The sequence below is a fragment of the Astyanax mexicanus genome, chromosome 19, assembly GCF_023375975.1.
Source record: "Astyanax mexicanus isolate ESR-SI-001 chromosome 19, AstMex3_surface, whole genome shotgun sequence".
Lineage (NCBI taxonomy): Eukaryota > Metazoa > Chordata > Actinopteri > Characiformes > Acestrorhamphidae > Astyanax > Astyanax mexicanus.
Genome location: NC_064426.1, coordinates 27,526,136 through 27,664,620, shown reverse-complemented (window position 1 = coordinate 27,664,620; position 138,485 = coordinate 27,526,136). Strand labels below are relative to the sequence as shown.

The 138,485-nt window shown below is 37.5% G+C and overlaps 6 protein-coding genes across 20 annotated transcripts; 2 read left to right on the top strand and 4 right to left on the bottom strand.

Annotated features, from left to right (window-relative positions):
* Positions 1-4,521: 4,521 nt before the first annotated feature.
* dhrs7b (dehydrogenase/reductase (SDR family) member 7B) lies at positions 4,522-16,587 on the bottom strand. 3 transcript variants are annotated; one of them, XM_022672197.2, is made up of 7 exons: positions 16,510-16,587; positions 14,434-14,593; positions 13,556-13,671; positions 11,536-11,746; positions 10,146-10,238; positions 8,574-8,726; positions 4,522-6,791 (listed from the first exon to the last, which is right to left on the bottom strand). In XM_022672197.2, the coding sequence occupies exons 2-7, from the start codon at positions 14,585-14,587 to the stop codon at positions 6,586-6,588; spliced, it is 933 nt and encodes a 310-aa protein (XP_022527918.1). In that variant the 5' UTR covers positions 14,588-14,593; positions 16,510-16,587; the 3' UTR covers positions 4,522-6,585. The 3 variants fall into 3 exon arrangements, with proteins under 3 accessions (XP_022527918.1, XP_049323687.1, XP_022527920.1); XM_049467730.1 differs by lacking the exon at positions 16,510-16,587 and adding an exon at positions 15,641-15,659; XM_022672199.2 differs by lacking the exon at positions 16,510-16,587 and adding an exon at positions 14,695-15,611.
* Positions 16,588-18,778: 2,191 nt separating this feature from the next.
* cramp1 (cramped chromatin regulator homolog 1) lies at positions 18,779-39,085 on the bottom strand. Of its 2 annotated transcripts, none has more exons than XM_049467969.1 (20): positions 38,963-39,085; positions 36,506-36,861; positions 34,079-34,284; positions 32,504-32,657; positions 32,124-32,207; positions 31,962-32,010; positions 31,748-31,833; positions 30,959-31,082; positions 29,869-29,950; positions 28,764-29,642; positions 27,375-27,540; positions 27,066-27,232; positions 26,583-26,654; positions 26,184-26,265; positions 25,993-26,100; positions 25,716-25,876; positions 24,413-24,602; positions 23,994-24,158; positions 22,541-22,686; positions 18,779-19,078 (listed from the first exon to the last, which is right to left on the bottom strand). In XM_049467969.1, the coding sequence occupies exons 2-20, from the start codon at positions 36,858-36,860 to the stop codon at positions 18,959-18,961; spliced, it is 3,396 nt and encodes a 1,131-aa protein (XP_049323926.1). In that variant the 5' UTR covers position 36,861; positions 38,963-39,085; the 3' UTR covers positions 18,779-18,958. The 2 variants fall into 2 exon arrangements, with proteins under 2 accessions (XP_049323926.1, XP_049323925.1); XM_049467968.1 differs by lacking the exon at positions 38,963-39,085 and adding an exon at positions 37,295-37,712.
* Positions 39,086-40,742: 1,657 nt separating this feature from the next.
* On the top strand, positions 40,743-49,235 carry jpt2 (Jupiter microtubule associated homolog 2). Its single transcript, XM_007256302.4, has 5 exons — positions 40,743-40,933; positions 43,495-43,643; positions 44,674-44,819; positions 45,170-45,209; positions 46,289-49,235. Exons 1-5 carry the CDS (start codon positions 40,878-40,880, stop codon positions 46,519-46,521), a joined length of 624 nt encoding a protein of 207 aa, XP_007256364.2. The 5' UTR covers positions 40,743-40,877; the 3' UTR covers positions 46,522-49,235.
* A 2,067-nt stretch (positions 49,236-51,302) lies between these two features.
* mapk8ip3 (mitogen-activated protein kinase 8 interacting protein 3) lies at positions 51,303-121,719 on the top strand. 11 transcript variants are annotated; one of them, XM_049467660.1, is made up of 35 exons: positions 51,305-51,433; positions 51,613-52,476; positions 69,586-69,706; positions 69,864-69,934; positions 71,001-71,089; positions 80,987-81,010; positions 83,349-83,493; positions 86,008-86,230; positions 86,760-86,862; positions 87,375-87,493; positions 88,108-88,119; positions 92,664-92,681; positions 94,116-94,173; positions 96,806-96,958; positions 97,068-97,125; positions 98,226-98,374; positions 99,279-99,335; positions 99,730-99,894; positions 101,035-101,194; positions 103,287-103,337; positions 104,036-104,122; positions 104,212-104,364; positions 105,714-105,879; positions 106,699-106,893; positions 108,129-108,291; positions 110,252-110,371; positions 111,408-111,488; positions 111,595-111,662; positions 111,837-111,985; positions 113,341-113,512; positions 114,308-114,421; positions 116,247-116,285; positions 117,375-117,542; positions 119,351-119,503; positions 120,497-121,719. In XM_049467660.1, the coding sequence occupies exons 2-35, from the start codon at positions 52,171-52,173 to the stop codon at positions 120,616-120,618; spliced, it is 4,032 nt and encodes a 1,343-aa protein (XP_049323617.1). In that variant the 5' UTR covers positions 51,305-51,433; positions 51,613-52,170; the 3' UTR covers positions 120,619-121,719. The 11 variants fall into 11 exon arrangements, with proteins under 11 accessions (XP_022528014.1, XP_049323617.1, XP_022527941.2 ...); XM_022672220.2 differs by having other exon boundaries at positions 51,305-52,476; XM_022672270.2 differs by having other exon boundaries at positions 51,306-52,476; positions 83,349-83,400; positions 101,068-101,194.
* Positions 121,720-122,052: 333 nt separating this feature from the next.
* nme3 (NME/NM23 nucleoside diphosphate kinase 3) lies at positions 122,053-128,165 on the bottom strand. Of its 2 annotated transcripts, none has more exons than XM_049467663.1 (5): positions 128,020-128,165; positions 124,140-124,270; positions 123,886-123,987; positions 123,603-123,715; positions 122,053-123,196 (listed from the first exon to the last, which is right to left on the bottom strand). In XM_049467663.1, the coding sequence occupies exons 1-5, from the start codon at positions 128,063-128,065 to the stop codon at positions 123,079-123,081; spliced, it is 510 nt and encodes a 169-aa protein (XP_049323620.1). In that variant the 5' UTR covers positions 128,066-128,165; the 3' UTR covers positions 122,053-123,078. The 2 variants fall into 2 exon arrangements, with proteins under 2 accessions (XP_049323620.1, XP_049323619.1); XM_049467662.1 differs by lacking the exon at positions 128,020-128,165 and adding an exon at positions 125,451-125,570.
* Positions 128,166-129,293: 1,128 nt separating this feature from the next.
* Positions 129,294-134,241, bottom strand: mrps34 (mitochondrial ribosomal protein S34). Its single transcript, XM_007256301.4, has 4 exons — positions 134,091-134,241; positions 130,921-131,243; positions 130,039-130,081; positions 129,294-129,774 (listed from the first exon to the last, which is right to left on the bottom strand). The coding sequence occupies exons 2-4, from the start codon at positions 131,236-131,238 to the stop codon at positions 129,473-129,475; spliced, it is 663 nt and encodes a 220-aa protein (XP_007256363.1). The 5' UTR covers positions 131,239-131,243; positions 134,091-134,241; the 3' UTR covers positions 129,294-129,472.
* Positions 134,242-138,485: the final 4,244 nt, after the last annotated feature.

The following is a 138,485-nucleotide window of genomic DNA, read 5'->3' as shown; positions in this document are numbered from 1 at the left end:
AAGCCTAGTTTTGGCTACGATGCATTTTAAATTCTTTTCCATTGAAAGAATGTATAGTATAGGACTAGGCCTAAGTCCCTGTCAGGAAAACTGATCTGTAATGTCTGGTTTGTATGTTACATGGAAACACCTTGTACTAAAGATTTAATGTTGTTTATAAAATGCTTTTAAGTTCCTGCCCACCATGGATACACCCTTATTATCTGTATAAAGGGGGTTAATTTTTGTGTTTTACAAAGAAGCAGTGTTTGTATGTCTGGTGGATAGGCCTGTTACATTAACCATTTTTTGTTGGATAGTATATTGCACTAGAAAATATTGTAATTAGTAGTAATATTGTCATGTTAAGACAATAATTTCATGTCACTGGTGTAGTAATAATAATATAGCTTAATGATGCAAAAGTGCCAATACTTTGCCTAACTTAGAAATTTTGTTTATCTACACATAACTTGCGCTTCTTAAAAAAAAAAAAAACATCCACATAAAATAAATTTGATTGTGATTGGTTGAGAAGTATATTCCTACACCCTATTGGTTTATACGTGATCCATCAAACCTGCACACGTCACACACCCACACTCCAGCAAGATATATGTAGTCTAGTATGAAAATGATCCGTGACATAGACTTAAAAGAACTTGAGCGAAATGTCCCAATTAAGCCAATATGGAGCTGAAACAGAGAGCCTAGTGCATCCCAAATTTATCAACATTAACATTTTAATATAACATTATAGTTATATGTTTTGGGGAGCAGGGCAGTGCACTATAGGACCCTCTGGCATGACCTAAGATTTTGTCCTCAATGGCACTTTTTCCCCTCACATTACATTTACTTTTATACTTTTAAATATCCAGTAACCAGTTCCTTTACACTTTTACTTGAGTAAAAAGCTTAAGCTTAATTCTTCTACCTGAGAAATTAATGTGAATACTTTTGACGCTGATGTGATTACTTTTAAAGACGAATGAGCTTTTTATAAGTACAAGAATTGGAAATTAAGGTGTAACTACCCTAAATAAATAAAACATTAACAAAATAAACACCCAGTTTTTACACAAGGTCAACATACAGCCTCATTCATATTAACGGCCTATTTGAGACCCATACATAACTGCACAAGCTGGTTAGTTTGCACTTCCACATCATACATGCTGTTTGTTGAGTTTGTGTGTGTGTGGGAGGGGGTGTAATGCTTCAGAGGGGTAAAACCCATTGTTTGAGTAAAATGCTGACTCTGTAAGCTGACTTTACTCTGGGGTGTAAACCTTGTGGAGCTGTTTATGTCTAAAAAAATGGTGCTATTTAATGAAACAATGCTAACAGGCCATCTGTCGCTAGTTAAGTTTGGGGCCTACATTTGCGGAGGTGTTTTAAACCACAGGTCATATTCTCAGAACAGAGTCTGAGGTCAGAGTAGTAAATTCTGTTTTCATGATAATGAGTATGTTTTCAATGCATTTTACAATGGGAACAATGGAGTTTGTTAGTAATCCAATCAATGTGTTTACATGAACTTGGATAATCAGATTTCTGCTTTGCAACTAGCCAGTACTCTCACAGAATAAGATCATGTAAACCCAAACTAATGTCGGGTGTCTTTTAAACATTGAGACACAATATAAACATACATCAGCAAGACGGTGAAGGTTATTTAATCTGAGAACCTGAGAATATTCAGAATCTTTTTTGGTATAAGTTTTATTTATTTAGTTCTCTCACTCACCAGTCCATTCAATCAGTATATTAAAAACTAAGGCTCTGTCCACACATATCTGGATATCTTTAAAAACAGACATTTCCTTCCCTCTATTTTTGAAAATATTCCCCTCCACACTGAGGCAAAAATGTTTACATGAGCATGCAAGCCCTGTAGGGGATTTAAACTTTACTCCCAAGGTAGTGGACTATGCAAGTTACCAAATTACAGTTTTACCTTTAATATATATTATATATTAGTATAAAACAGATTTAAATTTATTCATATGTAGACAACTGAAATCAAGGAACAATCTGCAATTTCATAAATCTTAATTTTCCCTGGCTACAAGAAAAGCTCAACATTCCAGAAATTTCCATCTTGGAGAATGTTTTTGAAAGTATATATACAGCTCTGAAAAAAATTAAGAGACCACTTCAGTTTCTGAATCAGTTTCTCTGATTTTGCTATTTATATATATATATATGTTTTATTCTATAAACTACAAACAACAGTTCTCCCAAATTCAAAATAAAAATATTGTCATTTAGAGCATTTACTTGCAGAAAATGAGAAATGGCTGAAATGACAAAAAAGACGCAGAGCTTTCAGACCTCAAATAATGCAAAAAACAAGTTCATCATCATAAAGAGTTCAGGTTTTTAATCACAGTTCTCAGCTTGGTTTGATTGCTTGTGATCATCCATCTTCCTCTTGATTATATTCCAGAGGTTTTCAATTTGGTAAATTAAAAAAAAAAAACTCATAATTTTAAAAACTGATCTTTTATTTTTTGTTCCAGAGCTGTATGTGAATTGGTGTAATTTGTTTAAGCTACAGTTATAAGCAGTGTTTAAGTCTGGAAGTCTAGAGAATTGTTGTACAATGTCACAGCATCGTAATGATGTTAACAGGGGCAACGTATCTTGATAATATTGTATCAAAAAAGGCTTTGTGATTACCACCCCTAAGCGTTATACATTAAATGTGCAAGGTGAAGTGTACTGCTAATCTAGCAAGACTCTTGAAAAGTTGTTTGGTATGAAGCTGAAATTAAAAAAAAAAACATGTTGGAAAAAATATTCATTAAAAAATTGTTTGGTACAGCAAACAAAAATGTTATGAATGGAGACCATATATAAAAAGAGAAATATCTACAATAAAATACAGGATATATGGAGGAGAACTTTCCAAATGCAAATACAAATGTGCTTCATTTTCATCTGTTCAAACTTTGGCCCTTAGAATAAGGATTAAATCTGTACTAATTCACAGCCTAAGGCAGAAGCCTAGTTGCACCATGTTGGGCGAAAGAGCCCATAGTCTAAACAACTGGGGGTTTTGTGGGTGGATTGCGGCTAAAGTGACAATACATTCCTCCTGAAATCCAGAGCTACTCACCTTATAAATTACCAGTTAGTACCTTGGCTGTGTACGAATGTTTTCAAGAGAACCTTTTATGGGGTAGTTTATAGCACTGGGTGTTTATTCAAATGTCAGGAGAGGAGAGCACCGTACCAGCTGACTGGACCACAAGCCACATGTAATGGCAAACCTAATGAAAAGAAATATGGACTGAAAGTACTCACTTTATTAGTGTGCTGTTTTAATCAATCAATACTTCACTGAGCTCTTCCAGTCTTTACAGGATGCTGTAGAGTGGAGAGCAGATGCATAAGTGTATTATTATTGAGCTTCCTCTACTGAAAGCCATTCTGTCTATGGTTCTTTTATGGAGTTGGGAATAACAGTTATTACACTTGTGTGTGAACAGCAAACTTAAACTAAATGCAATAAAAACTCAATACAATAAGTCTTATTCAAAATGATGTTTAAAGAAATTAGGTCTTTCTCTATATTAGTGGAGAATTGATAAATGTATTCAGAATCTAGAGCTTCTGTTTCTTTTGGCTGCATTCACATTATGAGCATCAGTAATCATTTTTTTTGTAAAGGTTCAGATTCTTAAAAGTAACTGATCTGTACCTGTCTGTAATAGGAATGATTTGGTCCCTAAAACATCATAAAACGTGCATGTGACCTCTGTCCGTAACTGGTGCATACTGATGAAAACTGAGCTAAGTGCATGTGAAAAAAAAAATCATTTCAAATCTGATTTGACGCTTCACATTTATGTTGCATGTACAAAAACTGATAAAAATCCAATCTATGAAGTGCTACGATTTGTCTCTTCTAATTGTCCATATTTATAAATATACTTGGCCTGTATATGTCTGTAATATGAATGTATCTGTCCAAGATCTGGCTGTTCACATTACTGTTGCATTTCCACAAATCGGATACATGTTGAGTCTAGGAGCACATGTGACTATTAGGAAAATTTTCGGGTTTTGCATGTCCACATAGCCGTGAAAAAATCAGGTATGTATCTTATTAAGATTAACAAAAAAAAAAAAAAAAAAAAAAAAAAACATATTTAAGTCACTGCAGCTTGGAACATAACCAAAGTGAGTAAAAACCTACTTGAAAAGATGTTGAATTATACATGTTCACACAGCCTAGAAAAGATCAAATGATTGATTCAGTGTCTCAGGCTTTGAGCATTGTTGTTGACCATGTGTGTCCCTTTATGGATCCTTTAATTTTCTGTTTTCCAATGCAGTTTTCCTGGTTATCACCACAGTCACCAACAACAAAAATCAGATATGTATCCAGTCTAGGACCACATATGAAATCTAAAATCTGGAAAATGTTATTGAGGCAAAAAGTCAGATTTTAGACTGGTAATGTGAACGGATTATTTTTTTTGTTAAATATTTGGAGCAATATTTTTTAATATATCAAGAGCAAGAAAAAGGTGATTCAACAAACCATTTATTATTTATTATGATGTGCAACCAAAAAACAATAATGAACAAATTAATCTGCAAGAGCTTTTAGAGGAGTCCAGTCTTTTGAAGGGTCAAGTTTTTAATGAAATAAATAAGTCTATTTTTTTCTACAGAGTGAGTGATGCACTATTTTTAATAAATACTTGAATTTGACATGTCCACACAGCCCTGAAAAAAAAATATTTGAGTCACTTCGGCCTGGTAATGTAAACATAGCCAAAGTGCCTCAAATCCAATTGGGAAGATTGAATTAGACATGTCCAAACAACTCAAATATATATACTTCAGCTTGGTAATGTGAACACAAGCTTTGTTCTCCCCATTTTAATCTCTCAGGGAACATATTTAGCGTAGTGAAGTGATAATAGGTAGCTAGTACAGAGCAGAAATAAACAACAGGCTGAAGCAGTCAGTGGATGTATTGGAGTAGAAACAGTGTGGTAACAACACTAAATAAAGATCTCAAATATCACAGAGCTTTCCTGCCAAGTGAAAGACTGTGGTGGCTGAAATAGCTGCTCCACCAGCAGAAAACAAGGTAAAATTGATTCGTTAAAACAGCTTTTTCACATAAAATCTGTAGAATTTTATAAATTGGTTTATTTGGTTTAAAAAGTGGTTCAGAAATTTTTCTCTGTTCCCAGAATTTACTGTTTCAGGTTAGCACTGGAGCTACATGGCTAATGTAGCTAGTTAGCTATGAATTAGCAAACAAACCAGTAATAGAAACCTATAGCCTCTCTTTAGTGATATTAGCATTATTCAAACTGCATGGCTAAGTCTGGTATATGAGGAATATCAAAATAGACATGTTTGTTAAAATGTTTAGTAAATTCTGTCACTGTATAATTTTATCTGTATTTTTTTGACTATAAATTATGATCATTTAAACATTTAGCGATGCTAAAGCCTGAACTTAGCTTGTGTATTTGTTAATTGAAACAAACTTAAATTTGTGTTGGGGAGCTAAAATTAGCTTTTTATTAACTTTTGTTTCGTTTAATTTTATTTTTTCTTTTCCACCTCAAATGCTGCAGCCTCTGCCTACTGTTGCAATATTTATGGTGGATGAGAAGAGGTGAAAAACTTGCAATAGTCCATAATTTGATTCACCTGTGTATGTAGGTAAAGGGCCAATGAGGTTACCAAACAAAATTTTGTGTTACAATAATTAGTGCTAAAGGTATTAAACCAATTAAATTTGTTTTTTGTATATCCTATAAACTTCATTTCACTTCTCAGATATCACTGTGTTCGTCTGCTATGTGATATATTCAACTGAAATTGCTGATCCAAACAACCATTGATTTATAAAGGAGGTGCCCAAACTTTTTCATACTACTGTATATAGCCCAAAACATAGCCTAAATGTGTGAAGTATGGGGATGCCAGGACCATGATAGCAAACGTGTTCTAAAACCATGTTCATTTCATTAACATGGCACTGCTATCGGTGTTCTCCAGTGGTCAATATGAATTAACTGAATACAGTAGAAACCCATTTAAAGGTGTGGTACAGTGGAGAAAAAAAATTATCAGCAGGAATTTACTGATGCAATTATGTCATCATAAAATCAAAGGAATGTTTCCTGTGTAATCCATATCACAGAGAATTCATGTGGCTTTGTGAGTAAGTGGATGCCCTACCCAGAATTGCCACAATGTTCCTATTCATTGCTGAGTGAGAGTAATTAATCACAATGGAAACAGTAAAGAGATAGAATGGGTAAAGGGGCAAAAACTGAACAGGGCTCAGGCCACTAATTTGCCAAAGAGGTAACATTATTTCAGCAATTAGTGAAGCTTTGCATCTTACCTTCAATACTGTTCAGTTTTCACATGGTTTCTATCAGACATACATCACTTTCGAACATATTAAAAATACAAACTCTGCAGGTCCTGCAAGGTTTTTTGGAACATCATACAGTAAAAATGCTTCTACCAAACACCCACTACACATACAAAATTTAATTCATTACACTCCACAGAAGAAATCTCTCTCTGTCTGGTTTTAATAGCTATGTCTATTTTTTACTGTTCTTTTAGTCTTTGTTCTTTCTTGGCACGAGAGGCCATCACTCTGAAGAAGGCGGCAGGCCAAAGAGTGCGGAGGTAGACAGCAAGAGTGGGCAGAGGTCCAGCCAAAAGAATGTCTTTTTGTCTGTAATGGACAGCTTTTAAAACAGCATGAGCCACCTTTGTTGGATCCCATCCAGTTGCCGTTGTCTTGTCCATCACTTTAAAAGAGCAAAAGGGAACAATAAAGCAAGTGTGTTACAAAGAAATACATCAGCAGGCAATAAAGTCAAGTTGAGAAGCAAAACTACATTGATTTTAAAAGAAAATTCAATGTTTTTCAAGAGACTGACAGTTGTGTAATCATATTTATAATCCAAAAGGATAATGACATGCCAGAATTCAAACACCTGTATCAGTTTAACTGTCCACAAAGTGTCTGCAAATAGACAAGAGACTCTGGAAGACATCACATCCACATTTCCCTTTGTCCTGAGTGTGAATTTGGCTGTTTAAACTGAGGCACGTTGAATGGTGTATATTGTATACATATTGTATTTCAATATGTCATAAGGAAGTTCTAACTTAAAAGTGTCAGATTTGTTTGTTTACTGCCACTTGCTTTTCACACTACCTTACAGATAAAACATCTGTCACATACGACCAAAAAAAAAAGGTTTAGATTTAGTTTTGACTTAAGTAATTACACAAGTGTTAAAAGCTGTAACAGATGTAACTATTATTTAAATGTATATTTGTAAAACTGAAGCTGATCACGTGCAGTTGCATAAACTGTATTTATTAATGTCATTGAACCTGTCATTAACAGAGTATAAGGGCAGTCCCTACAGTACAGTACTGTTAGGAATTGGTTGAGTGCATTCATTTAAGACACTTCTACACTTCTGCAATACACACTCCACTCCAGCCACTAGAGGGGCCTCTGTCTTCCTGAGATATCTATGTTAAGAAGGGGGTGTGCCTTTAAAAGAGGGTCTCTGAATTTTAACAGCTGATGCAGGAGTAAGGCTTGGTGGTATTCAAAGAGTTGGAGCTGAGCCTTGAATTGCTTTCTCAAAAATTGGGAATCGTTTTACTCATTTGTCTTTACTTTTCACATATAGCTCCATCCAGTAAGTTTGGAAGAAGTTGAACCGTTAGGGATGGGGTGGGGTGGTGATCATTCAACACTCTCGTCATTAAATGCAATCAAATTTTTACAGCAATGCTCCAAAATCTACTGTAAAGCTTTTTTTTTTCTGAACAGGGAGAGATGGTGCGCCTTATGTATAAATTCTACATTCAGGCTGTAAGCAGCAGTAAAGCCACTCCGCTGAAGCACAGCTTTGTACAGGAGTTTTAGTAAAGAATCTCCAGCACCGAGGCTGGAGCAGTATCAGCCGCTTACTGCAGAGCTAGTTATTATGCCGTTCAGAGGTGAGTATGTCGGACAGTTGTCCGCATGTTTACCGTGGTAAAACAAGCTACATGGGTAGAACCGCTAGCTGCTAGCACTAACTGCGGCTGGCTAACGCTGATTTTTTATTTAAACCTTTATTTTACCAGGCAAATCATTAAGAACTTCTTTTTTACAATGGCAGCCTGGCAAGAGGCACAGCCTCTTGAAAAACATACAACACACAAACAACACAGCATTAGAGAGAGAAAGAGAGAATGGGGAGGAGAGAAGAGAGAGAAGAGAGAGAAGGAAAACGCTGATAACCAGGGCCGGCCAGGGTTGCTAACCAGGCTAGCGCTCACCCTTGGACAAAATCCTGGAATTCTAAGCTTACTGTAAATAAATAGAAGTGCATTATTCATACAAATAAACAGTTTTTTTATGAGAGAAACCTGTGTAGATTAATATTCAGCACTTTTTTGCCTTTGAAAGAAAATTTAATCCCCTCCCCCTCTTTTGGAAAGATTACATTTTAATACTGTATTTTGTAACCTGTACTGGACTTTTATTGCTACTTGCATCCTGCTTGCATCTCTTCTCTTACCACCATATTTGGACCCATCTCCAGTAACAGCGTTGAGTGACAGGTTGGTTCTAATGTATCCAGGACTGATGACTGACACCTGTAAGCCGAACCTTTCCACCTCTGCTCGAAGGCAGTCAAAATAGGCCTGGGTCGCATGCTTGGACGCAGCATCTGGACACAATACAAAAAGAATTTCCATGGATGCATTATTAACAATTTGTAAGTGACCAAAACATGCCTCAATAGAGCTGCCCTTTCCACGGGCACAGCTAAACTGGTGGCACAGGGTGGCAGCTGCAGGGTGAAATAAGCTGTGCCCTTTTAGCCCTGACTACACAATAATGAGTGTAAAACTTGTACATTTCTTATTTTAACAATTTTTACACAGCAGCATAGCCTAGCATACCCTAACCTTGCCTAGGATAACTTGGCAAAACATAGCTGTTAGGACAAAAATAACAACGTAATTCCTCAGTTTTAACCAAGCATCCAATTAGCTTTACTGACGTCCCTCTGACTTGCCTATAAACTGTACTTCATCCCTTTGGCTAGTTGTAGCTTTTAGATTTTAGCCTTGCTACAATATTCCCCCAAAGTAACTTGCATTTATCTTCAAATGGATTTTGCTATAACAGGTCAAGATTTTTTTGTAACAGTTTTGAGGATTGGAATTTTACAGCCCTATTTCAAGGAAAATCCTGTGTGAAATGGATTTGGGGTGTAGTGAAACATGATAAGTTGAAACTGTTTGTCAAATCGCCCACCTCCATTCTCCACCAGCATTACGAAATGTAGTGCTTTAGCCGATGCTCCAAAAAGGCTTAGAATGCTAGTGATAGAAGCATAGCGTTGCCCAAACCAAACAAAAACCCCACTATTTTTACACCATTAACATTTTCGAAGTAACTCCATACTTCAGTGGTAGAATTCTGGTGGCACGGACACAATTTACAACTAGGTAGTGAGAACTTGGAAAGGGTACAGATATTTTATTTAAAAACACTGTTTATACACACACAGTACCTTGAGATACTTCTTTGGGTGCGATAAAATATCTCTTTAATTTTCAAAGAATTCATTTTGCCTATCCTACTATTCCCCTACCCTACCTATACATTCTTGCTTGTTAGTCGACTTACGGTGACATAATTTTAAAATGGAGCTGTTTAAAGTTTAATATATATATATATATATATATATATATATATATATATATATATATATATATAATATATATATATATAATATAATTTTCATATAAACATGTTGATTAAAGTAATGCCAAATGTGTTTTTTTGCAGACGATTGAGATTTTCAAGGTTGGTCTCTAGTGCAAGTCACTTCTAGTGTAGGGTGATATGACCTAAACATTTTACCTCGATTAAGATTAATGTATGATTCTAAATCAGTCAACTATATTATCTGGCCCACACACAGTAAGCAAAGTATGAACAGGATTAAACAAAAAAGGGCTAAAATAACTTGGTAAGAGTTACAATTAATTTTTGATCACCCTAGTCAGTTTCATGCACCAAACTCTCATCATTCATCCGCACATACAAGCAAATGTGTATGTCTGTGTATACTCACAAGCTGATCTGTAAGGAATGGCAATCTTTCCCTGCACACTGCTGATAGCCACTATGTGTCCACTGCCCCTTCCCACCATAGAGGGAAGAATGGCTAAAAGAAGAAGTGAAAAATCTGTGAGGAATATTTTTCCTGCATGTAAAACCTGCCACAACTTTTTTATTATTATTATACAGTATATCATTACACAGATAGTTGAGCGACAAATTACAGACAACAACCACAGATAATGGTCTACAGGGTGTGATCTGAGTGATCCATCATGAGTCATCCATGTGTTGCATAAACAGTACAGGGCTGAATGCTTAACCCCTACAGTGAGGAGGTCTGGTGGTTGTGTTATGCAGTGTGTGTGTGTGTGGTTGCATGGTTGTGATTTCATGGTTGAGTTCCACTTGTCTCTTAGAAGGAAAAAAAGTCACTGCAAATCAATACATACTGTATTTTTTCTGATTGATCGACTTTATCTTAGTATATACAGCGCTGAAAAAAACATAAGAGACCACTTAAAAATAATGAGTTTCTTTGATTTTTCCAAATTAAAAACCACTGGAATATAATAAAGAGGAGGATGGATGATTACAAGCATCAAACCAAGCTGAACTGCTTGAAACTTTGCACCAGGAGTGGCACAAAGTTATCCAAAAAGCAGTGTGTATGACTGGTGGAGGAGAACATGCCAAGGTGCATGAAAACTGTGATTAAAAACCAGTTATTCTACCAAATATTGATTTCTGAACCCTTAATACTTTATAATATGAACTTGTTTTCTTTGCATTATTTGAGGTCTGAAAGCTCAGCATCTTTTTTTTCTTTTAGCCATTTCTCATTTTCTGCAAATAAATGCTCTAAATGACAATGTTTTTATTTGGAATTTGGGAGAAATGTAGTCTAGTAGTTTTTAGAATAAAACAACAATGTTCATTTTACTCAAACATATACCTATAAATAGCAAAATCTGAGAAACTGATTCAGAAACTGAAGTGGTAGTCCTTGTTTTGTTCCAGAGCTGTATATAATTTCTAAACTGATGGGTGTGATTGGTTCCATCCAAATGGCATAAGGCATTACAGATAAATAAGTATCAAAATTATGTAAAGCATATGCTATGTCTTCCCAGTCACCAGATCTCAACTGTAGGCCACTATTGTCATAAAGACATTAACTGAGGGAATACCTGTTAAGACTATTGTTCCAACCCTCTGGTACTGTTACACTATATGTCCAAAAGTTTGTGGACACTCCTTCTTTTGAATGTATTTTTATTATTCTAAGTTGCTATTGTTGACAATAGAGACAATCACTCCAGTAAACTCTTTAATATCATTGATTTTACAAGAAACAATGAATGTACAAGTGTCCCAAGTGTACTCTTGTCCATATAACGTACCTTGAGTGAGGGCAACAGGGCCAAAATAGTTGGTCTCCATGACATCCCTCTGCACAGAAACATGGGTGTCCAGGATGTTGCCTCGGTAACTAATGCCTGCATTGTTAATGAGGACATCCACATGACCGTGGCATTTCAGAATCTCCACTGCCGCCCGGGCAACTGTGTCCGTGTTTGAGAGGTCAAAGGTGACTGTGCAAGGTGTGTAAGTCTGACCAAAAACATAGAGAGACACTCAGATGAGAGCAATTCAAACAAATGTGATTTTTGAATTGTTATTTATTGTGGCACATCATGTTTAGCAAAAAGATGTGCAAAGCATGCCATCGAAGCAAGATGGGCTACTTTGAAGAATCTAAAACATATTATGGTTTATTAGGGTTCAAGCACCGAAGGTGCGTAGAACCCTATTGTTTTTGCTAAGATTTTTCTTCTTCTTCTTCTTCTTCTTCTTCTTCTTCTTATTATTATTATTCTTTTTCTCCTGTAAAAACAGTTGTGCAGCCTAAACCGTAAGTCATAGAGAAATGAAACTTAGTAGGTAGATGTAGGATCAGTGCATCTCGGTGGACAACAAAAATGGCACCGATTGGTCAAGTGGTGGCGCTATAAACAAGGAAATTCATTTTTCACAATTTTCTCAATAACTCAAAAACCATAAGACCTACATTCAAAATTCTTTTTTTGATGGATTCCTTGGGTCAATACCAACAACTTTCCAATTTGGACCATGCACTTCCGTCTATATAGATTTTGTGCTAATTTGCATAATATGCAAAACCTACTTTTGCAAACTAGTCCTAGGAATTTTGACCAATCCTGGCATGTTTGGTATCAAAACACTCGTGAGAGCATGCGCTTCAATATTCATTAAGAAAAAGTTGAAATATGTAAACAATATGGCCGCCATATGCAAATTAGTCCTTCCGGATATATGCCCCATTCACTTCAAGAGGTAAATTTGGAGCACTGTTTCTCAGCAACCGTGCAACCTAGCAAGTTGAAACTTTGCATGCAGAATCTATCATACAGCCTCTAAAGGATGTTCAAAGGGCAACTTAATCAATCAACATGGCTGAACACCATCAGCCAATCAGCATTCAGCAGACATTTTGGCAGGCTGAATGTTGCCCAATCTGGATGATATTTGGCAGTTATGTTCAGGTGGAGACACTGTAGTGACCTGCAAAGTGCTGAAACAATCCGCCCACTGGGGGGCGCTGTTCCAAAAAAACGAGTATATATCAATCATGCTGTACTATTTTGACATCTAATTGTTTTTGCCATATTTAGTACAGTGGCTCTGACAAATTTCTCAATACAACTATGTTTAAAAAGTGCTTTGTTCATTCATAATTGCTAATTGTTTGAAAATAGCTATATTGAAACTACTCTCTGGATATTTGGCCTATCACCTCCATTTCAGTCTTGCTGCACACTGTAGAGTCTCTAGGTAAATGTTCATTAAAAACATTTGTGAAAATTTCACATACAATACTCTCCAGGCATCAAGCAATCTGTGCGTCCTTGGAATTTCTAACCTAAATTGCTGTAACTCTGCAGTATTTGCTGTAATCTCACAATGTTAAAGACCTCTGTACAATATCACTCTGATGAAGCGCCATTTAATACAGAACTAGATTAAGAATAACTTGACATTACTCAACATTAATAACAGGTGAAAAACTTGATAATTTCTAAATGTGACAGGGCATCTCCAATCATATTAGACCTTCTTACACATCACCATTCAATGCTCCAGTAGGCACCATTGTGCAAGTTGGTGCTTGAACCCGATGATTGCCGCTTGCGGCTATATTTTTATTTTATTTTTTGTTTACTAAATAATTCCATATGTTTTTGTCATAGTTTGGATGACTTTAATATTAATCCACAATGCAGAACTTTTTAAAATTATGAAAAACTACTGAATTTAAGGTGTGTTCAAAATTTTGATTGGAACTGTATATGTGTGTATGTGTATATATGTGTGTGTGTGTGTGTGGGTGGGTGTGTGTACCTTTTTCTGACCATCTGTCACGGTCCTTAACTCCTGAACGACCTCCTGCAGTCTTTTCTGGTCTCGTCCACACAGAATAAGCCTCGCCCCTGCAGCATGGAACACTCGTGCACATTCTGTGGAAACACAAACACGTGAATATGAGTAATTAAACAGCTGAGTAATTTTATTATTACTGTACTAGTAATGCAGTTCTCTGATTTAACTCTTCAAAGCATTAAGAAGCCCCTAGTAAAGATAAAATTGGCATGTTAAAGCAGGAAACGATACAATAACCAGGAACAAAGAAGCACTTCAGGACCTGTGGATTTGACAACAGCAATCATGGTGAACTCTAGTAGTTAAATCAGCAGGTTTTGTTGACATCCCTCTAAAAAGTAAATACTAATGAAGGTCTAGAGCTGTGGTTCTTGAACTTGGTCCTGGAGGTCTACCTGCCTGCCCAGCACATTTCTGTGCTCCATCACTGCTTCATTGCACTTGATTTAATTATTTGGCTCTTTGAGAAGCCCTTTTTGAGTTTAAGTGGGTATGTTAGAGCAAGAAAACACTAAAATAAGCAGGACACAGAGGATCATTAAAAAATAGCCATTAGGATTTTTGTGTAAAATCCTGTAATATACAGTTCTGTATCTCTCAGCTTGTCCAGACATGCATGTGTAAATGATATCCTCTAGTGGGTCAAAGCCCAGAAGCAAGAAATACCAGTTCTCACAGAATGCTGCTTTAATATTAGAGAATTCTGAAACTTACAAGGTAAAATGAACAAATGCATTTGATACTATGATATATATTGTCCATATCTGTTAGAGCTGTAAGTTTGTAAAATGACCCAGACCGTAGTAGGGAATCTGGTGGATATATAAGATGCTCATTACCTTTTCCCAAGCCTGAACTGGCTCCCGTGATGACCACGACTTTATCCTGTAGGATCTGCCTGCCTCTCGCTCTTCTGATCAACTTCAATAAGATCAGTAGCCCAACTGCACCTACAGCCAGCGGCACCACACCAGCTCCTGTTAAGCGTTCCATTCTCCTCTGCACACACACGCGCACACACATATATATAGAGATTATTACTCACCCAACTGTGTTATCTATAACTCCAATGTCCGCATATTAACATAATGCACTCTGACCTTCTTTTACTGCTCTCTTCCTCTTCCCCCGACACACACACAGACGGACACATCAGGCATTGAGTGGAATTTCACAAAGCAGGATTTCACAATTAAGCTGGACAATTTAAGCCAAACACTTGCACTGTCCAATTGGAATCTCCCAGTCCTCTCATCCTACTGGACAGACTAGATTTCCCAGATATCCTGCTAAGTGAATTACATCTTAGGGAGGAGAAGCATTGTCTGAAACAATTTATGTCAAGGAAGCTTCATCGTATATGTTGCAAAGAGAGACTCACGTGGCCTCTTTTCATTAAAATCTAAATAATAAGAAAATAATTCAGTCATTGTGTACAGAGATTACACTATTACATTGTCATAGAAAGATAGATTGTCAGACAGAGCTTCTCACTCACACCACATGTAATATGTAATTTTCCCAGTAAATTAATTCAGAAATTTAGAAAAAAAAGTTTCAAACATGACTGTAGCTTATATTTAAAACTGTAACTTTATTTTAAAGTTAACTTGTTAAGCAGCAGTTAGGTTTCTGAACTTTGGCCCTCCAGGATCTCGTTCACACCCCATAATAAGTCATGGCCACACATTAGAATCTTACGGTGGCCGAGAAAGCCCAACGCAGTGCAAATTGAAAAGCGCTGCAAAAGCACAAAACACATCCATCAAAATTACAACACAGGCGCAGCAAATAGAAAAACGCGCTGCAACTAGAAAAACGCGCTGCAAATAGAACCACAACACAACGGAAGTGAGTCACAACACAACGGAATTTTCCCGGGGGACCTTAAAAGATACTGTACCAGCTAAGCTGCGTCTTCAGTAACGTCTCGGACTTCACTATGTGTACAAAGGACAATAAGTGGCAAACAAGGCGTTTTGTGAAGCAGAACTTTTAATAATATGCACACAACCGTGGTAATCACAGGTAATAAACATAACTTACTTTTCAGAAGCTTGTTTGCCACTTATTGTCCTTTGTACACAGCTGGTACAGCATCTTTTAAGGTCCCCCGGGAAAATTCCGTTGTGTTGTGACTCACTTTCGTTGTGTTGTGGTTCTATTTGCAGCGCGTTTTTCTATTTGCTGCGCCTGTGTTGTAATTTTGATGGATGTGTTTTGTGCTTTTGCAGAGCTTTTCAATTTGCACTGCGCTGGGCTTTCTCGGCCACCGTAGAATCTAGTTTCCAGAACTTAATAAGTTAAGGCCACTCTTTATTTATTTTTTAACATAACGTCACATTAGGGGCTCCGTAAGATCCCATGCATGGTCACTACTCATTAAGGCGTGGGGCCACAGGCCATATAAATAATACTCAACCTAATTATCTAGTTCCATCTTAATAAGTAGTGTCCACCCATTAACTGTTATTAATACTGCTTTACATTTGTTTTATGTCACCACAGGGACTCTGTAGTGCATAGGCTGAACTCTGAGGCGTGACCAGATCCTGTAGCCCAGTTTGAAGGGCGTCAACATCCATTAGAGGCGGTTTTACACACCGAAAAAGTTAGAAAATCTGTCTTCGGAAAGCGCATGTTATTTCCACAGATAAATAGGCTAGCTAACAGCTAGCTACCGTTATATATAACGCTATATCTCTACACAGCAGAGCTGAAGGACTCGAGCGGCGGCTGAAGGTTTCCCGTTAGCTGCGCTGCTAACCGGGTCACCCGCCCGTGAACACAGCGGACAGGAGTATAAACCCGCTACAGCGCTCCAGCCTCAGCTACAGCCCCGCGTATCTGTCTGAACCCGCCCCAGCTTTAACTCTTATTTATTTACTGTAAAATCCGCTAAAGCGGTTACTTACAGGAAACCAGGAGCCATGTGTACAAACACGGAAATGACACGAGCGCGCATGGCCGCTATCAGCCAATCAGAAACCCGGTGGCCGGAAACACTCGGTACATAATAATAATACTAATACTACTACTACTACTACTAATAATAATAATAATAATAGTTAAATAATAATAACAATAGTAAAAATATTGTTAATAATAATTATTAATTATTAAAAAAAACGTAACCATTCAAGATATATTAAATACCATACAAAATAAATGTCATGTATTGTAAATGTATGTGAAAATGTATGTGTAAAATTTTATTATTTTACGAATTGTCTAATAAAAACTTAACAAATATTTTTTACATTTCTACAAATATATTTTTTAAATAACTAGAATTTGGCAAATTCTATATATACTATATATATACTATAATTACTAATAATAATAATTATTACTACTACTAAACCCTCTAAATCCAAGTCTATATTTTAGTTGAAAATATAAATGAATAAATATTATTTCAAAATAATAATATATGTAATAATTACTTGAAAAAAAAATTCTGAAACATATTTTCTGCTTCGTGGTTGAAAATGCATGCAACACAAATACAATCAAATTACTTTAATATTTCAGAGAGCAATATTTTAAACAATTTTGTTTGTATATATTTTCACTGGTAAAAAAAACTGAGCAAATAATTTAAGATTAACGTATTAAATATCATACAATATAAATGTCATGTATTATGTGCACAATGTATTTTTTCTAAATAATTGTTTAAACAGACGTCAAATAGAATTTTTCAAATTACTTTTTAATACTTAAATTATTTTTTAATAACAAAATAAAAATTCTGGCAAGTCATGGATGATTATCCGATTTCCCTCATATTCCTTTTATTCCTGTTTATAAATAAGAGTTAGTCTACAGTTACTGTAGATACGGGAATTGTCAGCATAAACATTGTTGTCTTAACATGTGCATGCCAGAAGGGTTTGGATTTCAAGAGAACAATGCTTCTTTTTCTCTCTGCCTTCTCTTCCTGTAGTTGGTCCAAAAGTCCAAATTATCTAGAAAATTGTTTTGATAAATGATTTAGGCTTTAAGCGGTTAAATAAATACTTATAGTATTACTATAATGAAAATGATAGAATATATGAAAACCTGAACCTGCGGAAATGACTTTCAAGATGAAGACATTAAGAGACACCAAGACTCAAGTTTGTTTAAACTCTTATTTTTTTTTCTTTACATGGTGGAGTAAAACCCCTTTTACAAACACAGGGATCTTTAAAACAGCAAAAAGGAAGGGAGATGCCTTAGAAAAAAAATCACTGTTGCAACATGTAAATTAATAAATAATCCAAATAATTTACAGTATGTTATAGAAAAAGCTCAATGAATACTGTTATCTGTTATGATCTATTTACATCATAAACAAACACTTCACATTCATTCCATCAGAGACAAACAGAGGGACCAAAATATAAATGGAGGTGTGGCAATCCAACAATCCAATTAGCTACTGGCTTCAAACAAAACGACTTAGTGTTGAGGCTACTAACCATTAAAGCACAGGGCCTTCAGTTGCTTTAGAACTATAAGGAGTATTAGGGTAGTATTACATTTACTTAATATTTCTTATTAAATACAAAACAGATGCATTTCGCTTAGTTGTTCTTTAGTGTTGGATAAAATTCCAATTATTTATTGTATTTCTCATTATAAATAAATAAAAAAACAACAACCTTCTTGCAGTGTCTTCAGATAATCAAGATAAGCCAATTAGTCTAGGAAGCCAACAGACTGTACATGAAGGACATGTATTGTATGTACACAAGTACAAATACACACATACATTAAAACAAGCACGCTTATGGCTTTTTCAGGATTTTGCGTAGGATAACCAAGGACAGATCTGCATTATCCACAGAGGAACCAAAGAAAAACACCAAGACAAACACAAAAAAAAGAATCCTTGGCCCTTTACAGAGGCACATGCATGTGCATCACACAAACACACACGTATACACACACACTCTCTCTCACTCACTCGCACTCAAACACTTGCATACACACACCAACAGAGTGACATAGACAAGAGGAAGGAAACAGATCTACAAGAGGCAATATTTGTTCAGATATGGCAGATCTTTGATTTCTGTACATGAGGTTGCTCTGTAAACAAATCTATGTAAAAAAATGTCTTGGGGGGGGGGGGGGGGGGGGGGGGCTGCCGTCTTGGCTCACAAGACGGCAGCCACAAAATGATGGGCGTCCACATGCATTTGATCCTGAACGCTCTTGAGGATCTTGGCAGTCTTTATTGCACTTCTAAAAAAAAAAATCTCTCTTTCTCTGTATCACGCTTGAAAAACTGGAATTCTTCAACAGCGCGTTTTCTGGAACTGATAGTGATCGGGAGGGGCAAAAGCAGGGGACCGAACCCCCAGCTTCTTCAGGTCAGACCCCTGGAGGAGGAAGGCTCGGCTCAGAGACGGCTAACTCGTGGGCAAGGTCATTGAAGCGGGCGATGTAGTCAACGCTGCTCTCACTCATCATGCAGGCGAGTTGAGTATCCACCTTCAAACAAACAGAACAGTTAATAGTAAAGTTAAGCTAAAGCAGCAATTCTTAAGATTTTTTTCTTTGAAATTAAAAGCAGAGATATTTCTGAGTGGGACGGTTTGTATTTGTAACATTATACACATTTAAACCAAATAGTTTTGGTTTCACACTGCAGTTTAATAAGCAGAATATAGAACTTTCTATACTTGACACTGATTAAGTTTGTAGCATGTAGTCAGTTCTATGAGTTGCTTTTAAAGGTGTTGTGCCAATTTCTCACTCTCTGCCAGAATCAGACCCCCCATTCACACAGCCATATGAGCAATTTAGATTCCCCTCAGATTTTGTTTATTTGGGTTTATAAATAGGAGTTAGTCTACAGTTACAGTAGCTATAGAAATCACCAGCATGAGCATTTATGACCATATAGCTGGATGAAATGTAGTCACATTTCAAGACAACAATGCCCAAACCATCTAGAAAAGTGGTTTCACACTGCAAATAATCTGAAACACAGTTCAGTTGACCCAGCGTAGGGGGAATTCTCACTTAACTTGTTTGGTCCGGGCTTTCAGACTTTTCAGTTTGGGTGCAAACCAAAAGTAGCAGGTATGAAAGGGGCCATGAACCACGTTCTAGACCAAAAGAGGTGTTCTAAGTCTAGATCGACTGAACCATTAGACCAATTATAGGAAGTTGAGGCAGTCTTTAAACAAACCAGAAATGTTTTAAAAATATATAACAATTTGATGATGAGCCAAAATCTGACTTCCCTTGGCATGCAGGTGCGTCACGTTGCAGTATGGACACAAAAGCTTACTCTGTGTTCACAATGGAAAGTGACAAAGTGACAGGTAACCAATTGTTATCTATGATGGGGCTTGATTTGTTGGTGCAACATGTGAGAAGCGGCAGAGCAACAAGCAACAAAGAGTTGAAAAGTTCTCAACTTTATGCAAATTAATTATGATGCGGTAAAGCAACATTCTAACATGATTGGCTACTAGCATCTCTTCACACCCATCACATACAAGAAGTTTTGAGGTACTTATGCTTCTACTCTCTGAACTTTTGTTTCCTTTGAGACCCACGTTGATCTGCGGGAACAATGAGTCTAGCCACCTCGGGAGTCATAGCTGCAGAATAAAGTGGCCAAGTGATTCCTTACTTACATCACATTTTACCTCCAAAATGTATATTTTTCAAGCGGGACTAAAATGACTCGATGGATTGAGTCAGACTGGGAATTCATTTTTTTACTGAAACATTAACTATTATTTATTTATTTTCCCATTTTCTCCACAATTTAGCACAGCCAATTACCCAACCCACTTAGGACTCCCCCTATCGTAATGCCAGGAGGGTGAAGACTAAAACATGCTTCCTCCGATAAATGTGAAGTCAGCCATCACTTCTTTTCGAGCTGCTGCCAAGTAGCCAGCGCGCTCGGAGGAAAGCTCAGCTCACAGACGCCTTGTGCTGTGGACATCTTCCTTTTAGTGATGTGGGGAGAGAGCGCCACCTACCCACCCAGAAGGAGCAGGGCCAATTTTGCTCCCTCTGAGCGCCGGCAGCTTGATGGCAAAGCTGCATGAGCTGGGGTTCGAACCTGCGACCTCCTGCTCATAGTGGCAGCGCTTAAGACCGCTGGACCACTCGGCGCCCCCTAACCATTATTTATAAACAGAAATAAAAGGAATGAGGATAATCTTTAACACTCATTCTGCTGCATGGCAAACATGTATGCAAAGGGGGGTCGGATTCTGGAGTCAGAATTCGTCACAACACCTGGCAAAGCAACTCACCAAACTCATAACTAACATACTACAAACCAATTCATAGGAGATATTAGACACAGAGCCCATGTAACTGATAAAGTTCATATGCCCTAGGAACACCTCTTCTGGTCCTCTTTCACACCCGCTATTCTGGTTTGGACCAAACCGAAATGTCTGAAAGTTTGAACCAAACAAGGTAAGTGTGAAAGGACCCTAATATATTAATTCTTAATATATTAGGTGAGTGGTTTAATTGGTTTTTCAGGGGGTTTTCTGGCCTCATCACATTTTACAGCCTCTAAAAGGAGATTCGGCACAGTTTTGATAATGATTATGATACAGGAGATATTATGGAGACATCAAAACAGCAAACTAAGTCTTTATTTACTCTTTGATTCATCCTTAAACAACAACAACAAAAAATAGAATTGGAACTGTCACACTTTAATTTAGCTTGCCAGCTTTCCTCAGAATCCATGCTAAAACCAGGAAAACATGTCTTTTTTTCTTATTGAGCTCCTAGGATATTTGTTTTATGACTAGATACTTAAACAGGCAGCCATACTACAATTGCTGTGGATTTTGTAATGTAATGTATCTGCATTAAAGTACAGTATACTTTAAAATAGCACACTCTCTGAATTTACAGGCTATCACTTCCATATGCAGGCTAAAAGATTACAGAGCTGCCCAAATGGGCTTGGAAGGAAATAACAACTGTTATTGTTTTGGCTTTAATACAATTGTTGGCTTCAAATCCACTGCTGTCAATGACTACTTGATGAAGCCAGTCATCCACAGGCATCATCAAAACACTCACTGTAATGATGCTCTGCCAAGCCTGTAATGCAGCCAGCTGGTTTAAATCTCTGCTTGGGGATTGTTTTCAGTTCTCACTCCAGTCAGTTTGGTCTTCAGCAAGTAAACACTCTCAAAAAAAAGATTAACACTATCTAATTTTACTGTGGACCTCAGCTTCTCTCTCTCTCTTTGTCATATTCCCATTTACTGATACATGTGAGCAGAATTACAGTCATCTCCCATGCAGCTTGTTTATCTATTTGAAAAAACTGTTTATAATATTATAATATAAAATATTAACTACTATACCACAGTTAGTTCTGACCCTGCAATGTGATTGGCTGAGAGGCGTTCTATGAGTGCCGTTATCAGCCGGTAACACTCTGTAACCGAAGCTCTCCTCTTCTATTATTGTATTGCAGTGCTTACAAGCCAAACAGCGCAGCTACAAATAGAGCAACAATGGAATATTCTAACACGCAGGATTTTTATAACCAAACAGATTGTATTTTCAATAAACATCTTACAATGAACATCGATAATGGACCTGCATTATAATCACAATAATACACTTGAGGTTCGTGCTAGAACTTGTAATATTGGCACATCCTCTCATGTATTCTTGATTAAATATAATAGATAAAATATTAGATAAAATGTAAAGTGCCATGGCTGCTAATCTATTGATCATATCTCCAAGCAATCAGATATTAAGCGTAATCATTCTAAGACTGCTGCATCAAAACTGATCAATGGAACTTTGTTATGGAATGGAATACTTTGTTGTCTTTAAATGCCTAGATATGCAAAGAACTAAAATAAGTTAGCTAAAATAAGTCCAACCACTCACACTATAAATGTGCCTCTAATGTTTGTGACAATTGAGGCAGCCTCTCACCTCAACTACATCAGGCAATCCACGAGCCTGAAAAGAATCATGGGAGTTGCTGTCCAGTAGGCTAGGGCCAAGCAAGGCTGTACCACTGGAGGGCCCCACAGGGGGCAGGACAGTCCTACGAGTCTTATCAGGAGACACCAGACTTGCTGAAGTAAAGGGGGGAAAAAAAAAAAGAGAGAGAGAGAGAAGATTGTTCAGTTCATTTTACAGCTCATGACCATAGCACTGAGTGATGCTGTCTACCAGTATACTGTGATATGTACACAGAATCACATTTTATGAATATTTAATACACAGAGTATATGATCTTTGGTAATACATGTAATTAGTGTTGAGTAAAGTCAGTTAAACAAAAACAAAGCCTGTTCAAACTGTATGTTGTGCAAATGACACCCTAGACAGATTTTGTTTTCGTTTGTCACTTGTAAAAAAATAAAAAGAATTACGCAATCTACTAACTATCAAGTTTATCCTTTTTTGTTTATTATTTATTAGCCAATTTTGCTGTTCAGGCATTTGATCCATCCTGTATAAAGTTTATTACTGTTCTCACTTTAGCATTTATTGCTCATTTATTTCATGGTATATCATTTATTTGTTACTTTGTACTAGGTGTGTGCCATATAGATCATAATATCAGCAACGTTTATGTTATCGCAAAAATATCCTGAAACAAAAATATTATTTTATGGCTATATAGGCCATTAGATTACAACTTTTTTTATGGTTGTTTATAGCAAAAGGGAAATTCACACTGTTCTTATTTCCTATTAAATATCTACTACACAAAGATCATATCTGATTATATTTGTCCAGTATCATTTATTTTACTTCAATCCTGGATATTAAGTGCATTATTAGTTAGGATTAGGTTGGATCTCTTATTTCTGTGCCGTATCATACTGTATGCCATAATAATTACCAAATAAAATGTAATAATTATTTTGTGCTGCAGTACTGTATTCTTTAAAATATTTTTAAAATCAAATGTGTTGTCCTATTGAAGAATAACATTATCGCAAATATACCCTAAAATACTGAGATAACATTTTTGGGCCATATCACCCACCCCTATTTTGTACCCGATTACAGTTCATATCGTTGCATTCTTGCACATTTTCATTCTTTCATAACAATAAAAAAAATTAAATTAGTTAGTATAATTGGTTAGATACCCAAAATTGAACGGGATCCCAGAAACATTGTCAGTTATAACAAGCATGAAATATGCACATCATTTTGTGTATTTTTATTTAGCTATAATGAGCTATAATTTTTGCAAAAGTTTGATACATGGCAATTCTTACTAGATCCTAATAACTATATATAACAAGTCTGCAACGTTCTGTCTTTTTTAACGCTTTTTTAAAATGGGTTTCATGTGTGCAACAGATGTGTATCTACTTCAAAAGCTCTTGAACAAGATCTTGATGAGTGTTCACATGGTGCTTACAGAGCAGGCAGCCCAGAGTTGAGTCACTGGAGTCACTGGGGTACCACTGGGGGTCATGTGTAGGAGAGGGCAGCCAGCTATGGGCGGGGCTGTCACTGGGTGAGGGGAGGAGCTTAGACCTGTCACTGCCATTGAGCTTTGGAGGAGAAAGAGATGATCCATCACCTAAGAAAGGAAAAAGAATAAGAAACGTAAGAGCACGTAAGGAACAATATTAAACAGGATAAAAAAAAAAACAGCTATAACAGGCAAAGATCACTTTAATCACATCACGTAACAAAGAAAGAAAAGCACGGATTAAAATTACAGCAACTGAACTGAACTAGCTGTCAACTTAGTAATTACAAAATCCAGGCCTGAAATTAAGATTTAAGTGCAAGATTTTAACACCCTGGCTGTAACACATGTACCACACCTACCATAATGAGCAGAATTGATGGCGAGCTCGATAATGGAGTCACTGATATGACTGTGAGGCTCTCCAGGAGGCAGGGATTCATCTGGTGGACCCGGTAAAGAAATGTCCAACAGTGACGCAACGCTGGGAGGTGCCAAAAGGGAGTCACCACCCCCTGGGGATGGTGGAGAAACACCGTTTTGCAGAGAACCCTAATAAATAATTAAAAAAGGGGAAAACCATGAAAACCATTACAGACCATAATAATTTCCCAATGACTGGTAATAAATAAAGAGTGTCTCTAAAAATAAGGAAGCACCCAAATAAAATTAAAAAAGGTTAGACCTACGCTGTGGCTGAAAATATGTTTTCTAGTGTCCAAGTCCCTTACACTGTATTCAAATTTCTAGATGAATGGACCAATAGAAATTCTCCAAAATAACCTAAAAATCTCTTTACACTGACTTCCATTGAAAGTTAAGGTTTTGTGTCTCTCCTGTAATGTTGCTGTTTTGAAAAGATATACTTTTATTGCACAGTGACGATATACAAATTACTTTGTAAAAGTATTACTACATGCCGCACCTAAAATCCTTAATTTTTTTTTTAAATTCGACAGTGTCTCTCATAATCCAATGCGCCTTATGTATGAATTCTGTCTGTGCTTACCATCCTGAATCAACTTTAGTTATTTCACTAGAACCGTCACGCTGCCCGCTGGTCCTTCTCTTCTACCGGTGGTCGGACCTTATTATGCCAGTGTTTTAAAACTAGAGTTTCTAGAGTGGACAGACCAAGTTCTGTTTAAAGGACGTTAACATCTCTGTAGCTGTGCTTCCTTCCATGGTGCTTCTGTTTTTCACCATGCCTTGGTAAAGCTGCCTATTCTGGCTGTTAAGCTGATGCAGTTTAACTTTTGAGTATTTGCATTTTTTTTAAATATAACTTAATTGTTGTAAATGAACCTTTTCTTTTTTATCTTTTAATATCCGTCAGATTATATTTTTGTTAGTATTTTAGGTTTAGGTTAGTTGGTTATTTTCATTTTTATTTTTCTGTTATTGAATTTTGTTATTAATTTTTCATATAAACCGCTGTGTCTTACGTACGTATAAAAATAGACTGAAAATAGACCATTCACTGATAGTGCGCCTTATAAAGTAGTCTGAAAAATACAGTACAAATCTATTGGCATAGAAATGTAAGTGGAATCACTTACTGAACACAATAGGCAATACTGAAAGCAGCAAAAATGACTGTACAAGTCTATAACATATTTTTTAAATTCAGCTCCATGTGATTGTAACTGTCTCCATCTCTCTCACCTTTGGCTCCTGCTGAATTAGTTCAGGTTCAGGTTCAGCAGCCACGGGTGGCATGGTGTCTTCATGCTCCATGATGCTGGACTGCAGAGCAGGGGGTTCCACCCCTCGACATGGGCTTCCTGGAATAATGCCTGCAGACTTTGCAGCCAGGTCAATTGCACCTGAAGCACAATTACAGAAAAGGAGATTTATCTCCACTGGAAATAACACAGGCAACTGCAGAGCATTTGGGGGTAATCACACAGATCTGGATTAACTGAACAGATAGAACTCTTACTAGAAAGTTGAGTGGAAGAAGTGGGGTTTACTGAAGTAGACGTGGCTTTGAGGGGAAGGGAACGAGCTGATGGGAGACGAGTTTGGATTGGTCGGAAAGAACCAGTGCCTAAAAGAGACAGAAAATAAATTTAATTAAAAAGAATATACAATAAAGCTAGGTCACATAGTTAAACATTGTGAGGTATTTACCAGTAGCTGATGAGTTGGAGAGAATCGAGAAGGAACACACGTGTTGGGAGGTGTCTCCTGTTGTTCGAGGAAGTAAAGTTCTCTGCAAGACAAAACCAGGGGGAACTCCTTTAAAATGCTGGCTGAATTAAAATACTTAAAACTATATTAGGATCTACAGAATACATTCTAAACAAACTGTCCCTTCTCTCCAAATAACACTATAAAAACATCATAATCAAAGGAGCAACATTTTTTCTTCTTCTTACTTTCACTGTATTTAACCAACTGTATTACGTAGATCCACAGTTAATATTTAATTATTCAGTATGCTGTGTTACAAATTATACTTCATTAAGATTTTCAACATACAATGTCAGACCATTTCTTTTAAGTTAAGTTTTTTTGTGCTTGTCTTACCTGCACAACAAGTGGCTTCCTCAGTGGACGTCCTCTTCCCACCTTTCTTTGCTTGGTTAGAAAAATATCTGACTGAGAAGAAACATGTTAAAAAACTATAATTCATAAAATCTCAGCAACAGCATTTTCACATGGATATAGTTTTACAGCTTAAAATCACTATATCATATTACTTCACGTTTTTTATAAAACAGATCTGAATGTTTTTTTAGGAAAGAATTGATGGCAAAAAAAGGAATGCTTAATGCTCATCATTGCAACTGTATGCCAGAAACTATAAAGTACAGAAGTCCTGACAATAGTGAGCAGTTCACAATTCCAAGATCATGTGTTATCACCTCCCTATTTACCTGAACAACAGTCTGATATGCAGACAGGAATTTTACACTGATATTTAAAACAACATTTATGCCTACAACTGGAGCAGTCAAGGTCTGGACCAGTTTCCTACTGGCCCAAATTCTAAATCAGGCACCCACTTACACTGATTGAATCCAGCTGCTGCCGGAAGGCAAGCTCTGCTTCTTTATTGGGAGAGAACATTCGTAAGTGCCGAGAGCTGTTGGGAGGCAGAGTTGTCGGAACAGCGAACACGCCCCCATCACCTTCGCCTCCGGTGACCAACAGAGAGCGTGGCAGATTCCGTCCACCTGTGGAGAAAGACTGAATTATTATACGAGTTATCCTTTTCATGCATGGTGGCTGGGATCTCCACCACAAGTTTTATATCCCGCTAACAGGAGGCTGGATGTCCAGTCTGGCCAAAGCCTGTGACAGTGTAATGTACAGTACCTGCGCTGGCTGCGTTAGGCAGGATTTTGGAGCGTGCTGCGTGTTGCTGCCGGCTGCAGCTGGGGCTGCGAGTTCCCCCGGCCTGAGCTTTGCCTGGAGGGGTCAAAGACTGCTCCTCCTGGCCTGGCTTTACCGGAGATGTTCCAACTGAACACACATCTGGGGCCTGAGAGAATAAAGAAGAATAAAGAAAGAGAAAAATAATATATACAAATCATTCAAAAACTGTAAGTTACAACCATATCCATAGTTGTTTTCTTTGCCTATTATGTTTAGAGAATATCTGATTTAAAAAAAAAGAGGAAAAAAAAGTAAAATTAGTTATTAGTTTTAAAAAAAATTGTCCTTTTGCATAATGTTCTTTCAAAAAAAACACCCTAGCTGCTAAATACTATTTAGAACAAAGAAGGACTTGTATTAACATTACAACAGATTATGGTCCTCATATCATCTAATTAATTGCTTTACTCTGTGTTAAAATGTCCAGAATAAACAAAAACAATCCTTAAATGGTCAGACGTCCAAATACTAGTAAGGAGGTTTGTATTATTACTTGCAGTTAAGAGTTTATATTCTCTGCCTGAGCCAGACTCAAACTCAGGCTGGGTCGGGCTGAGATTCCCCACCACTTTCCTTGTGCCAGGTTGGGTTGGGCTCAAGAAAATTGTCTGTGACATAGGCGTCTGTTTTTAATGCTATTTTTATTTTATATAACTAGGGCATGATAATCACAGTATACCAATTTAACAAATCAAACAGTTTTATATTGCACAAGTTAAAATGTTATATTGACACAGCCTTGGGGCGCACACATGAGCTCCTCCTACACACTTGACTTGCACGCTGTGGGTAGCTGTTTAAAAATACATTTTTCTTAAATAAACACTGCTTCTTCAGTGTTGCAATGTTAATTTACATTATTCTGAACAGATTTTGCTCATTCAAACAGCCCGAAAATGTTTTTAACAAGCTCAGTTTTAAAGCTCTACTTACTAAAAAAATGTTGGGTTTAAATCGGGGTCGAGTTAATGGGTCAGGTAGGGCTTGGACTGGATTTTTGAGCACTGATCTAGGAACTACTTGCAGTACAATAATTTACAAAGATTAAATCTGATTACACTTTAGACTAAAATTCAGTTCCTTCCAATAACACAACATTTTTATTGTATTTACTAACCTAAAACAGCCCTAAAATAGACTGTGCGAACAGGCCTAGGTTTTAACGGCTGTTACACTCGAAACATTACAGCTTTATTCTCAGAATCAACTGTTAATATTTCTTTTAGAGTGGCCCTAAATTGGTGTAGAATTTTCAGACGTGTTTTCATATTTTTCACTTTTTTAAGTAATGTTTAAGCCACATTATCAAACCAAACAAAACAAACTCACCGGTTTGGGATTGACCTCTGATGACACAAGTCTGAGAAGACAGTGAAGCACACGATGGGTGGTGGGCAGAACTGAAGGGCGCGGCTTGGGCTGCCACTCGTATTCTAGCTGCAGCTTCCCCGGCTTGCCCAGCATGAGGTAGAGTTCGGCCAGCGTTACATTCTCAGAGCTCTGAGAGCTCCAGCCTTCCTCACGAATGTGCTGTGTGGAGCTTCCACTCCCAGCTGCTTCCTCAACACGCCCTGAGGGCTCTGAAGTGGAAGGTGGGGCTCCATCTGCGGTAACTCCACCTACCAGTGCAGACTCCTCTTTGCTTTGGTCTGTGGGGATGGAATCTCCTGGACTGACTGTCTCTTTAGTTCTCTCAATAGACTCCATTTGGGTCTGAGACGTTCCTGTTGTTGAATCACCAGTTGCTGACCCACTGACCTCCGGTGCTGGGCAAGGAGATGATGAAGCAGGCGACGTTGCAGATGGAGCGATGGATGGAGTGATGGAAGTAGGGGCATTAGTGTTTTGGGTGGGGGTTGTTGCATTGCTCTCTGCTGCTGCCATTGACATGCTGCCATCTGAACCCTCAAGAGCTTGTCCATCAACTCTTTTTGAGTCTCCACATCCCGAGACACCCTTGCCAGGTTTCCCTGTGCCTCGGACGGGCTGGATGCCAAGGATGTGGGCAGCAGGAAGGTCTCTCACACCAGGACGGCCACGCCCACTCTCTTGCCAGTGCACTGTGCAGGAGGCTTTGGAGTGTACAACACGTGCAATCCCTGGCAACGCGATGAGGGTGCTGTTCTCTGCTGGATACAGGAATAAATCCTCAGCCTCGCCAGGTGGGGTTACACCCGCTAGTGCCTCCCGCTCCGCCAGGCTCTTAAGCTGTACACAATAAGGTTAAGGGCAGAACATTGCTGCAAAGTGTGCAAGCTTAAAGTATCTATATTTGGGTTTCTTAATCCAGTTGCATACTAAACTATTTATATTTAAAGTACTGCAATATTATGTTTTGCAATACTGTATTGATTCAGGTGCTTCACACAGTGCACTACTGCATCTGGTGTGAAATGGTCTTAAGGAGAAACAGACATTAGTGTAGAAAGGATACAATTCGCTGGTCTTGAATTGCCCACTTCTGTTTCAGGAACTCAATAAGACTGGACACCTTCCTGTGCAACTCGACTACCATCCTAAAACAAACATACTAGGCATCATTTACAGTACAAGAGACATTACAATGCAACACAATATCTACAGAAACAAATACTTTAACTTAGTTCATGTTCACACAGCAGGTTAATGTGGTCCAAATCCAATTTTATTACAAAATATGATGTTTAATTTAGCCTGTTTACACAATCTTTTTAATGTGACCCATTGCAGATATGCGTATAAAGAGGTCGCACTGTGTACATGAGGCTTGTGTGCAATAGAGCATTGCTACACATTAAGTTTCAGTTTCATCCATGCTAGAGTCACAGGAGAAATGAAGTTCTAAACCGTTTTTAAGCCTTTAATTTTCCTAAGGCAAGCAGCCACATCCTGTGGCCACATTTGACGATAAAAAACGATATTTCGCATTATTTAAAAATGTGTTTGTTTAAGTCTTACACTGCACAAGCCTTAAGTTAAGCATCTTATATTGCGCTTTTTTAAATGATACTAATGGGTTACTCAATATATTAATAGAAACAATATATTTAAGGTTTTTTTTTATTTATACACTAGTGCAAATATCACTAGCAGATTTTCTGAAACTTTTAATAATAGATATTTTAATGCAAATAAAAGAATAAATGTTAGATTGGTTAAATTAGATTAGATTTATATTATTAGTGGTGTCAAACACTTAAAAATTAATTGCATTAATCACCACAAATTTCTGTAATTAATCATACGTAAAAAACAGAAATGCTGGTATTTTTCTGTATGTTTAAGAGGGATACAGTAATAATAGAGTAGTGTGGGTTTAGGCCTAGCAGACTAGAGCTTTTTTTACTGTGTTATAATACCTCAGGGTAGTTTTGATGCTTTTTAAATTAAAACATCACTTGATATCAGACAGTTTGTCAGATGTTTAAATTAATAAAAAAAAATTAAAAAATATCAAACTTAAACTGCATGCAACCAAATAGGCAGTCAAAAGTTTTGGAACAGCATTAGGAATCTCATAAGGCAGGCAAGCAAGACTGACTGACCTGAGACGAGGATTATGGGCCAGACTTTGAACTCGAGTCCACGAGTGGTTACTACGTGGCTGCAGCTCCACAGCAACCTTCAGCGGCAACCGAACCGGCTTTTGGTCCTCCTCATCACTCACTCCTGAGACAGGGAACAGGGGAGAAGGGGAGGAAAACAACAGGAAAAAGAGAGCAAGAGAGGGAGAGACTGTTAAACTCGCTTTTCCACCATTTTGTCTGTGGCCTCACTCTGCATCTCCTCCCACTTTCCAATCAGACACACAGCCTGTAACCATAGAAACACAGTTTTCACCCTACCTACACACTGGAGGGGTGCCACAGCCTCTACAGACATCCACTATGTCCCTCTCCAGAACCAGAGCCACTTTCCACTTCTCTACACCTTCATTCCAGAACTAGCTTGTGGGAGAACCTCACAAAAGCTACCACTGTACGGCTATTATACAACATGCAAGTGTGAAATCTTTTTTTTTTTTTTTGGACATTAATTTGAGAAAATAAATAAATAAGTAAATCATGAATGAAAGTGAATTTATATGTGCAGCCTCCTGTCATACATAAGTAACCCTCATTGTCTTCATTCTGGTTCACCTGCAAATATGTAAGATTGCAAAGCAAATGACGACTATAATGCAATAACGTATCAAGTTATTGTAAGCAACATACTCTACAAACATCATACCCAATTATACTGCTTGCCCATTTAATTGTGGAATAAATAGTATCTGTCACTTAAAGGCATTCACATCTATGCACACTCACAAACACAAATACAAAGACACATACCATCTGGGTCACATAGTTTCTTCAGTGCACGACACATGGGGGCTTTGATCCTCAGGTTCCTGCCTTTAAAGCGAACCGTGGTGGCCCTGCAACCACATAACACAGGTACATACAGCTGCAATACCACTCAACAACTGTGTTTAATTTTCTTTTTAAATAAAGTCAATCTCTCTTGTTCTCTCTAACTCTCTCATGTCAAAGAGCACACACTTACCCCTGCTGTATCAGTTCATTCAGTTTGGCAACATTCTTGTCATCCATTACTGAGGAAAAACAAACAAAAAAAGACAGAATAAGGCATAAAGGCCTGATTAGCACGTCTCTTCATGATTCAATTATTAGCGAAATAAAGTCAGTAAAGGGAAATGCTACTCACAGCCTCCAACCTTCTTTCTGAGCTCAGCATAGCATATGAGCCCATAAAGCTCCTGGGAAGACTTCTTTAGCACACGAGAATACGCTAAGAAAAACAGTAAAGAACGTTTTCATGATTTTTTTAACACGATTCAAACATTTCAATATAAATTATTTACATCATCTGTTGCTGACTGATATTCATTACAGGGTAAATCAGTTCAAGCTAATTTATATTTCAGATGTGTGGCAGATGTATGTCTTTGGCTGTTGTTCTGTGACAGTAACCATTTTGTACATATGGTCAGGCTCTGCCTTATCTTTGCAAATAAAAAAAAAATAAAAACAACCCCACTACAACCCATTAAAGCCACAGTTGGCATGAATGTATTTGTGCCTCACCGTTATTAAAATCGATGTGTTTGGAGATCTTGTGCCAGGTCCTGTAATAGAAGTGGCGAACCTGCTCCTTGTTTTTCACTATACTGGCTGGCTTGCCTTTCTTCTTGTACTTCAGAGCAATGTTATTCTGAATGGCCTCAAAGTCCTTCCCATGCTGAAAGAGCCAGAGATAGAGCGAGAGAGACAAAACCAAAGAGAGATGATCCAGTTGCATCATATTGTTCATTTAAACATGCACAATCAACAGGATGTAAATATGTACATGTGTACAAAGCTAAAGACAGGCTGACTGCAATATTTTCCATGTACATATGTGATATAAATGCCAGTAAGTGTGTAACATGTTCCAGTGTCCAAAATGCCAGTCTCTACTCCTCTAGTAAATTACCTAGCTATGGTTAGCAACTTCACTGAAGCTCAGTGATTACCTGTTCAACAGAAAAATTGCCAGCTCACCCATTTCCATAGCTTCAGAACACTGTTTGCATGTTGCTGTCTATACTTGGCAAACAAGAATGTGGAAATGGGACAGAGGAAATAGCGGTGGGCAGATTCGGAGGACAAAAGCTGCTGGCAAGAGCTGCCGGTGCTTAAACTCCTTAATATCTGATGATACATACTGATCATTTTATGAGTTACTATTGAAAATATAATATAAATTTACAGTGCACCCTAAAGGATGAGATGCATTGGATTTTCCAATGAATATCCAGTGTGTCCAGTAAAAGTGCAGTTTTTGCATTTTATTGTGAAACGTTTTCAATTGCATCAGACACTACATGATCAATAACAATATGATTAAACAACTTGCTGCCTTACCGCACGACGACAACTCAGCTACTCCACATAATGAACAGAAAGTTTATGTAGATGGTCTGTTACAGCCAAGGCTGACAATCATTTCATTTGTGAGTGTATGTAACCCATCTTCTTATGACAGAGCAGAATAACATTTAAAAACTGATTTCTGTGGGACAATAAATGAATGTGTCAATATTAACACACGGAAAACTACTGTTGGATTTAGACAATGTAAAAGGAATTAAATAGAAATATGTTGTTTTTTCACTGACATATAAAGGGATGGGCAGAAATACAAATACTACTTCATACTTCAACCAACCAGCAGAGGTGCTAGATCTGTGACTGCCTCACTTGTAGAGAAAGCACACTGTTTATGCTTTTCTAGAGTCGTTGGACACAATAAATAAGCTGCATACATTTTATTGAATTTTGTTTTTCTGAAGTTTACCAAATACATCATATAAATGTTGATGTGAAACACCAATGAAATCAAAAACATCTCTCTAATCCTGATATGACTCAGATGAGCATATGTAAAAAAAAAACATTATATTCTATTTTAATAAATAAAGGAAAAAAAAACAGACAAAGCTTAAACTAATAAAAAAAATATATTATTTAATTAAAACATTACCCACAAATGTATGATTCCAACCAATGCCACTACACTTTGTATATAAGCATTAGAGCATTTTTTGCAATGTAAAATTTCTAGCAACCCATAAACAGTGAGGATAAAAATACCAAAAACAATAAGCAAACAAAGATTACCTCATATAGCCCTTCAAAGAAACTGTTCTTGTCCTCGGCACTCCAGGACTCCCACTGTCTCCTTGCACGCTTCTGGTTGCCCCCTTCATCTTTCTCAACTGGTCCCTGGTTCCTGGGAGCCGACTTAGAAGTCCCTCCAGCCCCAGAGCTGCCGCCTCCAGTGCCTGCATGGCTTGTCGTAGTTACAGCAGGGACCGCATCACCCCCTGGGGCAGAGGAGAGATAAGAGAAAAGAAAATGACAAAGAAAGAGAGAGAGAAAGAGAGAGAGTAAGAAAGAGGTGGAGAGATATTGCTGTATGTATGACTAAAACGTATCTTAAACATTTTATTTTTTCCCCCTTCAAGTCTAAGAAAGAACATATTACTGGAAATCAAAACATCTGGGCACAACCTTCCACTCTCAATAGATGGAACATGTTTATTCAATCTAAGAATAAAGAAGAGGGGGAGAGAGAGAAGCCACAAGCTCCAGGAATAACATGCCTTTCTAACTCTTCAGCAAATAACTGGAAAAATATACTTGAAGCAGAAAAGGTGTTTACATGGTACATAGCTTACGCACATCAGTACATCTCAGCATCACATGAATCACATACATAAACAAGACAGTGCAGACTGAGTGCAAGGCTCTTAACCAATGGAAAAACACTTTCATTTAAATGATTGAGCCTCTACCAAACTCAACATAAACAATACTCCCTAATGACTCCCTAAAAACAAGCCAAAACAATATATGCTATTTTGAAACAACAGACATCACAATATGGACTAAATGAGGAAACGGTGTGTGTGTGTGTGCGATCAATGAACTTTTTTTTACTATGCTGTATGAATTTTAGGGTATGATGACACTGCATACACACACACGCATGCACGTCAGGAAGTGTGTGTACAGTGATTCGGAGGTGTTCCAGACCTGCTGCTCAACACACTGATCCAAAAACAACACGTGGGGAGAACAAGCAGCCAACAACAAACAGCCCCTCTTTTCCAACTCTGTCTCTTTCTGTCAGACACACACACTCATGCAAGAATAGGGCTGCAGCAAGCAACAATTAGTAGTCATAATAAACATGGTCGATTTTCATTTAAAAGACACCCTCTGTTTTATTTGTAGTACTTAGTTTATTTACTTTAAGTTTATTGTGATTACTTGTAATAATGTTAAAAACACATTTGTTTAAGCTATCAAGCTTAATGAAGTTCAATATTTTGGTGACAGGGTGAGGTTCCCAGGTGTGCCAATGTCTTTGCAAATGTCAATGCTGATAAATATATTACTTACTGAAAGACTAGACATCCCGGTATAACTTTAGAAACAAATGTAAAACTTATTTGCCTTATATTTTAGTTTCCAATCAACTGTATAGTAACAATAAAATGAAACATTTATCGTATAATGTTATTGTTTTTTTGTTTGTTTGTCTTAAGATCAGTGTCGGCCAACTGTAATAGCATGGCCAGCATGGCTTGTTTTGTTTGAGCATACAGTAAATACATCAACAAGTATCAGGTCGAATTAGTCTTACACACTGCTTTTGGATAAATTTATGTCACTTCTGTTGCAAAAATTCAAGCAGTTCAGCTTGGTTTGATGGTTTGTGATCATCAAGCTTCCTCTTATATTAAGAAACTCATCCTTTTTAAAGGTGGTCTCTTATTATTTTTTTTCAGAGCTGTAATTCTTATTGTATCATCGTGCATCCCTAATCAGAACAGGCTCCCCATGCTCACAGGAGGCAGTGATGAAAGGCATGACAGAAATAATGGTTGACTGATTGAAGAAATAATCCTCAGAGTAGTCCACTACCACAATACTTAATGATAGTTTGTTGCAGCACTATTCCAGACTGTATGACCACTTAACAGCAACAAAAACAACAACAAACACTCTCAAAGATTATCAGTAACACACACACTTATGTAACTGTAAACAAAAGATATATTAAATTGATTAAACCTATACTGCATAACAGTCCAAACAGTTTCAAGACGCATCCTAACATTGTTGCAAGCCACACATCAGAGCTAACAAAACCAAAGCACAGTTTAAGCAGCTGAAATCATCAATCTAAACATGCCTTTAAATGCACAGATCACAAGTAGACACTTAGCTAAGTTAACGGACTCAGATGTCAGCTGTCAAACAATACCAACAGTGTCTCAGAGAGTAGTGAGTGTGTCCCAGAGAAGAGAGAAGCAGCAGCAGCAGCAGCTCTCTGAGCATCCTTCTCACTAGATTCTCACTCATTAATGCCCGTCTAAAGTAATCTTTAAGCTACTTAAAAACTCTAAACAACTTCTTATACAAGCCAAATTCAACTAATACTCTTTAAGCTATCTAGCTAGCTTATTTATAACTGGTGAGGTTAAATTGTGGATATAGCTTAGTTAACATAACTAGTTATGAAGCTCAGCGACTCACCTCTCGCTCTCGCCCCGCTGTGCCCGTTCACGGCCGGGGCGCTCAGCTCTTTTCGTATTCGCTTGCTCGGAGGTCTCACGCTGGAGCGGAGGAAATGGTGCTGGTCCTGGCCGTGTGGGGGCGAACCGAGGCTCGGGTTCGGCGGGGAGGACGAAGAGGAGGAAGAAGGACCAGCGGGAGCCGAACCGGGCTGAACGGCGGAGGAGGAGGACAGGAGCGTTTCCTCCTCTCCGTCCCTCTTTGTGCTCGGCTGCTGCTGCTCGGCGGCGCTCTCCTCATCCTCGCCGCCCTCCGGCTTTCGGCTCGCTTTGCTGGCTTCGTCGGCTCCCGAGGCAGCCCCACTGCCCACTGTCATGCTGTCAACACACAAACAAAGCACATTTGACGAGATTTCCCGTCCGAAAAAGCCAAAAAACAAGACGCGAGCAACTTAGAAAGACGACGTTGGCTGACTCCAAACTCAACATGGCCGCCGCTGTTTGTTTCAAATCCCCTCGCAACGTCCCGACAAAACCGCGTCGAGAAAATAGCCTGTTTAAACCTCACGACTCGCACCAAAACTACGAGATTTCGACCCAAATCGCTCCCCACTCTCGCCCAGCCTCGGCTGAACTCGAGTTGGGAGTTTCTGCGCTGTTTAATCCGATAGCGAAGGAGAAAAGCTGCCAGCAGCACAACGACAGTCAACGACGACGACTAAAAGCTCGAGCTCGAGTAGTAGTGCTGCTCTCTCATTCGACCTCTAATGTTTATTTAGGAAAAAGTGCTCCTTTCTGAAGCGACCATTACCCGTTCTCCGGCTCTTCGGCAGAGGACGAGGTCTTCTTTCTCTTCACCATGAGTCCGAAAATGTTGGAGACCAGCACGCAGCCGTTTTAAACATATTCAAACCCCGAAAATGAGAGTAGGCTCGCTTAGGCTCGTCCTTCTCCTCCTCACCGCTGCTGCTGCTGCTCGAACTGACTGAGTAGCAGCTCGACTGCTACAGCGAGCTCCAATCCCGGGGAAACGGCAGCAAGTCCAACTAGTGTTTTAACAGCGTATTTACGAGTTAAAAAAGCGAAAAGACCAGTCAGATCGGTAGATTTTTTTACTTGCTCCGCGCTTTAAGCCAGCGCGCGATCAACGCTCACTCGCTCCCAAAGCTGGACTTTGCTGGAACTAGCAGCTAACAACCTACGTCATCATAACTTGAATGATGGTGTTTTTGTTTTTGCAAATTTCACATTAGCTAGAGTTAACTAATTACATCACTGACAACAAAGATCACACACCCAACAAGACAAGATACAGAATAACATCATAATATAAGATGATGATCATCATATTAATACTCCAAAAGAAAAAAGAGATTAGATATAGTCGTGCTACTCCTAACCTAATTCAACAGAAAGGGTGGGTGGTTGTTTTCTGGATCACGTAAACACATACATATATACACTTTTAGCTTTGTTAAATTTATGTTATCAATAATTACAGTGACAGTCACAGTGATTATTAGTCAGATCTGAAGTAATTATCTCTTCTTTTGAACTGTTTTTATAGAAGCATTTGGAAGCAGTTATTTATAGTTTTGTGGTTCCCTAAAAAACACTGATCTTTTTTATAGGCATTTAGTTACATCTGTAAAGAATGTAAAAACGTATATGTATTCCTTTTTGTCACGTTATTTATAGCAAAACCACATTTGCACATCTGTTTTAACCCAAACCTAACTCTCACTCTCAGCTAGATAAGCTAGCTGTGTTAAACTGGCCCAGCTGTCCATATAACCATGGTTATGACAGCTGCTGAAATGAGTGACCACAAACAGTGCCAGCCCTGCTTGTCTATCATACAAATCACAAATGTTTTTCATGCCTTCAGAGCTAGAGAGATGGCTAACCTAAAGAGATACCCTAGTTGACTTGTGAGTCAATCACAAGTCAATTTGATTAGCTAGTTAGATAGCTACCCAAGCAAGTATCCTGGGATATGATATAGACATATACTAATCGAAATAAGATGAATGAGATAAATTAGATGTAGTTGTAAGTTAGCTACTTCTGCTGTCAGTAGCTACGTGGCTACATTTCACAATACTGAACTACTAATAATTTGAGTAAAACGATCTCCTCAATCAAAACATGCAGTTGCATCTGGCTTAGCTTGCTGTTGAACGATGGTATAGCATTTCTCTCTTACCCAGCTGCCTTAATTCTTTGTATATTTAGCTAAAATGAATCACCCGTGATTGTCCGAGTATCGGTAAAATAGTTAAGCTAGTTTTAAAACACCAAAACAGAACGAATGGCTAGGTTAACTAGCTTAGCTAACGCTACGCTACGAGTGGCTAAGTGGCTAATGTATGTGTAGCGGGCTATAACAAGACGTATGGGCAAACATTAAATGTTACCGTGACTTTATCAGAGATTACTAAAATACCTCTTGTTAAAATTATCGCTAACGTTACTTTACCTTGTGTAGAGTCCGACAGCTTGGGCGAATTCACCGCCTTTTCCACATTAGCTGGACAGTAAAGCTAGCGTTTACTGTTAGCCTGACTGCTGACACTGTCAAACCTTCCTGTGTTGTTTTCCCTCGTGTTACGACCACGCCCACTGCCGCTTAAAGCAAACATTCTGATTGGTCACATCCCAGCAGCATGAAGGCACGTGATACCTGAGGCGTGGTCTGACCAATCACAATGCAGAATCCTATAAGCAAAAAAGGATTAGGACCAATAACAACTCAGATTTTGACAGGAAGGTAGGATTAGGTCCAAAGAGCATTCAGAATCTAACAGGCAGTACGTACGTGGCTTGGACCAATCCGAATGCAGGATCGTGCTACGTTGTTTTTAAAAAAAACGATTTAATTTTTTATTCTAGGCAAATACATCACATACATCAAAAATATTTCGGACATAATTTACCTTAATATAATTTAATAAAATATAGTACATCATATAATATTACACATTGTTTTCAAGTGAAATCGGAATTATGGTGTTATTTTAAAAATGTAAAAAAGTTCATGCATTTAAAGTGAAGTTAAAACAGAGATGTTTTAATCAAACTGTATTATTTAGCTAATAATCGTGCAAATACATTTAAAAATACATGTACATTTATACCTCAATTATATCATCATTCTTTATTTATTTAGGTTTCTTTATTGAGGTTTACATTTTCAGCTACAGAAAAAGTAACAAGGAATATGAAATAATATAAAAAAGTAAAAAGAAGCAATACAACAATTAAAAAGTAAATAAAACGAAAAATAATATATAATATATGATGAATATAATAAAAAGAACCAATAATAAAAATAAATAATAAATAAGATATTAAACTAAAACAAATACACGTAGAACTAAAATATTTAGAAAGTAACAATTTTAAAAACCCTATGAGAATTTTTATAATTTGTTCTGTATGTTTAATATATATATTTTCATATATATATATTTTTATTTAGCCTTTAAAGTAACCTATGGAAGCCCATTTCCGCCACCTGAAGAAAAAAAAAACGTCCTCAACTAAGTCATAATTATGGGATAGTAAGTCATAATTATGAGATAGTAAGTCATAATTATGAGGTAGTAAGTCATAATTATGAGATAGTAAGTCATAATTATGAGATAAAAAGTCATAATTATGAGATAGTAAGTCATATTTATGAGATAAAAAGTCATCTCATAATTATGACTTTCTATCTCATAATTATGACTTTCTATCTCATAATTATGACTTAGTATCTCATAATTATGACTTTCTATCTCATAATTATGACTTAGTATCTCATAATTATGACTTTTTATCTAATAAATATGACTTACTATCTCATTATTATGACTTTTTATCTCATAATTATGACTTACTATCTCATAATTATGACTTACTATCCCATAATTATGACTTTTCTATCTCATAATTTTGACTTAGTTGATGACGTTTTTTTTCTTCAGGTGGCGGAAATGGGCTTCCATAGTAACCAATATAAACGTTAAAATGATAAAGATAAAAAAAAATTCCCCGCTCCGTCTGTAATTGATAGAGAGGGCAAGTTTCTGATGAGTCCTTGAAAGAAACTATCCAGCCAATAAACAGGGAACGTTTAGCCTGACGAACAATCCAGTTTATCAAATAGGATATGACTGAAGAGTGATTGATTTAAGAATAGACCAGTTATATATTGACTTTAGGACAGTATTTTGACTTGGGAACACACGTGTCCCGTCCTTCTGGGCGTGGTCAGCGCGTCCGAGTGCTTTTTGTGTGTGTGGCCAAGTTGTTGGAGCAGTGTTAGCGGGACTCGTGTTTCGGCGCTGCGGATTAACGGAGGGCTCTTTACCTTAGTTACCTGGCCTGCTGGGAGGATACAAGACACGATGACTTCGACTAACATGTTTCAGGGCCTGGACGAGGGAGCTAAACCGAGCTCTAGGTAGGAGCAGCTCGGCTGTGGTTACATTTGGGGTGAAGGGAGCTTGTTACACTGTCCTCCTTCCAGAGTCGAAACAGGAACTTGGGTGAAATTAGCCTGCTGTCCGCCAAGTCGCAGGAAGAAAGAGCTAGAAGCTAATGTAAGGTAGCCAACTGAAGCAGCTAACCTAGGTTAGCTAGCCTGGTCTGTTTAAAACGGTTAATGGGAGTTTTTACATTAAATGTACTGGTGTCTGAACACTGCGAGTTGAGTGTTTGATCAGGGAAAATAGCTTAGACTGCTGTCTTACCCTCGTTATCTTATCTCGCTTGCTAATGAGCTAACCTAACTGTTAGCTTAGTTACACTGTTAGCGCCAAACGATAGATGTACACCGGGGACAACGGGGGAACATGGGCTTTGGAAACACAAATAAATGCTTAAGTATTGTAATTATTATATAAAATAATTGGGTAAAGTCAATAGCTATATGTTTGCTAACCACAACTAACTATTTAACGTTAAGAAAACATGTTAGAGTAAGTTATGTAGATGCTGTGACTCAGGGCTCCCCTATTTTTGTTGTTTTAACTGTGTAGAAAAGCTAGTCAAATGTTTTAACAGAAAAAATGCTAAATTGCTTTGAAATTGTCGAGGCTTTTCACTGTAATTTACTTGTTAGTTAACTGTAGTTGGGGGCATGGCTAGCTAACTAAGTTACTGCCCTACCCTGCCGCCTTTCTCTCAAGTCCAGCCTAGCCCCTCTTTGCATGGGGGCGCTGTTAACCACTTTAAACCACTGGTGCTGCGTCGATTTTGTGATAACCTACCTTTACAAAGTCATTTTCAGTATATACTTACAGTATAGGTGAAGTTACCTAAATAAAAAAACAAGCACACCGGATGAATGCAAGCAGCAGAGAGGCGGTTAGCATATCAGATAATTCTCCCAGCAGAAGTTTATGTAGGATGTTTGGAAGCCTTAAACCACGGTTTCAGAGAAAATACATACAATAAATATGATATAAATTGTTTTTTTGTGTGTTTTTTTTTTTGTTGACAGTAAGCTAATATTGTCTTAAAATATTCTGAACACCTAGAAGTTTATCATAGCAGGAAATTGGGCGTTTTTTTAAATAAAATAGTTATCCATACATGCCTTTTGAATCAAAAGGGAATTTAGTTATTTTAAAGCAGTAGCCCTTAACTACATTTTTTTCTTTTAAATTGAAAGGAGTGGGTAAGGGAGAAAATATTATTATTTATTAATGGCATCATTTTGCTTCTGCAAAGCCAAATATGTTAATTCATAAAAACAAGGTGTCTGATAAGTCTGGGTGATTTTTGGACACAACAGCTTTTGCCAGTAACTGTGGTTCTGCTAATGCAGTCGACACAAAAGGTACTGAGAATATGAAGATGTTATTTTTTTAAGTTGTGGCACTTTAACAACTTAACCCTAGCAATCCAAAGAAATGGCAGTAAGCTCTGATTGTATAAATAGCCTGTACACGTAGAAATCTTAATTTTCTCTAGAAAACAATTAGGCAGAACTTGTTCATGCAGTTTACAAAACATGTTTAAAACATGTAACAAATTTACTTATTTTAAAGCAGCAGTACTTAGCAATTTTTTTTTATTTAAATTGAATGTATTCCGAAATGGGTAGCGGACAAAGTATTGTATTTGATTGCATCAGTATGCTCCTGCAAGTTTTTCTTCTGCAAACATCGCTTCTAATGCTACTGAGAACATGAAACTAATATAAACTAAATGTATACAGAATAAATAAACTAAATGTATACAGAATGAAAGCTGAGGAAAGTTGGCAAATTTAAAGAGTGTAAGACATAATTATTGAGTTGTTGCTAAAATCACCAGATTTTTCTGCTCTAAAAGGAGACTACACCAAAATGCATGTTTTAAAAGTACTTTTCTACATGCTAGGTGAACTGACACATTCTCCCTAAAGCTTAGACTGTCACTGTGACTGAACCACAGAGACATGGACAAGCCTAGAATCACTATGTACAATGCAAACTCTTAGATAAAGTGACCTTAGCCAAGCAATCGTTATTGAGTACTGGTGGCTCAATGGTTAGATCACAGGGCCGTTGATTACAAGGTTGTGGGTATCGAATACAGTTAGAGTTGCAATGGCTGCCTATTGCTCTGGGCACGTCTTCTTACAAAATCACTGTGTGTCTTTGTGTACATGTATGTGTTCACTGCATGGATGGGTTAAAGGTGGATGCCAAATTCCATCTACAATGTACAAGTATGGTGTACATGCTTGTCTTGTCTTGTCTAAACCCCTCCAACATTGACTTATCAATCAATGGAGCACCATCCAGCATTTTGTTATGACTTAAAGTTTGTCATTTAGCTGTGACCTTTACTAACGAATATACTTACATTATTGGCTAAATGCAGTCAAATTACCAGGGTGTTCAAAACTACCTTCCAGGAAAGTAGTAGAAGCTGTTGTAGCAGCAAAGCCCTTCATTTATGAAAAAAATGTTGGATAACAAACATTTTAATATGCAGTTTATAATTCTGATTGCATTAATTCTATGTCTACAGGGTGTTGCGACCTCCTGGTGGTGGCAGCAGCAATATATTTGGCGCTTGTGATGACTCTGCAGCTTCCAGACGGCCAAACAAGATGGCCTCTACGATTTTTGCACCCCCAGAAGAGGCCCAAGGAAGTCCGAAGCGCTCCAATCCCCCAGGTGAGAGTATGTGTGTAAACTCTCAGAAGAAAAAAAAAGCCTCCTTTTTTTCTTTAGTCATGTTTGTTCAGTTTGTTGTCACCACACTGTAAGCAGGCTGTATAGGGAGGGGAGGGCTTGCACACAAACGCACACTCCTTTACTTTCTCCTTTATTCGATCTGACTGGTACTACTATTTTAGTGGTAGCAAGCTTAAAATATATTACAGCAATCGTCACTGATTGTGACTGCCACTCCACCCAGTCCCTGTTCCTTAGTGCTGAATAGTAATCCTCCAGGCAGCCTTGGTTTCGGGGGTCCTAATGATGAAATCAAATGGTCAAAGGTTACAAGGGAAACTGTGAAGGGTCTGTCTTGTGTAAGCCGCAGTATAACGTCACAGCACTTTGGAAAATAGCTGTGTGTCATCTGGCTAATGGCTCAAATATTGATCCAAAGTTGTCTGTGTTCTTTAAATTAGACCTTGTGACCTGACAGATAATGAACTTGTGTGATACGAGGGGGCTAGGCATTGCTTTAGTTCTTAGCTTTTAAGTGGTCCTCTGTTCTCTGATTGGCTCTCAGTCTGTGGTATCTTCTGGAAGCATCTGTGCCGATGTTAGTATGTACCCTTAGGGAAAGAAGAGTGGAAAGAGCGGCAAAAATCTTGCTGACAGACTCAATGTCTCTGTGTGATGATCATTTATCACGTCCCCCTATGATCTATGTTATGATTGCAAATTCAGAGTATAATTTCTCTCTGTATATACACCATTGATTCTGTTATATACACTGTTTATAGATCTGTCACAATGATTACATTATTGACAGTATTTGGATATAACCTCAATAATTTTACTTGGTCCAGTATTACCCATTGTTTTTATGTAATGGGAAGAACCAATTAATATGACTGCGCCAGTGTACTGACTCTGTTACAATTATGATGTAGAATGCCATTAAAGACATTAAACTTCATTAACTACATCTTTAATGAAGTTTGGGAGGCTGAACTTTTTCCTACTTTTCTTTTTCTTTTTACTCTTAAAGGTGGCAAGAGCAGTGGGATTTTTGGAGGACCTGAAGCTCCAGCTGCACAGGCTAAGCCCCAGCGTCAAGGTGCAGCAACTAGCAACATCTTTGCAGGACCAGAGTCAAACCCACCTGCTGTTAAAAGTCATCCAAACAAACCCAAGGTTGGTCACTTTTGAAAGGAGAAGCTCACATTTGAAACTTTTTATAATTTTATAAACATTTATATCTTTTAATAATACACATGTCCAAATGTTAGTGGACACCTCCTTTAATAAATTCTTACAAATATTTTTTTTTTGTTGTATCAAGCATATTCTAACAACAATGCTTCAAAATCTAGTATAACACCATCCATGGAGAGTAGAGACTTTTTTTAATGCCCTTGATTGCAGAATCAGTGTCAAATAATAGCTGTAAACATTTGCTACTATAATGGTTGCAAAGGGGCAAGTTTCTGTTCTTGTAACCTGATTCCTGACAAAGCCTCCTCCCCCACCCCCTTCTTTCCCAGGACAACATTGGTGTGGGTGCTCCTGTCACGCCTGAGCCAGGTAAGATAATGCCTCAATTCACTGCAACAGACAAAACGCAAAATGTTTATTGATGGGTGGTTTAACCAAACATACTTTTGCTCTTTATTGCCTTAGCTTGCCGTACTGTGCCCATAGGGCAAAAACATAGCCTACCCTTTAGGCTAGTTTTGCAAGTCATTGCATTAAATTAAACAATGCAAGCACAAGCTGCATTCAGAAAATATTAGCAAAGGTCTTGTGCATCAGCAAACTAGTTTTCTAAACATGTGTTAGACAACCACTCTTTATTCCTGCAGTAAAAATGTTTGTTTTTTTGTGGCAGTTAGAGTAACAGTAGATTCCATCTAAAGATGCTTTAGTGTGCTCTTCGGTACAGGTTTGAGTACTCTGTGTTTTGCCATACAAACTTTAGAACTAATGTTGAGTGCATACAATGGGACCATATCAGAGTTCCTGCATGTCCTGGAAAATATGGAAAGCATGAGCAGAGATGGGTTAGCTGCCAAGTGGAGCAGAGCTTGCACATGGCTGCAGAAAACCATTAAAACTAGTGTTGTACTCTGCTTAACATGCTGTATTCACCATACATATTTTTGTAAAATGTGTAAAGACTAGAAACATCACTAATTTACTATCCCTCTGAAGAGTACAACACTCAGCCCAGTTTAATACATTTAAAACCCACAGCAAACATAAACAGTAAAAGACAGCAAAGCATGGAGCCCACATTTAAAATGCATTTAAAACACCATTTAAAAGTATACCAGCAACAGTTGGATGGCTTTCTCTCTCTACTTTTTACTTTAAAATAACTGCAGTGCTTTATTAAGTGTGTGAAAAAACCAAAGCTGCATAATCATAACTGTAAAATCTTAACTGCGCAGTATTCCTCTAATGCCTCATACCTTTTATAAGGCTCAAAGCACAAATTCCACATCTGGACTATAGGGGGAGCCAAAGAGCAAAAAATATATAACTTCTTACATAATACTGCTTTAATTCTGACTTAAGCTCCATATTCATATAAAGCACTTTCTGTAAAAAGTTGTATTTTAAAATTTATAACCGTATCACGCATCCAACCTTTTCTTGTTCAGCCCCTCAGCCGAAAGCAGTTGAAGAAGTGAAGGTGCCTGTTACACCTCAACCAACACCTGTAAAGGAGGACCCTCCGGCTGCACCCACAGCAACCCCCACAGCCACCCCAGATGCTAAGCTTTCACCACATCCATCAGAGAAGGACCACGAGCCACGCCTTGCACCGGTTCCTCGCTCGCACAACAGAGTGCTGAACCCCCCTGGTGGAAAATCCAGCGTGGTCTTCTACTGACCAGTGCCACTTATCTCTCGCTTCCCCACTCACTCCGTTCTCTCTTACTAACACTGCTAACTATGCTTCTTTCTTACTTTGCTCGTACGTTTCTTAGTTTGTCCAGTCTTCTTTTTTGTTGTTTTGTTTCTTTATATTTTCTTACAGTGGCTTCTTTCTCTCATTCCTTAACTCTTGCACTTTCTAACCCATTCCTATACACTCATTCTGCTTTTTTTTTTTGTTTGTTTTTGTATGTTCATATAGGAGGGTTTGAGTGATCGGTTTCTGCCTCAATCCAATGGTTGACTCAGTCAAATGGTTCATTTTGATCCAGTCAGGATCAGCTGAGTGTGTGTGCTGATTGTGAAGATGCTCTCTGACTTTGATAATGTATAGAAATACAATCATACTCTCATGATTTATGATTACGACGTAACTGATTGGCGTCTGTGTATCGTTCAACTGGAACCACTGTCTGTCTGTTTCCACTGTGGGAAACTCACTTGTGTTAATGCAGTGGTACCTGACCCTCTGTCTTGGAGGTCCTACTGGTCTGCCTGGTTTTTAGCACTTTTAAACCCCCGTTACCAACTGCCGTTGTCATACATGCATCCAGAGTGATCTGATTGCAAATGGTTGATTAAATGCATAGGTGTTTAAACCTGGGGTTTTAAATGCATCTCTTTTGAGCACTTTTGATTGGATTTCTTACATACTTTTCATTAAAGGAGACTGGGTGGTTACTGTAAGTCATCTATTAGTGTGGTTTGAGTCCTCAGCACGCAAGTATCGTCATTTTCCATTTCATTGTTATTGTAGCATGCTCAGCTAACCCTTGCGGGGGGTGGACGGATGGCAGTATTACGGTTATTCTTTATGGTTTGTCAGTGACCTGGTTAATGTGGGCACATCACGACCCTTTGGTGTTAATACTACAACAATAATGTGGTCTTCTGTGTCTCTGACAACATCCGTATGTGTTTTGAGTGACCAGATTGCGGTAAAAATGTAATCCTTGAGACATTACATTACTGGCCATTTATAACATTTATGATTGGATCACCCAGGATGCATGTTTATGCCAGGTGTGAATGGGGGTTTTGCACACCTGATTTCATTCAGAAAAAAGGGCTTGTAATAAGTGCACTGCAGTAGGTTCTCAGGACTGGGTCTGGGGCAGTTTGTTCTAACATACCTCTGAAACTTTGGTGAGCGTTCTTTTTCGCTCATCGTGACTTGCAGCCATGCTGGAAGCAGCTCCTATTGATCTTGTGACTTGTTCTCTTTCTGCCTTTCTGTTAAGTGATTGATTGATTGTAATGCCACTGGGTTCTCAGGGAGAATAGGGATTCGAGGACCTGGTGGAGGACCTGATGGGAGACCTGGTGACAATGTTTTTAGATGTAAGACAATGTACTTAAGAACACACACTGTTCAGGGAAATGCAGGCAAAAGCAAAGGTGTCAACATACTGAAACGAATCCACTCCCATGTATAGTAGGTTTTCCATGAATACACTAAACCAAAGCACATAAACAAACAATTATAAAGAGGTCATCAATACAACTGAAGTACTGTCAAGTGTATGGTGACCCTCTACAATGCATATAGTGCTTTATATGAATATACTACAGTGTTCTTACTGACATCTAACTGCCATAGCTTTAAAAAGGTTAAAAACAAAAAACGTTTTTTTTATTTCGCCCCAATGATTGTGATCTGAAGCTGCCATTGGTTCTTTACATTGTTTTATGGTTTCATGGTAAATGGACCATTAGGCAGTTACCATTCTGGAGCTACAAAGATTTTGATGCTGTTAATACAAAACATTCTAATAATAGGAAGCAATAGGCAATACTAAAATATCTGCCCATTGTCTTTTAACTATAAATGTGCTTAAGTCAGTGGCTTGGAAGATGCTGACTGTGGCCTGAGGATCATGACCTTTAATCTCTGGTCATGCTGCTTTGCCATCAGTGTCTAATTTCACATTATTGAAGGAGGCATGTGACCATTATGATGTCGGTAGCACTGCAAGTCATTGGTGAATTCCTAGTGATTAGGTGGGGTAAAAATGCATGATACAAAAGTTTGTGTGCTACAGTTGTCAGATAGAGGTTAGTCTAAATACTGAAGTATTCCTTAACAAATTCAAGTGTAAATCTGTTTGACTATCTTTTATTTTTATTTTTTTGTTTAATTAATGTTGTATTTGTACAGTCATTAAATCTCATGGTTTTCAGGCAGAGGTGTCCATCATAAGTCCTAGAGGTGCTAGTGTCTAGCACTGCATGTAACTTGACCCACCTACTAAACTTAGTAATGAATTGCTGTAAATGAATTAAATCAAATGTGTTTAAGCAAAAACTGTCAAACCCTGTACCCCTAGGACTAAAGATGGGCCCTCCTGATATTAGGACATAAATCCCTGTGAATACCAAATGCACACAAAAAGTAGAAGCTCTGGGAGTCCTGTTTTGTACCGAATGCCAAAGTGTACTAAGTTAGTTTTCGGTTATTGTATGAAAAACATTTCATTTGATTTGTTTTTCTACCTTCACTTTAGCCTGTCATTATAAAGCACAGCAGCATTGGGAAGGCCCAGCTTGTAACACATTGGTGTGAAAAGTGTTTTTTCTCACATACTGCTGTCTGCCCTGCCCAAAGTGCCAGTGTGGTATTGAGGCAATGTCACAAACGTCTGTAATAAACATCTATTTTGATGATTCATACGCTACAGCCTACTGCATTGTTTCTTTCTGCTTAGCTCATATGTGTTTGCGGTTACTCATTCAAGGAGTAAACAGATTAAAAAATAATAATAATGTTTGAGACTTCGCAATCAATTATTAATTTTATTTACCTCTGTTTATAATAGATACGTTTGAATGTGTTTTGCCTAGGTAATTTTCTCATTTGATTTTTACAGAAATGATAACATTGTTCATTCAACCAAATGAGAGGAGACTTAAGCAGGAAATACCACAGATATATATGTAATCGATATACAGTCCTGTAAAAAAAATATATAGAACATTTTGTAAAAACCTTTGTCTATTTTAATTAAAACAATTAATCATGTTTACTTTTAAACATTGAGAAATGGTGGTCATTTGCACCGATCAAGCATATAATTGACAATGCCCTTGTTTTCCCAAATAATTTATGCATTTTTATAATGACAGACTGTTGTCGTTCTGTTGTATTTCATGTTATTACCCTCCTTTCACCATGTTCTTCAAGGGTTTTAAAAATATCCAGACAAGTGCACTGGGCCTAGCATTTTGTAGACGGAAACCATTTAGGGAACGCTATGCTAATTAGTGTTGCACACTGCAAAGCAACATCATGGCAACCACATGACAACAGCCTGGCAGAATAAGGAATAGGATTTAATAAAACTGCAGCAAAAAATTCTTCAAATAACTTTTCAAAATAGTAAGAGCAGAGTTGCCTGGTTTGCAGTTTTTCCACCAAACTGGGCTTGTCACAGGTGAAAATTGTCAGGGGTGGTGGTGTGCGTTTTTTTGGGCTACTTTTAAAAATTATCATGGCCGCCAAAAAAAAAAAAAAGTTGGTGTTGCCTTATATCTTATGTCATTGGAAGAATCAGGAGAACATAAGGGAGGACAGTGTAAAAGAGAGACAGAAATAACCAGGCGATGAAAACCATATTGAAGAGGAAAGAAGAGAGTTCAGGAGGGGCAAGAACAAAAATAATTTAAAAATGTCATTTTTTTTTGTTTTTGCTAATTGTTACTATGAAATGTTCTTGACTGGGATATAAAACGTATAAATGAACTAATAAAACACTCATGTTACAATATTATTAATGAATTCATGATAAATAGCAATACTGATACTAAATCCCTTATAAACAAAATACTAAGTTGTACACTCAGTTGTTTTGCCATTTGCTTCAAACGTGTGACAGATATATATTTTGGGCTAATTTAAGCTTCTGAAGGGCGGGTTTTAGACCTACATTGGGCTGGATACATTTGTCGGACCTGGCAACCCTGATTTAGAAAAACGCATACAAGTTTTTTCCGGATGGGAATAAAATCACAGAGGACCCCCTGATTTTATTCCCCCCTCCCCCATAAAAGAGAAAATTACCCCAGGACCCCCTGAGAAACTCATCCCGTCAGTATAGAGCTTTACGTTGGTACATCAAAATATAATGACTTAGTATATCAAAATAATGACTTAGCCTCTTAATATAACAACACAGTATCTCAAAATAACAAAATAGGATCTCAAAATAATGAAATAGTAAAAAATGACTATTCTAAATTACTGGGATGGGTTTCCATGCTCTCTCTCTCTCTCTCTCTCTCTCTCTCTGTCTGCTATTTTGATCATATTTCTCTCAATATCCCCCTTTTCCTCTCCCGAAGGGATGCCATTCTCTGCCTGCCCTGCTGTGGGAGGAACAATGTGATGATGACGCCACCGCACGAGCTGGCTCGCTGCAGACGCCGTGACGTAACCCCCGAACGGTCAGGTGACTCCTCCCCTCCATGCAGCGGTATTTGTTTTTATTCCGCACTTGTTTTCAGACAAGCCCCGCCCTCTTCTTGTTACTCGGGATTCTCAAACAGGACCTCAGCGAAGATTCTCACGAGCGTTATGCAAATAGAGCACGACCTGCTGACCAATCCTAGCGCTGTTGGTGCTGCTTGCGAGCTTGCACCATTGGCCAATCAATCCCAGCAGATTGAATATATTAACCAATCGTAGCTGTGGAGGGCGGGGCGTGTCTGAATAGAGGTGGGAAATGAAATAAACGCACCCACACTGTAGCCTGGCTGGGCGATCTCTGAGATTCCCTACCCACCCAGCCGAGAGGAGGAGGAGGACAGCAGCAGCAGCCGCCCCCCGCCGCAACATCATCCACCGGGCTGGGGTCTGTAGTTAACCTAGCTAGGTTGGTTATTTAAATGTCAAAAAAGCTGAATTTGCCAGTATGTTGTAGGAGAAATGATTGCGCCACGTCGTGGTGATGGGGGCAGCTACTCCAGCATAATCCAGTGTATGTAAGCTATTTATTACCATATTATTTATTTATTTTCTTTTTTTTATCCTCCATTGATTTTTTTCGCCCAGTAATGGCTGGGCTCCCGGGCTGCGGCGGCTCAGCAGCAGGTGCATCGCGGGCGGTGATGTGATGGATTCCGGCCGAGTGGGAACGGGAGCGCCGGTGACTAGTCCAGCCTCACCCGATACGGACCTAACGGAGGATTAGCTGGGTGTGAAGAAGGGGAAAGATCGGGATTTTAAGGCCGTGCTGTGGCGCAGGGAGTGGGGGGGGAGAAAGGAGAGAGGCTAGCTTAGCTCTCGGCTCCTCTCCCATCATCATCACATTCACATCTACCTAACGTTCAGCCAACTAACTAGCTAACCCAGCTACCGCTTGTCTGAATGAGGCTGCTGGGCACCCCTGGAGACACGTGGGGGCACGTCCAACTGATGACACCCCTTTAAAATATCTCTAGCTAACTACACAGTGAGCTAACCAGCTAGCTCCTGAAACCAAGCCCCCCTGTTTTATTTGGATGACTCAGAGAACCGCTAGTTAGCTCCCACAGCGCCTCCATTACTTTGGCCAGCATTTTCTTTTTGTGATTTTCGGTGGAAATCTCCACCACCGCACCTCCAGGCGAGATGATGGAGCTCCAGCTGGACGAGGTCGTCTACCAGGACGACTACGGCTCAGTGTCCGTCATGTCCGAGCGCGTCTCGGGCCTGGCCAACAGCATCTACCGCGAGTTCGAGCGACTCATCCGGAGCTACGACGAGGAGGTGGTGAAGGAGCTCATGCCGCTGGTGGTCAACGTGCTGGAGAACCTGGACGCCGTGCTCACTGAGAACCAGGAGCACGAGGTGGAGCTCGAGCTGCTCAAGGAGGACAACGAGCAGCTCATCACGCAGTACGAGCGCGAGAAGGCGCTACGCAAGCAGGCCGAGGAGGTGAGTCAATTAACGTCAATTAACGTAAAGCTAGAGTTAGTTGACGTAAACGTGATTGACGTATAGTGCACGGCGTCCAGAGGCTGTTTTATAACAGTTTTATAGAGTTAAATGTTTTAAACTAGGAATCATTTTTAGGGCTATAATGAAGTATTAAGTTATCTCCGACAATATTTCGGTTGTTGTAAACATAACTTCTGTTAATAGTGTTTTAATGCTGCTGTGAAGTGTTATAACACAATATAGCACAAATATTGCCACATAGGGTCACCTTCTCTCAGATTTCCCTCCCTTTTTGACACTGTCAGGCAGCTTAATGCCATTTATAAGTATTACAAAGTCAATGTTCTGAGATTGGCAATCATTTCAGCAATATAATGTAATAATCCTTTATTCTATTATGAAGTCAAATTTATAGAACTAGGAATCGAGGATATAATTAAGTATTAAGTTATTTCAGTTGTAAACACAATTTCTGTTGAAAGTGTTGATTTTACTGCTGTTGTGAAGTGTTATAACACAATATATCACAACTATTGTTATCTCAGATTGTATGCCATTTATAATCTTATATGAAGTGTTATAAAGTCAGTGTTATGACACTGGCAATCATTTCAGCAATATTATGAGGTTTAAACTAGTTATCCCCATCAATGTCACACCGCTAAATGTCTGAGCTGTTATAAAACGTGGTTAACAAATTAGTGCTTAATTTTTTCTTGTTGTTATTAGGTGTTATGACACATTTTTGTAAGCCTTCATTCCCTCACACACATACAGTAAGCTGTATTGCCACATAGGGTCTTTTTGACAGTTTTGACTGTCTTTTTGACAGTGTCAGACAGTTTTTTGCCATCTATAATCTGTTATGAAGTGTTATGAAGGTACATTTATGACTTTATGAATCATTTCAAGGCTAAAAGGAAGTAAACATAAGGTCTGTTGGAAGTGTGGTTGATTTTAGGGCTGTTGAGTGTTACAACACTTTCATATTTACATTGACATCCTAATTGTCATTGGGAATCATTTCAGCAACAATTATGAGTTTTACAGTGCTAAACATCTGACTTGTTATAAAATGTGGTAAACAAATGAGTGATCACTTTTATGGCTGTCATGAAGTGTTATAACACAACTCTCCCACAATTCTAACCTATTATGATGTATAATCAACTTTATGACATTAGGCATTATTTCAGGACTGTTATGAAGTACCATTACCAAAGGTATGACATTGGTAAACACACATTGCCTGTAATGAAGTGTTGTAAATTAACTAGTCACCATAGTAACACTTTTAGAGCTGTTTTAAACACAATTAACAAATATTTTGCTTACCCTTATTCTAACAGACACTGCATTTACAGAATAGGGCTGCATGATATTGGAAAGATATATTTTTAATATTTTATTGTTCTTTAATATATATTGCAATATTTAAAAATGCTGATTTTTTTTATGGAAGGTGTGGACGTCTAACACATTTGACAAATATTGTTACATTCACTTGGCTTTGCCCCCTTTTTGACAGTGTCAAACAGACTTATGAAATTCAAAATCTGTTTTGAAGAGTTATCAAGATATTTCATTTTTTGGATAGTTTTAAAGTATTGTCAATAGATTAGCAACCCTCTCAGAGGTGCTGTGACACATTGTGAACATTGTAGCCGCAGTATCTGCTCATCCTCATGCCCACAAACACACATAGGTCACGTTCACTCTGGCTTTGAGGAAGTTGAGGTCAGAAAGCTGAAGTGCTTTTCGAACTATATTTGAGCTCTTTAAAAATGTCATGAACTTTACTAATTCAAATTTGTACATACTGATAGCTATATAAGGTCACATTCATTCTGTATTACATACATAACTATATCATTCTTGTTGCAAAGTGTCTAGTGTCAACAACATCCTGAGAGTAATAATGAAGAGTCATAAATGCTGTTTGCACAATGTTTTTTGTTTGTCTTTATTTATACATAGTAATGTTTATTCACTCATTCAGGGGGTTAGTAGATTGGAGGCATTCCCAACAAATGACACTTTACAATCCCAATTGTTTTAGGTGGCTTTCTTTTAGGTAGTGGAGCTTAATAAGCAGGTCTGGTTCTGAACTGTGTAAAACAGACAACAACCGTATAAAACAGACAACTATGTACAGTACCAGTCAAAGGTTTGGACACACTTCTTATTCCATGTTTTTATTTATTTTTTTCATTGTAAATGAATACTGAAGTCATCCCGACTATGAGGGAACACATAAGGATTCATGTAGGAAACATAAAAGTGTTAAACAAACCAAAATATTAATTTAGTATTTAGGTGGGCTCTTATCTGGGCGGGTAACTTTGATGTAACTGCACTTGAGAATACTTTCAAAGTTCTTTAATGTTTTTGATTAACTGACCTTCATTTCTTAAAGTATTTTTTTCTTATATGTATATGTTTTTGCTATATTGTGTATTAGAACATTACCGGCAAACACAAGAGATCAAGAAATTAAAGTAAATAACTCTTGACAGGGTCAGCACAGCCTTTAACTGAAAGCCAATCCAAGTGACTCAACTTCATAAAGCTGCCTGAAAAAATCAAGCCAAGTTGTATAAAGCTGTCATCTAAGCAAGAGATGCTACTTTGAAGAATCTAAAATATAAAACATATTCTACTTTGTTAAACTCTTTTTTTGTTTACTAAACAATTCCATATACGCAGTGTACACTACAACTACAAATATACAATTGCATAATATATATCATTAGATCAAGTGTTAGGTATACAAGACTTGACTACTGCAACTCTCTACTGGCTGGTCTTCCACTGCGAGCCACCAAACCACTACAGTTAATTCAGAATGCGGCAGCACGACTCGTCTTCAATCTTCCGAAGTTCAGTCATGTGACTCCTTTGCTGCGTTCCCTCCACTGGCTTCCTGTTGCCGCCCGCATCCGATTCAAAACCCTGACGCTGGCCTACAAGGCAAAAAACGGACCAGCACCTTCATACCTGATGGCGATGGTCAAAGCCAGATCTGCACCAAGAGCTCTTAGAGCTTCCAGTACGGCTCGGCTCGAACCTCCATCACTCAAAACACACAGAAAACAGACATCCAGACTCTTCTCTGTGCTGGCACCAAGGTGGTGGAATGAACTTCCACTGGATGTCAGAACAGCAGAGTCACTCGCCGTCTTCAAACGTCGACTGAAGACACATCTTTTCAAAGAGTTCCTAAACTAAAAAAAAAAAAAAAAAAAGGTTCCTAGGGTTCTTAACATGATTAAGCTCTATGTATCTCTTGATCCTAGTCTACAAACTAGCTTTGGATATCTTAAGTAACTTTGAAGCACTGTTGTAAGTCGCTCTGGATAAGGGCGTCTGCTAAATACCATAAATGTAAATGTAAATGTATATACAGGCATTAATTCATTCTTAATCAGTTCTGATGCTTCACACTCCACTCCTCGCTGTGTCATCGTCCACATCTGGCAACAAAACAGACACTGCTGTGCTGATCCACCAGCCGCTGGAATCAGGTTCCCTTAGCTAAGCCCTCAGCTAAAGCCTCTGCAGTATCATCACCACAAGCTGGCACTGATAGAACCCCCTCCAAATGTTACCACTGCGTCATCATCAGCTCAGTGGATCAACATCAATAAGAAGGATATGTGGAAAAATCACAGTAAACGCCATTATAGCAAAGATGGAGCAGCGTTGTTTATGCTCTATTGTGAAAAGCTCACTATAGTACAGTAGTGTCTGGAACAGTGTGTCCCAAATGCTTCCTGTGTAGGGAGGTAGGGACAAAAATAATAATATTCAGATGAATACAGATTAAAGAGAGTGTACAATAAAGAGATGATGAGCCAGTAGTACATTTCAGTAAAAATCTATTGGAGAAAAGGAAGAAGAGTACAGTGTAATGTTGTCATACAGTATGATGGGGGTTGTATGTTTTATATGTTAAATGATAAAAATGCTTATGCACTATTGATCTAGGCTCATTTTTAAAAAGTTTGTTTAAATACTGTATATTTTATTGACTGTATTATATTTTATAGTGTTTTTTTATTGCAAGTTTAACGCTGTTTGTTCTTTATGCTGTATACATATATTGACAGTCTCAATCTTCAATCTTCAGTCTCATAACTATAATACTGTCATAATTAATAATAACTGTATAGGCCCTAATACAGAACCTTGTGGAGTACTGTAATCCACAAAATAATTATATGTAACCATATTAAATGCAAACCAACAAACAGACAAACAAAATAAAGATAACAAACCAGTACGCAAACCACCAAACAAACAAACAAACAAACAAAATGAGTATAACAAACTACAACAAAACAGTGACATGTAGGGAACAAACAAAGCACTGTGGGTCAAAAAGCATGACAGAGATCAAAGGAAAGCATGGGTATATATACACAGACACAGACAAGAAACACCTGGGGGAGATAACAAGAGGGGCTGAGTTACAAATAAGACAAGACAGGCTAGAAAACAAGTAGACCAGAGAAGACGACCAAGAACACAACACAAGGTGTAACATAATTCCTAGTGTTTTCTGCAAAGAGATTGATAACTAAATAGTTAACAAACTGAAGTGTTATAGAGCTTTAAAAGTCTTGATAGTGTGTAAGAATTGTTTTTTGCTCCAATTGTCAAATAAAATTTTGGTTAATTTTGATTTTATCCATCATTTGAACCCTGTAGATGCTCAGTACACTACAAGAGAAATTACTCAGAAATGCTTCAAAACTAAATACCTTTATTTTGCATTGACTTTTCATTTAAAATTTAGGTCATTAAGGTCTTCTCTTGCCTGTTACCAAAAGTTACCATTTTGATGATACGTTTGTATCAATTGGACAAGGACAATATGCAGAATAAAGCTCTTACAATATCATGTAAAAATATATTAAATAACCAAGGGTGGTATTAAAGTGGTAATAAAATATAAAGAACATTATATGTAATAATAATACATGTGTGTATTAATGGACTACTGGAGACTGAGAATGAATAATGTCAATAAAGGAAATGTTGTTACTTATTGGCTTCATATTTGCAGTAATTTATAGGAAATAATTTAATAATAATGGGCTTCTGTTGGTAAATAAAATATAATACAAGTCAAATAAAATTATTGACAGATTAAAGTAGTTAAAGAAAATATAAATGCATAATTAAATTCATATTAGTGATATTAAAGGAAATAGTAGTAGTATTGTAATAGTATTACCGCATTATTATTAGAAATAATAAAGGGAAGATTATATTATAAATGGATTCTATTCTACTTCCTATCGTGTGATTAATGGATCTGACTGCTTCTTTTTTTATGGTTACAGAATGTAGTAGCAGTGTATCATTCAGAGCAGAGTCTACAGGACTCTGTGTGTTGGTCTAAATGTGTTCATAAATCTGACTCATAAATCTGATCTCTTAATGCTTATTATGCTGTATATAATAAGTGATATCTTCAAAGAAATAGTGATGATTTCAGTGTCTGAATTTATAGTGTCATGCCTTCACAGACAATTTCCTACGGAGGAAAGGTTATTCAGCGGAATCGACAGTTTTACATCTGAGATTTGAATACTGTGTTTGCATACCAGCCATGGGAAAACAAGAGTTTATTTTGGTTTCATTAATATTCATTAGCACATAGAGTCAGAACTAAGACAAGAGGCTCATATTGTGTAGTCTTGTATTGGTAAGAACAGACTGTCTGCATTGTTCAGAGGGGTTTCATATGCATACATATGGTACATTATTGGTTATGTGTCTAAAATGGGCTTTTATTATAATACAATTGAAGGTAGACTGGCTTGATTTGTTATATAATCTTTCATCTCATGTTATGATGACATCAAAAAATCTTTCAAAACATCTTTAAAATATCTACTTTCAGGATTAAAGACATTGAAAGTAGGGGTGTGCCATATTGTATCGTACGTGATAATATCGCCAACATTTTTTTATATTGTTAACGATATAATACCCTAAAAATATCGTGCCATATCACCCACCCCTAATTATTTCTGGGTACTACTTTTTTTTGTTTTAACAGTTTTTAGCAAAAGAAAAATTCACACTGCTCTCATTTCCCATTATATATTTACTAGAGACAGATTATATCTTTCCAGTATCATTTATTTTACTTTAATCCTGGATATATGGAGATATTTGGAGTGCATTATTAGTATCATGACATTCTGGGTCATTGACTTCTATTACAAATATGATCAGATTCTTGTATTTTTTTAATATATCAGGTAGTGGTGTGACATAAATCGTATGCAGTAATAAAATAACATTTTTCATTTTATTGCAGTAGTGTATTCTTGAAAAAAAAATCATTAATTAAGAGTATCGTTATCGCGAAAATACCATTAAATATCGTGATATTATTTTAGGGCCATATCGCCCACCCCTAATTGCAAGAGATTTTTGAGTGACAATGACTTAATTACAGGCATTTTGACAGCTAAAGGCAGCCAGTGCCCCTACCTTTTTAGAATGCACTATCCTGCAGTACTCCAGCAGGAAAATGCTTATCAACATACTGCATGCTAACACCTCAAGAGATTACCTTGAAGACACAGATACTATACCATGGCCAGCTACATTACCAGGCCTATCCCTGATTAACAACGCGTCAGATGCTGTTGGATGCTCTAACAATGCTACACTCCTACACCAAAATATGCAGGAACTGTGTCCAAATTCTTGTTTGCTGTTAGCCATTTTTGACTGAAGAAAACTATGCAATCTTGCACAATTCCAGCTGGACAAACTGCTGCCATCTCAAGAGATTGTCTTGAAGATACAGATACTATACCATGGCCAGCCATATTACCAGGCCTATATGTGATTGATAATTTTTTTTGACTGAAAAAAACAGTTAACCAGAATAAGTCAAATCCTTTAACACTGACTTCCTTTGAATGTCAGCATTTTTTTCCATTTGAAGTGACATACAAAATCATATCACTATATTATGAGTATTTTGTAGTTCTGTAATTACAGACTGTAGTCCTGTGTCTGTTTCTCTGCATATTTTATTATCCTCCTTTCACCCTGTTCTTCAATAGTCAGGACCCCACAGAACCACCACAGATCAGGGATTATTAGGATGGTGGATCGTTATCAGCAATCTGTGTGTGTGTTAGTGTGGGTTTTTCAGGATCAGGCACAGCAGTGCTGCTGGAGTTTATAAACACCATGTTTCACACTCACTGTCAACTCTGTTAGACACTCCTACCTAGCTGGTCCGCATTGTAGTTGTAAAGCCGAAAACACACACACACACACACATACTACACTTGCACACACATATTGTATATATGTATAATATAAATGTTGAGTTAATCAAGACTTAATGGCCTGCTGGAGAATGTCTGGTTCTGCTGGGTCATTCTGAAGATGGGCCTGGTTTCTGCTGTGGCAGCAGGTCTAAAATGAGAGGCGTTTTGGCTCAGAAGTGCAAGGAATGCACAGTCTGGAGTGCAAAATGCATCCGGGTGCAGATTTGACTCAGAACCAGCTCTGATGGACGAGTAATCATTTTGATTTTCGACGAACAGTGGGTCCAGTTCCGACTGTGGAACAGGCAGAGGAGAGCAGTTTTGTAATGTATTGTACTATTTGCTGAAAGATTGTAAAAGTAAATGTTTTGGCGTACCTTTTTTTGTTTTTAAAAGTGTCTTAATGATTTTTTTGTCTATGGGACATTTCAAAAGTCATGGAAAAAGATACTGTAATCAATAAGTGAGCCATCTTTCAGTGTGTCTTTGGTATCGTAAGGACGCAAAAACTACACCTTGCATGGCTCGAATTGCGGAAAAGGCCTGTACTAATTGTATCTAATCGTGTGTGTTTTGGGCGTAACGTGTATCACTGGCTATTTCCTTTAAGAGCCAGATGTGCTCTGATTTTGGCAGCACTTCTGCACTTCTCAACAGAGGAAAGTGACCTGCACATTCAGGCTGTTAAGGTGCACAAGCAGGTAATTTATGGAAACATTAATGTTATTTTATTCTGTATTCTGTTTATTGTTGATTTGAAAGTTGGGTATGTGCACTGCTGCGTGTCCTTGTGTGTAACGAGTGGGGGTGTATGTAAGCTGACGTCTGGATTATTGACTGTTGTCACGGTTTTAATTAGTCAGTGGTGCACCTGTGTTTTCGACTGCCAAGATAGCAACACACCAGAAACGTCCCTGAACACAACTTATTTCCAGAGCACCATGGCCATCAATATAGATATATTCATAACCTCAGTGGTTATTTTAATGGTGCAAGCGCAATGCATGAAAGAAGATTGTTTGCGGGCTGTAAGATGGGAATGAGCATCGCGACATGCCTTGTGCAGGGTGTAAGATAGTGTCCACTGTGTGTTTTTAGGTTTAAAGTGACTTTTTGTGATGTAAAGCGTCTATTCATGTTGTAAAAAAATAGCAAAAAATAATCTATCATCCTCTAAATGCAATCTGTACCTTGTTTACGTGCCCATGACAAGTCCACTCCACCAACAACAAGGGTTTTTAACCCTGTCAAATTTCTCCTTCTTGCTTCACTTAAAAAACAAAATAAAAACATTGCTTTAAACAGACTCTGCCTAAACTCCAGTCCAAAGTTCACTTCCTTGAGTTCTTTCCCTTCTATGCAGTCTTCACAGAATAGAATTGTCAAAGTTCTGAAATGTTCCATACTAGAAAATAGCTGTGGAAGTTATGTTTAGAAAAATACTATTTTAAAGATGAATCCAGTGACTGTCATTACATTGTCCAAGATTTGTTACCTTAGTTTATCTCAAAAGTGCTGGATTAAGCATCATCATTGTAGAGAACACGGTTATAGATGGAGTATATATTATAGTAGTATTGGCTTTGTTTACTATATGGACCCTCGTTTCAGGGCCGTGTTCTTTGGTTGTAGAGGACAGTACTGTGAGGAGGATGGGTGGAGAGGGTGATTATGGGTAATCAATAACGCACAGAAAGGGTAGCTGGAGGCTGCTGTGTAACCTGATTCTCTTATTATGAGACAGAGAGACCGAGGCTAGGAGGGGGAGGGATGGAGATGGAGGATGAGGGAGACAGGGAGAGAAGGAAGGAGGGAGAGAGAGAGAGGAGTGGACGGACTGAGAGTAAACAGCACTCTCCAATTTCCTCTCCTGCGGGATTATGACAGTGGGCTATAATGGACACAATAAGGACAGAAACCTCTTTCTTTATATCCCAGCATTCTGCTTCTTTTTCAGAAATTGCCATGCATATACACAGCCAAAAGATGCATTGTTTAAATTTACTGTATGACCATAAACTAGAAATGGGAAGATCAATCGGCTATGTATCCGTATTGGAATTTTTTCAGATAAAATATTTGCAGAGATCGGCCGATATTTCTCTGATGTAGCCGATTCGATTCGGGAGCTAAGGTTACTACTTTAGCACTGTGTGGATCACTGTTGGGGAAGTTTAGTCATAGGTAGCTGCAGTCCTTTATCCTGCTGCTAGCTAGAGCATACATGCCAATACTTGTTTGAGGAACCCCACATTCCTACAACCTGCAGCGAGACTTTTGTAAGCGACCACTTAGAGCAACAGGCTTAGCTCAGCTCATTCTGGAGCTTTGTTTTTTTTTTTAGATTCTGCAGTTAGGACATGTAGGACAGGGGTCAGCAATTAAGTTTGGCACAGGCCAGATATTTTTTTCCAAGCCATTACGTGCAGGCCACAAAAAAATTCTGTTTTTGAAAATTAAGTGTAATGGGATGGAGTGCTACAGACTAGTAGCTCTCCAGCCCAGAGGGTTGTTGAACCCGATTGCAGAACAGTTGATCTCAAAGCAGGTAAACCCAAGAAGAAAAACAAAAAATAAATAAATAAACACACCACTCCTCACCCAGGATCGACCTCGTGACGTCAGGGTCGCGGCATAATACACTACCGCTGCCCTGCTAGTGAACTTAGAAAAAGATAGGGAGCCCAAGAACGGACAAAAGACTAAAGTCACGCCTAGCGCGACAGAGAGACAGGGGAGAAATCTAAATAAAAGCTTCCCAGAAAAGCATGTTTTTTTTTCACTATCGTTTATTATACTTCTAACAACCTCACAAGCCAGGTGTTTCATGCTTGCAGGCCACATCTGGACCACAGGTAACCTATTGCTGGTGTAGGATTAACACGCCATGTGGTGAAACAGTGTAAAGATTTTAACATTATGTAACACTAACTAAATAATGCTGCTCTTTACAGTGCATTTTTCAGCCCAATCAGTGAGTAACAGAGCTAGATAACTAGCTAACCAAACACACAACCAAGAACTGCTGTTGTTTGATAATATATATTTAACAGTAAGTATCGGATATCGGAAAACAGGCAGTGAGGCCGTCGATGTTGGGATCCCTGTTCCTGCAATATTGGCGTTAAGAAAACAAAAGCATGATTATAAAAGTAAAACAATTTACACACATATCTATCTTAAAATTTATTTATGTTGGTAAGTAAAGCTCTTTCTTCGAGGTGACAGTAATTAATTCGGGAGATCTGTACCAAGTTTGTCTGGCATCTATGTGGCATTAATGTGGCATTATCACCATTAATGTTTAATATAAATCTGATTTAGTTTATTCTTCTTCTATTCATTGATAATAACAGTGTATTACAGATGATTATGCTGTGACATGCTGTGTTCTCAAAGTTGGTCACTTTCTGTGCTGTCAGTCATGTTGCTATGTGGATGCTTTAAATTGTGTTCAGTCTTTCTGTAATCTGGATTAACTGAAGCACTGTGAACTGAGCACTGAAGAGTTGGAGGAGGCAGCGTAATTGGCCAGACTACACTGTGTTTACTAAACTAGTCTCCAGCTTCCAGATTAGTTCATTGAGGTGTTATGTCTGTGGATTCTGCTGGAATGTGGGGTACTGTTCGTGTATTACCTTAGGCCTTTTAAGATTGAGTTTGGAGCCACTGCTGTGAAAAAGACCTTCAGAACATCATACCATTGCATCAATAGAAACTAAGATATTGTGAAAAAAAGAATTATTGTGTAAAAAGAATATTTCAATAACAAAATGACCAAAAAAAATTATATCAATGAAAAGTTACTTGATTTCAGTAATTTAGTTCAACATATGAAACTCATAAATTATATAGATGTGTTACACACAGAGTGATCTATTTTAATTGGTTTATTTTTTTAATTGTTGATGATTATGGCTATGATTATGGCTATACAACAGTGATTTAGAAAATTTGAATATTATATAAGACCAACTGGTACTTTTGGCAGTGTGCCAAGTCCTGCTGGAGAATAAAACCCCCATCTTCATTAACATTGTCAGCAAAACCCTGCACTGACTTTTTCCTGATTGCAGTAAGTAACTGCATGTAGCAAAGGATGCTGGGAGATCAGCTGCTTGGTGAGGGACACTAGTAGTGTGAAGGGCTGTTTTACTTTTTTTGTTAATCTCTTATTATAAGTTATTTTTCTTTTTAAATGTATACTAATCAAATTTCTGAAGTTTATTTGCAAAATAGGTATATCCATGTAATTTATATAATGTTTGACTGCCTGATCACACTGTTTTAGGTCATAAAAGCAAGTTACCATTTTCTGTAACTCAGATTGTGACTTCATACTGACAAAGAACTACATACATGCCAAAAGTCATGGGATAGCCGTATGTAAATTGATTGTGAAGTTTTACCTCAGGGGATTGGCTTGGGAACCCCAACACATGTACCCTGAATAATTCATAAAAAGCACAACCACATACATTGGACAGCGCAGTGGGTGGTAATGGTCATGACTGGTGGTGTCTGGCTAGACAGATCAGTGCAGACAGATAAGTGAGTCTATAATTGTACTTTTTCCAGCATAAAACCTCTTCTGCTGGCCTTAATTTGTGCAATAAACATGCAAATGGAAAATGACCCGTTTAATGTGTTTGAAGAGAGACATTTTCTTCCATTTAAAATATGGAAAAGAAAACCAAGCCTGCAAAGGCAGATTTAAACAAAACAAATATATATATTTTTTTATGAACAGAAAAAAGGTTGGCTAATTTTGTTGTTGATATCCACTTGGCCCAATACAGTGTTTAGGTTTAAAAAAATGCTTTTTAGCTACTTTGGAAAGATAGAGACGAACATAACAAGAGGGTTAAAGCTGCCATTTTGGAGATACAAGGTTTTTTCATGACAGTAGTGGTATTCTATGAAAATATACAGTAGTTTATGTGTAGTAAAAATACATATGTTCTTGCATCTTAATTGTTGCTTTTTTGTAATTTTTGACAAATTTGTGAATCTTTATGTTGTGTTTGACTCTATAATAAATGAACCAATACAATTCTCTACAAATTAATTAACTCGAATAAAATCTTACATTGACCCCCATTGAAAGTTAAGCCTTTTCTTTCCATCTCGTATGAATTCGGCATTTTGGAGAAACAAAATTGTTCAAAAAACTACACATTGGGTACAAATCACTACTAAACATTACTGAATTTTCACAGCAGTCATAATACCTAAAATTAGGTTAACTGTTTTAAAAGAAAGGGTTTAAAGTGTTTTTTTATTTGTATGTGTGTGTGTGTGTTAGCTGCTGGCTGACTGTGTGTGTCGTTGTGTAGTGTGAGGATTACTGAATTCCAGTAGTTTCTCAGTGGCTGTGCTGCACTGCAGAAAGAACCTATTGTCCTCCATTTAAACCCTCACAGCTCCAAGTCACCATGCACACACATATCGTGTGTGTGTGTGTGTGTCTGTTTGTGTGTGTGTGTGTGTGTGTGTGCAGTTGTGGAATGTTGTGGAATTGAGGTTGTACAGGTCTAGTGAATAATTACTGTGATTAAACATTTCATTTGAACGTGCAAGAAAGGAATATGGCTTGTAGAGCAGCAGTCAAAATCTAGAGTCTCCTTAGGGGATTTGTGTTTACATTCATTTCTGCATGCAAAACCTTTACTTTTTTCATCTCTTCAGTTCTTAATGAATTTAAAAGCATCACTATAGCTTTTTATTAAGAATATTCCGATATAGTAATCGGAATAAATTAAATGTTTTCATATCACAAATACATACAACCTAAATAAAGGAATGTAGTGACATACAAGCTCATTTACATTATGAATTCCCCTTAATAAACAAAAATATTGGTACATGTTGAGGTCAGGAGAAATTATTAAGGTTATGTCCATATATTGATTGTAAAGTTAATAAAGCAACTATCCTGTTCAAAATGATAATGGAATGCTAAAAGTGTGCTAATTCTAGTAGTTAAGGACTATAGTATAAGAGCTGTATCGCTTTTTGTTAAGTGTATTTATTGGAATGTGTTTTTTTGTGGATGCCATGTTTATTAAGTGACTGTTTGGTGCATATAATATAGTTACAAGGAAAATACATGTTAAGCTGCAATGCTAACAGACCCAGTATCTTAAAGCAGTTTAGCTGCAATGTCAACAGCTGAGCTCAGCCAGGTTAAAAGCTGTGATGCTAACAGACACAAACCGTTGCCTCTGCAAAGCTAACAGGTAAATGGCCAGCCTCTGTTGGGTTAGAGTGATTTAGCCATGATGCTAAAAGCTGGGCTCAAGGCACACGTAAAATCCTGTAATTTTCCCCAAAATTGTCAGTGCGCCTTTTTACCAGTAAAGTTGTAAAAAACAGTAAAGTCACTCCGCTGAAGTACAGAGTTATGTAGGAGTTTCAGTTTAGTTCTCCAGCACCGAGACTGGAGTAGCATTAGCATTAGCCGCTAACCGCTATTTCCCCGTTCAAAGGGGAGTATATTGGACTGTAGCCTGCGCGTTTACTGTGTTAAAACAAGCTATGTGGGACAAACCGCTAGCTAATATTGCCCTGGCTTACCGGAGCACTCAGGATTCCTCAATGTAGCGCTGTCCGGCAGCATTATCCACGAACTGCTAGCAATTAGCCGCTAATGCTAATGCTTAAGCCTTAGTGCTGGAGAAATTCAGGAATCTAAGCTTACTGTAAATAAACGGAAGTACTTTACTCACCCAAATAAACAATTTTCAGGAGAGAAATCTGTGTAGATTAATGTCCAGCGCTTGTTTGACTTTAAAAGAAAGTCTTTTTTTAACTACAGTTTTGTTTACTTAGCTTAACTTTAAATAACTTAATTACCACCACCCAGCGGTGAGACCTGCTGAATTTGAAGTTTCTCATAGTGTCTCTTAAATCCAGTGTGTCTTGTGTATGAAAATAGACCAGAAAATAGACGTTTATTGATAGTGCACCTTATAATATGGTGTGCCTTATAGTGCGAAAAATTCGGTGCTGCTAGCTGGAAAATCCCTGGAATTTGAGGTAAAATAAATGAGTCATTGTTAAATATATATATAATTTTTTTTTTTCACCATATTCCACCAAATATTTTTTTTCTTAGGCAGAATCTTGGCACTCCTCACTTTGACCTCTTCCCCTCAGCACAGTAATGCTATTCTTTAAAGACTGATGCTGAGAAGGAGTCAGCATATTCACACACACACATGCACACACGCACACACACACACACACACACATTCTGCAGTAAAGAGTCTCTGCTCACACACTGCAGACATCTCAGGTATCACTAACACACACTCCCATACCTACACGCTTTGCATTGAAAAATAAGCTGTGAGTGTCTGTCCTGCTGGCTGTTGTTGCAGTGTATTTAATTTGCTGTTATCTGCTGTAGATACTGCTGCTCAATATTGAAGATAAGTCACAGATAAAAGCGCTTATTGGAGAATAAGCTGTCAGTTTTCTTATCACTGTCATCACTGTCACAACAAAAACAAGCCCATTCACAGATAGGTAGGCCAAAGTTTAAATAACCTGGTTTCTGAGAGTTTATGGGATTAAACTAAGTGTAGCTTCTATAAGAACTGTTCAGTAAGGAACACCACCATTCTTGAGATAAGTAGTGTAAACGTAGATAGTAATAAGTACAGGAGCCCAGCACTCCCTGAAAAAGATAGAAACAGAGCTTTGAAACTCTTTGAAACTGGTGAAAATGAATTATATACAAGTTCTGTTCTGTTACAGATATATAATGCTCTGTTCACATTTAGAATCTGTAATTTTGTGACATGCATAGTACACTAGATAGGAAGTGTGTAATGAACTGTTGATAAACTATTATCACCCCAGAGTGATGCAGATGTAGCATGTAGAAATAGTTTTAAAAATGACAGGAGAAAATGTCTTGGTAAAAATGATTTAGATACAGTTGATGGTGGCCTCCAAAATATGAAGAAAATGGAGATAAAATATTTTATAGGGTTCTTGTAATTTGAAAATATCAGTTTCCAGGCCAGGATACGTAAAAAAATAAATAAAAACATAGCAAGTTTTGAAATAGTCATTGAAATTTGCTTTACAAATCTTTGAGTTTTTGTTTATCGACAGAAAAAAAAAATTTGGTTATAAAAATAATTTAATATTTGGGCAGATCCATCATATCACTTCACATTAGCTAGCTGGCTGCGTGGGGTCCTAATCCAACTGGCGTTTCAGCTGGAACTATAATAATAATAATAATAATATTTTATTTATATAGCGCCTTTCCTGAAAACTGAAAGCGCTTAACAACACAGCCATAGACAAAAGGCATTGTGAATAAAAACAAGCATGCAAGCACTTACACGTAACAGTGCAAGTATTTATACATAAAACAAGAGACAATAAAAAAAAGAGACAATAAAATTAAAAAAATTAATAAAGTATGCAAGTAAAATATATTAACAGCAGTAAGCTTTCCTAAAAAGATAAGTTTTAAGTAAAGATTTAAAAGAGTTTAGGCTGTCTGCAGCACGAATATTACTGGGGAGCTGATTCCACAATCGTGGGGCAGCAGAGGAGAAAGCTCGATCACCCAGAGTTCGCAGGCTGGATTTTGGTACAGTGAGTAAACCAGAGCTCGCTGAACGCAGGCAGCGGGACGGGCAGTATGGTATTAAAAGTTCAGAAAGGTAAACCGGAGCAGTGTTATGTAGAGCTTTGTATGTGAGTAGTAGTACCTTATATGTGATTCGATATGACACAGGCAGCCAGTGTAGGTTTTTGAGTATGTTGATTCAATGCTGTCTGACTTCACTTAGGCTAATAAAAAAGCAGAGACACAAAACCCAAACTGCAAAAAAAGCAGAAATGCTATGCTAGTAGCATTAAATAGCTAAAAACCAGACTACTGCTGCCCTTTGAACTCTTAAACCATCCCCGATATTTTCACCCCAGTTAACAACACAGTTCCCCCTGCAGCTCTGTTCTCTCCCCACCATCAGACTAAACATTTCTGAGCTTAGCACTCTGTTTTTTGTGTGTTTATATCTTAGTGTTTAGGCATTTTTAGGTTGTGATGACTATCTCTTGCTCTCTCTCTTTTTGGGAAGCAGATTGTCAAGTACAAGTACATGACCAGTAGTGGTGACGGAAAAGGCAGGATTTAAACACATGCATTTAAAAGCTGTAAAAAAAATAGTAAAAAAAAAAACAATATTAAGGAATCTTAGTCTACATGTTCCCTGACAGCCAGGTATCTGACAAATTAATTTATGTAAAAATTTAATCTGTTCAAAGTTTCAAACTAAAGCTTCTATGTCATTTTGTTTGATGAAAGTATGAACCACTGTTTACAGGTTAAACATTAGAAATGCTTATCAGCACATGGAATGGGCCTGAGCCAACAAATACATCAGCTCAGAGTTAAGTAACTTAGCCCTAAACAATAGAGCACTCAAGGCACGTAGGCTTGGAAAAGTCACAGAAATGTATTGGTTAAAAAAAGTGTATGAACCCTGCATGTAACAGTTATATAGTTAAGGTAAGTACTAATGAATGTAATGTTATGTATTATGATCATGTATCATTAAATAAGCATGTTTTGTTGTTAAAAACAGAAAGATTAAAGCAACCCTTAAATTACATAAAATTTACACCAACTGATATTTAATAGGTGCAGCTTTTATTAATGTTTTTATAGGTTAATATTCCTTGCCATGAAAATATCTTCCTTAGACTCATATATGCTGCCCTTTGTAAAGTCTCACACAGAATTCTGAACCATGTTTTGTTTGTTTTGCAGAAATTTATAGAATTTGAAGATGCGTTGGAGGCGGAGAAAAAGGACCTCCAGTCACAGGTGGACTTTCTAGAACTGCAGGGAAAACAGCTGGAACTGAAGACCAAGAACTATGCTGACCAGAGTGAATATACACACCATATACACACGAACTACACACACACATACACACACTTAAATATGAACAGTTAGACATGCATGTTAATGGTTTAAACACGTGCCCCTGATTAAGTTTTTTGCTCTTATACCAATGTGGTGCTGTTTCTCTTTTTTTTTCATAGTCTCTCGTTTGGAAGAACGTGAGGGAGATATGAAGAAGGAGTACAATGCTCTTCACCAGCGACACACAGAGGTAACACACCACCTTAGACTATTTTTACACATAAAAATAACTGTTAAAACAGAATTTAGAATATATATTTATTAGTAATGCATCAAAACCAAACAAAATAAAAAATTTGACCAGAGGCCAAATATAGCCTGTTTTTTCACAGGCTTTCATTAAGTTTGCCATGTTTTTCACCACTGAATAAATGAAATAGCGTAAATATAATTTTTGTCTTATTTTTAATAGAAAAAGCTTTTGCAAAATTTCAACAATATCCCAGCATACTGTACATACTAACAAAGCACAATACATTACCAAGCTACAGTAAACATTTACATTTACACAGCTACCTTAGCAGTGCAATTGTAGTCATACATTTATCTCAGGAGTGTAATTCTAATCACAAATTTATTTAAGCAGTGCAACTTTAATCGTATGTTTATCTCAGGAGTGTCATTCTAATCACAAATTTACTTTAGCAGTGCAATTTTAGTCATACATTTACCTTAGTAGTGTCATTTTAATCACAAATTTACTTAAGCAGTGCAATTTTAGTTGTATGTTTACCTCAGCAATGCTACTGAGGTAAAGTCACTGGAGTGAAATCTACACAGAAAAAAGATAACCAGACATTTTTTAAACAAACAGATCAGCTAGCATTACTATCCTAGTCCTGTACAGCTCATACATTTCAGCTATAAATCAAACAGTTTGTAAAGAGGTATGAATACAGTATGTGATAATACAGGAATTTTCACCAGATCTATTCAGAAGTTAATAATGCTATCTGTGATTTGATGATTAAAGTGAAATAAATGCGACTGTGCAGATAATCATGAATAATTTAAACAGTGCCCCCATTGTTGACTTCTGGTCTAATGCCAGGAGAAGGTTAGAGGGGTATAAGGGGTACATCCAGCATTGAACTGTGGACCAGTATGAGTGCTTTCTCTTGAATGATAGTGATTCATCCAATACTTTCAGGATGAGTTGGGGTGTTGGGATAGATAAGGTGGGGTGGGGATCATTCATCATCCTTATCTTACTAATGCAGTCCAATCCTCACAGATGAAATTTTTTTCTCTTCCAGATGATTCAGACCTACGTGGAGCACATTGAACGATCCAAAATGCAACAGGCCGGAAGCAACCAGTCAGATACCACAGGCTGCGGACGGACGTGAGTGTGTGTGTGTGTGTGTGTGAGCTTTTCTTAGGGATATAACAAAGCAACGAAAGCGAAACAAATTTGACAGTGTGCATCACGAAGACCAGATTGTGCATTGTTAAGAGCAGTTTTAGTAATTATTTTTATTATTATTATTAATTATTCTAATATAACTGCCAATGAATTCACCTCAGTGGGCATTCAAATCCAAACATGACAAAGAAATCCCAGAAATCTTTGGTTAGCAGTATCAGTGAATTGATTATGAGGTCTTACCTCAGAAAACAAATTTTCTTGTATAAGTTGTGAGGTTTTCTCATGTGATGTAGGTATAAACACTGGCCAGCAATGTGTCCTAAAAGTGGGTGGCAGATGGATTACCATTCCTCGATCCACAGTGTTGCGTGTACAAGAATACATTATAGAAAGCATGATCACCCACAGTGGACTGTGCAATGGGTGGTAATGACCATGGTCACAGGTGATAATGACCATTAGTGATGATTAATTGTAGTACTTGTTATTGTTAACATAACCTCTAACGTTACATCTGTCCATTTCAATAAGTACACCCATCCCCTATTCACATACCATATGTCTGCACACATGTGTATGTCTGTGTATCTATTTGTGTATGTACACTATATGTCCAAATGTTTGTGGATACCCCTTATAATAATTGCATTTATCTACTTCTACCTATTTTTTTTAAGTCAGCACTTTTAGAGATAAAAGCAGAATAAACTGTTTTTAAATATCCCCGACCTTCCACATAATAACGAAGTATGTTACATTTATCTTAGCTGTGCTATTCTAATCATGAATTTACTTTTGCAGTGTTACAACAAATACAAATAGTCATATATTTACCTCTGCAGTGCTGTTTTAGTCATAAATTTACCTCAGCAGTGCAATTTTAGTCACATATTTACCGTAACAGTGTTATTTTAGACATATATTTACCTCAACAGTGCTAATTTGTCACAATGTACCTCAGCAGTGCGGTATGTCATGTATATACATCACCACTTATATTTAAGTCATATACAGTATGTACCACATAAATTATATTGAAGTTATAAGATATGTTAAGATATATTTTACCTCAACAATTATTTTAGCTATGTATTTACCTTAGTGGTGCTTTTTTGGCATTTATTTTCCTCAACACTGCAATTTTTCATATATATTTACCTTAACACTGCTACTTTAGGCACATGTTTACCTCAGGAGTGCTATTTTTTGTCATAAATTTACTTTAGCAGTGCAATTTTAGTCATACATTTACCCAAACACTGCTGTTTTTGTCATAAATGTACCTCAGCAGTGTTGTTTTTATCACATTATTACCTCACCAGTTCTATTTTGTCATAAATGTACCTCAGTAGTGCAATATTAGTCATATATGTACATCAACACATATTTAACTCATATATGTACATCATAAATTATATTAAAGTCATATATTTTTCTCAACAGCGCCATTTTAGATACATTTTTACCTCAACACATATTTTAGCCATGTATTTACTTTAACTGTGCTATTTTAGGCATTTATTTACCTCAACACTGCAATTTGTGCCATATATTTACTTTAACACTGCTATTTTAGGCACATGCTTACCTCAGCAGTGCTATGTTTGTCATAAATTTACCTCAGCAGTGCAATATTAGTCATGAATGAGCCGCTGTCCCAATAATTTGTCCATATAGTGTATAAAGCACTGTTATACGTTTTGTTTATTCATCTCTGCTGTATGTTTGTGTATTATGTTGTTTGTGTTGTAGGTGCTTGTGTTGTTTGTGTATTTTAGCATACACGTGCTGTTTAATGAGGTGCGTATAGGCAGCTTTAGGATCTTGCTGTAAGATTCAGCCCCCAGTGAGCCATAATTAGAGCATCGTCTAGGAGACGTTGTTGCTAGGAGCTGGATAGTGATGCTGGCTGACAGTCTGTCAGATCCTGCTTAGTCAGAGGCTTTGTCATGTCTGTGACACACACACATATATATATACACACACTCACACACACATCAATACAAATCTGAAGTTAGCACTAGCTTACTGCTCACCTATGCTCTTTTCATTCACACTTTAACAGTACACACACACATACACACATACAGCTCTGGAAAAAAAGAGACCACTTCAGTTTTTGAATCAAATTTCTCTGATTTTGCTATTTATAGGTATATGTTTGAGTAACATGAACATTGTTGTTTTATTCTATAAACTACGGACAACATTTCTCCCAAATTCCAAATAAAAATGGTCATTTAGAGCATTTATTTGCAGAAAATGAGAAATGGCTGAAATAACAAAAAAATGCAGAGCTTTCAGACCTCAAATAATGCAAAGAAGCAATTCATATTCATAAAGTTTTAAGAGTTCAGAAATCAATATTTGGTGGAATAACCCTGGTTTTTAATCACAGTTTACCTGCATCTTGGCATGTTTTCCTCCACCAGTCTTACACACTGCTTTTGAATAAGGTTTTGGCACTCCTGGTGCAAAAAATCAAGCAGTTCAGCTTGGTTTGATGGCTTGTGATCATCCTTTTTCCTTTTGATTATATTCCATCCAGGTTTTCAATTTGGTAAAATCAAAGAAACTCATCATTTTTAAATGGTATCTTTATTTTTTTCCAGAGCTGTATACATGCTGTAGATATAACTGTTTGTATTCTTTTAATTTCCTCTACAGATGTCTTAAATGTGGTAAAGGTAGTGGTTAGTTCATGTTGAGTATGTTTCCAAAACTTCTAACACAGTTTAAGCATTAAACAATGCTTTTAGTAAAGCTAGAACCCATAGTGTCCATAGTTTGTATTTTGTTTCATAGAGCTGGGCAGTATGACAATATTTATCACTATTGTAATGAATGATGTCACATTGAGTCACAACATACTTTTATATGCATTCCAAGGATTAGCAATGCACTAAATATTTCACAACCTTAAATCTTTCAGCAAAAAAGGCTGATTTTGTGCGGACTTATTGACTAATTAATTTATTCTAAATCATAGGTAAATCAAGGTATTTTTTCAGGACAATCAGATGCCAAGACACAAAATGGAGCAAAAAAGATGTCAGAGTTATCTTAAAGTTATCAACAGACAGGAAGCTACCAATAATCCAGCTTGGAAAAACAGTCAGCATCATGGTTAAAACACTGAGCATGGCGGACTTCCGGTATGGCGCCGACACTAGCAGCAGCTTAAGTTTCAGGCTCCCAGACGGTCTTACTCCCCCTTCAACAAATACTGAGGATTCAAGTAGATTTTTTTTTTCTTTTTATGCCATGAAAGGGGGGCACAAGAGAAAGACAAGAGGAAATTTGGATCAAAACCCCAAAACGGACGACAAACCCTCGAATGTAAGTGAAAACGCCAGCGACGACGCTAGCAATCTCACCGAGTATCAAGCTATGGAAGCTATCCAAGCTAACATCATTACTGAGATAAAGGAGATCCGTTCGGACGTGAAAAAAGAACTCGGCGAAACTGTGCTTATGTTGAAAAAGGAACTGGTGGGCTTTAGAGAAGAAGTCAATCAGAAGCTGAACTCTATCAGATCTGACCTGAAAGAAATAACTGGTAGAGTCGAGGAGACGGAGCAGCGAGTAGCCGAAATGGAGGAGTGGAGCACCGAAGCTAAGCAGGTACTCTCCCACACTTTGGAGCTCCAGGAGAGCATTCAAGCTCAGCTAACAGACCTAGAGGCGCGCTCACGCAGAAATAACATACGCATACATGGGATTGTGGAGGGAGCCGAGGGAGACAATATGGAGGTATTTCTGGAAAAGTTTCTCACAACAGAGTTGTCCCTCCCCGACGCTACCCTCGGTATACAGCGCTCCCACCGGTCTCTCGGACCCAAACCACCGCAAGGCTCTAACCCGAGGTCTATAGTGGTCTGTTTCCAGGAGTATAAAACCAAAGAGCTGGTGCTCCGCTCCGCTTGGAAAAAGAAGGAGATACACCATAGTGGCAGAAGGGTGTTTTTTGAGCAAGACTACCCGTCTGAAATACTGGGAAAAAGAAAAGCCTTTTCCACAATCAGGAAAGCGCTTAAAGAAAGGGGGCTCCGTTTCCAGACCATTTACCCAGCGAAACTCCGGGTCTTTTTGGACACCGGACCAATTGTTTACAACAGCGCTGCGGAGGCGAGAGAGGATCTGAAGAAAAGAGGAATAGACTCTCTTGAAGCTGAGGTCACTGAACGAGGCGCACACTCGTTGAGAATGAAAGATCTCTCATGGGAACCAGCGGGAGGAACATCACGCAGGCAACGCGAGGCTCGATTTAGGCATATTCAGGAGAAGCTGAAGGGATTCCGCCACCATGCCGATACTACACGAGAGCCCGCAAACATTTAAAGAACTGGATAGCTTCCCATAACATCTGGTAAAAGCACTTATTTAGTAACTTGAACACTTTGGACACTGAAATATAAAGCTTACGTGAGAATTTCCTGTTATAAGCCCAAACTTTGAAACTGACCGTATGTCTGGTGATTGATGTTTGCGTTTTATGTGCACTGTTCTGATGCCGAACGGCCAGAAATACCAGATCGCACAGGGAAGGGCCCCTCTAGGTCGTAGGGCTTCCCTTCCTAATTCAGAAGTTGAGTTCATACTTCAGAAATGGAAGTCACTTTTGTTAAATTTGTGTATTAGTCAGTTAAGTTTCCTTTTATGTTTCAGGCAGATTCATTGCTCAAAGCATCTAGTGATATTTAAATACTGTGGTAAAGAGTTTTTCATTTTTTGACAAGGGAAATGCATCATCAAAAATATAAAATAATTACTCTTAATGTGAACGGGTTACATAATCCTATCAAACGAAGTAAGGCAATATCTAAAATGAAAAAAGAAAAACATGATATAATTTTTTGGCAGGAGACACATCTTTCGAATATTGAACATGAGAAGTTGCGAAAAATGGGATTTAAAAACCTATATTATTCTTCTTTTGAAAAGAAAAACACAAGAGGGGTAGCTATACTTATCCCAAACAGAATTAATTTCCAGTTTTCATCACAGATTATCGATAAAGAGGGACGTTACATAATGGTGAAGGGACTTCTTGATCACAAAGAAATTACATTGCTGAATGTATACAGACCACCAGGTAGCGATAAAAAACTGATTAAGAAGATTTTTAATATGATATTGTTAGAAACATCAGGGGTGCTGATATGTGGTGGGGACTGGAATATTCATTTACACCCCTCCTTAGACTCCTCAAGTAGAATAAAGACTATAAACCCTGATGCAAAATACATTAATAAATTACTTAAAGAATCGGGTTTGGTAGATATGTGGAGGGATCTTCATCCACTTGATAAACATTTCACTTTCTTTTCCCATGCGCATTCCGTTTATACAAGGATTGATTATTTTTTCATGTTTAACTCAGACAGACATAGGATTCTGAACTGTGAAATAGGGATAAGAGACATCTCTGACCATGCAGGTGTATATTTAACATTACATTTGGACAATATGCCCAAGGAGACTGCATGGAGGCTTAACACCAGTGTTCTGAATGACCCTCAGTGTGTAAAATATATAAAGAAAGAATTTGAAGACTACATGATTAATAACAATAATGAAACAGTAAGCCCCAGCATATTGTGGGATGCCGCAAAAGCTGTAATTAGAGGTAAACTTATAATGTGGACAGCTCAAAAAAAGAAGGAAAGAGGAAAAGAAATTAGAGATTTAACCGAAACATTAAAACACCTGGAAAGTAAACACATGATACATAATGAAGCTAGTGTTTTAGATCAGATTCGAAATACAAAGCAACATTTAAATGAATTGTATGAAAATAAAATAGAGCAGAAACTGAAACTAATTAAACAAAATTATTATGAGAATGGCCCAAAATTCAAAAAAATATTGGCATGGAGATTGCGTAAACAACAAGCAGAGAGATTTATACAAAAAGTAAAGGACCCCCAGACTAATAAAATGTGTGACAAAATGGAAGACATACAACATTCTTTTGAAAAGTATTACACAAAGTTATATGCCCAACCCTCAGCAGCTGAATTAGAAGACACATTACAATTTTTGATGTCTTTGGACTTACCATCAATAGGAACTAAACAAAATGAAAAATTAACTCAGGAGATAACGGAAGAAGAAATAAACAGAGCTATATCAAGATTGAAAACTAATAAAATGCCAGGTGCTGACGGTTACCCATCAGAATGGTATAAGATCCTAAGAAAGATAATAATACCACTGCTTAAAGACTGCTTTAACTATGTACTCAAAGGGGGAGAGCCCCCACCATCCTGGAGACAAGCAATAATCTCAGTAATCCCTAAAACAGGTAAAGATATTACAGATTGTGGCTCCTATAGACCTATTTCTGTTCTAAATATTGATTATAGGTTATTCGCATCAATACTAGCAATACGATTGGAGGATATCATCCCAGACCTGATAGATACAGATCAAACTGGTTTTGTTAAAAATAGACATACCCAAGATAATGTGAGACGCACTCTTTACCTTATTGAGCATATGAAAAACAGTCACACTGACTCTTTAGTTCTAAGTCTGGATGCCGAGAAGGCATTCGACTCAGTTCGATGGGAATATCTGTATTTGGCCCTTGAAAAATTTGGATTTAATAACCAAGTGATTAGCTGTCTGAAATCTTTGTATTGCTCTCCAATGGCCAGAATTAAAATAAACGGAAATTTATCTAAACCAGTATCTCTTGAGAGAGGATGCAGACAGGGATGCCCACTTAGCCCCACACTTTTTACTCTTTTTATAGAACCACTAGCACAGACAATTAGAGAGGATAAAAATATAACAGGAGTGATTATTAAAAATACAGAATATAAGATATGTCTATACGCAGATGACATACTTTTGACACTAACTAAGCCTCAAGTGAGTTTACCTAAAATATTATCTCAGCTCAAAACATTTGGAACATACTCAGGTTATAAGCTTAATTTACACAAAACTCAAATTCTAACGTTTAATTATAACCCACAAGTAGGAGTTAACAAAAAACAAATGTTTAAATGGGAAAACTCTTCTATTAAATATTTAGGAGTGCATATACCTAAAGACTTATCTGCTATCTATATGCAAAACTATATCCCAATAACAGCCGAAATTAAGTCAGACCTTAACCGTTGGTCATCATTGCCAATGAACATGTCCAACCGAATAGATGTTATAAAAATGAATATATTACCTAGGCTGCTTTTTCTTTTTCAATCATTACCCGTGGAAATACCTCATAAACAGTTTTGCGAGTGGAAAAGAATGATCTCAACCTTTATTTGGGGGAAACAAAAACCAAGAATTAGATTACGAACATTACAACTACCCAAAAATCAGGGCGGAATGGCCGTACCCTGTTTAGAAGACTATTATAAAGCGGCACAGGTACGATTTCTGGTATGTTGGTGTAATTCAGACCTTGAGGCAAAATGGAAAGATTTAGAACAAAGTCAACTAGATGTACCCTTGCAATCTATATTAGGAGACAAAAACCTCTTAAAGAAATACTTAGTTAAAATGAAAAATTGGATTACGGTCCCTCTAAATATTTGGTATAAAGAATTGAAAAATTCAGAATTTGAAAGAAATGTACGAATTTTGCGCTGGGTAGCATATGTCACAGAATTCACACCAGCAAAGCTAGATGTTAGGTTTAAATACTGGATAAATAGGGGTATAACATCATACTGCACAGTATTTGCCAGAAAGGATATAGAAAGTTTTCAGCAACTTACAAAAAAATATAGTCTGGAAAAACAAGATTTCTTTAGATATCTTCAAATGAGATCTTATTTTGAAAAAAACATTAAAACAGTGGGAGAGAAGGGACTGACTTTAATTAAAATATTTACTGACTCATACAAAGGGAACACCAACCGAGGTCTAATTTCTAGGATCTACTCATCATTACAGCTGGAAAAGGGGTTCTCCACAATGTATGTCAAATCAAGATGGGAAAAAGAGGCTAATATAATGTTAACTGAGGATGATTGGACAAACATATGTAGGACATTGTCTACTACCTCTAGCTCAAGTCTATGGAGGGAATTTACTTGGAAAAATATTTTAAGATTTTTTATAACTCCAAATATCAAAAAGGTACAAAGCAACAACCCTGCACATGGTCAGTGCTGGAGGATATGTGGCAATATGTCTGCTGGTCCTTTCCACATATTTTGGGATTGCCCAAACATTTCTGAATATTGGGTTGATGTGGTAAAGGAGATTAGATCAATACTCAATTACGATCTTGATTTCAATTTTAGTGTCATTTATCTGGGAAATGTACCAGCCGAATTAAGAAACTCGGATAGGTATTTGTTACAAATACTATTAGCGGGTAGTAAAAAAGCAATAACTAAAAAGTGGCTGAGTAAAGAATCCCCAACTCTTTCTGATTGGGTTGAAATTGTTCAGGAGATTTATGTCATGGAGAAAATGACCTTTTCAATAAGACAATCGGCTAAAAGATTTAAAACATACTGGGGAAACTGGAAATCCTACCTGGCTCTGAGCTGATTTACCTTATTGATTCATAAATTGAAATTCACATTTTAGACTTCTTTTTGTTTTGTGCCCTCACAGGACTTGCCTTTATTTTCTTTGCCTACTTAATGTAAATATATGTATAGCATTTACATGACCCTTTGAAGACCCTTGTCAAATGCCTGATCTGCCTTCTCTGTTGTTTTTTTTTTTTTTTTTTTTTTTTTTGTTGTTTGTCCTTTATATGTTAAAAGACAATAAAAAATAAAGTTTAAAAAAAAAAAAAAAAAACACTGAGCATGGCTATTAACATTCCCACTAAAAACTTGAACCCAGCCAAGATCGGTTGCTGTGTCTGTTAGCATTGTAGCTTTTAACTCAGCTGAGCACCACTGTTAGCACTGCGGCTAAACCGCGCCAACCCAGGCAAAGCCAGTTGCTGGGTTTGTTAGCATATCGGCTTTTAATCCGTCTAAGCTTGGCTGTTAGCATTGACGCTAAAAACTCCAACCCAGACAAGGCCAGTTGCTGTGTCTCTTAGCATATCGGCTTTTATCTCAGCTGAGCCTGGCTGTTTGGCATCGCAGCTAAACTGCTCCATCCCAGGCAAAGCCAGTTGCTGTGTCTGTTAGCTTTTTGGCTTTTAACCTGTCTAAGCTTGGCTGTTAGCATTGACACTAAAACTCCAACCCAGCTGAGGCCGGGTGCTGTGTCTGTTAGCATATTGGCTTTTAACTCTAACTCAACAGCTAAGCCTGGCTGTTGGCATCGCGGCTAAACTGCTCCAACCCACGTGAGGCCAGCTGCTGTGTCTGTTCACTATTGCGTTTTTTACCCGGCTGTTAGCACTGTGTTTAATTATTAACAAACTTACCAAAAACCTGCAAAAAACATGTTTAGAATTAAGCAATCAAAATTCAACCACATAATATTCTCAAATTTCAGTTTGGGTTAAAAATGTTAGTTGGTTCTTTTCTAATCAGTACTCGGGTTCTTACATGCCAATTACGATGACGTTTACGCCATACTGCCCAACTCCAGTGATTTAGAATGTCGCTGTCCAATGAAAACATGCATCTTCAAAACAGCAACTTATTTAGCAGCAGCAATTTATTTCAGGTAATTTTGAAAAAAGTTTATTGGTCTGTTCAAGATAGTTGGTTTTCATTGGACAGCTATTATGTGTGTTTGTGGTGTAGGACTGCTCATATGTGATGTGTCTCTCTGTCTGTTTGTCTCTGTGTTCACTTTCTAATCTGCATCTCTCCGGTTGTGCCGCTCTCTCTTTTTCTTTCTTTCTTTGTCTATCTATCTCTTTCTCTCTCTTTCTCTCTCTCTCTCTCTCTCTCTTTTTCTGTGCGTGTGCCGCTGTGTTTGTCTTCTCAGTCAACGCAACACCTGGAGGAAAAGGTAAAAATGCCCCACAATCCTCTCTGCCTTATTTCTCCCTTCCTGCCCCAGCTAAAATTGAATACCTTGTTCTGGAATACAAGTCAGAAATTAAAGACCAGACCCTGTCCAATTTAGCCTCGCTTCATTCTCAGACCTCTTTCTCCTCTATGTGCTTGCGTGTGTCCATGCTTGTGTGTCCATTTCTGTGTCTTAATTCATGCCTCACTGTTTTCTTAAAGGAACTGTTTGATGAAAAAAAAATGAAACATTGCACAATTCACTGCTTAATTCAGATGTAATCAGTCAGCCAAGGCTTGTCTGGTGTCTAAAGCTTTAGTTAGTTTTGTGCTATGAAATAAAAAAGCTAAGCCACCATGAATTAGCACTGTGCAAACTACAGATCTAAATCATCACACACTTGCCTTATGAACCATATCATGTTGTTAGCTAATCGCAAATGCTGGGAAATTAAAAAAAATATTTTTACCAAACCATATTTTCTACCTGCAAGCTGAGCCTAGCAATAGTTGAGTAGTTGACCTTAGTTTGGATCTGTACATACAGTCTCAAATAAATATAGATTATAAACCTAAACCTAATCTGACTGTATATTCATTTCAGAACACCACCTTTCCCCATATCCTAGTACATAAAATAATGCCCCATGCATATTAACCTGTTTTACTTCAAAATATGTAAAGAAAGACAATTGCATTCTAGTAATAATAAACCTTTCATTATTTGTAGGTATTAGTCTAAAATACAGGGCCAGAAACTGCATAAACAAATCAAAAGAAGTCATCTCTGTTTTTGGACAACTTTTTATATTCATAATATGATGTCTGATGACTGGTTTTGTTGTAAATTAAATAGAAATAAAACTGCTCACTAAATGGCACACTAAATTAGGTCACTACTACAAGACAAAATACAGAATATCCAAGAAGAAAAATAAAAGAAGAAGAGGAAGAAAGTCTTGTACATCCTAAAAATATGACAAAACACAATATGCTTATTCTGCACTCTACACTGATCTGTTTTACTGTGTGCATTATAAACAGAACAGCAGCTTTAGACCAGTGAAAATTATTTCACCATTTTTATGTCACCAACAGGAAAAAAAATCTAATTTTAATTAGTAAATAGGTATAAGTAAAAAGACTTATACCTTTTTTATCTTGATGGGCATATAATACACAGTACACTGTAATAGCATGATTATAAACTATATTGCGAAAAAAATATCCACTGTTGATGTAAAGCCTGGATGCAGCTGCTCAGCCATGGAAATTCAATTTGTAAAGATCTATACCCTCTCAAGCTAATATTCTTAAGCTAATCTGAAGACCACATGAAGTTTGGAGGTCTTTAGAGATTGATTCTGCATAAAGTTGATGACCTCTGCCCAGTATGCTTCACAGCTACTCACTCGTCCCCAGTCGCTTCCACGTTGTTATAATATCACTGACAGTTGACTGTGGAATATTTATTAGTGAGGGAGTTTCATGACTGAACTAGTTTCACAGGTGTGAATATACATTTGGCAAATGTAGTGTTTTTTAGCTTCCAGGTTTGCCTGAAAAGGTAATGTGATTAGCTGGTTGTGCTCAAAAGATGATCAGCAATTGGCTCTAATTAATGCTTTTAAATCCAGGATAATTTGGTGTAGCGTGGTGTGCTTGCCCAGCTAGCAGTACAATTGATTAATAGTAGTAGCTAATAGGGCTGCAACGATTAGTTGATATATTCAACAATGTCGATTATTTAATTTTGTCGACTAATCATTAAATTATTTACAAAAACTGCTGGGAACAGAAGCACAATGGGAGATGGGTAAATGTCTTACTCACACAGGTTACACTCAACTTAGTCTGTATTTCCAAAAGTGGCCAAACTCAATAGTTTAATAATACATATTTAATCATTAAATGTCAGTGATTTCCATGTTTGAACAACATCTACACATTTAAATGCCTTTGAAATATCATGTTTAGCTGTTTTTTTGTTGTTTTTAAAGATGGAGGACATGGCAGAAATAATCATTGACTAATCGACTAATCGAAAAAATAATCATCAGATTAGTCGACTACCAAAATAATCATTAGTTACAGCCCTAGTAGCTAATACCTACTTCAACATAAACTCTACTCCTGGTTTGAAGCAAGTGTGTGATAATCTAGAAAACAGTTTATATAATCCGTATCAATAGAGTTGATGCCTTGGTAGCTTAACACGTGACTTGTCTTGGCTAATTAACTTTTAGTCTGAGCATTTTACAGTATTATATCTCATATTTAATCCCTGATCTCCTTTTGTTCTATTTCCTCTCTCTTTTTCTATCTCTCTCTGTCTTTAGTAAAGTGGAGCGCCCCCCTTCGCTGAGTCTCTTTCCCACTGGGGATGGTATGGTACGTGGGGGTCCCGGGGGGGCTAGGACCGCCACGTCAGACGCCTGGCATGCTAGTGATCTGGGCCGAGCCGCCTACGCCCCTGGCTTCCAGGTGCTTCAGATAGACATGCCGCAGTCCCGCGCCGGGGGAAGGAGTCGTGACCTCATCGTGCTGTCTGCCACACTCCCTTACACCTGCTCGCGTCGTTAACAAACCCGTTCTTTAAGAGCGCAATATTTCCACCCAGATGTTTTGTTTTTGTCTCCCTGAGCAGTTAACTGTGAGGACGCCAGCAGGCCTACGGGGGTGCATGATTTTTATTTAGATGTTTTATTTTTTTTTGGTTTCTCGTTTAACACACTGTGTGTTTACCTCTGTTCTCTGCCACTGTAGACACAACTTCAGTGTTGTTGCGTCTCTGATTGTAGAAGTATGGATGCACTCTAAATATACAGAGACAGGCAGACGAAAGGTTCTGTCCTGTCGGATCCTGAGACGAGAGCTTTGAGGATGAAGCGCAAATTACGAGTTACAAATAATAAGGCACTGTTCATTGTTGTGAGAGCAGTTTTACATGCATTCATAATTTGTATGCAACTGCTGATGTGTGGCCAGCAGATTTGTAATTTTTTTTCTCATAATAAGACACAGAAAAATACAGATTCTAGACTTGCATCAGTGAAAGAAATATACAAGATGCCAGCTTCCATACTTCCAGTTTTCTATGTGACTCATTCATCACATGAGTCTGGGCACTGTTATTTATTTTGTTGGTTTCTGAATTAAGACTTTGATGGTTAAAAGATGGTTGCATTACATCAAAGTGCACACATTAAGTGTTAATTCTGGATAAGTGCATGTGTGTGCACCTAAATGGAGATACTGACAAAGTCTATCTCTCGTTCTGTCTATCTCTCTGTCTGTCTATCTATCTATGTATCGATCTATCTATCTATCTACTTATGTATCTATATACGTAGTAGGGGTGCACCAAAATGTACAGTTTTGGCAAACGAAATAAAACATTAAAATAAACTGCAGATCAATGCAGAATCACGGACACATATGGAGACTGTGTGTTCAGATTTGGTCATAGGTTGCTTGGTCTGTATATAACCCTCAGGGGGTTAGCCAGTTCAATACAGAATTCTCACTGGGGGATTCTTACAAGTCTGAAAAGATTCATATAAGATCATACAGGAGAATAAGTTGTTGGGTTTATGGTAAAACCAGCTGCAGTACATGCTGTTGATAATAAATCATACATATTTCTTAATCAGAGTAAAAACATATTAGCATTAGAAGACGATTACTTTACCTACACTTTTGCATTTTGTGAGTTTCAGTCAAATAAAATATCTTCAATAATACATTTTATATATAACTTAAAATATAACTTAAAATCTTATCTCGTAAACCCAATATTAACTGTCTTGCCTCGTCTCATGAGATGAGTGTCTCATTACGCCCCAAATTAACATTGCCAATTTTCTCACAGTTAAATAATTTACATAGCCTTAGTGTAATTTGAAAATAAAGAAAAGCAAATGCAAAACTAAAAAAAAAAGTCTACAAAAATTGCCTCAAGTAGTGCTACTCAAGCCACAAATAACTGAAATTTACACAGAGATACAGCTAGTCTTTTTGCATACAAACAAATGCTAAGGCTAACTTAGCTACTGTAGTTCTGTAGTTCAGCTAACTATAGTTACAGCTTGTGTGTTTTAGCTGGAAAACAGCTAAACAGCTTAGCTTGTAAAGGTAGATGTAGAACACCTAATGCCAAGCATAATATGTGATAATAAATGCTTGTTTAAAGGTTAAAAATTAACTTTAACCTGCCGGTTGTTGGCTCTCCCTAGTTGGCGCTGCTGCTAAAAAAATCTTAAGGTTCGGGAAAACACTGCAACATGACTAATAATAAACTAATCATTGTTCAGTATTTACTTTATAATTATTCCAAATAATTTCGGTTGCCAAATTTTTGGTGCATCCCTAATCATATATACAGCTCTGGAAAATATTAAGAGACCACTTCAGTTTCTGAATCAGTTTCTCTGATTTTGCTATTTATAGGTATATATTTGAGTAAAATGAACATTGTTGTTTTATTTTATAAACAACGGACAACATTTCTCCCAAATATTAAATAAAAATATTGTCATTTAGAGCATTTATTTACAGAAAATGAGAAATGGCTAAAAAAAAGATGCAGAGCTTTCAGATCTCAAATAATACAATTGATATTCATAAAGTTTTAAGAGTTCAGAAATCAATATTTGGTGGAATAACCCTGGTTTTTAATCACAGTTTTCGTGCGTCTTGGCATGTTCTCCTCCACCAGTTTTGCAGACTACTTTTGAATAAATTTATGCCACTCCTGGTGCAAAAATTCAAGCAGTTCATCTTGGTTTGATGGCTTGTGATCATCCATCCTCCTCTTGATTATATTCCAGATGTTTTCAATTTAGTAAAAAAAAAAAAAAAAAAAGAAATTCATAATTTTTAGGAGGTCTCATTTTTTTTCCAGAGCCATATAAATGTATATATATATATACTGTAGTATAAATGTAGTGAGTGTGTAAGTGAAGTAAGATGTGTGTGTTTCTGCTTTCTACCTTTAAGGAGGATGGCTCAGAGTCAGACTCCGTCGCGGCCACGCCCAGCAGCACCGGCAGCAACACACCCACATCGTCTGTTCCCTCAGCAACCGCCACACCTCTCAACGAGTCTATGCTGCCCTCTGGGGAGTTTGAAGTATCCCGAGGCCGTGGGCGAAAGAACGCCAAGAGACTGAGCAGAAACATGGAGGTGCAGGTCTCCCAGGAGACCAGAAACGTCAGCATTGGTGAGAAAAAGAGAGAGAGACATAGAGAGAATAATAATAAAAATAATAGAATAACCTGCCTTTTTAAAGAAAAATCAATTATAAAACTATAAAAATTATAAAAATATTATACAGTGATAAAACACAGACAGACAAACCAACAAAGCCAGGAACTGGGGGAGCAGGGGGTAGTGTGTGCCTTCTGTCACTGCTAAAAAAACCCAGAACATTAATAGAAACACTGAATTTGTGTCCGAAAATAAATTAATAATTGTTTAGTATAAATTATTCAGTATTTTTTACTTTGACACCCAAAGTGCATTTTGGCTGAATATTATCGGTTGCCAAATAAAATTGGTTCATCCCTAGAACTTATAAAACGTAACTTGCCTGTCATTGTATGAACAGTAGTAAATTATTAAGAATACACTATGAGATCCACTTTAAGTTTAATGACAAATATGTTATAAAGTTTAAGAAAATTAAGTAAAATTAATGTTGTGGATCTGTTTGTTTGTGTGTGTGTGTGTGTGTGTGTGTGCGTGTGCAGGTATGGGGAGCAGTGATGAGTGGTCAGAATTTCAGGAGATCATTGATTCCACACCCGAGTTAGACATGTGCATGGATCCTCGTATTTATGGTGGGGGAAACAGGTATGTAAATAGATTTGTGCAATTTACAGTTGACTATGTACAAGTTTACAAAAGTCTACAAGCAGTTCCACTTAATGCAGGAATTCAATTGTCCAAGTTCTATTGTTATGTAGTAGTGTTTTTTTTATTAGTGGTTATAATCCAATATATTATAATATATATTGTGAGATACTGTCTTCAAAATATAGGTGAAATCTCAAAGTATAAAAAAACACACCATCAAATTAGTAAAATAAAGTAGATTTTTATCCAATCAGAACAGTGCAATCTGAAGACTGTTATCTAGCAGTTGACAAAAATAACACAAGACAAGATGAACTGCCATGAATCTTTGCATATAAACAATTAAATCAAAATTTATACAGTATTGCAAAAGCTAATATTGCTTTTATTGCTTCTTTGATATATTGATATTGTTTTACGCTACTACTACACTACAGCAGTATATTATACATTAATAATGCTTCTCGATTAGGAGTAATGGCTCTTTCTTAGACATATTTTTGTTCCAGTCCTTCTCAGGGCATCGTGAATGAAGCTTTTGGCATCAACACAGACTCCCTCTATCACGAGATCAAAGACGCAAAGTGTGGCATCATCGGTGATGTGGATTCGGGGGCGGAGCTTCTTGGTAAGCCGCTTTAGTCCAGCTGGATTTTTTTTTACTTTCTGACCTTTTCACCTTGAGCGTATTATTGCTTTATTGATAGCTTTGTAATAAATGCAGGTGTGATGGATGTTTCGTTCCTGTTCATAACCTGCATTTATGATTTCTCGTTATGTTTTAGTATTTATTTTTTAAGTGCGATGTTAAGCGATGTGTCTTAGGCCATGATTGTTGCTCTTTGCACTTTGACCCGCATGATGTTTTGTATGCAGTATCCACATTGCTGGATGTACCTGCGCTCCCTCACTGCCACAGGCTGCTGGGATTTCACTCCTGCCCCATGGCTGCAGCACCCCTCCCCCTTTAAATCATCAATTGCAATGTTACTGCAATAGAGGGAACACTTTCATTTGATTCTGTTTGGATGAAAGAGTGTCGCTTTGATTCATTTCAGCTCTTCTTTAGGTTGGGTCTTCTCCGCTTGTGTTTTTGGTTTTACTGTGAAGGCAGAACTTCATTTGATTTGTTTATCTCAGTGTGAAGGTGGAGCTTTGATTTGAATGGCCGTCTCACTCACTGACCCTTGACCCCTCTCTGTGCTTCCTTCCTGTGTGTGCTACTCCTGGCCATGCCCCTAGGGGAATTCTCAGGTGTGTATCCAATCACTGATTGGTCCATATTGTTTTCTTTATTTCTCTGCTCTTTTTATTTTTACACTTTGTCTTGTTTTGTATAAAATAAACATTGAGAGTAGTGTGATTGTTTTGTAGATTCAGAGAATATTGGACTTTAAAGCAAAACTATGTATCAGTTTTACTTTACTAAACTAATAGATTTAAAATAATTTTATATGGGTTTCCTGACTGTAATAGGAAGAATGACATATCTATGCCACTTTAAATTTTGAAGGCTTCTATGCTGGTTCTGTATCGTCAGCTTGTCAACAAATGCATGCGTACAGCTGTCAGTTACATTACATTACATTACATAACAGTTGGCAGACGCTTTTGTCCAAAGCGACTTACAATAGTCAAGTACAAAAGTAATAGAAGGTAATAACATCTTTAGATAGGGCTTAAAGGAGGTCAAAGGGAAATAATGGGATAGAGGAGTGACGGAGGGGAAGAGGAATTAGGTTAGAAGTAGTTAGTGCGTTAGAGGTGTTAAGAGAGTAAGAGGGAGCTTTAAGAATGAAGGAAGATTAGCATAGTAAATTGCTACCCAGACCATTTTCAGGAGATCTACCACCATCCACTCCTAATTAAAAACCTAGCACATGATCCAGGTAATCAAAACCATTATAAGCATCTCAATATTATATTATTATTATTCATCACTGAGGTTAAATGTAGGCCCAATCCCATTACACCCCTTGACCCCACCATTTAGCTCTATCCCTCTGTTTTGCACATCCACCACTAGGGGTAGGATGTCTTGATTCTTGTTAGACTGGAGGGATTCGAGAACTATTAGGGCTACATGGCCCTTCAAACTGACAATTTTTCAGAGGCACACACAAAACAGAGGGTTATTAGAAATCACTAGAAAGATGGTGGCACAAGCGACCAAAGAAACCCACCAACCCAAATATTTTCCTTGTTAAAAATGACGATAACCACTATATTACCATTGTTTAATGTCTAGCTAGCGACATCTCCTGTTCCAATTTAAAGGATACAACAGAGAGCAGGCGCTGCATCATTTAAGGTGGCTACCTAGATAAATTTCCTGTTCAACCTTAAATGATGCAGCCTCTGCTAAAGTCTTCTTCAAGGGTAAGGTTTACCCTCCAAACCAAGGGGATATGGGTACAAATTATAAAAGGGATTGGGCAATACAATTGTTATATCCAGCTCCTTAATAGCTATAAGACATCCTTTGCTTTTAGTTTGGCGAAAGTGTTTTGCTCCTTCAGAAAAAATCAGACGTGGTTTTCCGAAAGGCCTATTCATACCAACTTCAATGTTTAAAAAAAAATAATAATAATCTCGATTCGGTTAATCGCAATTTCTTTCTTCTCAGGATGTTAGAGTTTAATATTAGATATTACAATGTATATAAAAATTAACATAAGAATTAGTGCATATTTATATCGGTGGTGTTAATTATAAAAAGAAAAAAATCACATTTTAATTCTGGTACTTCCCTGGATTTTTGTGAGGGAGATATGGTATGCCTGGCAAACAAGCAAGAGCCTTTATGTGTGTGTGTGTGTGTGTGTGTGTGTGTGTGTGTGTGTGTGAGAGAGAGAGAGAGAGAGAGAGAGAGAGAGAGAGAGAGAGAGAGATGTAATTAGAGTTAAATTCAGAGATTATATTGATTCTGTATTTTTTGCTTTATAATCTTTGCTAAATTAAGCCGCTAAGACAGTAACAATCAAAACACCAGAAATAAAAACCCAAACTTAGTTTGGGACGAGTTGGAGCGCAGACAGAGTGAAGGATAAGCAGTAAACAGGAGCTCAGCACCTCCAGAACCCCTTTAAGAAAGTTGGAGAACCGTTCCAGGTTCTAGCTCAAGAAGCTGACTGAGATAATATTGCCAAGAGTGTGCAAAGTTGGCATAAAAGCAAAAAGTGCTTCTTTGAAGAATCTAAAGTATAAAACATATTATGGCTTCTTTAACACTTTTCTATTTACGTCATTGCGGTTGCATGTGCATTCTTATGTCTTTTATATAAATCTACAATGTATAAAATAATCAAATCAAAGAGAAAACACATAAAACAAGAAGGAGTGTGTCCAAACTTTTGACTGGTACTGTACGTCATCAGGCTCTAATAAGTGTGAAATATGGAAGGAAATTTGAGCAAACTTGGTACACTTAGGCCTTAAAAGGGAAGCAGACATGTTTACAACAGATGTAGTGATGGTTCCATGTTTTGTTTTGACTGGAGTCTATCTTCAAAGCCTTGCTCAAAAGAGGCTTGAAGCCGGATCTCTGTAAAGCTTAGAGCTCCAGGAATCGAATTGAACAGTGTGGTCTTTACTGACTTCAAATTCCAAATGTCTAAAAGATTATACCTTGATTTACGACTACTGGAGAGGTAATGATACCATATTTTTTGTAATATAAGGCGCATTTAAAATACTTTAATTTTCCCAAAAATCATCAGCACACCTTAAAATCCGGTGCCCCTTATGTATGAATTCTACCAGTCAGGTTGTAAGGAGCAGTAAAGCCACTCCGCTGAAGTTCAACATTATACAGGAGTTTCAGTGAAGTTTCTCCAGCACTGAGGCTGGAGCAGCATTAGCATTAGGCGCTGACCATAGCGCTTGTTCTTTCGCTGTTCAGAGGCGAGTATTGTCGGCCTGTAACCTGCGTGTTTACCGTGTTAAAACAAGCTACTGATAGCGCCCCGGGTTACTGGAATATTCTTCAGTGTTGCGCTGTCGGGCAACATTTACTAGCGCTAAGCGCTGCAAGCTACGCTAATATGCTGGAAATCTAAGCTTACTGTAAGAGAAAGCTTACTGTAGAAGGGAAACATGGCGACACCCTTGTTCCTTACTATTGTCGTTTAAAATGTGCTTTATAATCTGGTGTGCTTTATGTATGAAAATAGACCAGAAAATACATGTTTATTGATAGCCCGCCTTATAATCCGTAGAATGCGGTAACTGAAAATCTTTCCAGACACAAGTGTGGGATCTTGATCTGTAGATCAGGAGAAACCTGTAGCAGCATGTGCTCTTAGTACACTCTGTCAGCTACTCTCTGCATTTAAAACAGTTCCTCAAAAAGAGCATTTGAAGGGCAGCTTGAAATGTGAAACCTTGCAGTAGCTTCAGATAAAGCTGATAACGCTGGGCATGTTTAAAACTCGCCAAATGAACACAGTTCTTCTCATACACTAAATATAGCTGGTAGAAGGTTCTGTTTTTTAGGTTCTATATAGAAGTCTTAAAATAAAAAAAACTTCACTTGATATACAGTATAGTTTGGACACACCTCTTTCTGCATAGATACACTATTTATATAGTGTATAAATATATATATATATATATATATATATATATATATATATATATATATATATATATATATATATATATATATTATATATATAGTTTATGTATATATATATATATATATATATATATATATATATATATATATATATATATATATATATATATATATATACATACACATACATATTTTAAAAAGTTCTCATCACCTCTAGAACTCCTTTAGGACAGTTGGAGAACCATTCCAAGTTCTACCTCATGAAGCCGACTGAGAGAATGATGCCAAGAGTGTACAAAAAGTTGTACTTTGAAGAATCTAAACAAGCCAAAATATGTTTTATACTTTAGATTCTTTAAAGTAGAACCTTTTGCTTTTCATGCCAACTTTGCCCACTCTTGGCAATCACTCAGCAAAGTAAAGTAAAAAAATACTTTAAGAAATGAAGGTCGGTCAATTCGCAACACTTCAAGAACCTGAGGTGTATCATTAAGTGCAGTCACACTATCAAACGCATTATGATGAAACTGGCTCTTATCAGGACTGCTGCAGAGTTACCTCTGTTGCATAGGATAAGTACATCAGATATCAGCCTCAGAAAGCACAAGTTAACAGCACCCAGGATAAGAGCCACCTAAGTATTTTGGTTAGTTTAACACTTAAGTTACTACATGATTCCTTATGTGTTCCTTCATAGTCTGGGTGACTTCAGTATTATTATACAATGTAGAAAAAAATAAAAACAGAAAAACTTTGAGACAAATGAGACGCTATGTTGCACTGTATATCACGTTATAAATTTTTACCATGTCGTCCAGTAAAAGTTATTAGTGATTTGCGGCAGTTGGAAAAGAGGTGACAGCTAACCTCACTTAAATAACACATTAAATAACACTTAGAATGTGCTAAAATTGGTTCTGTCTAAACGTTCTCCTCTGTAGTTTGTGTGTGTGTGTGTGTGTGTGTAAGTGTACTTATTCATGTGTGCGAGTGTGTATGACTGTATATATGTGAGTTAACACATAGCCCTCATTCAGAACTTTTGTCAACAAATGTTTACCCCTCTTTTCTCTTTCTGCCTCTTTCTGTTCCATTCTTTTCATTACTTTTCATCCTGATCGTCATCCACTTTTCCCCTTCTTTCTCTCTTTTTCTGCCTATCTTTCTACTCCTACATTCTTCTGGCCTGCTTCTTGCCCCTCCTGCCCTCGCTCTCTCTCAGTGCGGGATGATTTCTTTGGTAAGGCTCTGGCCCTCCTGATTCCTCTGTGTTTGTGTGTATATATGTGTGTCTTTGTGTGTGTATGTGGCTCCATATCAGTCTCCCATGCTTTCAACTGTGTGATAAGATTTGTGTGATAAGCCCCTCCCCTCCGTTCCCTTTATGCTGTTATGTCCTTTTTTATGTGTTGCTTTTTTATGTGTTGCTTCCCTTTAGCTAAGGCTGCTTGGTGCTGTGCTTCTGGATGGCCAGCTTTTGCTGTACTTTTAATTTTGCATTAATTAAATGTATAAATAGTGTATAAATAAGCGCATTTTATTTTTTAATCTATAAAAACGATGTGCATTTGTCTGATCATGGCCTGTCACAATAATAATACAGTATTATCGACTTCTTGTACAATACTGCCCATTGTTTTTACGTATTAATTATGTTTGCTTTGCTTAAACACTGGTTTTAGTTCAGTTATTATTTATATTTTTGGGATATTTAAACAGATATATACATACCTATATATACAGCTCTGGAAAAAAATTAGAGACCACTTCAGTTTCTGAATCAGTTTCTCTAATTTTGCTATTTATAGGTTTATGTTTAAGGAAAATGAACATTGTTGTTTTATTCTATGAACTACGGACAACATTTCTTCCAAATTTCGAAATAAGGTCTTTTAGACCTCAAATAATGCAAAGAAAACAAGTTCATATTCATAAAGTTTTAAGAGTTCAGAAATCAATATTTAGTGGAATAACCCTGCTTTTTCGTCACAGTTTTGGCATGTTCTCCTCCACCAGTCTTACACACTGCTTTTGGATAACTTTATGCCACTCCTGGTGCAAAAATTCAAGCAGTTCGGCTTGGTTTGATGGCTTGTGATCATCAATCTTCCTCTTGATTATATTCCAGAGGTTTAAAATTTTGTAAAATCGAAGAAACTCATTCTATTTAAGTGGTCTCTTATTTTTTCCCAGAGCTGTATATATTCTAATCACCAAGAAAAAAGTGGCACTTGTCAATGAAGATGACCCAACTAAGTCCCCACTAAGATTGATTTCAGCCGGTTAAGTGGAAAAAAATTATCTTAAAGTATCTTATCGTTTATTGCTGTTTTTATTTTTCTGAGGCAATGTGTTCAAAATAATTGGCTATTGTGACAGGCCTAGTCTTATCTTTCTCAGTTTTTTTTATTATTAAACCTTTCATCCTGAGTTGGTCTGTGTTTGTGCCTTCTCCCGTCTTTTCACAAATACCCACAAATATCTCCAGTGATTCCTGTCTTTATTATGAATTATGAATCGATGGTAACACTAATGGTGAACATTGCCTATTACTGAAAGCTATGTTGTGTTAATGATCTATACTTAAGGGCTGATCCTGTAATAATTGCTGTTCATCTGTTTTAGAGGTTAATGATTTTTTTACTGCTGCTAATAATAATAATGTGCTTCACAGGGATGGGCAAAGAGGTGGAGAACCTGCTCACAGAGAACAAACAGCTGCTGGAGACCAAGTAAGTCACACATTTTTGTGAGAATGTGTGTGAATTTTGAAATGTCATCATTAGAAGTGGGACAATGTATTGATTTGATATTGTGATATATCATATTGATACCTTGCGTTAAATAACAATGTTTTTATTGAAACATAGACACTTAATACTCCTTAAGGCTGCTTTCACACCTGCATTGGTTTCAGAGGTGGTCTCAGTCCAGATCTACTGAACCACGGTCCGGTTCATCTGCAGTGTGAGAAAAACACTTTTCTAGACCAATTACAGGAAAATGAGTCAGTCTGTTTTTTTGTGAGCAATATTTATTTATTTATTTTTTGTTTTTGCATTATAAGGTCATACATATACTATATCTATATACAAAGCCATGGACTTCCAGGGAAAACACAAATCAATACTGGTAGATTATAAACCATTACATATTCCTACACAGATACAAATTACACTGACCTCTATATGAAGAAGAGAAAAAGAAACCCTTTAAAAAAAGTAAAATACTAACCTACAAAAGGCCCCACATATCATGATTTTACTACTCGTAGCAAATCTATACATTTCTGCAGTCATTTCTTATCTCAGTTAGCTTACATTATGCCAGTATAACATACAATTGTCACGGGACTATTAAGGACTGGACCCAAGTGCAAAGAGGTAAGTAATATGTGTGTAAGGATTATGTAAGGATTTATGGATGTGAAGTGGTGTGAGAGGGACTGCTTTACGCTGGGCTCGAACTCCCACCCTTGACAGTGCTGGGCCAACACTCTACTCCTGCGCTACTGGGAAGGACAGGCAGCTGTTGGAATAACACCCTCTTAACTGAGGAGGGAAAAAGGCGGGAAAACTAAACAAAGGAGATGCCACATGGCATTGCTCAAACAAAGGAAAGGCAAACAAACTAAAAAGGAAACTTAGGACAGACTTGCTAAAAGAAGTCTATTTCTTTTGAGCTCTTTTCTTTTTCTTTCTTTCTTTCTTATTTCTTTATTTCTTTCTTTCTTTTTCTTTCTTTCTTTCTTTCTTTCTTTCTTTATTTCATTTGTAAGTTTTTGCTTTCTCTTCAGATCTCTTATTTTCCTCTCTTTTTTATGAGATCTTTTCTTTTCCTTTTATTTTCTTTTTATTTTCTATTATTTTCTTCAGTACCCTATGTTACCGGTCACCCCTCTACAAAGGTGTGGCAAGAGTGTGCTGCTTTCCTTGGTCTTATATACCAGTGCCAGCAGGTGTGTCTCGTTTGCACTGATTACCTTCTGGCATTCTGGGGTTTTTGTGCTCGCCCCCTGCTGGCCGCTGGCAGCACTGGCCGACCCCTTACAACAGGGGTCACCAATCTTGTCCACATTGGGCCGGTGTGGGTGCAGGCTTTCATTACAACAAAGCTGTGGCACACCTGATTCCACCTGTTCAATCAGCCTCAGTCTCAGTCCCCAAACAGGTGGCCACCCATAGAGGGTGTGCCCGTGCCTGGTTGGAATGAAAACCCGCAACCACAGCGGCCCTTTCTGGACTGGATTGGTGACCCCTGCCTTACAACAATGGTATAAGTCCAAAGTTGAAATAAATATGTCTGTCCAGTCTCTCATTATTTTTGACTTCCTGTTGAACGCTTCAAGAAGACAATGTGTTTATATTCTGCAAGCCCAATCCTGTTTAGAAAAGTAGTTGGCTCAAAACAAAGTTTAGGATGTTTTTTTAGCAGCTGTAAAAGGACAACTACGTTATAAAACGTACTTTTGCTGTAGTAAAACATGATAAAAAAGTACTTACCTTTGTTGAATAGCACACCCCTGCTCTCCCACAGCTTTCTGAGATTCAGTAATTTTGTACTTTTTGCCCAGCACTCTGTACAACGGGCGCTTTGAGGCATATTTTACCCAGATAAATAGCTTTTTAAACCATTATCCAAGCTCAAAGTGGCTCTACACCTCCTTGGTAGAATACAGAGAGATCTGACATTTAAAACGAAGCATTAATAACTTTAAAGTGCACAAGAAGCTTATTAAAAAACACTGTTTACATCCCATAATGCCTCCTGGCGTAACAACTGGTGCCCAGTGCATTTATTAGTACTGAGGAAGGTGTTAACCCAATTTTCATATGGTTTGGTTTGTTATAAACAGCAGAGATTGTCACATATTAAAATATGTGCTTTCATGCTGAAATTCTTTGTATTATGTTCTTATTTTCTTCTTATGTTCAGAAATATGGTATAGCATATTGGAAAAAAAGAACTGGAAATAAAAGGAATCTGAGGATAATCTTTCACACTCATTCTGCTTCACGAGCGACAGGGCACACATGCTTGTAAAGGGGAGTCGGATTTTGACATAGAGCTCGAATTTGGCAAAGCAACTCGCTGAACTCATAATTAATATTCCACAATCCAATAAATATGAAGTATAGAGAGACAAAGCCTACATAGCTGTTTTTTTTCAGCCCGCTCACTAAACTGCAGTGTGAAACCAAATCTTACCGGATTCATGTAAACAATGTAACAAAGACACAAACCCTGATGCGGATTCTGGTCGCCCACCCCACTTTGATTTTCTTAAGTTACTGCTTCATTACTCTACATGGTGGCATATGAATACTTGATTTTATGTGATTCTCGTCTCTCCACTCTGTATAGGAACGCTCTAAACATTGTGAAGAACGACTTGATCGCCAAAGTGGACGAGTTGTCAGGAGAACAGGAGGTTCTGAGGGAAGAGCTGGAGGCCGTCAAACAGTCCAAAAACAAAGTGGACTCCAGAGTGAAGGAGCTGGAGGAAGAGCTGAAGAGGTAACATGAGGACGGACTTCTCCATCTGTGACTGTTGCAATGCATTTCTGTGTCCATTATTTTCATTATCAGACTGTGACCAACTGAAATTCGCTTTCTTGTTTCTCAGGCTGAGAGCTGAGGCTCTGGGAGCATCTCAGGACTCCAAAGATGAAGGAGGAGAAGATGTAAGTGGAAGTATAAATACCATAATGCCGGATAATACAAGCCATCCCAATCCAATTAATCCCGCTTACTTATTTGTTTTTTTTTTTCAGGAGAAATTAGTCTCAGTCATCCAAGACATGTTTGTTTTTGAATTTGCAATGTAGCAATAAAAGACTATAACTATTCATTTGCATCAGACAAGACAAATAATGCGACTCAAAATCATCGAGCGAACTGTATTGAGGCTCCAACCCTGCCGAGTGTGGCCGTTAGCATCGCAGCTAACCTGCTTTAAACCTTCCAAGTCCAGCTGCAGTGTTTGTTAGCATTGTGGTTTAAACCATGAGTGGCTGTTAGCATCACAGCTAACCCGTTCCAAACTTACAGAGGCCAGCTGCAGTGTCTGTTAACAATGTGGCTCCCACTCTGCCAATGCTGACTGTTAGCATAAATGCTAACCCATTCCAAACTTACAGAGGCTAGCTGCAGTGTCTGTTAACAATGTGGCTCCAACTCTGCCAATGCTGACTGTTAGCATAAATGCTAACCCATTCCAAACTTACAGAGCCCAGCTGCAGGGTTTGTAAATGTTGTGGCTCCAGCCCTATCGATTCTGACTGTTAGCATAAATGCTAACCCATTCCAAACTTACAGAGCCCAGTTGCAGTGTCTGTTAACATTGTGGCTCCAGTCCTATCGATTCTGACTGTTAGCATCATGGTTAACCCATTCCATCCTTACAGAGCCTAGCTGCAGTGTCTGTTAACATTGTGGCTCCAGTCCTATCGATTCTGACTGTTAGCATCATGGCTAACAGTGTTAGCTACATTAGCCTTGTAGTTCTAGTGAAAAACAAAAGTAATAAAGTAAGTAAAAGTAATCTGCAGACTGTCATTTTAAAAGTAACTTTTTATCCTTAAGCCATTTCACTGGCCAGTGTTGTTGCTTTGGCACATGATATCTTGATTTTTTTATGCTGTTTAACCTCTTATTATCTTATCAGCATTTTACTGTAACATCCATGACATGCTCTGCTGAAGCTCTAAACGACTAACCTTGCGCTTCTGCTGCTGTGGTCTGTGTGTGTGGCTCTGCACTGGGCTGTGTGTGAATGGTGTAGTATTCGTCTACGCTGCAGGACGATGTGGCCATGACTCAGCGCCGCAGGTTCACACGAGTGGAGATGGCACGGGTGCTGATGGAGCGCAACCAGTACAAAGAGAGACTGATGGAGCTGCAGGAAGCCGTCCGCTGGACTGAGATGATTCGGTCAGGGTCATACACTCACATGCACCTGCATATACAGTCAGAGAATAATCAGAGAGATAAAGGAAAACTCGTTGCTGTTTTTCCTTTTTTTAAATCGTATTAGAAAATGCTCTTTTTTACTAGTTTGTTATGTAATAGTAGCAGATGTTACAAGTTCTCTAAAATGAAAACTATATATTGGCATAGTTAAATAATGAGAGTTCAGTACATGAAAGTTACATACCTTAAACTTTAAACACTGTATCTTTTCACTAAAAAAAAAGAAAATGTCAGAGGGCTAAGTGCTGTCACTATGATCAAGAGACTGCGGGTTCGAATCCTGTTTATGTAGCTTGCCATCGGCTACCGGAACCCAGAGAGGGCACAAAACAGAGCCTAAAAAAATGCCTATACCAAAATGTGGCAATGTTCACAGAATAGTATCTTAAACTTAATAGGGCAGTTACCCAAACAGTATTTAAGCCTAGCCTTGTATGGAGATTTTCCCATTAAAGGAAAATTTTGTCTAGGACCAAGCTTAATCCCTGTCTGTAAAACTAAACCAGGAGAAGCAACTTGGTCCTAGGCTAAAAAATATCCCTAGCTAAAATCTCTTCAGATAGATGCCAACCACAGACAGTACAAAACAAAGTTGTACAAAGTGGCTTATGTAAATGTAAAGTAAAAGGTTGGTGTAAATGTAAAACCTCTCAAAAATACTCATTCTGTGGCACCATCACTGGCTTTTAATTTTTAAGTTGGAAACAGAAGATTTTGATTATGTCTCAAGGTAAAGTTGCTGTAAGGCTGTCAACAATGATAATGTTCACTTTATATCCATATATTACACATGTATTTTAAGATGGCATGTTCTCCTTTTTACATCTCTGTATTCATTTACATAATTTGTATCTTTTTTGTACAGAGCTTCCAGGGAGAGTCCTCAAATGCAAGAGAAGAAGAAATCAACCATCTGGCAATTGTGAGTTCCTATGAGACTTAAAATTGCATATCATATTAAAAGGGCATATCAGTGATATCTGTTGTAGCAGTTCTAAGCTATGTCTACCTTTAAAAAGGATAGGTTTTTATGGAATATTTGAGTAGTTTGAGCACCATGGCCTACGTTTAGGTGCTCATTAGTGAAGTTCTTTAATTATTAGCTCATTTTAAAGCTTAGTAGATTGTTAAGGAACATATATTGGATTGATATAGCTTTAAATGTGACAAGTTTAAGATTGCAGTAATGTTATCAGAAAGGAAAAATGTTATTGTGCCATTTCAAATTATTACAATTATATATATTTTTACAATCGCAGAGAAAATAAAAACTAGTGTTGTCTTATTCTGTTAATCTCCATCTCTTTTTCTTCCAGCTTTGCTCGTCTCTTCAGTTCTTCAGCCAGTCCTCCTCCGGTCAAGAGGCCCTACACCAGTGTCAATATTCATTACAAAGCACCTGCAGGCTTTAACCAGAGACGCTCACACACCATGTGCCAGATCTCCACCTCCAACCGCACACTCGAGTTCTTTCCTGAAGAGTGAGAGCACGCCACACCTGACACACACAAACATAATACATAAACATACACATACTGTATGTCAGGGGTTGCCAGATATTTTCCAAGCCATTAAGTTTCAGGCCACAAAAAAAAAAATCTGTAGTGGAAAATGAAGTGTAATGGGATGGAGTGCTACAGACTAGTAGCTCTCCAGCCCAGAGGGTTGTTGAACCCAATTGCAGAACAGTTTGAATTCAAAGCAGGTAAACCCAAAAAGAAAGAAAAAAATAAATAAATAAACACACCTCTCCTCATGCGGGATCAAACATATTGTACATAAACACACACAGTGTTGTTGTTCCTGGATTTGTCTGTCAGCCAAGCACTCTGCTGTGTTCACACGTCACTGTCATCACACACCTTCAATAAGATCGTAATTGTTTGTTGTCATAATATGATATCATGTGTGTTGTCTCTCTCCATGACCCTGTTGTCTCTTCTGAGCTCTAACTTTAAGTTTTCTCTGCAATGCTGTGCTGCCTTAACTGCGAACACACACCCGCAAGCACACATAAACACACCACATGCTGATGCTGCTGCACCCAGCCTTAGTGGAAATCTGGAAAACAAAGCTTACTTTCGCATTTTACTTAACCTACACAGATTTCAGGAGATAAATCTGTGTAGGTTAACATTCAGTGCTTGTATAATAATTATTTTTTTTTTAGGACAGTTTTCTTTACTTTAGCTTAGCTATAAACTGATCTATCGTTCAGGCCCTAGCTCATTTGCAAACACTTTTTTCTATTCACTTGTTCTATTCTCTCTGTAGTTTCTCATCAAATCAACATCCAAGTCCCAGTTCAATGCTTGCATGCTCACAGCTGGGCTTCTCCAAGCGTCTGTGTCTTTATGTCTTCAGTGTGTGTCTCAGTGTGACTGTCCTTTGTGTCTCACGTCTAACCCACAGTTCCATGCATCTATTTCTCTTTTTCTCTCTCTCTCTTTCTCCCTTTCTTTCTTGCTCTCTCTCTCTCTCTCTCTCTATCTATCTGTCTCTCTCTCTTTCTCTCTCTCTCATGTGCTCTTTTTGTCTGTGGCTGGCTGGCTGGCTCTCTGGCGCTCTCTTTCGCTGACCGCTGCCCCTCCCTGTCTCTCTCTCTCTCTTCGCTCCCTTAGACTGCCCAGTAATGGTGTTGCGTCTCTCCTCAGCGACACGGCGCTGTCGGCCCGCCGGGAGCAGCGTCGTGAGCAGTACCGGCAGGTCCGTGAGCACATGCGCCGGGACGACGGCCTCATGCAGGCCTGTGGCTGGAGTGTCCCGCCTCGCTTTAAACAGGTAGCGCAACCCCTCGCCTTCCCCTCCACCACAGCTCACCTCTCACCTCCACACTCGCTGCTCGTTCCTGGAGGCTGAAGCAGCTCTGTCTCAGGAGGGGGAGTCCAGTATGACTGGAGGAAATCTGAAGGGTTCATCACATAGCCTTAGCTGAGTCCATATAGTCATTTAAGAAAACTGCTTTTTAACATGTGCAGCTTTAAAACTGATATATGGTTATTCATGTATGGGAACTTGTATGTCCCTAAGTTAGAAATTCATCTCAGAAATATTTTTTACTTCATATAGTACACCAGTCCTGAAGGAAACAATAAATATAACCTGAAAAGTAAAGTACTGTCATTGGTTAATAAATGTTACATAAATGTTAAAAAAATAGAACATGGGCCCCTTAAACCTCTGAGTGAGGCAAGGGATTATGGGAATTGTAGTGTGTGTCCTAGCTTAATGAAATAGAGGTGAAACACAAAATAAGAGAACGAGAGCATCTGTGCTGGGACATGTCCTAGTGACGTTCTTCACCAGAAAGATCCTGAAGCTGAGGGCAGAATGCTCCATTGCAGGTGTTTGAGATAACCCACTTGCTGGTTTTCTAAGCATTACAGATCTGAACTGGTTATATACAGGTTATATAGTATAATCAAGTCAGGTAAAATCTTTAATTCCTGTCGTGATTCCTACACTCAAAATAACACTATAAACAAGCTTCATTTAATCACAGACTGTGGTTCCATCTAAAGGAATTGTGTTTTCTCAATATGAAAATATTTTTTGATACCACACAAATCCCTTGTTTGACAAAAACAGACTTTGGCCAATCCAATTCAAAGTTATAATATGTATAGATCTTTTTACATGCTTGTCCAGCTAAACTGAGCTTGATTTATTTAGACAATAAAATCTGTTTTCTCTAATGACCTTCAACTCTAAGGCCAGTATTAATTACAAACTGTCAGATAGAGGACGAGAGTCTACACACTCAGTATGCAACTAGATGGTGCCAGGATCTAATAGGAAATATGTGGGATTTACTCATCAAGGTTGAATTGCCTGAACATGAAGCATGAAAATTCATCACCACAACCCAGAAAAGGCACCCTCCATCCCCAAACTGTCAGTAGCCAATATAATTAATTATGGGGTGGCCATGCCAAATCACATCTTGTGTGTGGGCATTATTATCACTTCAGGATACTACTTTTTGCTGTTTTTATCAAAAGAAAAAATCACACTGTTCTCATTTCCCATTATATATATATCTATATATATCTATTAGAGACTGATTGTATTTGTCCAGTATAATTTACTTTACTTTAATCCTGGATTATTGACTTCTTATCTATTGACATCATATGGACATTATTGAAATCTGATCTTTTTTTTTTTGTATTTTTTAATATCTCAGTTAGGGGTGTGCCATATCATATTGTATGCATTTATAAAATTTTATTTTAATTTTGTTGCAGTAGGGTATTCTTGAAATAATTGTTTTACTTCAGTGTTTCGTCATATCGCCAAGAGTATCGTTATCAAAAAAATACCATGAAATATTGTGATATTATTTTAGGTCCATATCGCCCACCCCTAGTCTACAAGTACAAGTAATAAAGTAACACATTTTATTAACACATTTTAGTAACATATTTTTATTATTTGGGGGAAAAACACTTTGCATTAAAAAACAATAGCCTGAGAAGGGGAAAGACTACACAGTGATGGTGAGTGCCAATAGGGTAGGTGTGAGTTTTACTTATAAAGATTAGATTGACAAAACATATGGCTCGCAAATTCATTACTACACCCCAGATTATAAGCACTAAACTCGCAATAGAGAAAGATTTCACTTGCTTTAGTTACCAGTTAGAAGACAATAGCCTGGAAGGGGTAAGACTATACAGAGATGGTAAGTGCCAAATGTAATTTATCTGTATCTCACCAGCATAACCTTTTTTTTTTTTGAGTGTACGGAATCATGCGGTCAGGTAGCACATGTGGAGAGACATGTGTTTGGTGAGTTTGGTGAGATTTTTGTGTGTCAAGGTTGCCAGTGGTGACAGTGTGTCACCGCGGCTCTAACTGTGATCTCCCGCAGACGGCCTCCCAGGCGGACACCGCTCAGGACGCCGCAGCAAAGAGGCCGCAGGCAAGTCCGACCGGCAGAGGACCAGCATGCACCTCTCCCGCGCCACCCCGTCCCTGCCTTAACCTAACCCCACCTAATGCTACAAGCTGCCCAGCAGCCCAGTACACCTAACCAGAGCCCCATTCCTGTAGAAGTGACAAAATCATTTAAGGTTCTTTGCTGGGTTTAACAAGGAACTGATAATGAGTGAGATTAGCAACTGTGGAGTTTTGCAGTTTTGTAATAACCCTTAATACAAAAGTGTGCATAAATATGCTTTTAATAAAGCTTACATCTGTGGTAATCACATAACAAAGATGTAAAAATGATACTAAACTACTCTTATTGTCATGTACACCATATAGGCCCCGCACCTCCAATCAATCAAATTGCTTGCTTCTTGGCACTGGTTGCCAGATCATTGCCTAAACTACTTATATATCCATATATAGTACCCCCCACCCTCCAAACAAATTCCTTGCTTCTTGGCAATGGTTGCCAGATCATTAGAAAATCAGCCTGAAATTCCAAGATTGGCTATTCTCTCAGTAGGCCCACAGATTAACCCTGCCTCTCTGTCTGTATTTCTGCCCTGGGGCAAGGCCAATGTGAGCAGGTCGCGATGAGGCTTCCAGCACTGGGCCTTCTCTAAGTGTGACTTGATTCAGTACAGCTAATAGCTGCTCACTTAATGCCCCGGCCTCCTTGTTTCCTCACAGGCCAATGAGAAAGAGGACACCCGCATGAAGAATGTACCTGTGCCGGTCTACTGCCGCCCTCTAGTGGAGAAAGACCCCAACAGGAAGGTAAAGCAGGTTCTGCTGTGATGAAAACATAAAGAAAACGTCTGTACTGAAGTAAATGCGTGAAATATGTGTATTTTGCCTTTGTGTAGCTCTGGTGCGCTGCCGGAGTGGATTTGACAGGCTGGAGGACGTCCAATCAGGAGCCAGCTGTTAAGCTACCAGCCAATGGGACTGATCCTCTAACAGGAGAGGAGGAGGGAGGAGAGAATAAGAGCGAGCACAGCTCACCAGAGAAGAAGAAGGTACATATCAACACATAGGACATACAACCTCAGAGAGATACACTATATGAACAGAAGTGTTGAGATACCTGTTTATTCAGTGTTTCTTCTAAAGCATGCTGTGAGGATTTGTTACAAGAGTTTTTATGGAGTAATTGTATCTAATGGAGCACCAGCCAAGTCATGAGTGCAGCCTAAATTAGCTGGATCAATTCAATAGAACAGGTGTCCGTTAACAGTGACAGTAATTGATTTTAGTGCAGTAACTGAACTTGTAAATAATTACTTCATTACATATTGTTAGCGTCGCTTATTCATTTTCCGGCTTAAAATACTGTATTTTCTGCACTGTAAGGCACACTTTAAATCCTTTAATTTTCCCATAAAAAGTCAGTGCGTCTTATGTATGAATTTTACCAGTCAAGATATAAGGAGCAGTAAAGCCACTCTGCTGAAGTACAGCGTTATACAGGCGTTTCAGTTTAGTTCTCCAGCAGCATTAGCATTAGTCATTAACTGCACAACGTGCTAGCTCTCTCACCGTTCAGAAGTGGGTATTATTAGCCTGTAGCCTGCTGCTAACTCCGGCTAGCACTGCTGGAGCAGTATTAGCATTAGTTGCTAACCTCACTGAGCGCTAGCTTTTCCGCTGTTCAGAGCTGAGTATTATCAGTCTGTAGCTTGAGTGTTTATCATGTTAAAACAAGCTATGTGTGACAAACCGCTTGCTAATATCGCCCTGGCTTTACTGGAACACTCAGGGTTCCTCAGGAAAATGCTGTTGAGTGGCATAAGCCGCTAACCGCAGCTAGCACTAGCGGTAAGCTGCCTATACTAATGCTGCTGCAACCAGCCTTAGTGGAAATCTGGAAGTCTAAGGTTACTGTAAATAAACGGAAGCACTGTACTCACCCAAATGAACAATTCTCAGGAGATGATGTGTAGATTAACATCCAGCGCTCATTTCACTTTAAAATATATATTTTTTGAGAATTACAGTTTTGTTTACTAGCTTAGCTTTACTTAGCTTAGCCTTATAGGTCTCGCCACCCAGTGAGAGACCTGCTGAATTAGAAGGAAAACATGGCGACATCCGTGGTTTTTACTAGTGTCGCATAAAGTGGCTTATAAACCGGTGCGCCTTGTGTATGAATATAGATCAGAAAATAGACGTTAATCCATAGCGTACCTTATAATGCTGTAAATAAATAAATATATATATATATATATATATATATATATATATATATATATATATATATATATATATATCAGGCGATACCAATAGAATTCTGAAATCATTGTGTGTCAATCTCTCTCTCTCACTCTCTCTCTCTCCCTCCCAATTTTCTCTCACTTTTTTTTCTCAGCCCAAGGAGCTGCATGAGACAGACTCTATGAGTAGTCGTGTGTGGATTCTGACCAGCACTCATTCAGCCAGTAAGGTGGTCATTATTGATGCCAACCAGCCCGGCTCACTGGTGGACCAGTTTAATGTGTGTAATGCCCATGTGCTCTGCATCTCCAGTGTTCCAGGTGAGAGCCACACACACACATTCTGCATGATCAAACCTTATGATTGTTATTGAATCTGTTATAACAGAAAACCTGATGTTCTGGATTAAAAAATTATAATTTTTTGTTTTAAATATAGAAGTTTTCTGTATACATTATTATTTTGTTGTGATAGTTGTTTTGGTGCTTTGATTTTTAATAAAAAGCTGTGGTGAAACTTTAGCTAAAATGCAAGATAAAGTAATAAAAAAGCAGGACATACAGCTCTGGAAAAAATGAAGAGGCCACTTGAGTTTCTGAATCAGTTTCTCTGATTTTGGTATTTATATGTATATGTTTGAGTAGCATGAATATTTTTGTTTTATTCTATAAACTACGGACAACATTTCTCTCAAATTCCAAATAAAAATATTGGCATTTACAGCATTTATTTGCAGAAAATGAGAAATGGCTGAACTAACAAAAAAGATGCAGAGCTTTCAGACCTCAAATAATGCAAAGAAAACAAGTTCATATTCATAAAGTTTAAAGAGTTCAGAAATCAATATTTGGTGGAATAACCCTGGTTTTTAATCACAGTTTTCATGCATTGTGGCATGTTCTCCTCCATCAGTCTTACTCACTGCTTTTGGATAACTTTATTCTCACTCCTGGTGCAAGCAAGCAGTTCAGCTTGGTTTGATGGCTTGTGATCATCCATTTTTCTCTTGATTATATTCCAGAGGTTTTCAGTTGGATAAAATCCAAGAAACTCATCATTTTTAAATGGTCTCTTAATATATGTATCTTAATAAATCAAATCTTGACTGTGTGTTTGTATGTGTGTGTGTTTGTGAGCAGCTGCCAGTGAAAGTGATTACCCTGCAGGAGAGATATTTCTGGAGCAGCAGGGTGATGGTGGCACTTCGGAGGACACCGGCCGAGTGGAGGGTATGTTAGCGGGTATCACACTGGTGGGTTGTGCCACCAACTGCAGTGTGGTCCGCAGCAACTGCTCCTCACGCACAGACACACCAGTGCTGGACAAAGGACAAGGCAAGCCTCTGACTGTAATACATACTGTAATATGAAAGTGTACACTGTATGAACAAAAGTACCGGGATGCCAAAAGCCCTGCTGTGAGGTTTTGATTGCATTCAGTGATTAAAGACTTAGTGATGTTGGAAGACTAACTCCTTATCTCAGTACTGGATAAAGCACATTTATTCCAGTGAAAATAGTTCCACAGCTTCACAGCTAAATACTGTTTTTTTGTTGTTGTTTTTTTTACCCCTCCAGCCCATGCTATGCTACCGTATTTTTTGCACTATAAGGTGCATCGGATTATAAGGCGCATTTTAAGAGACACTATAAGGAACTTATACAATGCCGCTGGGTGGTGATGAGGGGTAGTAAAGCTAAGCTAAGGTAAACAAAACCGTAATAAAAAAATACTTTCTTTTAAAGTCAAACGAGCACTGGATGTTAATCTACACAGATTGTCTCCTGAAAACTTTGTATTTGGGTGATTAAAGCACTTCCATTTATCACAGTAAGATTAGATTCTCGAATTTCTCCAGCACTAAAGCTGGAGCATTAGCGTTAGTGGCTAACCACTAGAGTAACCCTGAGTGTTCTAGTAAGCCCGGGTGATACTATCGTGCGGTTCGTTCCTCGTAGGTTGTTTTAACATGGTAAAAAGGCTAACAAAAGGGATAGTGCGGTTAGCAGCTAATGCTAAGGCTGCCCTTTCAGTGGTAGCCAGGGTTAGGAGCAGGCTACACGTTGATCATATTTACCTCTGAATGGGGAGATTGTGAGCGCGGTTAGTGGGTAATGCTAATGCTGCTTTAGCAGTGCTAGCCGGGGTTAGCAGCAGGCCACAGGCCAATAATTCTCACCTCTTTGCCCAGAATGGGTAAATAGCGGTTAGTGGCTAATGCTGGCTAATGCTAAGGCTGGAGAACTAAACTGAAATACCTGTATAACCCTGTACATGAGAGAGTGGCTTTACTGCTCCTTAATACCAGACTGTTAAAATTTATACATAAGGTACACTGGGTTAAAAGGCGCACTGATTATTTTTTGCGGAAAATGAAAGGATTTTTAGTGCACCTTATAGTGCGAAAAATGGTAGTACTTATTTACAGGAAAGGTTTATGTGTGTGCATTGTTACAACTGTGACAGAAAATTATACAACTTAAAATAGCTGAATAAATTAATCAAAATGTTGCTTTGAAATGTACAGCATCTCTAATGGGTTTGAGCGTGTGTGTTTTTGTGTTTGCAGCACCCACAGCCCCTGTGTGTAGCCGACTGGCAGTCTCTCAGTCAGCAGAAGAAGCCACTGAAGCTATGGAGGTATCAGAGGAGACGGGACCCAGTGAAGGAGGAGAAAACTCTGCTCCATCTGGACCTTTTACTGAGCACGTCTTTACTGATAATTCACACAGGTGATGCACACACACACAGACACAAATTAGAAAAATATAAATGAATGTGATTATAACAAAGAAAGGATTTTATGAAAAGTAAAATACATTCGTCCTACAGTCATAAACACAGTACATACAATACAGTAAAGAGCATTTTATACTGTTGGAATATGACACATACAGTACTGTGCACAAACATTGACTTCAAAATCTCTTTACTGGAGCAGTAAGTGTTTCTTTGATTTTTTTTTTTCTTCGACAGTGACTCTCTTATTCTGTCAGTAACCATGGCAACATATCTGGCAGTGGGACCCAGGCTTATGGTGTGATAGCACCTCTAAATAGAGTAGATAATCAGTAGAAGAGTGAAGTGCACCTGAAACGCCCTGTTGTAGAGACACCTCGCCAATGTGACAGTTATCTGATATACAGTGAAACACCCCTGACTGACTCATAGTGAAGTGTAATCGTACCAAGCTGGCTTAGGTGTAAACAAAGTGATTGGGAGTGGTTTGGTGTGAAATTCTCTCTTCAGAAAAACAGTAACTCAAAATTGACACAATTCACAATGGTGGTAGTATTTGTAGTGTTTGTGCTTCAAAATAGCACTTTCACTTTAACTTTGTTGAATGGGGTGGGGCCAAGTCATGTATTTGAAAAAGTCATGTAATTATACTCTTTTGCCTTAGTCTACATGTTTCTTGCACTCTTGCACACACATCAGTAATGGATCTGTATCTTTCAGCTTGTCCGAAATGAGCATGTATTTTTCCCTCTATTAAATAGTGCTAAAAAGGGACCATCAAAATGTGGACACTGCCACTAGTCAGTGTAGCAGTTTAGGAAGCAGAAAAGCCAATAGTTGGCTGATTTCCTCATTAAGCCCTGAATATGATCCTTTGTTAATACAGCCGAATCCCTGATGATAATGAATATTGAATTAGGACAAAACTGAGTGGATTTACATGCTCAGCATTGAAAGGCAAACTAGCTCCTAAAGAAAACACATTTACGATTATTAAATATATATATTCAGGTGTACTTAGATAGATTTTAAATACAATTTAAATACATATACTGTAAAACTAAAATATGACTTTGCTTAAGTATTATGAAATTAAAATGCAATCTATAAAATGACCCATGTCATAATTTCCCACCAAACCCACTTTGTCTTTATAAACCTTTCAGCCATAAAATTATGCAGTAATTTTAAAACATAAGTGGATTTTTTTGTCACTTTGCTGATATAATTCACTATAAGCCTCTCAGCACATTCCTCTCACTAGATAGAACCTCAGCTATTAGTTTGATTAATTTGTTGACTCTGAATTACAGTTGAGAGTTTCATATTCAGATTATATGTATAGTAGTATGAAGTATTTGTTACAGATATAGCTGTTAATCTAATTATTACAAAACATGTAATGGAATTGTTGCACTCCAGATGATTCATTTGTTCATTTTGAATTGGATCAATTGAAGGATATTTGGACCCTTTTATACTCCAAATATCCAAAAATGTGCAGACTTAAATACATTTTGAATTAATATTTGGTTAAATTAATAGAAATATCTACATTTTGTTATTATTTGCAGTACCAATCAAAAGCAGTGTGTTAATGATAATGTCAATAATGCATTTTAGTCCAGTCTGAAACAACTGAAAGATAGAAAAGCAGGACATTTAGGGCTTTAGTGTGTTTATTAGTATTATACCATGTGTTGTGGAGACCTGTATATAGTTCACGGTGCTGATGTTTAATCATATGCAAAGCTTTGGCACTCCTGGTTAAACAATGTGTTTTATTGACTGAAAATAATAATGACAAAATCTTAAATGAAATAAAAAAAACGGTGTGTCCGAACATTTGCATACAGTTGTGTTCTAGTTAGACTGGTTATACTGGAATTTATAGCTCAGTATAAAAGGCTGTATGGAAAACCTGTAATGTTTGTGTTGTTGGTTAATGTTCAGTGAGGGTGGTGCTCCAAAGGAACAAGTGACTTCAGCGCCACAGGACTCACAAGAGGGCGGAGACGATCGTGCCGGCACCAGCGTCGCACCTACCATGTGGCTGGGTGCACAGAATGGCTGGTAAGCTTCATATACACTTCCCTTTAGGTTTCATCACCTCAGACACTTTCCAGAAGGTGATTTGTGTGATTTACCACTGTGGTAGATACAACCCCAGGTCCAAAAAAATGTTGAAATGTGTAAAATACAAATGTAAATAAATATAAATAAAACCAGAAGGCAATTATTTGCCAGTCCCATAGATCCAAATATTATTTCCAGTCTTTTGATAAACTGCAACCTTTCCAAAAAGTTGTGATAGGGTCATTTCCATCATTTTGTAGCTTCCTCTCTTCTTTTAAAAACAGTCTGTAAATGTCTGCAAAAGGAGGCAATCTGCTGGAGTTTTTGGAAGAGGAACGTTGTCACATTCATTTCTAAAATCTTGTTCTGGTCTTCATTGATGGCTACTTCATTTCATGATGAACCAAATAGTTTTTAATTGGCCAGTTCAGCACCCAGTCTGTAGTCTGTGGTTTAGCATTGTATTGCTGGAATACATCTCTATAAAACAATAAGAGACCACTTCAAGAGGAAGATGGATGACCACAAGCCATCAAACCAAGTTGAACAGTTTGATTTTTTGCACCAGGAGTGGCATCAAGTTATCCAAAAGCAGTGTGTAAGACTGTTGGAGGAGAACATGCCAAGATGCATGAAAACTGTGATTAAAAACCAGGGTTATTCCACCAAATATTGATTTCTGAGCTCTTAAAACTTTCTATAAACTCTGTAGTTTATAGAATAAAACAATAATTTTCATGTTACTCAAACATATACTTATAAATAGCAAAATCAGAGAAACTGATTCAGAAACTGAAGTGGTCTCTTAATTTTTTCCAGAGCTGTATGTTTCAGTATAATCCCTGTTTTTTATGCAGTACTGCCTGAGGGCCTGGAGATCACAAGCATCCAATATTGACCACTGCATTCCTTTTTTATTAACATTTATTTAAATTTTATCTCACATCCTAACATTTTTAAAGCAGTTTTGTACGTCTAGACGTGAAGCGAGTGTATAATGTGTTTAATATGTCTGTGCACTGTGTCTACCTAGGCTGTACGTGCATTCTGCAGTGGCAAACTGGAAAAAATGCCTTCACTCCATCAAGCTCAAAGACTCTGTACTCAGCCTAGTGTAAGTGTATTGTCGTGTCATTGAAATATAAAGACATTTTAAAGTGAGATGCTTCTTTTCTGTTTCTCTCTGTCTTTGACTCTCGTTTTCTGTCTTGCTCTGGTAGGCACGTTAAAGGAAGGGTTTTGGTGGCCCTGGCAGATGGAACACTTGCCATTTTCCACAGAGCTGAAGGTCTGTGAAGTATTTTAAATCTTGGTAAAAGTATAACCTTTTAGATTGTAAATACTGTCAGTAAACTATTTAGCAATATTCCAATACTAGTATAAATATATAAGATTGAAAATAAGACTCTTTTGTGACCTTCTACTCATACTTGTGGACATACTGTATGTGATTCACACACAGACGGTCTGTGGGACTTAACTAATTATCATCTGATGGACCTGGGTCGTCCCCACCACTCCATTCGTTGTATGGCGGTGGTCCATGACAAGGTCTGGTGTGGCTACAAGAACAAGATCCACGTCATCCAGCCAAAGAGCATGCAGATTGAGGTGAGTCCAACTCAGATTTTGGTCCTCTGAACAGGAAGGAAAGGTGGGTGGGTGGAGTAAAGTATCAGCACTTTTTTCTCCCTCAAACTTCGTTGAATTGTTAAATTTAATTAACTAAACCCATAATTGTTTTCAGGTGTCTTCCACTCTCTCTGGGTTTGTCAGTTATTACAAACTGCTTAAAAGCAAAGATCTAGAAATCTAGGGGTCAAATAATTCTAGTACCTTGATTACAAAAAAAATATTGTTTACATTTAATTGTAAAGCTCAAAGCATGCTATTTTGCACAGACTCCTTTTTATGTGGCACAACAAATACAAAGGCACCACGTTTGACGCAAACATTGTAGAAAAAAAAATTGTCATCTTCTTGGATTAATAATTAAAAAATGGCTTCAAACATCATTATATATCATATACAGCTCTGGAAAAAAAAGAGTTTCTTTGACTTTACCAAATTGAAAACCTCTGGAATATAATCAAGAGGAAAATAGATTATCACAAGCCATCAAACCAAGCTAAACTACTTGAATTTTTGCACCAGAAGTGGCATACAGTTATCCAAAAGCAGTGTGTAAGACTGGTGGAGGAGAACATGCCAGGATAATCAAAACTGTGTTTAAAAAAACAGGGTTATTCCATCAAATACTGATTTCTGAACTCTTAAAGCTTTATGAATATGAACTTGTTTTCTTTGCTTCATTTGATTTCTGAAAGCTCTGCATCTTCTTTTTTATTTCAGCCATTTCTCATTTTCTGCAAATAAATGCTCTAAATGATAATATTTTTATTTGGAATTTGGAAGAAATGTTGTCTGTAGTTTATAGAATAAAAAACATTGTTCATTTTACTTAAACATATAAATTTAAATAGCAAAATCTGGGAAAATGAAGTGGTCTCTTATTTTTTTCCACAGCTAAATATCCCTAAGGCAAGAGATATACTTTCTGTTTGGCCATAGTCAATCTGCTGTATTGTGCATGGAACTGTCCATATGCTGTCTTTTGTGCTACACGTTTTACTGGAGGTTTCCACTAGAGGGCAGACCAAGAACAGTTAGTTACCAGGCTTTTATATCAACTTTATTTAAGATAATACTAATAATAATGATCCCAGCTGTTCTGAAAAGCATTGTACAGATGTAGGTAATTGCAGACCTTTCTTAAAAAGGTTAAAAGCAATTTTGGTGCTTGCTTTGTCCATTTCATAGGATACGTACAACCAACGCACCAAAGCAGCCATCATGGTTAAATGAAGGTGTAGTTAAAGCAAGTATTTTATACCTATATAGCTTCAAAGCTAAGACCTGGATTCAGCCTCGTCCTTTGTTCTTCTCTGTTCTATTCCTTTTGGCAGAAATCATTTGATGCCCACCCACGCAGGGAGAGCCAGGTCCGGCAGCTTGCATGGATTGGAGATGGTGTGTGGGTGTCCATTCGTTTGGACTCTACACTGCGACTGTACCACGCACTCACACACCAACACCTGCAGGACGTGGACATCGAGCCCTACGTCAGCAAAATGCTCGGTAACTCATTACAGTGCATCACAAAATCAAAGATAAATGCCAAATTAGGAATATGATAATGTGCAAATATGGGGTTGAACGTGGATGACAATAAATTGTAAAGATGAATCAGCTTATTAAAATATGGCTTCTACTGTAGTTGCACAATTAGCGACGGTAAACAGAAGAGGTCACGGTTCGCGCTTAAGAACCTAGTATTCTTCAGTTCCTGCTGAGAACGAACGTTCCTGGTTCCGGAACCTACTTTTGTGGGTGGAAACGCGGTGAACGGTTCAAAATTAGGTTTGCAAAACCAGAACAGTCAGTGGAAAAACACTATGTGTGAACACTAGAGTTTGCAAACAACCAACAACAGCAACCTATAGCAAACATTCACCTCAGTCCACCAGCTTGCTTTCCAAATTCCTAAACTGTTAATAGATTTTGCAACAACATGCAGTAGATACAATTAATTTTTTAGATTTTCTTAAGTAACTGAAGAATTTTGTTTTATGAACCCAGTATTATGAATTAAATCAAATCTAACTGAATTGAATGGTATGTAAAGTGGTCATGTTACAGGGTTAAATCCAAACGTAACCCAATAGTCAACAAATTCTAATCAGTGGGCTACAGAAAGTGTCTTAGTGTGTAGCATTCACTTCAGCAAAGCAAGGCACGTTTATTTATATAGCACCTTTCATGCACAATGGTCATTCAAAGTGCTTTACAAATTACAGGAGTAATTTTGTATTTTTGGCAGTTCCGATTTTGTACTCTTAGATTGAATTCTATTTTGTTGCCTCTGTCTGACAGGTACAGGAAAGCTGGGCTTTTCATTTGTTCGTATTACAGCCCTGCTGATTGGAGGTAACAGGTTGTGGGTGGGAACCGGAAATGGAGTGGTCATCTCAATCCCTCTAACTGAGAGTAAGTGTCTGCGAATTGTATCTATATGTCTGTCTGTACATCTGTATAACCAAAAAGAACCATGAAAGTAGAACCAAATATTAGATTTATACAGATTTCTCCAAATATGGCCCATCAGCCAAAATATGTCTGGTGTCTAAAGTTTGGCTTCTGGCTGCCATCCTGCTTGTGTGAGCCTCACCCCCAATAGATGTTCGTATTTGGTTGAATGTAGGTTGTGATATTGGGTGACGAAAATTCAATATTAAGACAATGTTTAACAGTTCTTCTAAAACAATTTCATGCAACAACACTAAAGATATGACACTTTGATACAATGTAAAGTAGACAGTGTACAGCTTGTTTAACAGTGTAAATTTGCTGTGCCCTTAAAATAACTCAACACACAGCCATTAATGTCTAAAGTGGCCAAATTGTATCAACGTTTTGTGTGGTCCCCTTTTTTTTCTCACAAATATCTTTATTAATTTTCAGCATTTTACAACCACAAATCATCCCCCACCCTAAAACCCAATTAGAAAAACCACTCTATTGATACAAACTTTACATCTTTACATTTTTACATGTTACAATTTTGTTACAAATCCCAAGAAGGGTAACCACATGTCTTCAAAGTCCTCAAGCTTTCCTTTAGCTATATAGGTCAGTTTCTCCAATGCCAGCTTGCTGGACATTTGTTTAATCCATTGGTTTATCTTGGGTCTCTCAGTGTTTTTCCAGTTTAACGCAATCACATGCTTGGCCTGTAATAGGCAAAAACTGACAAGCTTTCTCCTTATTTCAGTCCCTCCAAAACCATCAGGACAAATGTGCAGCAAACAAAGTTTACAATCCATTGGCATATCACATTCAATTATACGAGAAATAAATCTTGTAACCTCTTTCCAATATATCTGAAGTTCTGTACATTGCCACATACAATGAAGAAGAGTGCCCTTATCTGTACTTGTGTGGTCACCATTATTTTCCAGCACTGCCTTAACTCTCTTAGGCATGGAGTTAAGCTTCACAGGTTCCATTGCTCCACAACAACATCACAGAGCTGGTGGATGTTACTGACATTGCTTTCCTCCACATACCGTTTGAGGATGCCCCACAGATGCTCATTTGGGTTTAGGTCTGAAGACATGGCCTGTCCAGCCCCTTTACAAAGTCTGTCAAATGGTAGAAAATTGCATCTTTCTCTTCTAAACACCAGTTTGTTAGTTAGAAACATGCCATCAGATTATGGCTACCTGGGAAGAGAAAGACAAGAGGGGAAAATCTCAGAGAATTTGGGCAACTTCTGCTTATCCTCTCCTATAAATAGACTCAAAGGAGAGATAACAGAGTTAGGAGATGGGACAGTTGAGGGTTCCAAAACTCATCATAACATGAAAGAGAAGTACAGGGGATTTATAGGATGTTAGATTGGAAAGAAGAACTGCTTTAGGCATGGTCCTTTTAACAAAACTCCGAAACATGTTCAGTCTATTAACTTAATACTACTAATAGATGTCTTTATTGACTGTATTTAGGGTGAGAGAAAAAAAATAATCTTCCGATCTTTATCTGAACTTGAAAAGCTTGTTAAAATGATTACATTCCTTGTTTAGAATGTGAAAAACAACCCTTGTTCCCCTTCTCAAATCTCTCTTTTGATTCGTCCACTACTCTAACTGTCTAACTGTATCACTTCTTTCTTTCTTTCTTCCTTTTCTGTTAACCCTTTTCTGTGCCTGTTCTGCGTTTATTTCCTTTTTCGCTCCTTGTCTCCTCACTCTCTCCTTTGTCTGATGAATGTTGCCGTCCTCTCCTTTTTTTTTCTTCTTCCGTACTCCTGTAGCTGTAGTCCTGCACCGCGGCCAGCTCCTCGGACTGAGGGGTAAGTCTAGTGTTCTGTCTGTCGCCTTTTTCTCAGTGTCACGTTCCTGCCATCATGTCTGCTTTTTCTTCTTTTCTTCTCCTTATTTTGTATTTCTGTTAATCTGAGTGTTTTTTTCGTATTGTGGTTTATTTCAGTTATGGCACAATCATATGGTTCACGTTTTTTTGGGTTATGTTATGTTTTGTCATCATAAACATAAAAAGATTATTCCATGGTGTGATGTGTATTGCTGTTGTCATGAGAAAATCTCTGCCATTGAAAACTAAAGGCAAAGCCAGGGTGCAAAATATGACATGGTTATTCAACTATATTTTCCATTATAGGGCTTTTAAAATACATAAATTACATCACTGTTCTGTTTTGAAGGTTTTCTCATGATAATGTTTATACACTATATTGCCAAAAGTATCTGATAACTTGCATTGTGTTTGGTGATGTGAGGTCTAAATGGAGCGGCTCAGCCTTGGAAACCCATTCCATGAAGCTCTCTCTAAGCTGTACTGTTCTTTAGCTGATCTGAAGCCCACATAAAGAGTGATTGACTCTGCAGAAAGTTGGTGACCTCTGTGCACTTTGTACCTCAGCATCCCCTGACCCGGCTCTGTTATTTTACGTTGACAGAAAAAGTTTTTTCATTTCCAGTCATATCCCTTGTTTTATAATATCACTGACAGTTGACTATGGAATATTTAGTAGTGAGGCGAAAATTTCACGACTGGACTAGTTGCACAGGTGCTGCATCCTATCACAGTACCACACTAGACTTCCCTGACCTCCTGAGGCAACTCATTCTTTCACTAATGTTTGCAGAAGAAAATCTGCATGCGTAGGTCCTTGATTTTATACACCTGTGGCCATGTGGAAGTGGTTTGGATTGGTGAGCGAATACTTTTGGCAATATAGTTTATGTGAAACAGTATTTCTTTAAGTTTTTACCATTCCTGTATTTCATTATCAGATCTGTTCCCTCCCTCACATACCTGCTATACAACAGTGTGGATTCGTGTCATTTCTGCGTTGACCTGCTGGTACTTTTCATTAGCAGCTTTTATAGTCTTGCTAATTGATTTTATTCTTGTGATCCAGCGAACAAAGTGTCTCCCACGTCTGCGGGGGGTGTGATCCACGTGTACGCTGACGACAGTAGCTCAGAGAAAGGAAACGGCAGCTTCATCCCGTACTGCTCCATGGCTCAGGCTCAGCTCTGCTTCCACGGACACCGGGATGCAGTCAAATTTTTTGTGTCAGTGCCAGGTAAGTGCTGTTACTGTAACTGCTTTAGCTGACTCTTTTTAAGTGGTTAATTAAACAAAATTAAACTGCTTAGAGAATATTAGGATTCCATGCCTTTCTGTTGATGCATTACAAGTGATGATTCTCACTGTTATTTATTAATTCAGTGTTTTAAAAAACAATCATAAACGTGCTGTTTATGTGAAACATGTTTATTAATACACTGAGCATTTATCTTCATGTTCATCAAATCTCTATCTCTAGCAAATGTCTTATCTTTGTCTAATAATTAGAAAGAAAAAAAATTAATAATGATCAGAGATGTGCTGATATGGTATGCTATTGTAATCCAAAAAAAATAGGTTAGCAAGATAAGCACAGTCATGCTATCATGCTAACTGCAACTACATTAGTAGTGTATGCTCAGTATGCCAAAAATAGATGTCAGAAAACAAAAGTTAGGCTCTATATTGACTTAATTTATTTACTGATGTGATTATATGTTGAGTCATTTCTTACATACAAAAAGTAATGGCAAATGTTACTTATGGCCATTTCTAGCAGGTAGCTAGCGTTAGCTACTTATCTGTTTATTTCTGTTCTTCACTGACATCGCTTGACACCAGTGAGGGCAGGTCATAACTGAAATCTAGATCTACTGTAGATTTATATGTTATCTCTTTAACTAAGCAGTGTATAACTGGGTAGAGCTTAGATTTTAAAAAATAAATCAAACAGTGTTTTAAAAAAAGTTGTACAAGGCTATATGCTTAAAATAAAATAAAAAATTGTTTGTTTAAAAAATAATTTATATTTCTAAACATTGTTATTTGTCATTTTGTTAAAGCAGACAAAAGTAATTGTAAATTATGTTATTGTTTTTGGTCTATTTCAGTTTAATGATTGTGCAGGGCATATTTTTTTTATAAAAAAAATATTTTATATTATAAATTATATTTGATTAGAGGAAAGTCATTCAGACATCATTCTTGTAGCCTAATGTACTGATGTTCAGGCCTTTGGATCATTGTTCGCATTGTTTGTATTTTAATCTTTCGGAGATCTGTTCTTAATAAACATTTTTCTTAAATAATAGGTCTATGCTTCTTCAGTGTTTAACATCATTCTGAACAGATTTCGCTCATTTAAACTGCCCGAAAATGTTTTTTAAATGCTCAGTTTTAACGCTCTACTTACTAAAAAAAATGCTGGGTTTAAATCGGGCTCAGGCTCATAAAGACGGGTGGGCCGGGTCTGGCTGGACTTTTTGGGCCCGATCTAAGCTCTATTACTGGGATCTGTAAAGCATTAACTCCAACTCTGGAGTGTGTATTATCTGTCTTTTTTGTGGTACAAGACACCTGGCTTAGACTAAACGCAGCTAGCAGTTGATAATGGTAGAAGTTATTAAACTCCTCTTGCACTTGTTCGTGTAGGTTCAGTGTCCTCAGCTTGGCAACCTGACTGAGCTTGGTGTCTGGGGAGGGGTGGGTGGGGAAGACAACTCTCTCTGGTGTTTTGAAATTGGACTGCTGTAGCCATTTCACACACTCACTCTCATTTCCTACTGATTACTCCTTTAATGTTTATCTACTCTACTGTATTGGAAGTATTTCTCTACAGGACTAGATAAGCTGTGTATGTTTAAATCATCACATCTATGTCAGCAATGGGTGCAAATTCAAGCAGCTGAAAACATTCATTAAAAATGGTCTCCACAAACATTTAATCATATTGTGTTTCCATCTATATGCTGTATCTATCTGTCTATCACATACTGTACATATAAAATTATATATCTAATAACCGCTTTGTCTTTGTTATGCCAGGAAACGTATTGGCTACACTAAATGGAAGTGTGTTGGACAGTCCGTCTGAGTCTCAGGGGTCCTCAGCCCCAACAGAGACTCAGAGTGAAGCTCAGTGTGTTCAGAACGTGCTGGTGCTCAGCGGAGGGGAGGGTTACATTGACTTCCGCATAGGTGAGATTTATTGTTTTGTGATATTTATACTGATAACACTGGTAAATCCAGAAAATCCAGCCAAGATGTGAAAATCTGTCATCTAAGCAAAAGGCTTTGAAGAATCTTAATTATAAAACATGGGCAAAATATAAAGTATAAAACATTCTGGTATGTTTAACACTTTTTTGTTTACTAAATAATTTCATATGTTTTTCCTTATAGTTTAGATGATTTTAGTATTAATCATCTAATCATCCACAATGCATAACATTTTTTAATAATAACACTCAATTTAAGGTGTGTACAAACTTTTGACTGGTACTGTTTTGACAATGTATTTCCCAGCCTTAAAACTAAGTGTGTAGAAAAACTGCCAGATTTTCAATCAGTCTAAAACAGATACACATAATTTCTAGAAGAAATTAAGACACCACTTCAGTTTCTGAATCAGCTTCTCTGATTTTGCTATTTATAGGTATATGTTTGAGTAAAATTAACAGTGTTTTTTTATTCCATAATCTACAGACAACATTTCTCCCAAATTCTAAATAAAAATATTGTCATTTAGGGCATTTATTGGCAGAAAATGAGAACTGGCTGAAATACCAAAAAAGATGCAGAGCTTTCAGACCTTAAATAATGCAAAGAAAACAAGTTCATATTCATAAACATTTAAGAGTTCAGAAATTAATATTTGGTGGAATAACCCTGGATTTTAATCAGTTTTTATGCATCTTGGCATGTTCTTCTCCACCAGTCTTACACACTGCTTTTGGATAACTTTATGCCATGGATAACTGGTGCACAAATTCAAGCAGTTCAGCTTGGTTTGATGGCTTGTGATCATCCATCTTCCTATTGATTACATTTAGAGGTTTTCAATTTGGTAAAATCAAAGAAACTCATCATTTTTAAATGGTCTCTTTTTTCCAGAGCTGTACATGGGTTTTAATAAGCAATAATAAAGTGATCTAATACTCTACATTTATTTGTCATGCGTTTTTTTCTCAGGTGATGGTGAAGATGATGAGACGGAGGAACCGGACAGTGAAGCCCCTCAGATCAAACCTGCATTGTCTAAAGCCGAGAGGAGCCATATCATTGTTTGGCAGGTGTCCTATGTCCCGGAGTAATACGATCAGACACCTTATGCCTGCATTCCCCTTAACTCTGCCCCGAATTCTCTGTATGAAACCTTGTCTATTCCTAACTATGCCCCACTGCCCCCGCCCCTCAAAAATTCTGAACCTAAGCTCTGTAACTACCCCCAATTCTCCCCCACCCACTCAAAAGGCCTGTATTTACCCGAATTTCCTAAATTGTAACTATTCCCTGTATGTTCACTCATTTTCCCCTGTGACTGCCCTTCCCCCTCTTCAAAACCAACACACACACACACACACATACACACACAAACACATACGCAAGGTACAGCTCAAGACTCTTCTTGCATCTTACAGCGGAATGGCAGTTATTATAACCAACCTAGATAAAAGCATCCTGTCCAATTATTACCTTCTCCCAAAAATGACCCAGTATTTTTGACAAATACTTAAAAACACCTTACAGCTTTTATTCTTAACTTTCCAACAGCTCACAGCTCACTAATCACCAAGACAACAGGCAGCTGATTGGATAAGGACTAAAGACCAGGGGTCTGTGATTGGTTGGAGGGAGACAAGACAGGTTTGTCTGAATTTAGTAGCTTGTTTATAAGAATACATAAGAAGAAGAACTGAAGAAGAAAAAATGAAGAGTAAAGGAAAGGTGAGAAACGTGTACAAAGATGTAAATATTGAAGTTACATACAGTAAGTAAGTATGCCTTAGGAGTGTGACTGTGAGGGAGGACAGATGACCGATGAGACAATGGACAGCTAATGACCTAAAATGATAACATAATGTTTTTTGAATAAGAAAGCACATAGTTGGGAACCCCATTCAAATGCTTTTAAGGCTTTTAAGGTTTTTGTCAGCGAAGCAGTAAGATCAAAGTAAAGGATATATCGTTTAAAAAGCATAAATCATACAAAAAGTCATATATAACTATGTAATAACCGTGAGCTGTGAGCTGCCTGGGTCGCAGGCTCATCGAGGGCTATGATTGGCTGCCCATCTGACTGACAGTTGATGAACACCCCTCCAAATCGCTATGTATGTAACTCACCACTATCTGTTCTCTTATGTGTGGTTAAATATTAAATATTAAAAATAAACGTGCTCTGGAAAGATGGACTTCATGTCTTCCTGTGTTATATTGGATTTAACAGTTGTTATATATGTGTGTGTAAATATATTCAGTTATATATTTATACACACACACACATGACAAATGTGATCAGAGTAGCTTGTCAGGTCAAATCTGGTACTCAATCTTGGGTCTCTCTCAAGCTCCTGATAATTTACCTTCCCATAAGCACATTTGTCAGTGTTTATCTTCACTCACCAGATAACACCTCACACCTCACCTTCAGGCTTTCTACCCTAAGATGTAAAAAAACACTCATTTTAAACTCCTTGAAAATTCAGCTAATTCTCAGGTGGTGGACAGACAAATCGTAATCAGCATTGTTTTAAAAACCTTTTACTTCATAACAGGACACATTTTGGTCAACAGAGCTTATGATAAATCCTTAATTTGGATTAATAAAATTATCATGTTCCATATAAGAATGCCAGCGAGTAAAAGCGTAGTGCAAACAGAGAGCAAGACCAAACCAGTCTACATCTATCATTCATTTTTTTATCAAATCAGTTATAATCAGTAAAACCCAAATTATTATTATTGCTTTTCTTATTATTCTAATTTATAAACATGCCCTGAAGTCTTACTTATCTACAACACATGTAATCATTACATCACATAAAGCTAAAATCTCAGCATAGAGACATTGACCTTTCCTGAAGTTTAAAAAAAGAAAATGGATATGGATAATAGAAAAATAGTTGAGGTGACCTGCTTCCAGCATCTCATTCAATGTGTAAATCTAAAAGCACCACCATTTGAGAGAAAAAGAGTTGAGATATTATTACTTGTTAAGTGCAATATGTACATTTTGTTCAAATGTATCCACCAAAACCTTGCATTTCCATAATGTTAAGTTTTTTATTCTTTAATTGAATCAAATGATGAATGCTCATTTATGAGAAATGGACCAAGTGAAATGAGCCTAAATTACTTGAAATAATTTCTCCTGTAAAGCTGCCATTTAGGATATACAAGGTTTTTGCATGACAGCAACATATAAAGTAACAGCATACAAATATATCAACATACATATTGCTCGTTTATGTGCATTAATGAAAATATCAAAAATGTGTGCACGTGTGCACAGAAATGTAAACATGTTATCAAGTACATGGAGAGAGGACGTGTTAAGAGGACGGTGATCATTTTTTATATATCTCAGTGGTTACGTACCACAGTTCTCAGCATGAGTACTAAATCAGTGTTTATCTTATCTTTGAAAAGCCTAAAACTTCACATAGATCTTCTGGCATGCCACTTCAACAAAATAACTTTCTACTGCTGCACTAGAAGGTGTAAGGCCGCAAAGCTCTGTATGTGTTTGTGAATGATGAAAGTGAAGGGTATCACGCGTAGATCCAGTGATCAGTGCTCTCGTCCCAGCAGAACAGCTCGTAGTCTTTGAACCACAGGGAGATTTCTCTCTGAGCGCTCTCCACCGAATCACTGCCATGAATAACGTTCCTGCAACACCACAGATACATAGCAGTTATTTGTGCCATCAGTATTAGCATACCTTCAGCTGCAGGTCCACATGTCCTATATTAGTCCTGTTGTGACAATTTGTCTACACAGGTAAAAATCACCAGGCTGCTATTAAGATTCTATTACATCTATTAAATGCACTTTGTTCATTTAAACGACTATTTAGGCTCTTTACAAGGAAATGTGCAGTCAAACAGTGATCTTTAAAGTCAAAGTACCTAAGTTTGAGGAAATTTAAGATCTCCTTGGTGAGAATGTGTAAATGAGAATGTCAAAAAGTACTTTTAAAACATGCATTGTGATGCATTTTGCTTTCAGAATGAATTAATCTTAATTTTAATTGATGAATCAGTTATTTTAACATAATTAGGAGCATCTCACAAACCTTCCCACTTCTACACAGAAATCCCCTCTGATGGTTCCTGGAAGGGAGTCAGCAGGATTTGTCTCTCCAAGCATCCTTCTGGACATTCTTACCACATCAAGGCCTTGCCAAACCTTGCGAACAAACACACAGATAGACATACAGTATATATATATATATATATATATATATATATATATATATATATATATATATATATATATATATATATATATATCTTAGAATATGTAACAGTATAAGACAGGATGCAATTTGATAATCAGGTGAAGTATCTGTATCTTACCATAGCTACAATGGGTCCAGAGCTCATGTATTTGACTAGACCTTTGTAGAACGGCCTTTCCCTCAAGTCCCAGTAGTGCTCCATCAACTGTTCTTCAGAAGCCTGTTCAAAAATAAATAAATAAAAAATGTATGACATAGGAAATTATGTTTATGTCACTGATGCAGACTGCAATGTTAAGCAGCTGCAATGTCACAATACAGAAAGGGAAGCCACTCAAACCTTTTTTTAATTAGTTTCAAGCTTTCCTTTACCTGCAGGAGTTTCATGCCGACCAGTTTGAAGCCCTTTCTTTCAAAGCGGCGGATTATCTCTCCCACTAGCTTCCTCTGAACACCATCCGGCTTCACTGCGAGGAAGGTTCTCTCATTTACCCCCGTCCATCCTGCAAAGCATTTACATAAGCACACAGGAAATGACAGGCAGTTAGGAAAAATGTATTTTATATATATATATATATATATATATATATATATATATATTTTTTTTCCAGATCTGTAGTTAAAATATTAAACACAATTGACATATAGTCAATTGTGTTTAATATTTTAACTACAGATCTGGAAAAAAAATAAGAACGCTTAAAAATGATGAGTTTCTTTGATTTTACCAAATTGAAAAACTTTTGTACTATAGTCAAGAGGAAGATCACAAGCCATCAATCCAAGCTAAACTGCTTGAATTTCTGCACCAGGAGTGGCATAAAGTTATCCAAAAGCAGTGTGCAAGACTAGTGGAGGAGAACATACCAAGATGCATGAAAACAGTGATTAAAAACCAGGGTTATCCCACCAAATATTGATATCTAACTCTGCATCTGCTCTAAATGACAATATTTTTATTTGGAATTTGGGAGAAATGTTGTCAGTAGTTGATAGAATAAAACAATGTTAATTTTACTTAAACATATACCTTATAAATAGCAAAATCAGAGAAACTGACATGGTATCTTAATTTCTTCCAGAGCTGTATATTAAATGCATTGCTAAATACACGATTGTGTGTCATAATGATAAAATTAGTAAAAAAATAAACATTTACAGTAATGCCTTTTTATTGTATGGAAAAAAGTAAAAACTGCAAATAATTACAACATGGTTCAAGAGGATTTTGGATGATACAGTTTAGTTTAAATCTAGACATTTAGTTTAGTTTGCTTCTAGTTGTGGAAGTGAAAACTCAGAACAGTTAAAAATCAGCCATTCCACTGTCCAGAAATCCATTTATTAATAATAAAGATTGCACTAATCTGACTTTAAACATTCTCAAATTTAATTATGAATTTTTGAATCCTTATATTTTTCAGGTTTCCATAAATACAGGACTGCATGCTGTATACAGACACGTTTAAACGGACCTTAGGCAAAGCAGTCAACACTCTTAATAAGCTAATACCAAACTATAAACCTATTACACTGAGGCTCAGAGACCCGCTGAACAGATGGCTTCATAACAACAGCAAGACCCGCCCTGAACCGGGAATCTCAGCCAGTGAAACTCGGTACGGTTAGGTTATTCATTAACGTTAAACTACTCAGAAATTAAACGCCTCCTTTCTGCTGTACCTGATTCAGTGATTCGGGCGATTTTCGCACCTAAATCCAGAATATCTGCAGAGTCTGTAAGTGACCTTTTGGAGCCCATGCTGCGTGCAGCCGCCTCGCGCGTTCAGTCCGACACACAGACCAACCAATCAGGTGAGGGAACGCCGGGGGATGAACACTCGGCAACCAATCAGAAAAACGGCGCTAATAATAGGGTTTACACAGAAACAGGCAGAGGCGATTCACCTGCTAACGGCCACTGAACTCTAGTGATGAGGAGCTCGAATCAAGATAGATGAACCGATTCTTTCAAACTGAACTACAGCGATTACAATTCGATTCACACAAACAAACCGATTCCTTCAAACTGATTTTTTGTAAGATTTGGTAAGTTATACTAAAGTTCAACGAACCGATTCTTTAATAAAAACAAAACACAATGAGAGTAATATGAAATAAGTTTAAGGCATTAGTTTCCTTAACATTCCTTAAAAAATCAAAACATTCACAGTATTTCGAAGAAAAAAAACGTTTATAAATGTAGTTAATTTTCAATCAAGTCAATCATGTATCACTTTTCTATACAAGACACAAACATGCTAATATCATGGTATAATTTTAGCAGTTGTGACCTTAGAATCACATTAATGAACCGATTCTTTTAAGCTGAACTGCAGATATTAAAGAAAAAAAAAGATGCATGAAATTAATCTGATTCTTTCAAGTCAAGTTAAGTCAAATAGCTTTCATTGTCATTACATCTAAGTACAGGTACACAGTGCAAGGAAATTATGTTTCTCTGGAACATGGTGCAACATGGAACAACAAAGAGATGGGAGGTTTAAATAGGCACTAAACCCCCTGATTTTTGCTGAGTCCACCTTTTAAAAAAGGCTAAAAAATGGGAGGGGGATTTTAGGAACGGAACTGGGTGATGTATGGGTTTAGAAGCAGGGCAGGAGGGAGAGCTGATTGGCTGAGCTGCAGCAGTATCAGTGCTTCTCTGATAAGCAGATGGTTGGACGTCAGCAGGAGGCGGTATTATTGATGATCTGATCTGAATAGTGTGATGTGTCTGCGTACAAAAGTACATGAAAGCAATAAAACAATCTTTTTTTAAAGATTGAGAAATGTTTATGAAAAATTTAAGCAGGACTGGTATGTTTCACCTATTAATAGACAATAAGGGTTCATTGGCTTTTTTAACATTCACTTATCAAGTCAATCATTTTATACAAGTACTATGCTAGTATCATGGTATAATTTTAGTTGCAAACCCCAAGCTGTTGTGAGAAGACCTTAGAATCGCATTATTGAACCGATTCTTCGAAACTGAACTGCAGAGATAATAAAAAAACATTTGTGAAACCAAACCGATATCAAAAATGTGTGCACGTGTGCATAAATGTAAACATGTTATCAAGTACATGGAGAGAGGACAAGACGGTTACCAGGGCGGTGATAATTTATATATGCATCATAGTTCTCAGCTTGAGTACTAAATCTGTTTTGTCTTATCTTTGAAAAGCCCCAATTTTTACATAGAAGCCTATTTGAGCAGATCCATCCTCTGGCATGCCACTTAAAATAAAATAAAAAACAACATCCTACTGCTGCACTAGAAGGTGTAAGGCCGCAAAGCTCTGTGTTTGTGAGTGATGGAGGTGAAGAGCATCATGCATAGATTTTTTTTCAGGTAAAAACACGATAGATACTGTGTATCATAAGATTATATTTCAATTCTGCAATACAATATTTTCCCATATAGCCCAGCTCTATCAGTGATTATGTACACCTAGGGTGGTAGCTTTTATACTGTTCATATCGATATCACAATTATATTGTTATAATTCGTTCAACTTCATGTACCACGCGTGATGTAAAATGACAATAAAATCACCTTGAATCCTTGAACTACTTTACTGAACCTATTTCTTTGAAACTGAACTGCAGAGACAAAAAAGGAGAAAAAAAGATTCACTACACTGAACCGATTCCCTCAAACTGACATTTAGAGATGGAAGGTTTTGTTGAGTTTGCTGAACTGATTCTTTAACATAGGGACCAATAGTGGAATTTTCTTTTGTTTATGCTAGCTAACCTAACTAAAACTACCACAGTGTTCACAGAACTTTGACAAACATGTCGATAAATGTAACTAATGTCAACTTCTCACCTGAGACACTGGCGAGAGGTGATTTTAGTGTACTTGTTATGGGATCTTTGTAACTCAAGTCAGCTTTATTTGCCTAATTTTTCAACACGCTATTTAGCAGCCTAGGTTAGGTTAGCTAGTGCTCGGAATACATTAGCGACGGTCGTAGAAAAGAAGGCAGTAAGTTACACCGCATGCACACTTTAAACAGGACACGTTTATTATTATAACCCTGAGTTAAATACGCATAAAGACAAACTCCACAGCACCAGCTAGCACTCACATTTTCCACAGTAACTAATTACCCTGCCAGTTAGCCAGCTTAGCTAACTCAGACTCTTAAATTTACCCGTGTTAATTAAAGCAGTCTGAGGCTAAAGGCTGAGACACTACTGTGTGAATCCGGTGTTATGGGGCTCTTCAGAAATCACTCACCTGTTTTAAACATGTAGGCGAACAGGCTTAAGAAAAGGCAGATCATGGTTCTGCTGAGTCCAGCTCGCCGGCTGTCCCGCCTGTCCCACGAGTTTTTGGGGAGAAAGAAGAGGGCGCGCCTGAGCACGCGCACTAACGCCGCGAAAAGCGCGTGCGCAAACGAGCGCGTGAACGACCTCTACTCCTTTGCTCACTCACTGCCTTTGACTGCAGTGCATGAAGACCACAGACTGTATGTACAGTCAAACGTTTGGACACATCTCTTCTCATTCAATGTTTTCTTTCTTTTTATGACTTTCTACATTGGGAATTTTATATTAAAGTCTACTTTAGATTCTTCTAAGTACCACATTTAGCTTTGAGAACAGAGCTCTGCACACTCTTGGTATTTTAATTTCAGTGTCTTCATGAGGTAGGGTCACCTGGAATAATTTTCTCAGCTGGAGCTTGTTTTCATGTGTTTAATATTAATCAACAACATAGAAAAGAAAGAAAGAAAGAAAAACATGAATCAGAAGAGTTGTGTCCAAACTTTTGACTGATACTGTATGTATACAGTCTATGATCAAGACATGAACAGGCTCTTGTACTTGGAGTAGTTGGTTCAAGACAATACGGCATCTGTTCTTTAATTTCCTACCAGGACAGTTATAATCAGTACATTAAATTTGTTTATTGTCAATATATATATATTCATTTTAAGCCAACTTTAAAGCTCATGTGTGTATAAACATATGTATATACAGTGGTATGAAAAAGTTTTCATTTTCATGATTTTCCTTTATAAATTATTGGTTGTTCGAGTCAATTTCCATTAAATATAGCGCCTGCCTAATTTTCTTAAAAAAAAAACATTTATACACTCTCTGTAAATCCTATAAACTTTACTTAACCTCTCAAATATCCCTGTGTTTGTCTGTTATATGATATATGTAACTGAAATTGCTGATCCAAACAACGATGATTTATAAAGGAAACTCTTTAAAATTATCAGGGATGCGCAAACTTTTTCATACCACTGTATATATATTCACGCCATCTAGAAGACAGACTCATTGTTTTATCTTTTCTTTCTTTTTACTTTTATTCAGTTTAGACAGATTCCTGGTCATATATGTATATGTGTATGTATATCCGGTGTACCTTTTGTTTGTTTTGTCATTGTTGAAACACTAATGCTTTAATATGTAGATAAATAAATAAAAAAATCTAAAAAAAAAAAAAAAGAAAAGAAAAAAAAAAAAGGAATTTAGTTGTAGCAGTTCAGACATAGGTTTAGTGGGTATGTTGTTTTTATTCATAAATATTGCAATAAGCAACACATCATAGTAGCACATACAGTACAGAATATTTTACACAGGTCATCAAATCCTTCTTTAAAAAAAAGGGGGGAGAAGGGATGTTCAAACAGCCAATGTCCTTTAGTTTCTAATTTTACAAACTTGGTGTGGTACTAGACTGGAGTTCCCTCCAGTTTCCGTTTCTCCTCCTGGCTGCGGAAGTACTCTTTGCTGAGCAGCACATCTCGCTTCAGAGGCAGGCTGGGCTCAGGCAGGCTGCTGGCATCTATGCCCAGCTGCTTAGCTTGCTGGGCGAGAAGCATGGCTCGCAGGAGCGGGGGGTATCTCACGTGCCGAACAGGGGGCTCGGGGACAGGCTCAAAAAGCTTGAAAGCCTCCTCCTCGTGTTTGGGAACAAGCCGCCAGTCATGGTACATGACCTTGTCTAACTCCTGCTCTGAGCCTTCATCTTTACCTGGAAAACAATCAATTTGTTTAAATCAAACAATTTATGTAGAAATTTAAGGAGTTCTAATGTAGGGGCTGTATTTTCAAAACTGCAGAAGATTTAAACAGATAAGAGTAATATAACAAACAAACATAAAAATCCACATTGTTTAAGTTCATACTGCAGGAACATGCATGGGCAGGCACTGGTTTCTGACTTAATCCTAAACAGCCAACCTGTATAAATCTGCATCCTGTTGTCCAGTAAAGGATCACTTAATACATTACTTACCTTTATATGTTAAAATACCCCATGCTTTTCCGTGGTCCATATTCTACAGGAGAAGAAAAAATAAATAAATTATTGAATAATTGTTATAGTTTTGTGGATTTTCTTGGAATTATAGTGGAACAATACATTCAACATACATTTTAATTTAATTCAACTCAATTTGATGTATTGAAATTAACGCAATTTACACAATAATGCACAATAGCTGCGTTCCAAAGACTAGGCCTAGTTAATGTATGGTCCTAATTAGGCCTCTTCCTTGAAGACTTCTTTTTATTAGCCAATTGATCACATCTATGGGACAGTCTAATAACGCTTTATGGTGACGTCACCAATAAGGTCCCACCTCTTGCAACTTAGACACAAAACTTTTTCATATCCTTATTGAAATTAATTATAATTAAAAAAAATAAACTTTTGAAACATTTTTACTCAATTTTTGTGGTGCTTTCGTAGAGTTGCTTCCCCCACCACCCCCCAGGCACTGTACATGCTGAGAGAATTGTGAGTAACCAAAGGCCAGGAAGAATACATCAGTTGTGGCCTCGAAATCTTCCTCAACATGAGCTGCATGTCTCAGATGTATATATAGGGCCCTAACTCTGGAGTAGCTTACTTTGATGTAGCAGCCAATAATTGCAGCCCACCTCAGTGGCAGCCTTGGCTTTGGGATAGGGCAAATGTCCTTTTTAGCCAAGGGTGTCAAACCTTAACCACAAAGGGTCAGTTTGACTGCAGGTTTTCATTCCATCCAAGCAGAAGCACATGTCTTCAGACAAGTGAAAACATGCGGCCACACCGGCCCTTTAAGGATTAGGTTCAACACCCCAGTTTTAAACAATCCGACACACAGAGCCAGAGCCATAAACTCGGCTCACTTACCTCAGCTGTGTAATCTACTTTGACTTTAGTTATCTTCCAGTAGCAGGGCTCCTTGTGCTCCTCCAGCCACGATTTGCGGGTAAAGAGTCGCCCCACCCCAAACATGCGCATGCCGGCCAGCAGCGAAAAGAGAGTGGTCTCTCGCCGCACATCTTTCCAGGCCAGTACTGGCAGTTTTTTACCAGTTAATGGGCGGGTCATGGTTTCATAGTCCAGAGCATAGCGTTCTGAGTCCCGGGGGCGGCTTTTTAACTCCCGGTAGGCCCGGATCTTTCGGGCCATCTCTGCAATCAGTCTCAAGCGCTTCTTCTTTGCCATCGTGACTGAAAGAGAGAATAGAAGAAGGTGAGACAGATAATACTGTTGTGGATGTAATTGTGTTGTAATTGTGTCAAAGGGTCGACCCCAAGTGAGACTGGAGTTGGAAGGTAGGTAGGTCAATAACTACCCCTAGAAAATTGCTTTTGAAAAAGCTTGGGTCCTTGCCACTCCAGGTGAGAGTGCTCACTGCCTACAATCGTGTGTGTATTTACTAGGGCTGGCCCGAATAGCGTTTTTTGAGCTCCGGATATTCGGCACTGATTCGAAGCGAATATTCGAATATTCGTTTTTAAAAAAAGAGGTAAAAAAATAAAATAAAAAAAAGCAAATCACGGCCCCTTTAATCCACTGAAAATGTTAAATTTGCTCTGACCGACGAGACATATTCACCCCGGATTTTTGGTGTTTTTATCCCCCATATTTTTGTGTTTTCACCCCATATTTTTTCTGTGTTTTTAGCCCAGATTTCTTTGTGTTTTCATCCCGGAATTTCTGCTGCCCCACACGCGGCTTATCCGCTGCGTAAGCAGGCTAGGAGGCTGCTGCACGGTTTCTCCGCTGCGCAAGCCAGCCCAGTAAATTGCTGTTTGTGTTTTCACACTTAGGCTTATTTGCTTAAAAAAACAAACAAAAAAAAAAGTTTGTTCAGGAAGTATTTTATATTCTTAAACATTGTTAATTATATTAGAGGACAGTCATTGTAAACTGTACTTGGTCTATTTCGGTTTAAGCATTGTGCAGGGCATAGCCGTATTACTGATTTTGTATTTTTGCACTTGGGCTATAAGCTCAATATTAAATATTTCGTTTGCTTAGAAATTATTTTATATTTTTAAACCATTTTAAATTATATTAGATAAGAGGAAATTCGTTCAGACATCATTTTTGTAGGCCAGGCTTTTGTAACCGATTTAGCCCCTACTGTTGCCACATTACCCCTTACGTTTTATTATATAAATCAGTTTCGAAGAGCCTGCATTTTTTTATCATGTATAATAGAGGTCTGCGCAAGACTGATTTTTAAACCCACTCTTCCACGCTCCCGCGTTTCTGTCTCGTTACCGCTCCGCAAAAAAATTGCTTCTTTTAATCCCGCGCCCGCCCGCCACATACACATTTCTGCCGCTCCCGCCCCACGTTCCTAATATAAATTAAATAAACTACATTTAATGCTTCAAATTTACTTATATATTTATTAAAACAGCAGCGCTGAATAGTGTGGTCCCGTTCCTTACCCCAGTCCAAACACCATCGGTGTGTGCGTGTGTGTGTCGGTCCATCCTGCGCGTTGAGAGTTTTCTTTAGGTTTTTTTTTTTTTTTTTTACAATTATTACAGTTCTCTTAACTATTTATTAATTTGCTCCCGCATCGTCTGGATTAAACTCCCGCTCCAGCCAATAACAGTTCAGTTCTGTCCCGCGCGCAAGATATTCTGACGGGACCCGCGAAAACAGAAGTGGTTAGAGTGAGGTGGAACTCTGGAAAGGAGAAAAAAAAACGAATATCCGAATACCAAAATTAAAAACCGAATACCTACTCAACGAACGAATATCCGAATACCCGAATATTCGGGTCCAGCCCTAGTATTTACACTACCCAAGTGTATGTTAGTGAGTGGTGTTCATATCCATGTGCAACAGCAGTGAAGCCATAAAAATTATTCACAATCTTATGAATTAATAAATGATGTAACACTTGTATAACACCTTTCTGGACACCCAAAGACGCTTTGCAATCACTTTTCACACACAATCATTTCACACACAAGTACACATCCACACATACCGGTGAGTAGTGGCAGCCACTTTCAACCGGAAACAACCAACCAATCATACAATCTTACACACACACACAGGTCAATTTAGTGTTTCCATTTTTATGGGCAGCTTTAGAGGATCCAATTTACCTGATGTCCATGTTTTTGGACTGTGGGATGAAACCCACACTGACAAAAGCAGAACATAGAAACTTCACCCAGATAGGGACTTGAACCAAAGACCCCAAGATTGTGACACCTTCTCATTCAGTGTTTCTTACTAAATCAGGATATTAAAAAAAGAGTTGATCCTGCTTTTATTGGAGTAACTGTTTTCATTGGCCATTGAAGACTTTCTACTACATTCTTTTTGAGCATTGCTGTGAGGATTTGATTGATAAGCATGGATGTTAAAATGGTTCTAGCTAGCCCACTACTGGCTGCTTTAGATAGTCCTATTCTATTAACAATCTTTTCTCTACAGAAACTAGACAAGCTGTGTTTGTGCATCTTGGCATGTTACCCTCCACCTGTCTTACACATTTTGGATATCTTTATGCCACCCCTGGTGCAAAGAATCAAGCAGTTCAGCTTGGTTTGATGGCTCGTGATCATATGTCTTCCTCTTGATTATATTTCAGATGTTTTTAATTTGGTAAAATCAAAGAAATTCATTATTTTTCTCTTGTCTCCTTTTTCAGGAGCTGTATGTAAAATTATACTGTATGTCATACTAGAAAATGTCATTTTTTTATTTACATATTTCCTTTTTTCTATTTTTTAGTATTGTATTAGTTGTGTTTTATGTTTACATTTATTTAAACTAAATAAAATATACTAAAAAACTAAACTTGGCTGAGACTATTCACATTTCTTAAACAGCATAAACAATGTGAAGAGCACCATGGGAAAAATGTGTGATCAATCTGTCAGAATCGAGGTTACGCTGATAACGTTACCCACTGCTGTTGCCTGGTTACGAGTCTCACGTGGAGCACACTGCAGCGGTACACGCAGAGCTCGAGGGTGATGAACGCTTAGTGAAGTGGTGAAAGTGATCAGAGAGCTGTTCTGATCAGCAGCGTCTCTTACCTGAGTTTTGATCTCCTGATCTTCACTCAGCAGCAGCTCCTCCAGTCCTCCTGACCTCCACAACACACAGCTTCCCCCACGATGCAGCTCTGACTAACGCTCCGGCCAGAAACGCGTCTCTGCTGTTGGTTCCTACAGACCAGCCCTGCAGAAAAACACACGGCCACCAGAGGGCGCTCCCGAGGGACACAACATAATACCACAAATATACTCAAAATGATTATACAGACAGACCGACATATAGACAGCCTGGATAGATGCATGTAAAATGTATTTTTAAATTTTTTTAATAATATATTTTTTACCTGTTTGTTTGAAGCATTATATTTAAAATCTACAGACCCCTCATGGCATCATGTTTAAAAAAAGAATGCGTGGCCACAACTTATTTAGGTGTGGGAACAAGATAATTAAGGTGTGGGAGCACGATAATTAAGGTGTGGGAACAAGATAATTAAGCAATGGCCACGACTTATTAAGGAGTGGGAACCATTTAATTAATAATAGCCATTAAGGTGAGCCCACAATTTTGTTTCTCAGCTAACAAAGCAAGCAGCTCTCAGGGGTTGTCAGACTTGCCAAGTCTCCCGAAAGTTGCGGGAGTCTAGCGCATATCAATAACGGCTTCCTGATGCCCGCAAGTCGGATAAAATCTCCCAGAATCCAGAATTAGACACAAATGTGTACGCAGGCATATATATATTATATTATAATATATATATATATATATATATATTTTTTTTTTTCCCAAGTCCATGTCCAGGGGTACCTCTTGGAAATTACTTTTTGCAACTCAGATTGTCTGTGGTGATTTAATACTTGCCTACTTCCAAGAAATGTCTGAGTTACAGTTTTGTAAACATAATTCACTCAGTCTCTCAAACTACACAGATGCCTCAAACACTTAAAATAAACAGATCACTGTGATCATACTGTGTCTTTAAAACTTCTTGCATGATGGTTTTCTTTCCAGCTGTGGCTTCTCAAACAGTCTCAAAATATTTTTCTAGGCGTGCTCATTTCTGTCATGTTAACTTTACTTACATAAACATAATGCACGCATAACACTTTGATGTATTTATTAGTTTAATTAAGCAAGGTTTAAAGGGTATAATTTCAGGTAAAATATTCTTATTATAATGAGCAAAGATTACTGGGCTCTAGTCTGGTTAACTTTACTTAAATGTATATGCAATGTTTCTACAAATTTCTAAACAAAACAAACGATTAGTATTGGGCTGTATTTGCTGTTTTAATTAAGCAAAGTTCACAAATGATCATCTTAGGTAAAATCTCATTTAATAAGCTCCAGAATAGTTTTTTAACAGTCTATTTAGGGTGAGGGAAAAGCAAGTGAGGTGCATTATCTGTTGGAAAAATGCTTTTTCAGTGTTCCTGCACAATCCATGCAAGACTTTCACAGTGCTTTGCCGTAAAACACTATGCTAATCCATTGTTGTAAAAATGCTGCTAATTCCTGTATTTTTTGTGCAACATCTAAAATACAATTACAAATTGTAAAAAAAAAAGTATATTGTAACAAATGCTGTAAAAAAATAAAGTGTAGATGAATTGAAACACAATCGAACTAAGGTGCTTCTATTTCTATTTTTGGAAGTGACTATTCTTGTAAAAAAAACACAATAGATAAGAGACCCTTACAAATAGTTGAAACGTCAAAGTTTTGTCCAGCAGGGTGAACCATGTGCACAAGATCTTCAAGAAACTCTTTTTTTTTTTTTTTTTTTTGTAAACCACTTGAATGGAGAGCTTCAGAGCTTCCAAATGATACCTGTGCTGACTGTTCCTCCTCTTTATAAACCCTTAGCCCCTCCCTCCAGGCCAATACAACTGGGGAAGCTTAAAATTACTAAATTATCAAACATATAAATGACCTAGAGGGCAATAACCCAAGTAGTATAAACACTGAGGCATAGTATATACACTAAAGCATAAACAAATACATGTTAATATCATACACATGGCAAAAAGATAAGGCTACACTATAATACCCCCTGCCCCAACTTCAAGAATGGTATGTCCCACTCCTAAAGGCGGGAAACTCCTCTATAACTGGGCTGATTGGTACTGTTAGCTCTGTTTGAGAGTGTGTGTGTTTCGATGCTTTGTTTCAAATGTAGTGCTTTTTGGTAAGGAAACCTATTAAACACATACACCAAACTCAAAAACAGAGACTCAGTTAAAAGAAAGGCAACCTGGGGAAAATGAATAATAAGCCAGATTATTAATGAGTGCTCATGAAATCACTAAAAGTGACCTATGTTATATCCACTCTGGTAGTTCTCTTCGTGAATACCTAATGTTAGCCCATCTGAACATAATGGATGTTTTTTATTGTTTTAAATGTGGTTTGAGGCAATCTTGCCTCATATTTCGAAAATGTGGAGTTTAAGACGACCATGATTTTATTAGTGAGTAGAGGCCACCATTACTGAATACAAAAAAAATGTAAAAAAACAAACTAACTTTACATTCTAACATATGTTTCACAGTGTGGGACAGTTTTAAAGTAAATTTAACTGGTGGCACTAATGAGGAATGTTCAGCCTAAATGTTAAACCTAATGTTGGATAATTTAGTTTTGATCTGACAGTATTTGTGAAAAGCTAAAAAAAAAAAAAGTAATAAAATGCTGGATTTTCTCACATGCTGTGAGAGTAATTTTGAGTATTTTGTCTATGAACAGTAAAAATACATGTACAATTGTTAAGGAGTTCCAATGGTTTTACAGAACAATATAAAATCTGAGAAATTCCAAAGGCAAAAGACTTTAGCAACAAAAACACAGAAATGAAAGCAAAGACGGGCAAAATCCACACATTTTGTATATAACTGCAAAGAATAAACTAACCAAGTATATTTGGAAAATATATATTTACTATAATTTTCATTGCTGTTTTTATTTTTGTGTATTTTCCACAAAATTAACAGCAAAAATGTTAGTGTAAGTTTTTTTAAATCACATTAAATTGATTGAACATGGTGTGACTGCTCAAATAATGCTTGGGCCCTTAATGGCCCTTTACTCCAAAAATCCTTGATCTGCCGCTGCTGCACATTTGGGACTCAGCAGCCAAATCACGCAGTTATTCTTTGTTTTCCTTCGCCCAAAAATATAGAGCAAAAATAAATAAATTATTAAATAAAGCTATTAAGGCCTACTTTTTTATGTGACAAATTCTATTGATAATAAAAATATACTTAGCATTAGTTGTTAGAGTAATGGTTTAATTTAATAATTATATCTAATTACAAACATGTAAATTAATCCAATGGGTCTGTGTATGAATAATTTAGGTGCAAATTTTGCTGAAAGGATAAACTGAGGGGGAAAAAAGGTAAGAGTTCACCCAAAACATATTAAAAAGGAGCAGCTGTTGTCCAGGTAAGCCCTATCCGGATGGGATTAGTTTCTCAGGGGTCCTGGGGTAACTTTCTCTTTTATGGGGGTCCTCTGTGGTTTTATTTCCATCTGAAATGACCATGTATGTGTACGTCAGAAGAAAAAAGCCTTTAAAATATATTTTTTTATGTGCAAAGAAAGTCAAAGCACACAACACCTACCCACAAACCTACACTGTTGTACATACAAGTAGCTGCAACTTATTTTATTCATTTATTATGATAAAAAACAGCAACCTACATCTCCAGTCTATTATTCTCTGCATATATGATTTTCTTCCTTAAAGTACTTTAATCATAATTCAGGTAAAAGGCCATGCTTGACATATAGTAAATAGAGACAGATAAAAGAGAAAAACGATCATACATACAATATGTACAGAACACAGCATAGAGGATCTGTATGTATTTCTATATACATACAACAAGCAGAAACAAAGTGCTTTAATGCATAACTTTTTTTTTTTTTTACTGTGATTTACAAAACCTATACCACACTTAGACCTCCATACTGGTTAAATACGCCCCTCACAGAGAGATGTAAAAATGAAGAAAGGAGTATGCTTGTAAGAAGGACAGTACACTTTAACAGACCAAACTGTTCAGTGTTGTTGCAAGGATGGACACTGACACTGTCCATCTGCTGGTCTACATCATGAGTTTGCTAAAACTGCCAACAAAGTGCTTGTTGAATGTGAGGGTGAGGTGCCACCCAGATAGCAACAGAGAAATCCAGACTAGAAGACATTCTCTTGAAAACAGTATTATATTCATTATTATAATTCTTAATATAATACAGTATTTATTTACTGTATTTTTTATAATGCCTGTTGCAGTCAAGAGAGCATCCCAGCTTCTTTAGAAACCCTGCTACAACCTGAATTGTGGCAGGGTTGGACCATAGTCACCCATGCTACCACTTGTTTAAATCAAAAACTATCTGGCAACTATAGCATGTCTGCTTCTGCGTAG

Coding starts and splice junctions, on each gene's coding strand:
- dhrs7b (XM_022672197.2), bottom strand. CDS start 14,587: ATGGAACGCTTAACAGGAGCTGGTGTGGTGCCGCTGGCTGTAGGTGCA. Junction 13,672..14,433: donor CAGTTCAGGCTTGGGAAAAG/GTAATGAGCATC, acceptor GTGTTTCCACAG/AATGTGCACGAGTGTTCCAT. Junction 6,792..8,573: donor AGATGGGTCCAAATATGGTG/GTAAGAGAAGAG, acceptor GCTCTTTTAAAG/TGATGGACAAGACAACGGCA.
- cramp1 (XM_049467968.1), bottom strand. CDS start 37,344: ATGGTGAAGAGAAAGAAGACCTCGTCCTCTGCCGAAGAGCCGGAGAAC. Junction 27,233..27,374: donor GCCTAACGCAGCCAGCGCAG/GTACTGTACATT, acceptor CTTTCTCCACAG/GTGGACGGAATCTGCCACGC. Junction 26,101..26,183: donor CTCCAACTCATCAGCTACTG/GTAAATACCTCA, acceptor TGTCTCTTTTAG/GCACTGGTTCTTTCCGACCA.
- jpt2 (XM_007256302.4), top strand. CDS start 40,878: ATGACTTCGACTAACATGTTTCAGGGCCTGGACGAGGGAGCTAAACCG. Junction 40,934..43,494: donor GGAGCTAAACCGAGCTCTAG/GTAGGAGCAGCT, acceptor CTATGTCTACAG/GGTGTTGCGACCTCCTGGTG. Junction 45,210..46,288: donor TCCTGTCACGCCTGAGCCAG/GTAAGATAATGC, acceptor TTTCTTGTTCAG/CCCCTCAGCCGAAAGCAGTT.
- mapk8ip3 (XM_049467660.1), top strand. CDS start 52,171: ATGATGGAGCTCCAGCTGGACGAGGTCGTCTACCAGGACGACTACGGC. Junction 103,338..104,035: donor CCGCAGCAAAGAGGCCGCAG/GCAAGTCCGACC, acceptor GTTTCCTCACAG/GCCAATGAGAAAGAGGACAC. Junction 111,986..113,340: donor CAAAGAGCATGCAGATTGAG/GTGAGTCCAACT, acceptor TCCTTTTGGCAG/AAATCATTTGATGCCCACCC.
- nme3 (XM_049467662.1), bottom strand. CDS start 125,529: ATGGGCTCCAAAAGGTCACTTACAGACTCTGCAGATATTCTGGATTTA. Junction 123,988..124,139: donor TCGGCATGAAACTCCTGCAG/GTAAAGGAAAGC, acceptor ATTTTTGAACAG/GCTTCTGAAGAACAGTTGAT. Junction 123,197..123,602: donor TTCTGTGTAGAAGTGGGAAG/GTTTGTGAGATG, acceptor GTGGTGTTGCAG/GAACGTTATTCATGGCAGTG.
- mrps34 (XM_007256301.4), bottom strand. CDS start 131,238: ATGGCAAAGAAGAAGCGCTTGAGACTGATTGCAGAGATGGCCCGAAAG. Junction 130,082..130,920: donor AAGTAGATTACACAGCTGAG/GTAAGTGAGCCG, acceptor CTTCTCCTGTAG/AATATGGACCACGGAAAAGC. Junction 129,775..130,038: donor GGGTATTTTAACATATAAAG/GTAAGTAATGTA, acceptor ATTGTTTTCCAG/GTAAAGATGAAGGCTCAGAG.